Consider the following 144,179-nt stretch of genomic DNA (forward strand, 5'->3'; position numbering starts at 1 on the left):
AGATTTTGTAAATATGTCTATAATCTGTTGTGAGAGTAAATTTTAGAATCTGCACACAGTTTATCAATTTGTGTGTCTTTACTCCTTCTACATCTTATGTATCTATAAAAAGGTTTTCTATTATGCTCAATGTCTTCATATAAATGTATATATAAATAAAGTATTTTAGCATCTTTTGACCTGCATGGTAACAGAAGGGATTCATTTTACAGAGTGAGGTACAGGCATTCATTCAGGGCTTTTCTGGCACTATGTAATGACAGAACATGAAAACCCATCATGGACATTTCCTCTGTGGGTAAAATGATTCAGTATGCTAACCCTTCAGGCTCTTCTTCCACTTTTAATGTCTCAGGCTGTCATGGTTACCGTGGACATCAAATCCAACTGCTTCCACATACCCTTCTTTAAAGGGCACAGGAGGTCTTTTAGATTCCTAGTAGGCCATCATCCCTTCCTCTTCACACCATACTCCTTTGGACTGTCCACAGCTCCCAGATTATTCGCAAACTGCTTTTACTCCTCTTTTTCATCCATCTGTGGTACAAGTTTACCTCTTTTGATTGCTTCCTGATAAAGGCCCACTCCTTCCAGCAGTTTCAGGAGGATGTAATCTGATGTAAACCAATCCACTCTACAGTCCATTGAAAATAAAATCTGACTAATTATTTCCAGTCTCATCCAGAACACCATTGCACTAATCTCCTCAAAGTCAGATGGCTCAAAGTTTTCTACAGAATGGAGCTACTCCTAGGGTTTCTTCAAAGTATTTCAACCAGGTGCCTTCCTGCATCTTACTACCAAACTCCATTAAAAAAGGACCCCCTCCAATCTCTCCCATTTAGTTCCTTCTTTCCAGGTCCCCATATCAGTCTGCACTCTACTGACCACTCTTACTCCATTCATCCACCCAAAGTCTGGCAGTCCCCTCTCCTTACTTAAAAGAAATCTCATCTTTCCCTGCTTTCTGAAACTACTGAAGAGTCTTCTGTCAGAAATCTGACTGCCAAGTGCTTTTCCACCAGACACATCACCTTACTCTCTCCCACTCTGCCTCCACCTACATCATGTCTATTTTAACCCTCTTTTCTCACCTCTCCTATTTACTGCTAATGTTTTTCTGCTCTATTAATAATGGTTGCTCATTGTTTCAAATACCTGTAGGAGTCTCTGCCTCCTGTGATTTCTCCTTGTTTGTGAATTACTTTTGTTTTATTTTTTTCTGAAATTTTCACCTAAGCTCTGCCTGCAAATAGTCTTTTGTGATCAATATATTGCCCCGATAAACAAACAAAATAAATAAATTCCTTTCATAACTCACCAATTTAGGAATCACCATAAACATTCAGAAGTGAAACCTGCTCCCTTCTACAGCAAAGACCTTTATAGGTGTCCTTTTGGATATGTGAAAGCATAGTGTTTTCCTTCTCCCAGATATACTTTATTTCTGATCCTTCCTAGACTTAACAAATCATAGCATAACTGCTTTGTTAATCCTCAAAGCTTTGGATTACATGTCAGCCACACTCCTGATGACTCAGTTGGTGAAGTTCCATATGGAGAAGATAAATGGATAATGAGAAACATACAGATACAGCATCAACCTCCTCTGGACATGACCATCTTTCTGGCTCTTTATGTACATAGCAAGTTTATCTGGTAGATAAACCAAGTTTCAAAGACCTCTGAGATACTGTTGTCTCCCATCAATGGACACCAATCCCTGACTATAGATGCTTCAAATGTAGCCTTGGGAACACACACTGCTCATCTGAAGGTTCAGGGTCAGTGGGATTACAATATCCAAGAGCAACACCATCAGTGACAAAAAAGATAATAGTACTAATATGAGCACTGCAAGTGTTCAGAGAAGTTTGGCAGCTGAACACCTTCACACTTGTAACAGACAACACGATTGCAATGACACACCAGCAAGGAAGGGGGCAGTTGCTCATCCCAAGTCTACAACCCGGCTACACTGGTGTGGAAAGCAGGCCTGCAGTTCAGTATTCTCTTTAGGTCTGCCTCCATTCCTTTGGAGCAGAATTCCATTTTAGACCAGCTAAGCAGGACTGAAGTAAGATGTTCATCGTGTTACACTGCTGCAGTCATTACACTTGGGTTATCCTGCCATCAGGCGGTTCCCCAGTCGGCCTGAGTTCCAAAGTCTTGTTGCGGCGTCGGTTGCTGCCGCCTCCTCCCTGATGTCAGTGCGACAGGGGTATATAAGATGCAGCCGACGCCATTTTCTTCAGTCTTTCTTGCCGCGCAATGCCCGAAGCAAAAGCAGTTCACAAGTGCCGGTCGGCCGACTCCTGAGATTTTCATTCCGAATCAAGAACCGAAGTCTTCTACAAAGCTAAGTACCCCGTTGGGGAAACATTTTCTTGCCTCAGACCGATGTCAGTAAAAGTTAATAACTGTATTTCTTGTGCGAAGCAAATACCTAATAAGGATTTCCACTCCTATTGTATTCCATGCCTAGGCCCAGACCACGACGTCACTGGTTGTCAGTTTTGTGCTAGGTTTAACAAGCACACTATTAAATGTCGGTTTGATTTTGCCCGACATTATTTTGGCAGAAAATTCAATTACACCATGCCGTCAGAACTTCTGACGACCGGAATACATAAAAAGCGCAAAGACAAGGACAGGCATCCGAGGCCCAAAACTGACGACAAGGCCTCTTCTAGGCCAGTCGCCGGTTCTCCGGTTTTCAGCAAGGCGCCTACACAGCCCCTGACAACCGCTTCCACAGAACCATAGACTGCCTCTGACTCCCACGTGGAGCTGGCTGGGCCTTCGGATGCTCTAGGTTTTCAACCCACCGAAACTAACCCTTCAGAGGGAACCGAAGTAGCTGAGCAATCCACAGCTTCAGATGGTGTTTTCAGACCTACCCAGTTAACCATTAAACCCTCTGCTAAGTCTAAAGCCCCCTTAAAAACAAAGAAACAGATACAGCATTCTCCAGGACAGGCTTCCATGCCTAAGAAACAAATGCTCAAAATGGCCGAAGACCTAATCACCCCGATCAGGGGGTCCCATCCCCGTCCTGATAAAAGGCCCAGACAGGATGCAGACTATGAATCTTCCGACCAGGTGTCCATTTCTTCTGATTCATCCTCAAACCTAGGATATTCTTTACCCCCTTATGAGGACTCTGATGCTGAGGAATCAATTCCGTCAGCCTCTCCGCCTGAGGACTACTCCTTTGGGGAGACCTTACATACCATGAGGGAGCATTTCCATTGGGAAGGCCAGGATTACTCAGAATCCAAGAAAAGGCTCAGGACTTCCTTTTATTGCCTCAACACAGACCCCTTGCTATTCCACCAGTGTTAGATATTGTGGATGATGTGTACACTGAATCCAGCTTAAACCCTGACTCCTTACCTCCAGCCCCAGTTAAACCTGATATTACAGAGTTCCTGACTCTCACAAATTTCTGTATAAAAGCCCTGTTGCTGACCCTGAAACTATTTCTCAGGGACCCAAAGGGATTAAGGCCTCATCAGCAAAAAACCCAGTTCCCTCTGACAGAGATTCCAGAGCATTAGACAGATGGGGAAAGAAAGTATATACGTCTGCAACTTTAGCAATGAGAGCCTTAAATTGCCAGTTTCACATGCTAAAATATCAGCAATTTTTGATGTCTCAGTTGAAACAAAAGATGCTTCCAGATTCAGATCCTTCTAGTTTTAAAGAAATGCAGGATTTATTGCATGCAGCTGAACAAGTGGGAGAACATACTTTGCAATGTGGATTTGATTCCTTAGAGGCCTCCTGTAGAGCAGCAATTACAGGCTCTGTCATTAGAAGGCATGCTTGGTTAAAAGAACATACATTACCAGATCATGTTAAGGCAAAATTACTGGATGCACCTTTGCAGTGGGATGTATTGTTTGGAGTTAAGGCAGAGGAGGTATTAAAGAAGGTGGAGGATAATGCAAAATCTATGCAAACGATGAAGGATTTCTTACAGGTTCAGCCTCCTCGTTTTAGCAGAAATTGGCCAACAAAGAATTGGTCCTTTCCAGTCACAGACAAACCTCAAAGGGGCAGATACAGACGTCCAAGAGGTAGAGGTCAAGGACAAGGTCCTTACAGGCCTCGGCAATGGGGTAAGGCCTCGACAATGGGGTACACCAGGCCAGAAAGGAGGGGAAGACAGGCCACAACCATATAAAAAGCAGCCTCAATGACTTGCCAGTACAGCTGCCAAACAGCTCTCTCTTGGCAGCCCCCTTAGGAGGAAAACTGGCACTTTCCTATCACAATTGGCATTGCATCACCAAAGACAAATGAGTTTTCTACATTGTATCTCAAGGTTACAGGTTCCACTTTCACACTCTGCCAAGGTTAAAAGGAATGCCAAATCTGCCACCAAATCAATGGGCAGAGGCTCAAACACAAATTACAGCACACATGGACATGATAGCTATTCAAAAGGTACCACTACAGGAGCAAGGACAAGGATTTTACTCAAGACTCTTTCTGGTTCTGAGAAAGGACAAAGCCTGGAGACCCATTCTGGATCTTTCTTCTCTAAACACTTACCTGGATGTTCCGAAATTCAAAATGTTGACACTACAGCAGCTTCTTCCCATGCTGGGCAAGAAAGCTTGGCTCATGACTTTGGACCTCAAGGAGGCATACCTACATGTCCCTATCAGACAAAACTGCAGAAGATACCACAGATTTCTAGCTGGTTCAATGCACTATCAATTCTCTGCACTGCCCTTTGGCTTATGTACTGCGCCCAGGGTCTTCACAAAGTGCCTGGCACCAGTAATTGCATTTTGCAGGCAAAAAGGAATTCAAATTTATCCATACCTGGACGACTGCCTGATTCAAGCAGAGAGCAAGGACATTCTTCTAAAGCATCTGGCGTTCGTAAAAAAGTTATTAAGTTGCCTGGGGGTACACAGTAAACAAAAAGAAATCAAAACTAGTGCCCTCACAACAGATAATATTCCTGGGTGCCAGCTTGAACACAATGGCCCAGATGACTTATCTCACGCCAGACAAGCAAGGACAACTGACTCAATACTTTCAATTGATGGCAACAAAGACCCAACTCCCTGCAAGAAAAATTCTGCAGGCCTTGGGCTACATGGCATCTTGCATACTACTAATTCCATATGCCAGACTGCATATGAGGAAACTACAATGGTACCTAAAGAGTGTATGGTCTCAACACTGTCAAAGTTTGGAAACAGTTATACCACTAATTCCTTGCCTTCAACAGGAGTTTCGATGGTGGGCTCAAGCTTGTCACTTCAAAAAGGGACAGCCTTTTACTCAACCCACAGCCAGGCAAACACTGACAACAGATGCATCGGATTACGCCTGGGGAGCACACATGGCAGGAAATGTATTCAGGGCGAGTGGCCCACAGAGCAAAGGCATCTTCACATCAATCAAAAAGAGATGTTAGCTGTATAAAATGCACTTATAGCTCTCAAGGACCTGCTACATCCAGGACTACTACTAAAGACAGACAACACCACAGTTATGTGGTACATAAACAAGCAAGGGGGCACACACTCCTACCCCTTCTGCAGACAAGCCATGACCTTGTGGAACACCGCTGTAGACTACCAAGTTCATCTGCAAGCACAATTCCTGCCAGGAGAGAAAAACACACTGGCAGACGACCTAAGCAGAAACATCATGGATCCCCATGAATGGGAATTGAATCCACAAATATTCAGAATGATAACACAAAAATGGTGGAGCCTGGACATAGATCTGTTTGCTTCCCCAATGAACTGCCAGCTACAGAAATTCTGCACAAGGAGTTACCATCCACAAGCATGGAAAGTGGATGCCCTCTCATTCAGCTGGAAAAACCTGCAAGTATACGCTTTCCCTCCTTTACCTCTCCTTCCAAAGGTACTCATAAAAGCCAGGCAAGAAGAGCCAAAGATGATCCTGATTGCACCAGACTGGCCACGCCAGCACTGGTACCCAGTCTTAAAGAACTTAGCACAAGAACCACCCTAAATTTTGCCTCAAATCCCACATTTGCTGACACAGCACAACAATCAGATACTTCACAGCCAGCTAAAGACCTTAAACCTAGCTGCATGGAAAATTCCTTAGTCAAGCAAGCAATGCCTCTCTCCAAAGCTGTTATGGATGTCATTCTGGAGGCCAGAAGGCCTAGCACCAGGAAAGCCTACTCGGATAAATGGAAGAGATTCTGTGCCTGGAACCAGGCGCACAGCCTTGACCCTCTTGTCCCAAACATTCCTCAGATACTTCAATATTTAACTGAGATGCTAGACAAGGTCCTCTCCTTCTCATCCATCAAGATCCACGCCTCAGCCATTTTTGTTCATTACAACACGGATCCACCAATTTTTTCTAATCCTTTGCTCAAACAGTACCTCAAAGGGGCTAAAAACATAAGACCGCCCCGTAGAGCACCTACCCCAACTTGGGACCTCAACTTTGTTTTGGAAAAATTAACTTTACTTCCCTTTGAGCCAGCTAACACAGCAGAATTAAAATACATCTCTTGGAAAACTGCACTGCTACTGGCAAAAACATCAGCATGAAGAGTTTCAGAATTACAGGCACTAATGGCAGTGGAACCTTTCCTCATTTTCCACCAGGACAGGCTGTCTTTAAGAACTAACCCTACATTTATGCCAAAGGTGGTATCAAGTGTGGCTCTAAACCAAACTATTCACTTGCCAACTTTTTATCCAAAACCACAGAACAAAGGGGAGAGACTACTACATTCTTTGGACATTCACAGGCAGTTATGCTTCTACTCGGACAAAACCAAAGCTTTCAGAAAAACTGAGCAATTATTGGTAGCATATGCTGTAGGAGCACAGGGAAAAGCCATTTCAAAACAGACTATCTCAAAATGGATAGGACATTGTATACGTTTCTGCTATACTCACCATGGGAAACCTGTACCTAGCAGCATTAGATCTCACTCCACCAGGGCAACAGCCACTTCCTACCTCAGAGGAGTACCTACCAAGGAGATTTTGGAAGCAGCAACATGGAGTTCTGTGCATACCTTCACCAAGCATTACCATTTGCCTTTATACTCCAAATCCAGAGCTGGCTTCACCACTGCTGTGCTGCAGGGCCTCATAGCCACCCCTAATGCCTTATAGAACCAGCCTCCCTACCTCAGCTTTGGGATTCCACCCAAGTGTAATGATTGCAGCAGTGTAACACGATGAACATAGTACAGTTTTGTACCTACCATAAATGTAGATGTTCGAGTGTAAATATTGCTGCAGTCCAGGTTACCCTCCCTCCTTCCCCTCTTACTTGCTGGTACGTATCTATGCCTTCTACCCTTTACTACCTATGAGGAGTATTTGCTGGTAACTGAAAGTTGTTTTCTTTTCTTATGTATGTTTTATTAGCAATTTGAATTGCCTACCTATTTGGGGGCACCTGACATCTGGGGCAAGAAAAACTGAAGAAAATGACGTCGGCTGATTCTTATATACCCCTGTTGCACTGACGTCAGGGAGGAGGCGACAGCAACCGATGCCGGACCAAGACTTTGGAACTCAGTCCGCCTGACGGCAGGATAACCCAAGTGTAATGACTGCAGCAGTGTTTACACTCGAACATCTACATTTATGGTAGGTACAAAACTGTACTTTCTCATGAATGAACCTTTGTCCCGGTGAACTTTAAAACCATCACGCAACTATAAGCGGACCCTATTTAAACCTGTTTGCCCCTCAGAAGGTTACTGCAATCAAGAATTTTTTTCCCTCCAGATTCCTGTCCAAGCAGATGTGGGCAATAAGGGCCTTCTCTATATAGAGGCAGAGGGGTTGTCAATATGCCTTCCCTCATACACCTGATACCCTATGTCCTGGTGAAAGCCAGGCATTCTGATAATGTACCCACTATTCTGACAGGCAAAGATTCCCCCCTTCTGATTTCTGTATGAAATTGGTTAGCTGATGTGGACTCACCCATCCTGGGAAGGGGAGGCAACCGAAGGTTGTTGCAATATATACTGTTAAGACCCTGGTGAGCTCCATGCTGCAAAAGTGATGAACTGCTTAGTCAGAATGTTATGAATGCATGGAGGCACACCTGCACCTTACAAAGGCAGTGATTGGAGACCTTGCAAGGGTGCCATGGGGTGGTGGGAAATGAGGCACACTCCCCAGCAACATTTTGTTTCTTTACCACTGCCCTCAGTCTCCCTACTGGCCCCAGATGTGGGTCAAGTTGAGCCTAAGGTAGACTAAGGAGGGTCCTGCATTTCTGGTGAGCAAGGAGGAGAGCTGGAGGCAGCTGATGGTCAAAAGTGGAGAGAAGAAAAAAAAAAGAAAAAGTGAAGAATCCTCACTCCTTCAATGAAATGGTTACTCCTTGTACATTTGCAAGACACTCTAGTACATCCCAGTCTCTGCAGCCTTAAGCTGATAATTTAGAGGATAAGCTTCTAATTTAGATTTGGAAGACCTTTAGCCTAAAAGTCATTTCTATTTTAAGGTAGGCCCAGAAACACAAATCTAAAAATTCTTACATTGCACAGTGGGCAAGATTACTAATATAGTACATGGTTTGGGGCACTATACTTCAAAAAGTTTGTGTACAACAAATCCTGAGCTACCCAAATCTCCTCTTCAAATAGATCATGTATATACTTCTGTGAAGATTTACCTGTCTGCTCTCAGCTTGCATTCCTTTGAAGCTTGCACTCATCCTTTTCCTGAAAGAGATTCTGCACTTCACTGTCATTGACTCCATCATGGTGTTTGAACTTTCCCTTGCTTCTTACATTTTAACAATCTAAGGATTGTGCTTGTTAAATTTCTGGTATGAAAAATTCATTATTCTGGTGGCCACTGTCTCTCTTCATATGATGTTTGAACTGCAAGCCTTGTTGTTGGCCATTGGATTTTACACTGTCTTCCACTGAGACAGTGTAATTAAGATCTAACTTGTCCTTCATGTCTATTGTGGTGTCAGATGGCGTGCAACAGCCAGTATTTTTCCTGAACCATGAAACGCAAGCAAGAGACTACTGTGCTCCCAGTATGTTCTCAGATGTTTGGGAATTCACTTGGACAGAACCCAAGATAGAGAAAAACAGTCTAGCTGTTGTCAATTTAAAGCAAGAAAACCTAGGATGGCCAATACCTAACAGAGATTGTCTAAATAGTAACTGCATTGCCTTTTGCCAAGATCACTCTGGTGAAATATGAATGTCAAGTAAGAACTCCTTTTACAGGAGCAACAACCACTGCTGCCTTTTCAGAAGCATTCCTATGCTAAGCTGCTACTTGGACTTCCATCCATATCTTTTGAAAGCACTGCAATGCGAGCTGATTTTCAGGAACAGAGCATGCTTTGCCACTGTGGTCCTGAATGGCATTATGGTTTCTCCACCATGAGCCTGAAGTTGTGGCTATTGCTTTTTCAGTATTCATCCCATTCTTCATGAATGCTGTAGTTGAGACTTGCTATTATATTCATGCAACTTAAGTATCATTGGTCTATGATGCAACTAGGCCATAGTAATCTGGGAGGAATGCTGCCTACTTGACTTAATGTTAACACCCATACATTCTGTAGCAAGCATAGTCTCCATGCTTTCGGGGGGAATGCATACAATATTCTTATTTCCTTTTTCCCCATACGTTTCAGACCATAACTGGTAATATTTACATCAAATTATAACAAAATAGTATATGATTATAGATGACATGAGGTGTGCAAGATGAAGGTTGGACTACCAAAATGCTTAGAAGTTTTTCCTTGGAGTTATACTTCCTTTTTTATTTTCATTGTTGGCTGTCACTAATCAACACTACACATCCTTTTGGACACTGTTCTGGTGGATACTATTCAATGGGAGGGGTCCTGTCTGATAACATTCCCTAAATATTTTATACTTTTGCTGTTTGTGAAACATATGTGAGGAAGCTCCAAATCTGGGCAGTGGTTTGTTATTTCAGTTGTGTTATCTTCCTTTCTCCTTTCCATGCTTAACAGTGTTTTTTGTACTTCCATTTCTGTTCTCTTCACTGTAATATTTTTTTTGTGATTCTTTGCTTTTCCTTAGAGTTACTGGTTGTCTTTCTATCCCATGTAGATTATATAATTGGTGCAATTGTTATTCTTATTTATTTTTGTTGCATGGTCTTTATTACTGAAACTCTTAATGAAGTATATTGAGTGAAAATAATTGTGTTGTACATGATATCTCATCCTTTGATTTTAAACATCTTTTACATCATCCTTGAATGCCTTTTACCATTGTGGGCCTCTTACTTGAGTAGTTTAAGCCTCCTGTCTGAAAAGTCTGTTTAAGCAGTTTCATTCTACAGATGTAATGGCTATTAACCCAGAGGTGGTCACTTTCTTGGCAATGGCCTGTGTACAGGGTGAGTAATTTCAGTAATATTTATTTATTTATTTAATTTAAATAAATAAAAAAGGGATAATTCTTAGGGCATATAAAATATTGCACAATAGCTATAGGAATCATTCAAAGCAGGTTAGAAAAGATTGGGAAGAGAGATTGGATAAACAATTTGCATGAAAACAATGGGAGAACATATGTATGGTTCCCTAGCATGCAACAAAGTCTAGAAGATTTAGGATTTTTTCTTGGAAGTGTTTGCATAGGTATTTTTATACCCCAAGCAGTCTCCAAAGAACTTTTCCCCAGGTAGATGGAAATGTTGGAGGTGTGATGGGAAAGAGATAACTAGGAACATATATTTTGAGAGTGTAACAAGTTGTTAGACTAAAAATTCCCTACAGAGTACTCTGTCAGAAGTAGTAAAACAACATGAACTGTAGAAAGGTCAGGTAAATAAACCACAAAAAGCCAGCCAAGACTTTTATTAAAACCAGTCTCTAGCACCTCGGCTTGCACCAAGCCTTCAAGGAGTAAAAAATAATTTAAAAGTCATTCCCATATATACCAGCAACTCCCCTATTAACAATATAATTAAATACAATAAAATTTAAATTTAAATCAGACACTTCCAGCAGCATTCCGTGTTAAGCACTCTAGGGGTCAAAGTAGAATATTTCAAAATAAATACTGCTTCCTTATATAACAATTTCCTAGTAAGTTTACAGCCTGTATCACAATATATTTTCTCTAAAATAGTGGCCTTGAGGCCACCTGGATTACAATTATGAAAACTTTTAAAGTTCAGGACAAGACTAAACAAAAATCTGGACATACCTCTTCTGCTTCTTCCTCCTCCTCTAGATCCTTAGAGGAGAAGAAATGCTCTGCCTCAGTTCTGAGCACTTCCTTGGTGCCAAGTCCAAAAAAGAGGAAGACATCTGAGCCAAATTCTAAATCTTTGACCCCGAAGCATGCTTCTGTACTGATGTCTGCTTCTCAGTTCTGACACCTTCGTCAGCACAAGAACAATTGGCATCTTCCTTTGCTCCCCTACCTAGAACTCAGTATTCCACTTCAGTGGACCTGTTTGCTGACAGGCCACCATCTCCCTTCTTGTTCTTGAAGAAACCAAAATCCCCCTCGGTGGTCTCCATCCATTCTTCCAAGAGTCTAACTGAAGATGATGTGGAGAGGTTGGTGAAGAAAATAATTTGGGCCCAAGTCATATCAGGCACTCCCTTGGTTCCTACCCCTTCAGGACAGGCATGGATACCCTCTGCTTCCCCTTCCATACCTCTTCCTCTAACCTCTATGGGTACTTTAGAGTCCCCATTTCCAAGTTTTCTGGAACTGACCACATTGGTTCCAAACATATGCTTTTCTTCGGAGTGGATGACTGCCCCGAGCACTTCAGTTGTGTCAGAACCAGAGTCCTCTCAGAGCCGTAGCTTGACTGTCAATTCCAAGGCACTGGGGTCTGCTCCCTTTTTATCAGAGCTGTCTCAGCATTTCAGAGTATCAGCATGGACAAGTTCGGATCTGACTTTGGTCTCGAGGAAGACTTCATCAGTGCAGGGAGGGGCTTCAACCCAGAGGTCCACTTTTTTGGTTCTGGAGTCTCACTTGTCATTTGATGGGTCAGCCTTTGAGGCCATGAAGAGGGCATTGACTACTTCTAGCACCAAGTCAGTTCCTTTCTCCTTGGAGCCTCCGTCCCTGACTCTTTCAGGCCTGGAGCATCAACCAGCCCCTCCACAGGGTCAGCAGGTACTGCAGCCTCAGGTTACCCAACAAGGTACCTCCTCTTCTTTTGAAACCTCCCTAGATGTTCCCCCTGAGGAGATCCCTCAGAAAAATTGTGTAGGAAGAAACACTTAGACTCTCCAGAAGAGTCCATCACAGAAGACATGGATTTCAATGAGGGTGAAAGGTCCCCCAGATCACCTCTTGATGATGTCTTCTTTGGAGACATCCTGGAAATTCTCAAGCAGAGAGGTGATTGGAAGTCCCTCAACCCTTCAACCGAGGAATCTGTGTACTTGCCCATCTACTTCCTGGGTGTCTCCACCCACCAACGAGCTGATTGAGTTGATCTCTCATCGGGTGTGGAAGGCCACTGACTAATCCCCAAGAGATCAGACAAAATTGTCACAGCCCCGAAGGATAAGTCTTTCTGGAGGAAGGGAGTTCCTGTAGATGCCATAGTGGTAGAAGCAGCCACTAAAAATGAAGTAGCAGAGGAAAGTTCCTCTGTCCATCCCCCCAGCAAGGAGTCATGGAAGATGGATAGATTTAGGAAGTGAATTTACACTTCATCAACCTTTGCCCTACAGTCTTTTAATTACCTGGCACATTTCACTAGATTACAGAGGGATCTGATTAAGGAGCTGTCAGATGCTTTCACTGGAACTGTTTCTCAGGAGGTATGAGAATCAGTCACCTGTCAGTTGGTTACCCTGACTTTCATTTCTAATTCTTCCATTTGACTAATTTCACATGTGGCTGAAGGAACTACAAGAGCAGCTGGTTCAGGTATTTTCATAAGGAGGGATGTCTGGATGCATTTTTGCAATTTTGCAGAGCCCTTCAAGTCTTCATTTGTCAGTGCACCTTTTGATGGCACATCCCTTCTTCGCCCAACTATTAGAGACCCTTTAACCGGGTATGAGAAGGATGGGAAAACCCTTTCTGCTGTAGGAGTACATTTTTTGACTCCTCAGAGGTTCTTCTCTAGGAACCAGTGAAAATCAGGCAAAATCTGGTTCAGAAAATCCCAAGGGTCTTCCCAGAATACACCTGGTGATGGTGCCCCTAGGGGCAGAGGGGGAAACAATAATGGAAGGCGTCTCCCTCGCAGCAGAGGTGGCCCGCAGCACCAGGGTTTCTGGGATTCCTTCTTCAGGAAGCCCTTCCAGCGCACCTGAATGGAGGCCCGATTATCCACTTCTGGAGGCAATCAGGGGTCACTTATCCCTGCACCTAAAGGCCTGACAAGAAATCACCTCCATTACTTGGGTGCAGAGAATCATTTCCAGAGGTTATATAATTCCTTTTTCCCTTCCACCTCCCTAGTCAAGGAAATTCCCAGATGTTCCACCCAGTCAGAGGGAACAAGCAGCCATTCAAATGCAAAAGCTGCTAGAAAAAAGAGTCATCCAAGAAGTCCCACCAGATCAAATAGAATCTGCTTTTTACTCAAGATTCTTTTTAGTGCCAAAAAAGACAGTGGACTGGAAACCAATTTTGGATCTCAGTGAACTGAACAATCTGTTTTTAAAAAAGAAATTCTGGATGGTACAGTTCAGTCCAGTCTTCCATTTTTAGGAAAGGATGACAGGATGGGTTCTATAGATCTTCAGGATGCATAGTACCACATAATGATGGACAGATGTTCCAGTAGATTCTTTCGCTTCCAGCTGGGAGCCAGTCATTACCAATTCAGAATCTGCCCTTTGGTCTCACCACAGCCCCCAGGGTGTTCACCAAATGCATGGTAGTAGTAGCAGCTTACTTAAGATGCCCAGGATTCTGGGTGTTTCTGTACTTAGACGACTGGCTCATTTCCACTACTGCCAGGCAGCTACTGCTAACAGCAAAACAAAAAGTCTTACAATTATGTGACCATCTAGGCTTCACAATCAACTTCTAAAAATCCTCGCTGGAACCAACACAACATCTACCTTTATAAGAGCTTTGTTAGACACAAGAACCTCCATTGCCTCACTTCCTCCATCTTGATTGGAGACTATACTATCCAGACTCATGTCCATATATTATAACAAAGAAACAGAGTTCCAGCATGACTAGTACTTCAAGCATTAGGATGAATGGTGGCTGCCATAACTCTTGTTCCCCTAGCCAGGTTCCACATGAGAATGTTACAATGGCTTCTTGCAGCACAATGGTCCATCCTTCAGCACCCCTTGTCAATGGCAGTCTTAATCACCAACACATGCAAGAGAGACCTCCAATGGTGGATTCATTCAAAACAAGTCTTACAAGGATGCCCGTTCATTCCACCCTCATCCCAAGGCCACAGTGACCACGGATGCTGCCCAGCTTGTGGGGGGGGGGGCATTGCCAGGGAAAGATAGCCCAAGGCACTTGGTCCCCAACAAAGGCCAATCTGCACATAAATGTTCTAGAGACGAGAGCAGGGCTATTAGCATTGCAAGCATTCCAGGACTGTCTACCTATAGGCCAACTGCGATTCAGACAGGCAACATGTCAGTGGTCAACAAACAAGGGGAAACCAGATCTTACCCTTTATGCTGAGAAGCCCTTAGAATATGGCAGTGGGCAATCTCATCCAACCACTTTCTGATTGCAACATATATCCCAGGAAAGTCAAATGTGATAGCAGACAAATTGAGCAGGTGCATTCTTCTACCTCACTAGTGGTCCCTCAGTCCAAAAGTATTGGAAAGGATATTCTGCACATGGGGCCAGCCTTGCTGCAATGTTTTGCCTGCCCTCTGAACAACAAATGCAGCAACTAATTTGCCCTCATCCCCCAAGAGAGGGAATTACTGAGGGATGCTCCTCTTCATAACTGGCCACCCGGTATCCCTTCCACTTTTCCACTAACCCCACTAATTCCCAAATTCCTACAGAAAGCAGCCAAGTTGAACAAAGTCATCCTCATTGCCCCCTTTTGGCCTCTGCAAATTTGGTTCCCCTTCCTTTTGCCTCATCTAATACAACAACCTTGAATTCTGGATCCAGCTCTGGACCTCCTGTCACACTTGACAGGGATCAGTCACCCAGACATTACATCTCTCAAGCTGATGCCTCATCTAATACAACAACCTTGAATTCTGGATCCAACTCTGGACCTCCCGTCACACCCAACAGGGATCAGTCACCCCGACATTACATCTCTCAAGCTGACAGCTTGGTTTCTCCAGTTCCATTAGTGGCCAGGCATGATATGCTCTCTTCCCCAGTCTGACTCATATTTTTGTCATCTCACAAACCATCTACAGGTAAACTTTACACAAGTAAATGGAAAATATTTGTTCATTGAGTCTCTCTACATCACTTTGATCCTTTTTCAATTGCCAGTTTATGAAATTCTTCATTTTCAATCTTCCATTTTCAATGAAGGCACTCCCACCTCTACAGTTAAAGTCCAACTGGCAGCCATTTCTAATTTCCACAGTGGTTTCCATGGATCATCAGTGGCTTCACACAGGCTTTGTAAAGACTTTTTGAAATGTGCACTCCTCCAAAAACTTCTTACAATGATCCTACTCCTCCTTGGGACCTTACTCTGATGCTGCAAGCTTTGACGCAATCCCCTTTTGAACCAACTTCTAGGTGTGATCTAAAGTTTCTATCCTGGAAAACTATCTTTTTGGCAGCCTTCACCTCAGCTAGACAAATTACGGAAATCCAAGCACTTTTGTCTAGACCACCATATTTGATTTTTGATAAGGATAGAGTTTCTCTCAGAACCAGCCCATCCTTTCTACCTAAGGTAGTTTCAAAAAACAGCCTTAACCAATGCATTTCCCAAATTTGTCTAACAAGGGTGAGTACTCATTACATATGTTAGATGTTCACAGACAACTAAGATTCTACCTTAACAGGACCAAGGGTATTAGGAAATCTGACCAGCTGTTTGTTTCCTTTTCACATAATAAATTATCACAACCTGTGAACAAAGTAACCCTAGCTAAGTGGATTTCATACTGCATCTAATTTGTTTATAGGATGATGGGTATTTCCTTGTCTATACCCCAAAAGCACATTCAACAAGAGTGGTAGCTGCTTCTGCTGTCTTCCAGTCGAGAACATCCATGGATGACATCTGTGCAGCTGCAACTTGGTTGTCTCCCCATACCTTTGTTACTCAGTACAAGTTAGATCTGGTCTCTAGGTGAAGAGCATCATTTGGTTCAATACTGCTCAAGAATATCCTTCCTTGAGTCCTCCTAGAATGATGACAGAAGGAAGACTGACAACTTCAGATAAAGAAGTTATATCTTACCATAACGTTCCATATGAGTTGTCCATCTTCATTTGTCATCATCTCCACTCCCTTCCTCCCCCTGCCAGATTTCCTGGAAGAACAGGCATTCAACTGAGATTTTACCTTTTGGAATATATGGCTACTGCAGATACAGTCTCCTTTCATATATTTTCACATCTTTCTTTCACTTATCAGCAAACTCTATCTGAGGTAATCTACCATAAACATTAATGGTAAGGGACATGCTCAAGACCTTTTTGAATCCACAAGCTATAGAAGCAGCCAAGAAGCTTCATAAGGATTGGAACTGAACCCATACGTTGATGATGAATGAAGGTGGACAACTCAGATGGAACATTATGGTAAGACATAAGTTCTTTTTTTCTGGTGGCTGCTAAAAAAGTAATTACTAGAAAATGGTTAAGAAAGTGTAAACTGACTATATTTGAAGTAGTGAATATTATAAAGGAGATGAGAGAAGAGGATTTGAGATATTCAGAAAAAGGTAGCAGCAAATTACACAGAAGAAATGGAAATTGTGGGAATAATACATGCAGAATAATTCTTTGGTGGAAGAGGAGTGAAATTTAAGGGAAGGCAGAAATTTAGTAATTTTGTAAGGTTGTATGGATGATAACATTATACATCACTTTTTTGTATAACTGTTTAGGGACATGTTAATATGATTTGTTTTCTTTTGTTTAAATGTATGTTTGCCTGTGACTTAAGTGATAATTCAATAAAGGTGTGAAAAAATACATGTGGCTGTATCACTGCATGCCATCAGTCCTGAAATATTAGTATCTGGAGCATTATAACAGTTGTACAGGCATTCAGCACTGCAGACTTTAACTTGACAAAGATAATTGCATACCCACCTTCACTGCACTCAAAATGTGAATCAGAATAGCAATAAACTTCATGAACTGTTTGGTGGCTGAGAGAGGAGGAGGTAATACTGATGTCAACTAGCAAGGGAGTACTGTATATAGTAAAGTGACAGCTGATTTATCTGTGATGCCTCTTGAGGTAAAAAGATATATGGCTTTTCTGTTTAAACAATTTACAAAAACACTTAATTCATATTATAATCTTGGATTACAGGGGATTCAGTGTTTCTCATCTAAGAGTGAGACATGAAACCAGCCGAGTGGTTTGCACCTAATGGACTTCACCTCTCTTATGAACACATAAATCTGATGTTGTCAATCTTCATTCATTCTTGACTGATGGGTTCGGTTCCAAACCCTCGGAACCGACTTGGCCATTATACAAAGCTCGTGCCAGCCAAAAAAGCTAGAGTTAAGGCTCTACCCATACTGCTTCTCTTCCCATTCCTTCAGATCTCGTTTGCCACGTACAAAATTGGATGCACCAGCCATTGCTCTCAGCTAAGTGCTCAAATTTTTTGCTATTTGTCTATTCTATCCTTTGCTTCTTTTCTGTGATATTTACTATTCTCTAGTTTCCTTGTTTTTGTCCGAGTGACTGTATTTGAAACTTTCTAACCCCATATTTACCTCAAGGTAGCTCTCTTTTACCACCATTGGTATAGGCCTCTCCTTCCTGCTTACCATTGGTAATTCTTGAATTCCATCATTGGTATCCCCCCCCCTTTTCTTCTTCTTACCCTTTTGGTTAGTCTTTATGTACCATGGTTGGTATATTCAAAAAAAAAAAAAAAGCTTTTCTTTTGTCTTTCCCCTTTTTCTTTGAGTGAGTGTGTGTGCATGTGGGCATACCTTGTACTTTACTCAATAACATGGCAGAAAAGCATAAAGGAACCTCCGGGTTTAAACAATGTAAGGACTGTGGCAGAAAGATGCCCGATTCAGATGGACATCTTTCCTGCGTCTATTGCTTGGCTGTCCCTAATCTGGAAATACAACCTCCGTGTGAACTCTGTAAGGGCTTTGGTGCTTGAACTCCTGCAGAGAGATGTAATAAACTGATACTTAAGGGCTTGTTGAAATGTCCTTTTGGTTAAGCTCTTTCTGAGATGGAGACTTCAAAATCTCCTAAATCTGACTCTAAAAAATGGAGCCATTTGGTACCGTCTTCTCCCAAGGTACATGACTCTAAGACTCAAAAATCTCAGGTTCTGACACCTTCTTTGGAACCCAAAGTGAAAATGTCAAGGATATCAATGCCTTCTGGTCCAGCACCGTAACCAACAAAGTCTACCACGGTGACATCTATTATTAAACGTATCCAGACATCTTTGGTACCGACCATGACTTCAGCGCTGACGACCTTCCCAGCACCGATAGTTGCCACTTCCACTATTTCGAGCCCATCTTCACCTTCTATCCAAAAGTCTATGGTGCTGAGGGTCGGCATTATAAGTACCCCCAGGACTAGATATTCCCCTTCAATAGACCTCTTCTTAGGTCAGCAGCTGAGTCCATTATTGGAAAGACCTGAATCCCCTTCAGGAATGGCAGTCCATTCCTCTGGGAGCCTATCAGAAATGGATGTAGTTAGATTAGTGGATCAGCTCTTGGCAGCCAGAGGCCTTCCTGCTCCCTTTCAGAACTCCCTCCCTCCCAGAGCCAAGGCTTATTCTCCCAGGACTCCTACATATATTCCTCCTTCAACTTCTCCTCAGGTCTTGGAGCCCATTGCTTTGTCAGTCCTGGTGCCAGCTACCTCAGTACTGACGGTGGATCTCACCTCAGTACCAGAACCTACTCTGTGATCTTCAGCTCCATCGGAACCGATGCACCCATGGGACTGAGATTTGGCTACCGGTTCTGGGATCCCTGGATCGGCTCTAATTTTTTTCTGTGGCTCTGTCTACAGCTCTCGGTACCTTAATAGTTTGTGCCTGACCATTTACTTCTTGGGTGATCCCGCCTGCTGATGAACTAATCAAACATCGTACAGCATGCATGGAAGGCTCCTGACACCATAGATCCTATTCCCTGGAGACCAGACAAAATTCTTTCAGCCTCGGAGGATCAGCCACATTGGTCTAAGGGTCTAGCAGTGGATGCCATGGTGGTGGTGGTGGTGGCCACTAAGAAGGAACTCGCCAAAGAGAGTTCAACTGTCCATCCTCCCAACCGAGAGTCCCGGATGATAGATTTGGGAAATGGGTCTTTGCTTCATCGACCTTTGCTATTCGGTCCTTGAATTTTTTGGCGCACTTCACTAGACTCCAAAGGGATCTGATAACTGAGCTCTCAGATACCCTGGCATGAGCAGTGTCTGATGAGGTCCAAGATAAGGTTGCCTCCCAGCTTGCCACCCTAGGATCGATCTCTAATTCATCTATGTGGCTTATTGCACATACAGCCGAAGGGACATTTAGAGCAGTGGGTACAGGTGCTGCCATTGTGAATGCACTTGTGTGACTTTACGGACCCCTTTAAGTCTTCCTTTGTCAGTGCTCCAGTTGATGCTACTTCATTGTTTGGCCCAAAGGTTAGAGGCAAGTTAGCCAGGTGTGAAAAAGACAGGAAGACCCTTTCTGCTGTGGGCGTCCATTTTTTCACTCCGCAATGACCTTACTCTAGGAATCAGAGGAGTGTAAAGATGTAGTTCAAGAAGACCCAAGGGCATTTTCAGGACATACATGGTGAGTATTCCCCCTGGGGCAGAGAGGGGGTACCCATCTGGAAGATGGCCCTCCTGTGGAAGAGGGGGTCCATGCAATGAGCATTCCAGAGATTCCTTTTCTGGATAACCCTTCCAGCGCCCCTGAATGGTGGCCCGATTGCTTACCTCTGGAAGCAGTCGGGGAAGATTTTCTCTGCACCACTCAGCCTGGCTCACAATAGCATTGGATTCTTGGTTGCAGTCAATAATCAGCAGCGGTTATCGCATTCCCTTCATTCTTTTCCCCAAACCACAAAGGTGAATCCCTGATGTTCCACCCAGTCAGAGGGATATAGCAGCACTAGAAATTCAAAAGCTACTTCAAAAAGAGTCACATAAGCAGTCCCACCAGACTGGATAGGAACTGGATTTTACTCAAGATTCTTTTAAGTGCCAAAAAAGACAAGGGGACTGGAGGCCAGTCTTGGATCTCAATGTATTGAATAAATTTGTACAACAGACAAAATTCCAGATGGTCATGGTTTAGTCTATCCTTCCATTTCTAGAGAAGGATGCTTAGATGTGTTTTATAGATCTTCATACTACCACATAAAGAAGGACAAATACTCCAGAAGATATCTCCACTTTTGGCTAGGAGCCAGTCATTACCAATTTCAGGCACTGCCCTTTGGTCTCACCACAGTCCCCAGGGTGTTCACCAAATGCATGGCAGTTGTAGCAGCTCATTTAAGGCTACAGGGATTCCGTGTGTTTCTATATCTAGGCAACTGCCTCCTCATTGCCCCCAACAGGCATCTGCTGCTTTGCGTCACAGACTCTAGTCTACACCTTGCCACGTTCTTAGGCATTTCAATCAACAAAGAAAAATCACTAATATCTCCCACACAGGACCTGGACTTCATCGGAGCAAACTGAATACGAAATCCTGTGTGGCCTCCCTTTCTCATCACAGATTGTTAAAGTTGAGATTGCAATTTTGAGTGATTCTCTCCCAAGACAAAGTTCCTGCCCAACTGGTTCTACCACTTCTCGGATCTATGGCAGCAACAATAACTTTAGTCCCCTGGTGAGGTACTACATGAGGCTACTTCAATGGCTCCTAGCAGCACAATGGTCACTTCTAACTCACCCCATGTCTCATCCAATCCTTATAACAAATCACTGCAAGAAAGATTTATCTTGGTGGATGAAGCCAGGAGAGGATTTATGGAGTCATCCTTTTTCCCAACTCAGCCCAAGGCCATAGTGTCCATGGACACTTCCCTGATAGGGTGGGGGGGCATTTTCAGAGAAAGACCATAGGTTCATAGGTGTGTACTAGGCTAACGGACCTGGAGCCTTTACAAGCCTAGCCCATAGGATTACCCTGGCATCATGCCACCCAACCTTATTTCCTAGTGCATCTGTTGAATAGAGCCATTGGAGTGATCCCCGGGGTAAATTTTAAATTTCCCATCCACTCATCAAGATGCCTTTTGAAGAGGGCCAGTGAGATGCTCCGCTTGACATGTATGGGAAGTCTATTCCATAGCATGGGAAGTCTCTGGGTTATGAACCTGTTCCTCCAGTATGTTCTGTTGATTGTGATAATCCTAGGCACTTGGTCCCCTCAGGAGGCCAATCTGCACATCAGTGTCCTAGAACCGAGGCCAGTGCTTTTAGTGTTGCAAGCATTCCAGTCTGCCCTTCCATCCGGGACAATTGCTATCCAGTCAGACAACATGTCAGTAATCAGGTACATCAACAAACGGGGGATCCAGATCCTACCCACTATGTTGGGAAGCTCTAAGAGTTTGGCAATGGGCAGTCGCCTCCAACCACTTTCTAATAGCAACGCATATTCTGGGGAACTCCAAAGTGATTGCAGACAAACTAAGCAGGTGTATCCTTCTACCTCATGACTGGTCTCTCAATCCCAACGTGACAACATTTTTTTGTCAATGGGGTCAGCCTTGCTGCAGCCTGTTCACCTCTCCCACAAACCACAACTGCAGCAGGTATTTTCCCTAGTCCCCCCTCGCGGCAAGTCCCCGAGAGATGCAGTTCTTCACGATTGGCCCCCAGGATGTCTGTATGCCTTTCCACCAATTCCTTTAATTCACCAGTTTCTGAGGAAAGCCCAGCAGTTGAGAAGCAAAGTGATTCTCATTGCACCTTACTGGCCCCGTCAAGTCTGGTTTCACTTTATCTGGCCTCACCTGGTTCGCCGTCCGTGGACTCTGGATCCAACTCTGGATCTGTTATCCCACCCTCAGGGCTTGTTGCATCTCAACCTTCCACATTTCAAGCTGATAGCTTGGTTTCTCCACTTTCAGTAACTGCCAGGTGAAACAATTTGTCCTCCCCAGTGCAAAAGATACTTCTGGCTTCTCATAACATAAACCGTCCATCAGAAAACGTTACCTTAACAAATGGAAAAGATTCTCTATTTGGTCAGATACAAATGGCTTAAATCCTTTCTCGGTTCCAGTCGATAAGGTCCTGGAATACTTAGCCACCTTTTTTCAATTTGGAGCCTCAACTTCTACCATTAGAGTTAATTTAGCTGCCATTTTGAATTTCCATAATGGTTTTGATGATCATTCATTGATTTCTCACCATCCTTGCAAAATTTTTCTTAAGGGCACTCAACATTTGAAACCACCTTTCAAAGATCCAATAGTACCTTGGGATTTGACCTTAGTCTTGCAATGCTTAGTTTGTCAACCTTTTGAGACAGCAGCCACTGTGACCTCAGGTTTTTATCTTGGAAGACCCTTTTCCTAGTTGCGGCCACGTCTGCTAGGAAAATTTCAGAATTACAGGCCTTGTGTGTGAAGCATTCATATGTCATCTTCCACAAAGAAAGAGTATTATTCAGAACCAATCTCTCCTTCCTTCCTAAAGTGGTGTTCGAGTCCAATATCAACCAGACTATAGATTTACTGGTTTTCTTTCCAAATTTTTTCAAAGGAGAGTACTGCTTGCACATGTTAGACATCCACAGGCAGTTACATTTTTACTTAGACAGAACAAAGGCCTCTAGAAAATCAGACCAACTATTTCTATCCTTTTTGGGTACCAGATTGGGAAAACCTGTTTCAAAGGTCACCTTATCAAAATGGTGACTGCATTACCTTTATATACAATCAGAACAAACTCAAAGTACCAACAAAAATTAGAGCTCATTCAACAAGATCTGTTTCCACTTCAGTGATCTTCCATTCCAGAACTTCTATGGAAGACATATGCACAGGTGCAACTTGAGCTACCCCTCATACCTTTATCACTCATTACAAATTGGACATGGTCTCCAGGGAAGAGCATCCTATGATGCTCAGGAATATCCTTCCTTAGGGCCGCCCAGGAACTAAAGTAGCTGGGGACTCTGTCCCATCAGTCAAGAATGAATGAAGATTGACAACATCAGATAAAGAAGTTATTTTCTTACCATAACGTTCCATCTGTGTTGTTGATCTTCATTCATTCTTGACATCCTATTCTCCTGCCCCCTCCTAGAGACTCCTGGAGGTTCGGAACTAGTCCTGGGGTTGTTATAGGGTTGTTGCTCAGACAGCACTTCCATATTTTCTTCTTGGTAGGCAAACTCGATCTCAGGTAATGGGAAGGGAGGCAGTATGGGTAGAGCCTTAGCTTGAGATTTTTTGGCTGGCGTCGAATTTGTATAACGGCTGAGTCCATCAGTCAAGAATAAATGAAGATTGGCAACAGAAGGAATGCTATGGTAAGCACATAACTTCTTTTTTGTGTCCCCATTGTGCCTTTTTAGCTTTCTTCAAATTTTAAGGAGGAAAAAAATACTAAACAAGACTGAAAAAAATATCAAAGATGAAGGTAGCTTTGCTACGTACCACACATCTCAACAGTAGTATAGGCAAGTTAGATGCTTTCTTCTGTTACAGGATATTGATTTGCTAAAACATGGTGTTACGATCCAAAAAATATATAATAGATTGCACTGTGTATTTCCTACTGCCTCTCATTGCTGCATATTAGGCAGCATTTTCTCAGTATTTATAAAAATACTGAAGAGCCAGAAGCCAGGAAAACAGCTCAGGACTTGAAACTACTCATACAGTAATTAATATTAACCAGTATTAAATATATTAAAAATCCAGCTAGGAGTGACTAGATGTTGCTCCCAACTGTTTTATATATATATATATATATATATATATATATATATATATATATATATATATATATATATATATAGAGAGAGAGAGAGAGAGAGAGAAACAGATTGTGATGCCAACATCTTTAACTTGAGTAAAATCAATCTCATTAATAAATAAACAAGCCTCCATAGATGTTAATAATTGAAATGTTGATGCAATAAGGAACATACTTATATCCTCACTGATCCAAACAAATTTGCTCAGGTTACTATCTTCGATAGAATAACACAACTGATAAGACAACCAACTGATAAAAGGCAGTGATGTTCATCGTGTTTCACTGTTGCAGTCATTACAATTGGGTTATCCTGCTGGCAGGCTACCCACAGTCGGCCTGAATTCCAAAGTCTAGGTCCGGCGTCGGTTGCTGTCGCCTCCTCCCTGACGTCAGTGCACCAGGGGTATAAAACATGCAGCCCGACGCCATTTTCTTCAGCCTTTCTTGCCACGCGGTGCCCGAAGCAGAAGCAGTTCGCAAGTGCCGGTCGGCCAACTCCTGAGATTTTCATGTTCGAATTTCAGATCCAAAGTTTTTATTAAAAGCTAAGTACCCCGTTGGGGAAACTTTTTTCTTTCTCCTGACCAATGTCAGAAAAAGTTAATAATTGTATTTCTTGTGGGAAGCAAATACCTCATAAGGACTTCCATTTTTACTGTATTCCTTGCCTAGGCCCTGATCACAACGTTGCTAATTGTCGGTTTTGTGCTAGATTTAACCAACGCACTATTAAGCGTTGGTATGATTTTGCATTTCACTATTTTGGCAGAAGATTTAATTACAAGATGTCGTCAGATAGCCATCCGACTACTGCAATTCAAAAGAAACGCAAAGAAAAAGAAAAGGACAGGCATCCGAGGTCCAAAACCGACGACGATGCTTCTTCTAAGCCAGTCGCCGGTTCGCTGGTTTTCAGTGAGGTGCTTTCGCAGCCCCTGACGCCCGCTACTTTAGGGCCGCAGGCTGCTTCTGACTCCCACGTGGAGCCAACTAGGCCGCTGGAAACTCAAGGTATTGTAACCTCGGAAACTATTCCCTCAGATAGGTCCAGAGCCACTGAGCAGGCATCGGCTTCTGAGGGTGTTTTCAGGCCTACACAGTTATATGTTAAAACGACTTCAGCTTCAAAGGCAAAGACTAAAGCATCTCTAAAGACAAAGAAACAAGTACAACAGCCCCTTGGACAGGCCTCCATGCCTAAAAAACAGATGCTGAAAATGGCCGAAGACCTAATTACTTTGATCAGGGGTTCCCATCCCCCTCCTGATAAGAGGCCTAGGCAAGAGACAGACTATGACTCTTCAGATCAGGTTTCCATTTCTTCCGATTCCTCTTCTGATCAGGAATACTGTCTTCCTCCCTATGAGGATTCTGATGCTGAAGAATCTATCCCTTCAGTCTCTCCTCCTGAGGATTACTCTTTTGGGGAAACTCTGTATACCATGAGGGAGCATTTCCACTGGGAGAGCCAAGATTATTCAGAATCTAAGAAAAGGCTCAGAGACTTCCTTTTACTACCTCAGCACAGCCCCCTTGCTATTCCACCTGTGCTAGACATTGTAGATTATGTTTTTTCAGAGTCCAGTCTGACTCCTGACTCTTTACCTCCAGCTCCTGTTAAGCCAGACAGATACTACAGGGTTCTTGAATCACATAAATTTATTTTTAAGAACTCTGCTGCTGACCCAGAAACTATCTCTCAAGGTTCCAAAGGGGTCAAGGCTTCCACTGCAAAAAACCTACCCCCCTCTGACAGGGATTCTAGGGCACTGGACAGATTGGAAAAAAAGATTTACACTTCTGCTACCTTGGCTATAAGGGCTTTAAATTGTCAGTTTCATATGCTTAAATATCAGCAATATATTATGTCACTGCTTAAACAGAAAATGTTGATAAATTCTGAATGTGCAGAAAACAAAGAAATGCAGGATTTATTGCATGCAGCTGAACAAGTGGGAAAGCATACTTTGCAATGTGGTTTTGATTCTCTGGAGGCCTCCTGCAGGGCCGCTGTTATGGGTTCTGTCATTCGGAAGCATGCTTGGTTAAAGGAACAGAATCTTCCTGATCATGTTAAAGCAAAATTATTAGATGCTCCATTACAGCATGATACCTTGTTTGGTGTTAAAGCAGAAGAGGTGTTGAAGAAAATGGAGGACAAAGCTAAATCTATGCAGACAGTCAAGGATTTCTTACAGGTACAACCTCCAAGATTTAGCAGGCACTGGCCTACAAAGAATTGGTCCTTTCCAGTGTCAGACAGGCCACAAAGAGGCAGATACAGATGCCCTAGAGGCAGATCCCAGCCCCAAGGCTCATATAGGTCTAAACAATGGGGTGCTTTTACCTACAAAACGGAGAAGACAAATCACAGCCATACAGGAAACAGTCCCAATGACTTCCCCCTGCCTGCACCATGCACGTACCTTCTGGCAGCACCTTTAGGGGGGAAACTAGCACTTTTTACTCAAAATTGGCACGTAATAACCCAGGACAAATGGGTCTTGGATATAGTGTCACAAGGCTACAGGTTTCACTTTCACACCCTGCCAAGGGCAAATGGTTTGCCAGACCTGCCAAAAAATCAATGGGCAGAGGCACAAAAGCAAGTGTCATCCCTCATGGACATGAGGGCCATTCAGCAAGTACCACAGCAAGAGCAGGGACAAGGATTTTATTCAAGACTTTTCTTGGTGCCCAGAAAGGACAAAGCCTGGAGACCAATACTGGACGTATCTATTCTAAACACATACCTGGATATTCCAAGATTCAAAATGTTGACTCTGCAGCAGCTTCTGCCCATGCTGGGCAAGAAGGCTTGGCTTGTGACTTAGACCTAAAAGAGGCATACCTGCATGTCCCAATCAGACAATCATGCAGAAGATACCTCAGATTCATAGCTGGCTCAATGAACTACCAATTCTCTGCACTGCCCTTTGACTTATCTACTGTGCCCAGGGTCTTAACAAAATGCCTGGCTCCAGTAATTGCATTTTGCAGACAAAGAGGAATACAAATATATCCTTACTTGGACGACTGCCTTATTCAAGCAGAGAACAAGGACATTCTACTACATCTGGCATTTGTAAAAAGATTACTAACATGCCTAGGGTACACAGTAAATGAAAAGAAATCAAAACTAGTACCTTCTCAAGAGATAATATTCCTGGGTGCAAGCTTAAATACAACTATCCAGATGGCTTATCTCACGCCAGACAAACAAAGGCAACTGACTACTTATTTCAAAATGTTGGCAACAAAGACCCAGTTATCTGCAAGAAAAATTCTGCAGGCTTTGGGCTTCATGGCATCCTGCATTCTGCTAATTCCATATGCAAAACTGCATATGAGGAAACTTCAGTGGTATCTAAAAAGTGTTTGGACTCAACATTGCCACAGCCTGGAAACAATAATTACCCTCATTCCCTGCCTGCAACAGGAGTTTTGATGGTGGGCAAAGGCCTATCACCACAACAAGGGACAGCCATTTGCTTTACCCACAGCCAGGCAGATATTAACAACAGATGCATCAGATTATGCCTGAGGGGCCCACATGGCAGGAAGATGTATTCAGGGCACATGGTCCACAAGCCAAATGCATCTACATATCAACCAAAACGAGATGCTAGCTGTTCAGAATGCCCTGACAGCCTTCAAGGATCTACTTCATCCGGGACAACTACTGATAAAGACGGACAATACTACAGTCTTGTGGTACATAAACAAGCAGGGAGGCACTCATTCCTACCCCCTATGCAGACTAGCCATGAATTTGTGGGACACAGCATTGACTTACCAAGTTCATCTGTAGGCACAATTCCTGCCAGGAAAGATGAATACTCTGGCAGATGAACTAAGCAGAAACCTCATGGATCCCCATGAGTGGAAATTGGATCCGCAAGTCTTCAGCATGATAACAAGGAATTGGGGATGCCCAGACATAGATCTATTTGCCTCCCCTCACAACTGCCAACTAAAGAGATTCTGCACAAGGACTTATCACAAGCAAGCATGGAAAGTGGATGCTCTATCTTTCAGCTGGAAAAACTTAACAGTCTATGCCTTTCCTCCACTGCCTCTCCTCCCCAAGGTACTCCTAAAAGTCACACAAGAGAAGCCAAAAATTATACTGATTGCCCCAGACTGGCCCCGCCAGCACTAGTACCCAATCCTAAGGAACTTGTCTCAATACCCAGCCTGGACATTACCTCAACTTCCTTACTTACTGTCCCAACACAACAATCAGATCCTGCACAGCCAACTCAAGACCTTAAATCTGGCATCATGGCAGATACTGTAGTCATTCAAAACACACCTCTCTCTAAAGCGGTGATGGATGTTATTTTGGAGGCCAGGAGGCCTAGTACCAGAAAATCTTATGCTGAAAAATGGAAGAGATTCTGTGCTTGGAACCAGGCACGAGGTATTAACATGACTGTACCAAATATTCCTCAGATTTTGCAATATTTAACTGAGATGCTGGACAAAGGCTTATCCTTTTCATCAGTTAAGATTCATGCCTCTGCCATTTCAGCTCATTACAATACAGAGCCACCTATTTGTTCTCATCCTTTATTAAGGCAGTACTTCAGAGGAGCCAAATCTTAAGGCCTCCAAGGAGATCACCAATTCCTGCATGGGACCTCAATTATGTCTTGAAAAAACTCACTCTGCCTCCTTTTGAGCCAGCCTCTTCAGCTGATATAAAATTTTTATCATGGAAAACAGCTCTGCTCCTAGCAATAACCTCTGGAAGACGAGTCTCAGAGCTACAGGCACTCATGGCTGTGGAACCTTTTATCATTTTCCATCCAGATAGGGTTTCTCTGAGGACAAACCCGACATTTATGCCTAAGGTAGTGTCCAGTGTGGCTCTTAACCAAACTATTAATTTGCCTACTTTTTACCCAAATCCACAGAATAAGGGTGAGAGGCTTCTGCGTTATTTGGACATACACAGACAGCTGCGCTTCTACTTGGACAGAACCAAAGCTTTCAGAAAGACTGAGCAATTACTAGTGGCATATGCTGCAGGATCTCAAGGAAAGGCTATCTCAAAGCAGACTATTTCAAAGTGGATAGGCCACTGCATTCGTTTCTGCTATTCACAACATGGCAAATCAGTGCCTAAGGGCATTAGGCCACATTCAACCAGAGCAGCAGCCACTTCAGCAGCCTTCCTCACAGGAGTACCAACCAAAGACATTTTAGAGGCTGCAACCTGGAGTTCAGTGCACACTTTTACAAAGCACTATCACTTACCACTCTACTCTAAATCCAGGGCAGGCTTTGCCACTGCACTTCTGCAGGGCCTCATAGCCACTCCTAATCCTATTTAGCTCCAGCCTCCCAACCTTAGCTTTGGGATTCAACCCAATTGTAATGACTGCAACAGTGAAACACGATGAACATAGTGCAGTTGTGTACTTACCATAAATGTAGATGTTCGAGTGTATTCACTGTTGCAGTCCAGGTTACCCTCCCACCATCCCCCGTATCTTTGCTGGAACTTATCTGTACTTCTCTATTCTATACAACCTATGTGGTGTATTTGCTTGTAGATGAAGGAAAAGTTTACCTTGGTGCATGCATGCTTTATTGACATATTTTTATCCTTCCCTTTTGGGGGCACTTGACATCTGGGGCAAGAAAAACTGAAGAAAATGGCGTCGGCTGCATCTTTTTATACCCCTGGTGCACTGACGTCAGGGAGGAGGCGACAGCAACCGACGCCAGACCTAGACTTTGGAATTCAGGCCGACTGGAGGTAGCCTGCCAGCAGGATAACCCAATTGTAATGACTGCAACAGTGAATACACTCAGACATCTACATTTATGGTAAGTACACAACTGTACTTTACCCACCTTTCAAGAAAATACCTTAGTCTTAAAACCAAGTCTACTTTCCTTATAAAATCTCCCTGACCTAATTATGAAATCAGTTTTAGTTCAGCCTAACCAAAGGGCCAGTTATTAGCTGATCAGCCTCACCAGCTTTCTTTGCAAAGCAATGGAATGTGCCATAGCAGAACTCATTTATGCAGACATAGGAAACCACTGATCTAGACCCCACTCAGGTATGATTTTGTGAAGGACAGGTCCTGTCTCCTGAACCTAGTAAATATCCTTGAAAAGGTTAGAGGCTATGGATCATGGTCACACAAAGCATGCTACTTATCTTGATCTCATCAAGGCTTTTAACACTAATCCCTATTCTGGCATTATTGAAAAATTAGGCAAACAGTGTTATCCCCTACATTGTGTACTAGATTTGCAAATAGGCTAGCCAACACATCCTAAGTAGTAAATGTTGCTCGTACCCTCTTTGAAAGTAAAATTGTTACTAGTGGGGTACAACATGGATCAATCTTCAATCTTGTTCTCTTTGCTATTTATTTTTCAGACATCCAAACCAATATCCACAAAGTGCGGTTGACCAAGTTTGCGGATGACTGCAAACTAGGGCACTGTTATCCACACCTCTACTGATACTAAACTCCAACAAGGAGTGGAATATGCACGTATCTGATGTGCTGGAAATGATCTCAAGCTAAATGCAAAACAATGCAGTATAGTCTCATTCAGCAAAAAAAGCTGCTCCCAACTTATATGTTGTTTAACCTTTTCTAACAAATGCAGATCTGGTTACTTATGTGGACAACTCTCTCTTATTTAATCATCATGTTTCCACCATAGACAGGAAATCCTTTTATCTGGTCCATTTAATTTCCACAGAAATCATCTACCACTGTACCCTTATCAGAACCATCATTGAATACAATACTCCCCTTTGGTATGTGCAAATCCAGGCATATCGCTCAACTGAAAAAAAAAAAATTTGAACCAAAACATTAAAGGCCTTAAATCCTTAACTATCGCAATGGATTAGCACAACTCTTGTTATACTGAGTAGCTTACTGACTGCTACAAGCTGACCTTTGTCTTGCTTTTCAAACTAGAAAAGACCCGATCATATTTGACATCCTGTTTCTTCTCAAAAAACAGTGTATCTACCATAGTAAGCAAAGTGGCATAGATGGATGAAGCCCTAATTGTATTCTTGGCGACCTGGGTTCAATTAGCAGCTCTGGTGTTTGAGGTGCTGACAGGATAAGATGAGCATGCCCATTGGGGGGGGGGGCTTTATTTTGGTGTTCCCTGTGGGAAGGCATAGTCCACAGATGAGAGTAGCCCTCGAATGTAAGAAGGCAAATGCAGGGAAGGGGTGTACCAAGGAATATGTCATAAGTGAAAAAAAAATCCCCTTATGGAAGGAGTCAACAGCATGACACCCAAGGATGACCTTAGGTTTCACACCATCCCCAACTTTAGAATGAAGATAGTTCAGGGGCTGTAGAAGAGGCTGGTAAAGTTGCCAATGGATGGGAGGCACTGGGATAAGCTGTAGAAAATGAAACAGAAGAGGACCATCTTCCCAAAAAACAAGATTCACTGGAGTGGGCTAGGTTCGTAATTAGACATATTCCCAGCCTATGAAATAAATTTACACTACAGGTCAAGCAAAGTACTGCTTTTTCTGAATTTAGTGGTATTTTTTAAGAACATCTTTACTAAATTCTCATATTTAAAAAATGGGTCATAACATTGAAATTTCATAACGTTGAATTTCATAACATTGAGACCATAACATCGAAAACCCAAAACATTGAAAAATCAGAACATTGAAACTGTGCTTCATAACATTGAAAACTACATTGCACAAGTAAATAATATCACCGCCACCTACAACACCACCAAACTAACAAACACACTTTCTACTATGTTTCTGCATGGGGGCAAGCCCTCCTGCACCCCCCCCCCCGTAAATTAAATATACCAACTCCAAGATCTCACTGCAGTGGAAAAAATGTAGTAGAAAGTGTGTTTGTTAGTTAGGTGTTGTTATAGGTGGAGAGGATGTCATTTACATATGCATTGTAGTTGTCAATGTTATGAAGCACACTTTCAATGTTCTGAGTTTTCAATGTTTTGGGTTTTCAATGTTTTGGGATTTAGATGTTTTGGTCTCAATGTTATGAAATTCAACTTTGTGAAATTTCATTGTTTTGAAGTAGACCCTTAAAAATGCATAGGTAGGCATTCATTAACAGAACAAAAAACATCACAGTGAACATTTTCATTTTTTATACATTATGCATATGTCTTCTTTTTAACATTCTCTCCAGCACTGCATAAATTAATAAATCCCTGTCTTCTTTTAAACCTCACTCCCACTTCTTAACATTATTCTACACATTTTGTTCCCACAAATTCAATTTATCTCTATGTAATTTGCTCCTTCCCTTTTGTAAATATCCCACCTCCAGTTCTTTTACATAGGTTCATAGGTGTGTACTAGGCTAATGGCCCTGGGACCTTTACAAGCCTAGCCCATAGAAGTACCCTGGCATTGTGCCACCCATCATTAGTTCCCAGTGCCTCTATGAAGAAGACCCACTGGAGTGATCTCTGGGGTGAGCTTTCTATTTCCCATCCACTCATCAAGATTTCTCTTGAAGAGGGCTAGTGAGGTGCTCTGCTTGACATGTATGGGAAGTCTATTCCAGACTGCATGGGCAGTGTCTGGGTTATGAACCTGTCCCTCCAGCATGTTCTGTTGATTGTGGTAAAGAGGTTGAGGTCTCTGAAGTGTGTGGTGCAGAGGGATTGGGATTTCTTTAGGTGTAGCATTTCTAACAGAGCTGGGTCAGACATGGATTTGTAAGTCCAGCAGAGATCGCTTCTTAGTAGGCGATATGAGACAGAGAATAGTTGGAGTTTTTTGAGTCTGTCCATGTAGGACATGTGTTTAAGGCCTCTTCGTGAGGTACTTTTGTGGCCTCTCCAGCTGTTGCAGGTGTCTAGTGAGGTACATCCCAACTGGGGCATTATACTCTATGATTGGTCTAATGACGGAAGAGTAGAGAGAAATGATGACCTCTTTCTTCCTGGATGCAAAACCCTTGGTAATGAGATGTGCCACATAGAAGGACTTTCTGACCACAGTGACAATGTGATGGTCAAAGGAGAGGTTGCTGTCAAACCTGTGTCCCCAAATCTCTTATAACACCTTCAGTGTTCAGTGGGCTCCCATTGATGTGGTAATTAGTGGGAACTGAGTTTTTCCCAAAGAGAATGATGATGCATTTTTTGGCATTAAGCTTAAGGCCATGGTTTCGACACCATTCATTGGTCTCAGTGAAGCCTTTCTGTAGGATGTCTGCATCACTTGGGGAGTTAATAATGGCTCCCAACTTGCAGTTGTCTGCGAATTTGGTCAGCCAGAGTCCTTCCGTGTTGGCCTGGACTTCTGAGAAGCAGTTGCCAAACAGGAGAGGACCCAGGACCAATCCCTGTGGGGCTCCACTCGTGACTGGTCAGCAGTCTGACTTGGACTCCGCTACTTTCACACTGTGTGTTCTACCTGTGAGCCAATTTGCAACCTACCTAACAATATAGAGGTTGATGCCTAGTTTGGTGAGTTTATCAATAATTCCTGAGTGAGGAATGGTATCAAAGGCCTTGGCCAGACTGAGGTAGGCTGCATGAACTGCCTTACCTTCATCCACCTCTCTGATGACTGACTCAAAGAAGTCAAACAGGTTGATCAGGCATGATCTACCTTTCACAAAACCAAATTGTGTGGGATCTAGAGTTTGGAGATTCCCTGTATCCTTGTTAATTAGTTCCATGATGATGCGCTCCATAGCCTTACATATCAGACTTGTCAGGCTAATGGGGCAATAATTTCCAGGGTCTGTAGTCACTCCTACTTTATGGAGAGAGATGACTGTAGCAGTGCACCATTCAGTAGGGACAAACCCTGAGCTGAGGCTGTAAGTGAACAGAGCACACAGATGTGGTGCCAGTTCACTTTGTAATTCATGTAGAACACAGCCAGGGATATTGCTGAGTCCCATGGAAGCTGTATTCTTGGCCTTAGGCAATGCAACGTTAACCTGTGCTGCAGTAATGTAGGGTACCTGGCATTCTTCCGGTATTCAGATTGGTCATTTGGGGGGGGTGAATTTGGCACTGAATCTGTCGGCCAGTATGTTGGCAATATCTGTTGGCTCGGTATAGGGGGTACCATTGTGCAGTAACTCAGAGCAAATCTGGGTATTGCCATGGAGATTCTTGATATAACTAAAGAAGGCTTTGTGGTTGTTTTTAGTGTCTGTATCAATTCTGCCTTCATAGCTGGCTTTGGAGGTTTTGATGAGGGATCACAACTTTTTGTTGAGGCTAATAAGGGAATTTTTCCAGTCTTGGGACTTCACCTTTTTCTACAACAGTTTCTTCCATCTGTTGTAGAGTTTATTAATGGCAGGGAACCACCATACTGGCTTCCTTTTTTTAGAGGAGAGCATCTTGGTTCTGTTGGATATGGCTAGTTCCATGCATTTATGTATGTGTTCGTACAGGGCATTTGTGTATGATTCAGCAGTTATGCATCTATTTTCCATTGGCATGGGTGCTGTGAAGTTAGCCACCTTTGTTCTTAGGAGTCCAAAGTCAGCTTTGGAGAAGCTTTTCATGGTGGATACCTTTGCGGAGGGTGTGGGTGAGATGTGGATTTCCCTGGTGATTAGTTTGTGGTTGGATCTCACCAGGGAGGACGTGACTATTGGTGTAGAGCAATTGTTGCCCATGTTAGTAATAACCAGGTCAAGAATGTTGCTTCATCTAGTGGGGGTATGAATGAGTTGGTCCAGCGCCTTGGAATTGATAAATTCCAGGAAACATTGGGCCAGTGCATTGGTGCTTGAGTCATTTTCCCAGTTGATGGAGGGGTAGTTGACGTCTCCTAGTATGAGAGTGTTGGGTTGGACCTTGACAGATTCCAGGGTGCTTAGAAATGTGGAGTGAGAGTCAAGGGACATGGTTGGGCACCTATAGCAGGCTATGACCTGGATCGCAGTCTCACCCAATGTTAGTTGGACCCGAAGTATCTCAGATGCATTATGCTGGGCTACTAGTCTGGAGGTGTGCATATCCTTTATGGATATGGAGACACCACCACCTTTGGAGCTTTGGTCCATGTTTCAGGGCCGAAAGGTGTGGAATGCGTTATAGCCTGGTAGTGTAGGGGTGCTTTCTGCCACTTTAAACCAGGTCTCCATTACAGCACAAATAGCAATGTTCTCCATTTTGAGGAGTGCTTCGAGTGAGTGCATCTTGAGATTTAGACTTCTAGCATTGAGCAGCATGACACTCAGATTGCATTTATTAATAGCTGTTACGGTGGTAATTTAGTCTTTGGAACACCGCCTAAACATAGCACTATAGCAGTGGAAAGAGCCTTAGCCAGTACCCAGAAACCCAGGGGTAACAGATGCAGTCCATCTCTGGCAAAGCATCGAGGTCTGCCAATCAGGTCATCCCAAGCAGACAGATACTGGATCCCCTTAGAATGACACCAGAAACTTAGCCAATTGTTGAAGTCAATAATTTTTTGTTTGTACTGCGATATCATTCTGGGTGATTGTAGGATACTGCTCAGGGCTAGTGTCATACCTGCCTGGGCCACATAATCTGAGAGCTCCACCATGTCTCTTTTCATGTAGTCCAGGCAGGTGCATCTCAGGTCATTCACACCCACATGGCCAATGACAGAGTCATACTTGTACTTGTTATGGAGTGACCTGAGTGCATGTGTTATGTGCCGGATTCTGGCACCTGATAGACAGCTGACTGTTACCTTCTCCTTATTCAACCTAGTGAGTGGGACATCTGTGTGCCTCACTATTGAGTCACCTATGATTAGTGTATTGGACAAGGTGTTTAGCCTTAGGGGCTTAGGTTGAGGGACACACTGTGGAGGTGAGCTATGTGTCCTGTAGTTTGTGTTGTGTTGTGGTGGTCGAGTGCGTTTCTGTCTTGGAGGTCTCTGCTGTTTGGGTAAATTTATATTGAGTGCCTCCACAAAGGTGGGTGTGTGGTTTGTGTTTTTATGTGAGAGTTGTGATAGTGGGTGTTCTGGAGGGCTATGTGTTCCATGTGGTGTGGTGCATGTGTTGACCTCCTCTTGACCAGTTAGTCCAGTCTTGGCTGGAGAGTGCATAGCTTCTAGTTTGTTAATATAAGTGCATCTGTCACAAGTCCAAGTGTTGGGAGGTAAGAGGAGAGGGTTGTCTGTGTACATGAGGCAGTTGCTACACTGCCTCAGAGTGCCCAAGTGCACCAGGTTAATAGAAGAAAGCACAGGGAACTACCCTTTAATCATGCCAGGAGGACTGGTCATAACTACTAAGTACTGGAGCTATTTCCATGAAGAATGACTAGTGCTGATGGCTGTTAGGTGTGCTATAATAATTGCTACAAAAATCTTGTTTCACAATGCTGTAGCTGGTTTAGATTTTGATTTCACTTTTCTAATTGCTTTATTGGCAGCCAGTAGCACTTTTTAGTAAGGCCTTACTATGTTTGGGTAGTTCCAATCTACTATCCCAGCTCAAAAAAAACAATTTCCTTAGTTACACCTATTTGCTACACCAACATTTCTGACAGCGTACTCTGCAGGGAATTTTTAAAATCTGCCAACTTCCTACATTCTCACAAAACATTTTTCCAATTACCACTCTCTTTCCCATCACACTTTGAGAAGACAGAAATTTATGCCAAGGTTGGCATGTACGGCCCTGCCTAATTTGGAAGATGTACACTGTTAACTGCTCATAAAGGATGGTAAGAACGTTTAAGTGTGTGTACTTAAGGTGTACACAGTTAGGCATTTTATGGTTCCTATATTCCTATGCTAATCTTAGAGATTAAAAGCAATAACAAGACATTCTTCAATTATGTCAGAAAATTAAATGTAAAAAATAGTGATTATAACATTATAACAATATGTAATTAAGTGATCTCCTATCCACAGGACATGGCATATACAGCTGTAGCTACAACTTGAGATACCTTAACTTCATAGTAAGTAAAAACATATATCAAAGTGCTATAGAGGCACAGAAGATGCCTTCTATTACTACAGACAGGATAAATGAGGTTATAAGTTAACAAAAAAAGAAATTCGATGTTAACAGACAATATTCCATTATTCCTGTACAGAATAAAAACCTTTCTGTCATCTGAAACACATCCCGGACTGATGCAACAGGCTTCAATAGTACTGCCTGAAAACATGTAAGGGGTGCCTTCAGAGCCAAACAATTTTAGAACCCTCTTCTGTTAAATCTGGAACAGTATGGGTCTGTTGAGGGGATATCTTGAGAATCTTGTTTTGAAGAAGAAACAACAACCCTGATAAAAGACTGACTGTGTGGGCTACTTATCTTGACCATGCTAAGGCATTTGACGTTACTCCACGAGTACAACTGATTCATTACAATTATTAATGAAATGTAAGCTCCTATGAAATTCAAAATGTAATGCTATGGTTAAACAACAGGGCAAACAAATTGTTGCGAGGTGTTGATGTCTATCAAGACAGATGTTATCATTGATATCCTACAGGGCCATGTACTGGGGCCACATCTTTTTTGCAGTACTCTTTTCAGATATAAAATGTGAAATATGTGAATGATTGCAAAGTGGATAACATAATTACTTCAGTAAAAACAAACTGAAGTTTTCCAAAACGGTCTACAAAAACAGCACTTGGTATGTTAGTAATGACCTGAAAATGTTAATATTAGTAAATTTGAAACTATAGTAGGAGATGTTTACTTATCTTCTGTCCCTAGTGCTCTGAGACTTATCTGCTCCTACAGAAAACTATCTATGGTTTTAAAAACCCATAATGAATTTCTCAGTTTTCTCAAGTCTTACTTTTGATATACATTATCTTGATAAGTGATTTAAATTATCCTAAAATCTACTGGGAACACTATTCTTCATCTAACAAACTGTAATTGGAGTTCATAGATTGTACATTAAATTCTGATTTGACACAACGTATATGCTCGACTATTAGAGGGGACAATATTTTAGGTATTCTTCTCATTAATAGTCCTTCTAAGATTCATGATATTTATTTAGGTCCCACCTTTCTGTGATTCCAATCACAGTTCCATTACAATGAGTATTTCTATTGCTTGCCAGTGTTAGCTGAGATTGATTAAACAATATAATTTCAATAAATTAGATTACAAAAAATAAGGGAAAATATTAAGCCAGTCAGAATGCAGTAGATGAGTTTAAGAACCTCTTTTGCAGCTTGAACTTGGATACAGATGTCATTACTGAATTTAAACTTGAATCAACCTCTCAAGCCAATTGCCCACTAAGTTTTTCCATAACAAAAAAAAAAAAAAAAGGAAAAAAAGAGGGAAGAAGACATCAGAGGGACATTAGAGGGTTCTGACTATATTCATGCAGTCTTGATACGTGGTATACAAGAGACCTTTACGTCTGTGGTAATCTTAACATTCAATTATTCAATGTGCAGTTGCTTTGTTCCTCCCACCAGGAAACAAGTCTATACACTCATTTAAACAAAAGGGGACAAACTGAACTTAACAAACTATAGACCCATTAGCGTTAGATCCAGTCTATGTAAATGCTTTGAGAGAGCCTTATTGGTGCTGTTGCAAGATGAGTATAACCACACCGGACTCTGTGACCTTCATCAACCTTCATCAACATGGGTTCTGCCAGGGTAGATCTACTTTAACTAGTTAACCAATCTAGTAGAATTGTATGATCAAGTAATTATGGCACTGGATATATCATTAACTGTCAGAGTCATTTACTTTGACCTTGCACAGGCTTTTGACACTATTTCCCATAAGCCTATATTAGATGGACTACGGAACTGTGGTTTTAATCTAATTTTAATTAATTGGATTGCCAAATAGTTGTCAGGAGGTACACAGTATGTCCAAATAAAAGGTCATCAATCTGAACATCTACCAGTAACATCTGGTATTCCTCAAGGTTCAGTCTTGGGCTTATTTTTGTTTAATCTATTACTATGAACTAGTCCCTTAAATACTTTTTGTTGGCACACTAAGTATGCCAATGATTGTAAAACTTGGATTTGTTACAAACAGTAATGGGGATATCTCTCAAATATCTCATCTTCTTCAATTTTCAACCTGATTTACATTTGCATAATTTACATTTTGAGATTTCCACATGCAGGACAACCTTAAGAAGTAAATTTCTAACCCAATTATTCCCAGTATATGGAATCATATGCAATCTGAGATGAGATTATCCCCTAACTTCACTTCCATTAAATATAATCTGGATTCTTGGATGGGAGATGAGGTTTACACTGATGATTTTAGTGAAGGAGTGGTTTTAGACATCTGTCTGGCCTGGACACTGATATCAAACCTATGATAAACCTATAAAAAATACTGCTTCATGCAACTTTGACAAGAAGGACAGCAGTCATTATCACAGAATAAATAGTCAGAATAGTTTATTATTTTATCCTTTGTTGACAGGTTAGTCTGTCTAGGCTAGTAGCTTCTTTTATGCTGCTAGCATCAGGGAAATTTCTCTACTCATTGTGCATGGGGATTCTGTTCTTTGTTGCGCTTCCTGACTTCCAGTCTAGATGCAAAGGTGGCTTGGAGAAGCAGGAAGCAGAAAATCAAAAACGGAAGAGAAATATCATGTTTTAAAGCAATGAGGATGAATGAGGCTTTTAATCAAACAGCAAAACGTTCAGACATGCTGAATAATGAGTCAGGTGGAGTGGTGTGGAGAAAACAGAGAAAGGAGGAGAGAAGGAGAGCTAGCAAAGAGGCAAAAATAAGGAGTTGAGGTTTTTGTTACGGATATGTAAGATCAGTTTCAAGAAAACCTGTTTTTAGCAGATTCGACAACACCTGAGTATGTTGTTAGAACCCTCCAGTCTGCTGGGGGGGGGGGGTGTTGCAGGATGTTTATTGAAAATGATTGAACAGAGTGAACTGGAGAGTGAGAAGGCAGTGTTGTGGGGGGAATAATGGACAGAACTCAAAAAGAAGAAGAAGTTTGGGCAATAAGGAAGGAAGAAAAATCATACATGTAAATGGTGAGAGAAAGCAAAAGAAGAGAAGAGAAGAAAGTAGAAGTAAGAAAAAAGTATCGGGTGAAAATAAGTAGCAAAATAGAAAAGGAACTGGACAGGTATGAACTATAGGAGTACATCATTTCACCACTGGGTATTAAACCTAGAAAGGTAAGAGCTTTTATTTCTATTAACAAAGATTCTTTCTGTGATTTTTTTTTTGGAGGAGGTGCAGTATATGGAAAAATTTTTGGAACAGTATGAAAACAGAAAGAATAAAAACACTTAGAACTTGTATATGGTGCAGGTACTTAACAGAAAAACTAAAAAAGTATTTATACAATTTTATACAATTTCAAACTGAGGTTGAAAGTGACGATTTAAAAGACTTTTTAAAAACTGTGTGTAGTGATGTAATGGACATTACAAAGATTTATGACAATAGAAGTTTTTGGACTGGGGATGGGAATGTAGTGTTATACTGAAATTGCAAAATGACAAAATAATGCATTTGCCAAGTATAATTAATATGGAGGGGAATAAGGGACTGGTTAAATACTGGGGACAACCAAATACATGTTTTTTGTTGTTAAAGATGATCATTTAATTAATGTGTGACAAAAGGAAATGTTTTGTTTGTGGTGAAGTTGGTCATGAAGCAAAACAACGTGAGCAAAAATGTATAAAGTGTGAACAAATAGGACATTCATGGATGGACTATAAAGCTACAGAGGATTATACACAGGAAACAAAGTCAGACCAAAATACGGAGAGTGTTTTAGTAGATAATACAGAAGGAACACAAATAGAAAAAATGAGTGAGAGAGATATAGGAGTGGCAGTAAATGAATGTATGAGGGAAGCAAAAGGAAAATAAGGAGAGATAGAGGAAGAAGTCAGTAATTCAAGTGATGAAGGGGGTATTAAATGGGTAAGAGTTAAAAGTAAAAGAAGTTCTATTGGGAAAAGAGTAAAGGAAAATGCAAATTTAAGAATATAAAATATATAAAAATACAAGTTAATGGGTTATGGGAAGGTATATGGAAGTTATATGGAATTTAGGAGATGAAAAATGCTCAGGTATAGCAATTTTATGTAAAGAATGTATACAAATTCGGATTATACATTAGTAGTATTAGGAAGAATATTAAGATACAAGATGGAAGAACCAAATATATAGGGTAATTACATTCTATGCAAACATTTTAGAAAAAAAAATAGATTATGTTTAGGAAAATACTTGATTATGTGAGTGTAAATATGCAAGTGATAGTAGTGAGAGTCTTCAATTGCAATTTAAGACATAGCCAAAAAGAAAGGGCAGATGTAAAAGCTATTCCAGATATGATCAAAAGCGGTAAGGGAAAACAAACACTGGACATACAAAAGGAATAACCTGAGAAATTAAACTGATTATTTTATAGTATCAGACAGAGAGCTTATTTATATTACATCAAGGAGTTAAAATTATGGGTTTTTCAGACCACTTAGTAATCTGGATAGAGATTCAAGAAAGAATAGATTATATAAAAATAGGTAGCGGGATAAAAAGAATTAATTAATTAGAGCTAAATGAGTATGTAAAGGAAATAATACATCAACTGTGGCTGGATTGTATAAACATGAGGTATTTTATAAAGATCAGACAAGGTGGTGGATTAGTTTAAAAGAAAAATATAGAAAAGAAGTGAGCCCACAGTCTTTTGCATCAAACAAGAATGTGCCACCTGTTAAAGTTATTAACACTGACACTGCCGTATGGCTGGAAGGTCCCACATCAATCTTGTTTCTTATGAAGGACCACTTTATATGGGAATCTAGGCAGGTCTCAGTTGCCCAGAAGAAACATACAGACCTTCTGGGACAGAATATTTCTAAACCTTTGGCCACTGCTCCAGTATTAGAGGCTTTTCAGGATGCCTTTTTGGCTGCATCCTTGAAACCTTACTCACAACTCCTGTGGTAGTTGGTGGCTGGTAGACTCAGCAATGGATGTGAGGCACTGGATACAGAACTGAAAGAATGATATAGTATGGAGAAAACAGTGGCAAAAAAGAAAAAGCACACGGAAAAGAATTTCCAAGCAGACTTTGCCCCTTCAGCAGTCTAGTAAATTGCCTCATCCACAGATGGGTGACTCTCTTGTGGCCATTTCTGATTCCTCAAACCATTCATCTTTTTCCCTGGCTCCCTCTGGTGTAGTATGTACCTATCCAGACTGGGATGCTTGTCCCTACAGAAGTTTTACTCATCAAAAATATGTTTTTCCTTAGAAAATCCTGTCAAAATGAAGCAAAACATCATGCATTTATTTTCTTCTGCCTCTGTTACTTTAGACAGGAGTGATTTATTGGGCATACATCATGACTTAGTTCAGGCTCTTGATATTACCAGTTTTAGTGTTTCTTGTAAGAGAAACAGGGATTTTTCACTGTCTGAGAATCTTCACAATATACAATATTGAACAATATTTTTTTTTGTGAGAGTACAAGTACTGTTTTGTATCCTCAGAGTTCTGATTCTGAAAGAGTGTTTCTTATGACAGTCCCTTGGAATGCTTTTCTTTTCCCAAAACTATATCCAAAAATGAATCAGTTGTTTCAGTGAGAACATAAGATTTTCCACTGTCATTAAAGAAACATTATGATTTATTACAACTGGCATTTCCTGAACCTGCTCCAGTTCCTCCTGCATTGGAGGATGTATTTATTACAGCTTGTAACTTGCCTGACTGCCAGCCTGCTACCCCTAAGAACGTAGACAGACTGTATAATATTTTTCAGTCTTATAAGTTTTTATTTTCTATCCCCAGATCAGATCCAGCAGTGATTTTCCGGTAAACCCAGCTGCTGCTAAACATCTGGTTAATGCCAATCCCTCCCCTTCTGAAGAGGATAGGAAAGCCTTTGAAAGATTTGGGGAAACATTTTTCTGAAACACTTACTTTTTTAAAATTCTCAGTTGTTAAACTCACATGTTAAAAGTATATGCTTGCCTGTTTTTGAAAATGTGAGGAACATTATGTCATCTTTTCCCTCGTCTCAGTAAAAATCATTTGTGTAATTTTATTGCATTTGTATCTCAGGTGAATACGCATTCTTTGAAATGTGCTCAAGATTCAGCTGATGCCACTTGTAGAGCTGCAGCTGTTGTAACTGGTATGAAGAGGTTTGATTGGTTGCATACTCAACATATTCATGGGGATGTTAAATGTGAAAATTTGAATTCTGCCTTAGAGAGAGAGGAAGTCTTTAGGTCATCTGCTATAGAGGCTTTTATAAAGCATGAGGAAAGAGGAAAGCTTATTCAGAGAGTTTTTCAGATTTTTCAGCTTTCTGTCTCCAAATTTGTCAATGGTTTTACTGCTACCTCTGCAAGATTTTACAAAAAAACCCCCACAATAAGTAGACACAACAAGCTGCTGGTAAGCAGACTTGTAAAAAGCAATAGCAAATGAGGCTCCAAAAAGAAGGGAAGAGCCCTCTAGAATAAAGAACAGTGCACGTGTGAATGACTATCTTCACATATCTCCCTTCCCCCTTTGCATTCTGGCAAGTCTTTTAATTTTTCCAAAAAAATCTGAACCTCCATTTCTTTCCCTTTGGCAACAGATAGTCTCTGAAAAATGGTTTATGACAGTGATTCATCATAGATGTAAATGGCAGTGGGAATCTATCCTTCCTTTTCAGTTGCTTCCTCCTCTCCTGCAAGACCAAACTTCTCATTACCCACCTGTCCTTCAACATGTGTTTACCTGATGAAAGAAGCTGCTCCTTTTCCTCAGATTGGTGAAACCTTTTATTTAAGAATGTTTCTAATGCCAAATAAAGTAGCTTCATGAAGACCAGTCCTAGATCTTTCCTTTTTAAACCAGTTTGTGAAAGTTCTAAAGTTCAAAATGTTATCCCTTCACGGCCTGTTACTTCTCATTCCCTATTTAAATTTGTTGGTGACCCTAGATTACAAAGATTCTTATCATCACACCAGATTTCAAATGTTTTGTGAGGTTTTCTGAGTCTGGATCATACTTCCAGTTCTTCTGCATTACCATTTGAGTTATCCACCACTCCAAGGAAATTTACAAAGTGTCAAGCTCCAGTGATAGCCTATTGCAGACTGCAGTGTATTTACATTTTCACTTAAATGACTTGTTTATCTTTGCCTTATCCTTTACGAAGTGTCAGGAGTTTGTCACTTGGGTGAGAGAATGCCTGCACAGACTGGGATTTCAGGAGACACATCCACATGTCTTGTTCTACTCTGTTTCAGTTTGTTTCCTGTGGTGTTTCCTGGATACCTCAGTTTAAAGAGCTTTTCTTCCAGTGGAAAAAAAGTAGCTCTATATCTAGATCTATTCCCAAGTTTTCCACTAAAACAAAGATCTCTGCGAGGGAATTTATCAGGATACTAGGATTCAGGCCACCCATGATTTTCATAATTCCTCTAGCAGGATTCCACACGTAAAAAAAAATTCAATAGTACCTAAAATTAGTGTGGTCTCAGCAGCAGTATCCTCTGACATTCCAGATTCCTGTTTTGGAGATTGCGAGAGGGGAACTTCTTTGGAGGAGAGACCAATTTTATCTGAATCCAGGTCTCTCATTTTCCCTTCTGTTTCCAGCACAGTCTGTAACAAAAGATGTCTAAGACTTTGCTTGGGGAACAGTGTCTATGGGAATAAAAGTACAGGGTCCTTGGAACAAAAAAGCCAGACCAAAACACACAAATGTAAATGAGATGTTGACAAGTCATAAATGCTCTAACTTTCTCTGTTATCTGTGGTCTCCAGGACCATTGCAAGTGATTATAAACAACACCACAATAATGTGATAAATCAGCAAATGGGGATCTACTTCTTTCCTTCTCTGCAGACTAGCCGTGTTAGCCTGAGATTTAGCTTTCCAGCTCAGTCTCACTCTACAGGCATCTTACATCCATCAGCATAATTTTGTGGCAGACAAACTTAGCAGGAACAGGTCCAGGACAGGCCCACATGAGTGGAAACTGAATTGGGGGCTTCCAGCAACTGATCCAGCTGAGGGGAACACCAAAGATCTATTTGTCTCCAGTCACAAGAATCAGTTAGCAAAATTCTGCTCCAGGACTCCATGCAAGATAGCTTGAAAAGCAGGTGATTTTTCTTTTCTTTGAACAGGAATGCTCCGTTATGCTTTTGCACTCTTTTCACTAATATAGAGGGCTATTCTAAAGATTCAGAAGAACCTTCCAAAGATTGTTTTGATGACTCCCTTTTTGCCCAGGCAACAGTTGTTCTTCCTTCTTTTGGAAATGGTCAAGGGCAATTATAACAAGCAGTCTGGACCTACTCACACACAACTGGGGATGTTTGATACATTCCAACTCGAAATAACTCCAACTAACTGCCTGGATGATAGAGTTTGAATACCTTTTAGGCATCTATTTTCTGTGGATGTGCAACAGGTATTAATGGGGGGAGGAAAACTCTACTAGGAAATCATATATTAGCAAATGGAAAAGGTTTTGTAGCTGGTGCCAAAAAGAAAATTAGGACCCAGTTAAGGCTAGTGTTTCTCTGGTTCTACAATGTTTGTATGAGTTATTACCTTCTTTCCTTTCTTTGTCCTCACTCAGTGTACACTTGGCCATTTCAGCATGTCTGCCCATTGATCCCCACTTTTCAATGCACTCTCATGTGAAAATGTTTTTGAAAAGGGGTATTGTATGCTATGCCTCCTAGAAAACAGATGTGTCCTCCTTGGGACCTTAATTTTGTTTTAGAAGACTTAACATGTGTTCCATTTCAAATAGCTCATCAGGTTGACTTGAAATTTTTAACATGGAAATCAGTTTTGCTGATTGCTCTGACTTCTGCAAGAAGAGTATCTGAGTTGCAAGCTCTTATGGTGTGCCAACATTTATCTCATCTTCCTTAAGAACTAATCCTTAATTTACATCTATACTTTCATAGGTTCATAGGTGTATACTAGGCTGATTACCACTAGGTTCCTTATACGCCTAGCTGTGCAACCCAAATGTGACCCACAAATTAGATTTGTATAGGGGGTGATTGACTGACTGCCTCTGTCCATCAGAAACATAAGTTCCAGACCATGGGTGAATTTCTGATTACTTATCCATTGGTCCAAGTTGCATACTCATCCATTGGTCCAAGTTGCATTTAAATAAGAATAAGGAAAAAACTCTACTTTAAATAGATGGGGAGCCTGTTCCAGAGAATGGGAATTCTCTGAGAAACATGTGTCTCTCCAACACGTCCTATTTATGTTGCAAGAAAAAGGTCTTTTAATGTAACAGTTCTGATGCTGTTTAATTTGCAGATGTGCAAAAGATTCATCAAAACAGTGTCCAGGGATATCTTATATGCCAGGCAAAGATCACCTCCCAAAAGTCTGCATATTACTGAGTAAATTGACAGGCTTTGAGGCATTCAGAGTAGGACACTGCTTTTACTCCCTGTTTTCTTTTTGTAAGGAACCTTTGTGGACATTCCAGTTGCTGCATGTGTCTGGCCTGGTACATACTTAAGGGGGCATTATATTCTATGATGGGTCTGATGAAGGCTGAGTACAGTGGTACTGGCTGGACCTAGGTGCCATACTCTTGCTTATAAACTGGGTATCACTGAAGGATTTTCTTATTACCTTGGACATATATTGGTCAAAGCCTAGGTTATTATCTACATGAGTTCCCAGATCCCTGACTGGTGAGTCAACATTTACTGGATGAAGTAGTTACCCAAGGTGACAGACTTCCCAAAGGTACTGTAGTGTATTTCTTGATACTGAGTTTTAAACCATGGCTTTGGCACCAAGCGTTTGTCTGTGTTAGGCATTACTGTAGGGTGTTATCATCTTGGAAGGATTCAGTGACTCCTCCCAGTTTGCAAGCATCTACAAACTTGGTTAGCCAGAGGCCTTAGACATTGGCCTTGGCATCTAAGAAGTAAATGCAAAGAGGAGTGGGCCTAGCACAGAGCCCTGGGTGACTCCACTGCTGACTGGCCTCTTTGTGGAGGTGGCCTCACCAATTCTAATCTCCTGGGTCCTATCAGTGAGTCAGCTAGCTATCCAGAGTGTTATAAAGAGGTTTATACCTAGTTCCCTATGTTTGTTGGCAATGCTTGAGTGGGGTACTGTATCAAATGGCTTAGCCAAATCTAGGAAGACAGTATGCACCATTTTCATCTCATCTGTCTGGAGGTCTCCTATATCCGTGTTGATAACTTACATGATAATTTTTTCCATGGCTTTGCAAATAAGACTAGTCAGACCAATGGGTCTGTAGTTTCCAGAATCTGTTGAAGTTCCTCCCTTATGAAGGGGGATGATTGTCACAGTCCTGCATTCATATGGCACAAAGCCTGTTTTAAGACTATAGTTAAATAATGACTCCAGGGGTCATGGTAAGTCGTATTTTAGTCTGTTCAGGAGGCATCCTGGGATGTTATAAAGGCCCTTTAGGCCATCTTCTTGGCTTTAGTAAGTGCAGCCAGCACATGCTCCCAAGTTATAGTTGGAGGGGTTATGTCTGAGGGCACATTTGGGGGCATGATAAAGTTGGAACTGAATTTGTCCACTAACAGGTTCACTATATTGCCAGGCTCAGTAAATGTGGCACCCTTAATCACCAGTTAACTTGCTCTTGAGTTTTCAGACATAGCTGTAGAAGGCCTTATGGTTATCTGTCACCGGGGAGGCTATCTTAACCTCAAAGCTGGCTTTGCTTGACCTAATTAGTCCCCTTATTTGTCTATTTATTTTGATAAGAGAGTTTGTATCTTTATGGGAATTATCCTTCCTGATTTTTGACATAATTTTATTTCTTTTGTTGTATATACTGCTTAATTGGGATGCTACCTGGGTGGTTTATTTGTTGAGATAGTCCTGGACTTACTTCTGGTAGGTACAGCAGCCTTTGTTTAGCCATTGACAAGGATGTGCAGCTTTCTGAGAGCAATTCAGCTTAGGCTGTTGTGTTCTTGGGGTGTGGATGTGCATTGAATGTTGACAATCACTTAATAAAAGATAATTTGCCTAGGAATAGTTCCTAATTGTTAATGGTTTTAATGGGATTATAGAGTTGATTTTGATTTTGAAAGAGACAGCTAAGAAATTGGGGGGGGGGGGGCAGTGGAGAGTGCAGCATTCTTCCATATCTGTGAGCATGAGGTCCACTATTTTGGAGCATCTAGTTGGCATAGTCAGTGTTTGGTCAAGGGTGTTTGTATTTATGAAGTCCAGGAATCTCTGTGCCTGTAGACATGAGGCCATGTGGGACTCCCAGTTTATAGAGACGGGTAATTCAAGTATCTAATGAGTAGGGTGTTAGGTTGGATGGTAAGTGTCTCCAGTAGGACCAGGTATGAATTATGAGCTTCATGCTACATGGAGGGTGACCTACAGCTGGCTAGGATATGGTAGGGGATTTTGTCTAAGGTGATCCGAACGTGGAAGAACTCCAACAGGTCATCCTGTTTGACCACCCTAGAGGTATGCTTGTTATTGATGTATACTGAGACACCTCCACCTTTAGCCCTTCTCTGTTTAGCTACTGGTCTAAAAGTGTGGAATGCATTGAAACCTTGCACTGACAGGGTACTCTGTGCTGCTTTAAATCATGTTTCAGTAACTGCACAGATGTCTATTTTCTTGAGCATGAGGATGGCTTAGAGGGAGTGTATTTTTTTTTTTTATTTAGATTCCTGGCATTGATGAGAAACACCTTATTTTTCAGTTGAGTTGATTTTGCTATGTTGGTAGGTTTATCAATCTGGAATTGTCTGAAAAAGGCACTATGGGGCTGAATAAAGTTTTAGCAGTATTTGAAACCTAGAGGAGAAACGTGCAGACCATCCTTGGCAAATCAACATGATCTGTTAACCATGTCCTACCAAACCGATAAATAATGGGAACCCCTTAGAATGACACCAGAAAGACAGACAGGTGTTGAAATCAATCATTTTTTGCTCATATTGTGGCATCATCCTCTGTGATTGTTATATGCTGCTAAGTGCTAGGCTCATACTAACCTGAGACACATTGAAAGCTCCATAATGTCTCTCTTCATATAGTTCAGGGAGGTACATCTCAGGTCATTTACATCTACATCGACTGTGATGGAATCATACTGGTACCTGTAGCATAATGACTTCAGTGCATGTGTGATTTGGGGGATCCTGGCTAGAGATAAACTAACACTTCTCTTCTCCTTGTTCAGCTTGGTTAGGGGGGGCATCAGTATGTCTTACAATAGAGTCCCCTATGACAAGAGTCCTAGGAAGTGCGTTTGCTTGCTTTAGAGACTTAGTGTTTGGGGCTCCATTGAGAGTGGCAGTATATGTGGCGTAAGGTGTTTTTTTTTCTGAGTGCCTCTAGACTTGCTGAGGCATAGCTTTGACAATGGACAGTCTAAGCAGTCTTTTAGGAAGATTGCTTTTAAGTGCCTCAGCATATGTTAACTTATATGTGTGAGTGTGTTGTGTGCTATGAGAGGTAGATACTATGTGCATGGTTTCAACAACCTAATGTGCACTTGTACGTGAGAGTCTAGCCTCAATTGTCATTGTGTAAGTTCACCTCTTGTGTACTGTGTCTGCTTCTTTAAGGATTAAGTGGCCATCAGTAAACATGAGACGACTGCTACATTGTCTCAAAAAGTCCATATTCACCAAGCTGGCTGCAGAAAAGTTAGGAAATTGCATAGCCATACTGTCCAGTCCTTTGAGTTGTTGTATGGGCATAAGGTGAGGGGACCTCTAGATTTAATTCATGATGAGTGGGAGGGTGAGTGTGAATCTCCTAAGGAGTCTGTTGTGGCATATGTCCTGAACCTCAGGACAAGGCTCAGGGAACTCATGGGCTTGGCCCAGGAGAATCTGGCAGAAGCCCAACAACAGAAAAAGGTGTGGTATGACAAGAATGCTCATGCTAGAGAGTATGCGGTAGGGCAGCAGTTAATGGTTCACATTCCTGTAAGACACAACAAGCTGCAAGCAGCTTGGGAGGGACCCTACAAGGTGGTAAGGAAGGTAAGTGATGCTAACTACATGGTAGAACTGCTAGGCAGAAGGCAGGAGCACAAATTTTACCATGTTAACATGATTAAACCTTACCATGATAGGGAGGCCCTTGTGCTGAGTATTTGCAGTGGGTTGCAGGAGGAGTCTGAGGGAGATCTGGTGACTGATCTCCTCAGTGAGGCTCGAGCTGACACCTCAGTGGAAGGGGTAGCAGTATCCCAGCAGCTATCTCCTTCCCAGGTTTGAGACATCTGAGCCGTGTTACAGGAGTTTGGGGACATGTTCACTGGGAAACCAGGGTACACCCACCTGGTGCAGCACCAGGTGGATACAAGACCCCAAAGGCCTATTAGGCAGGCCCCTTATAGGATGCCTGAGAGAGTCAAACAGACTCTGAGGGAGGAGATACAGGAGATGTTGGAACTAGGGGTAATTCAAGAGTCCAACAGTCCTTGGGCCTCCCCAGTGGTGCTGCTGCCAAAGAAGGATGGCAGCACTAGCTGCTGTGTGGACTAAGGAAATTAGTCACACAGAGTAAGATGCTTACCCTATGCCTAGGACAAACGAGGCCCTAGAGCAGCTGGGTGGTGCTAAGTATCTTACAACCATTGATCTTACAAAGGGTTACTGGCAGGTGCCCTTGACTCCCAGTGCTAAAGAGAAGTCGGCCTTTGTGACTCCTTTTGACTTGTATGAGTTCAAAAAGATGCCCTTTGGGATAAAAAATACCCCAGTGACTTTCCAGAGGTAGATAATATCCTAGTAGGAGCAGGAGGGTTTGCCCTTGCTTGCCTAGATAACATTGCCATCTACAGCCATTCCTGGCAAGAACACCTTCAGCATGTCAGAGAGGTGCTGGGCAGACTGCAGAGGGTAGGGTTGACCATTAAGCCCAGCAAATGTCAGGTGGGTATGGCAGAGGTCTCCTACCTGGGACCTAGAGTGGGGAGTGGTAAGATCAGGCCAGAACCTGCCAAAGTAGAAGCCATTCAGGCATGGCTTGCATCTGTTACCAAATAGCAGGAGAGCATTCTTAGGGACAGCAGGGTACTACAGAAAGTTTGCCCCCAGTTATAGTACCATAGCTGCTCCCCTCACAGACCTGACAAGGAAAAACAGGCCAGATAAGGTAGTCTGGACCCCAACATGTGAGCAGGCATTCCAGAAGCTTAAAGAAGCTTTTGGATGACCCCCTGTGTTAGCCAGTCCAGATTACAGCAAATACTTTGTTGTGCAGGTGGATGCTTTGAACCATGGGGTGGGGGCTGTACTTAGCCAGATTTCTTCAGAGGGACAAGAGCACACAGTGGTTTATCTCAGTTATAGGCTTCAACCCAGGGAAGAATGTTATGCAGCTGTAGAAAAGGAATGTCTGGCCATTGTGTGGGCAGTGCAGAAACTTAAGCCTTATCTGTATGGAAGAAAATTCACTGTAGTTACAGACCACAATCCCCTAACATGGTTAAACAGAGCCAGCCAGCAAAATGCCAAGTTGCTAAGATGGAGCCTAGGGTTGAAAGCATATATGTCAGTGTAGCACCACTGTGGGATTAACAATGCCAATGCAGATGGGCTCTCAAGATAGGTATTGGGTTAAGATATACTCAGATAGACATAACCCTCTTATGCAACATTTCTCACTTGAAAAATTAGCTTGAGTTCTCCAGGGGGGGGGGGGGATATGTGAAGATATGTGAAGGCTGCCAGCCTAGCCAGATAGAATTTTGTAGATAATTCTGTCATATGTAAATATTAATATAAGCCACATGCTTGTTCTATTAAATGGAAGAAAATGCTGTTAAATGTGAAACTGCAAAAATGTAACAACTATGCACTCTGCTATAGGAAGGCTGATAAGTCAAGCATTGTGTAATTGTTTGATGTCAAAACACGGAGCCGAGATGTCTAAATGAAGGAATTCTTCCTATTGTTTTGAGGCCAGAGTTAATGGCTAGAATTTACATGTATAATTTATTTTGTTGCTCTGGCTTCCTGACCAGCTGCACGATTAAAAGGGCTACTAACCTCTGAGTTTCTGTTAGCCTGGGAAAACAGAAAATTGTTAAGAATGATGTATTGTGAAACAGCACTGTGTTATCAATTTAAAGAGAAATAATCAGAGTCTTTGGCATTTGCATTGAGAACATCCAACTCTCCAGTATCTGCCTGTGTTCTGTATGTAAGTAGGATCTTAGATAGGAAATAGGAAGATTAGACAGTTGTTTTCTGTATTGATGTCAGAACTATTCTACTGTATTATTTTATGCATTTTCTTGTGTCTGAACTCTTGATTAGCACTGTGTAGTAAGAAGTAGTGTCTTCTGTTTTTATTATTTATTATTATATATTTTCAAACCTTTCAACTGTGACTGTTTTGTGTAGAGATAATTTAAGGTCTAGAGTACATTGCATGTATATAGTGTTACTGTCCAAGTCACTCCAAATAAGCCTTGACTGTTCAGTCGCACTTATCATTGGATAATGATATTGCACGGTAATAATTGGACACCCTTTGTTAAGGGCCTTTTTAGTAGCTGATATTAGTGGGTGGTGGCAGCTGGTACTACCTTTTAGACAGGGTAGAAAGGGGGCACAGCTGGAGAATCTGTGCCAGCCTTCCCCAGGAGTGTCTGTGTGTTTGTATATAACTCATATCTCAAAGTGTGTGTGTATCAGCTACTTGGGCAGGGACACAAAGCACTGGTTGTCAGAGAGGGTGCTGGAGGCTTTAGCTTGCCCACTAGGCTGAGATCTGGACCCTATAGCTGTGCCAGTGGGGAGTCTTATTGGGGATCTGGAGAGAAAGGGAGAAACCAGCCCCAGACTGACTGTGATCTCTGTGTGCTCTTAAGGGAAAGTGTACTTTACTTTGTGTGTATATGTTATCCTCCCCTATGTGGACGCCCCTCACTGGTGTTAGTGGTGAGGATTGAGGTTCCTTGATTGCTGGGCCAGTGCATGGGCGTCACAGTTTACACAATACTGAATTCTACTAAATCATGTACTTGATGCCAAACTAGCTGATCTAGTCCTATTGGTGCATAAGGTATTTGCTCTATATTGCTGTTTTACAGGGTACAGTTCCACAGACTGCTCTGCAGAGAAAATTTGCTTTCTATGTGTTTGCTACTGTACCAAGACCTACTAACACATGCAAACATGCACAATTTGTAGCAGCAGAGCCCCCCCCCCCCCAGAAAACTAACCAATGAGCCCTCTGGACAATAAAATTATTACACTATGAGTCATTTGTTTGTATTTCCTAACTTAGATAGACCAGGAAACACAACTTATGCCACAAGAGTGGAGAACTGCCATTGTCACCCCCTTGCACAAATGTGGTGCCACTACTGACCCTGGAAACTATCGCCCCATTAATTTAACAGGTCGGATCCATAAAGCCATGCAGCATATTATTATGGATCTCATAATCAAGGACAAAGGCAATCTCCAAGCACTTGGCCCCACCCTGTTCAGATTCATCAAGGGCAGATCTTGCCTGTTGAACCTGGTTGACTTATTTGAGACTGTCACCAAGGCCCTGAATGAGGGAAAGTCAGTACATACAGCTTACCTTGACTTGGCCAAGGCCTTTGAAACAATCCCCCACTCGGGCATCATCGAGAAGTTAACACAACTTGGTGTAAATCCCTATCTCATCAGGTGGGTGGCCAGCTGGCTCACCAACAGGACCCTCAAGGTCAAAATAGGTGCCTCCACCTCCGATAGCAGACCTGTCACTAGTGGAGTTCCCCAGGGATCTGTCCTGGGATCTCTACTGTTTGGTATCTACTTCTCAGAGGTCCAGGCAAAGACAAAAGGCTTATGGCTGACCAAGTTTGTGGACAACTGTAAGTTGAGTGGTGTTATTGACACCCCAAATGATGTTAACATACTGCAAGAGGGTCTCACAGCAACTAATGACTGGTGACAAAAGTCATGGCCTCAAACTAAATGCAAAAAAATGTCTCATCATGCCTTTTGGCAAAAACATGGCCCCTGCTGATTACCACATCAACAGCAACCCCCTAAGCACACAACCTGTGGCGAGACAGCTGGATACTCAGGTTGATAACAATCTCACATTCGACCATCATATAGTGGCAGTGGTCAGAAAAGCCTTTTGCTTGGTTCACCTCATAAGTAAAGGGATTGTGGCCAGAAAAAAGGAGGTTATTATCTCTCTATACTCCTCCCTCATTAGAGAAATACTTGAGTATAATGTCCTGTTTGTTATGTACCTCTCCAAACATCTCAGTCATAGAAGAGACCCACAAGTGCAATGCTTCCACAAAACAAATTAATCAGCCAGCGTGAAATCCCTTGCTGAAGGCAGTTTCAAAACAGTCTTACAGCAGTAACAGTCAGCAGAAGAGCAAATATGATGTTGTCAGTCATGTCTATATTCTAACTGGTGGGTCAGATCCGATCTATCGGCTCCATCTCGGCCATTACATAGGATCAAGATCCTCAGCTAAGCTCATGGGCATCTTCCCTACCCATAATGCAATTCCCTTACCTCACTCAATCTCGTTTGCCGCGCAGAGAAGTGGTTTCCTGATAGCTAGCTCTGGGCTAAGTATTGCTAATTTCATTATTTCTCAACTCTTATAACTGTTTATTTAGATAATCCCTTCATTAATCTCTAGAGAATCTCCTTTTGTATTATAATATATTAGAGTGAGTGTTCCCTACCTTGTTATTACCTGTTTATATTAGAGGGTGCATAACTGTCATCCATTTTAGAGTACGCCTTCCCCTCTCTTTCCTCCTCCTTTTCTATTCATCCATTTAAATTAGAGGACGATCTTTTAAAAATATATTACTTTTATCTACCTGTTTTCTATCCCTCTGCGTGTTTGCATGTGTGGCTTTTTCTATAATTTCCTCTGACTATTGCTTCCCTTAAGATATCACAAAAAGGCTGAGAGGCATAAAAAATAGAAATGTGGGCATGGTTTGCTGAGAAAAGGGCTGGAAGTGAAAAGGCAATGATCAAGGCAGAGGCTGGTACCAATACGATGATTAATAGGCTGCATCAAAAGCTGCTGTGGTGACTTCAGCTCAGGAGACTTTGATACAGACAGCTGGCACCAATGTTCATCTTCGAATATCAATGTCAATTTAGTTAGTGGCAATAGTCTCAGGTTCCAATACCTCAGTGAACATATTGGCATAGAGGAGAACTGAAGCAGGTTCATTACAAGAGCAGATACAGGCTCCATCAGTTCCATCCTAGGTACCATCAAGACTGAAGCCTTTAGCTTTATGTGTGCCTTGATCCCTCAGAACAGAGAATCTTATAGGATGAGATTGCTAATGTCTGGGGTGCCATCTTACCAGGAGAGTTCAGACGAGTCCCCCTGAGCTCTTCAAGGATGAGGCACTACAAGAAAAAACACCTGGGCCCCCCTTTAAAGTCTCCCTTTTCAGGCACAGATCTTGACAAAGGGCAGCTCTACCCCAAATTCCCCCTTCTAAAGACACCATATTTGGTGCAGTCTTGGAAATAATCCTGGCCAATAGGCCAGGGAATTGTTATGGCTAGGCTTGTATAAGCCCTAGGGCTGATAGCCTATTACCAACCTATGAACCTATGACCCTATTATTCTGGGGGCCTATAGGCCCTCTTCCCTAGCAGTTAGTGCCACCCCTGATAAGCTTGTGAACATGGTATGCTCCAAAGTATGGAAAGAGCTGGATGTGACAGTGTATTTCAGAAAGCCAGATAGAGTGCTTTGGACCACAAAGCTAGACAGAACTGGTGCAAAGGACCATTTGTTAATTTCACAGTGGTGCCTGATCCATCAAGTATGAGGTTTATGTGGCTGCTTGGCCTATCCATTCTCCTAAAAGTAAATCTTGGATGATGGAGAGACTCAGAAAATGTTTATTTATCTAGAACATTTTCAATAACAGCAGTGAACTACATGGTGCACATGGTTCAATTTCAGAGGGATATGGTGGAGAAAACATTAGATACTTTGAAACACTTGCTCATGGAGATAGTTTGAGATCAAAATGGCAACTATTACATGTTTCTCTTTGCTGGCCATGTGCTTGACTCATAAAGCAATGGATGGAGCAATTAGGGCAATGGACCCAGGCATTTCTTTGTGGTGACAGGCTTCACTGATTTTATGGACCACTTCGAGGTGGCTTTCATTAGCGCTTCCTTTGGTGGAATGTCCTTGTTTGGGCAAAAGGTCAAAGACAAATTGTTGCTACGCGAGCAAGAAAGCAAAATGCTTACTGCTGTTGGCACTAAGTTTTCAGCCCTGCAAAGGTCCTTTCAATGTGACTAAAAATGCCAAAAATGTATGCTTTTGGAAATATCAACAGCCCCAGCAAAAGAAAAAGCATATCAGAGAATCCCACAGTGGAGGAGTATTCTCATCTAACTGCTGCTGTTGATATAGAGGTGGTATGCACCAGTAGGGAGTCAGGGAGTCCTTTCTGGATCCCATCAGTCTGAATCCTGAAAGGTCACCTAACAGTCCTTTTCTGAAGGCATTCAGGGGATGCCTTTCAATACATCTGCCCATGTGGCTGGCCATCATGCAGGACAAATGAATTAAAGAAGTCATATCCAGAGGCTACTTGATATACTTTTTAACATTGCCCAAAGTCTACCCTCACATTCATCATCAGTTCTACACACAGAAGATTTTTGACCTTATGCAAGAAAGAGACATTCAAGAGGTCTCACCAACCAGAGAGGGACTGAATTTTATTCTCAGTTCTTCTTAATGCCCAAAAAATGCAAGACCTCAGCCCAATTCTTGACATAAGTCAACTAAATCAATATGTCAAGAAGGAGCCAGTCAAGATCCTGCCTTGTCTGCAAGCAGGAGACCGGATGTGCTCTTTTGGATCTCCAGGATTTGTATGTACACATCAGACTATTGACACCATCCAAGAAATTCCTATGTTTTCATTTGGAAACCTGTTATTACCAATTCCAAGCTCTGCCATTCAAACTTACCACAGTACTCTGGGTGGTCACCAAATGCATGGCTCCATTTGCAGCATACATGTAACCACTAGGAGTAAGGGTCTTTCCCTACCTTGACAAGTGGCTCTTGACAGCATCGACTATGAAAAAATTTACTACAGCAAGGTGGTATTTGCTCCAACTGTGCTTATTTTTAGGGATAACATTCAATATGGCAAAATCCCAGCTGCAACCATCACAATTCCTAACTTTTATTGGCTGCCAGTTGGTCAATCATGAAACAAAGTTACATCCAGATAGGGTTTCTTCCATGATTCAGGAAGTCACAAGTCATTAAAAAATCCAGTAACCCACCACAGCCATGGCACTCAAAGTGTTAGGCTTGATGTCCATCTGGATTCGGATAGTGCCACATATCAGGCATGAGGGTATTGCAGTGGGCACTCATGACTCATTGGAATCAAGCTACCCAATCCATGAAACGCACAATCACATTTTCAGAAGTTTGCATCAAACATCTATTATGGCAGGTTGTTGTTGTTGTTGTGTCTTTCGGCTTTTCCCGGTTAGGGATCGCCACAGCGGAACTCCGGTCCGCTAATGATTGGTAGTTGATTGTTATGTGCCAAGTTACCAGCCCTGACGCACAACCTTCAACAAAGGTACGCCCATTCATGCATGTCTCCACGCAGAAGACGCTCTAGCTGAGAATCGAACCGGACAGCGTCTTACTGTGAGGTGACAATGCTACCGCAGCCCCACCACCGCGGGATCTATTATGGCAGGTAAATCCAAAAAAATATATCATCAGGAACAGCTTTTCTTCAACTGCCATCACTGCTATGATAAAACAGATTCATTTTTATTAGGGTGGTGGGCATAATCTGTGTAGGATAGTCCGAGGTATGTGGACTCCACGAGATGCCAAACTGCACAAATACATTTTGGAGATGAATACCGCCCTTCTGGAACGGTAAGCATTTTGAGACTTGCTTTCCCAGGGTGCAGTGTCCATTCACTCTAAGAGCATGGTAGTGGTGTGGTACTTAAACAAGCAAGGAGAAACATGATCATACCCCCCCCCCCCACTCCACCACATGTGCAGGGAAGCCATGAGTGTTTGGGAATGAGACATAACATCACATCACTTTATTACAGCAATGCATGTAACAGAGATGTCCAGTGGGATTGTGGACAGGTTGAGCAGCTGCTATTGCTCCCTCAGGAATGGTCTCTTAACAAGTCAGTAGTTTGGAGGATATTCCAGAGGTGATGAAGACCCAGTTGCAATCTCTTTGATTCGCCATTCAGTACCAAATACAACAGATGTTCCAGCATCCCCCAGGAGGGACTGCCCCAAAGAGATGCATTCTCCCATGTTTGATACCTAGGTCTCCTGTATGCATTTCCTCATTCTAGCTCATAACCATATTCCTACAGAAAGCAAGGGTGTGTAGCACAAAGGTCATTCTCTCAGACCCATTCTGGCTGTAGTATATATGGTTCCCCTGCTGTGACCTAAGCTCAACAGATGACCGCCTTCTTCTTCCACAGAACCCTCATCTGCTATCCTTCCTCTCCAGACATTTGATACTCATACTTTATTGCATGGTTTCTTCCCTTTCAGTGATGGCCAGGGATCCATACTTCCACTATGGAGTAATCAATCTGATAACTGCTTCACAAACACCTTCTGTGAAGAAGATTTATAAAGGGAAATGGAGAACGGTCTCTCTCTGAGGGCTGCTCACTGGAACATAGACCCTTTTTCAGCTGCTATATTTCATGTCCTTATCTTATTATCTGAATATTCAAGAAAGAGGCTAGTTATTCTTCAGTAAAAGTTCACCTGCCAACTGTCTCATTCTTTCACCAGGGTATTTCTTCCCTTTACTTAGATTCACATAAGGTAAGCAAAGTAATTGTGAAAGAGATTTTCTACTCCAAACCATCCATGGTTTGCCTGCAACTCCGTGGGATCGGAATTTTGTATTGGAAATATTGACTAAGTTCTCCTTTTTCCAGCAATGGATTATGGAATGGGGAGGAACATGAGCTCTTTGCTGAGGAAGAGAGCCAAAGACAGCCAGTCCATCAGTTTCCAGTGTCTGGACAGAGACTAGCTAAATCTAAAATTCTGGTAAGTACATAGCATACATTTCTCCCTCCTAATTGATATGGCAAGGGAGGAACCCTATACTCTGCCTCAGCATTTAAACCTCTTGACCCAGCTCAAGAGATCTCTGGTGCACCCAAACCTCATTATTTGAACCTCTTGACCCAGCTCAAGAGATCTTTGGAGCACCCAAACCTGTGCAAACTCAGGTTGATGGAGCAGATGATACAAGCTTCTCACCCTTTAGTCACCAGCTCTCAAAGGAAATGGTTAAGAACATGAAGAAAACTAGGAGGTCTAGGATGAGATTTTCACTCTAATACCAATGGAGGATTGAAGATCTCAGTTCTGCAGGAGAGTCAATGGTCTTATAATCCCTATCAGAGCTGATTGGAATAGGACTGGCCTATGCCTATGTGAAGGTACCTTTTGTCCACTTTTCAGTCTGCATGTCTATAGACCTCTGTTTAGCATCTTTGTAACCAGTTAAACTGTTTCCTAAATGGTATACCTGAGACCACCTAAGAGAGCATGGATCTCCATGAATGGTTGATTGCTGAGGACATCTTCTCAGATATTACTTATTGGTTGGGTGTATCAGAAGTAAACCTCTTTGCAGTTCAAGTCAATGAGAATCAGAAGAAATTCTGCTACAGGTACCACTCAAAGAGGCTTGGGCAGTGGACACTTTTTTCTTCATTTTGGTAGTTCTGTTTCTTTGTGTATTGCCCTCCCATTCCCTTGCTTCTTAGTGCGATATTGAAGATAAGAGAGGAAAAGCCAGAAATGCTACTGATAGCACCCTTTTGGCTGTGGCAGCACTGGTTCTATTCTTTCTCCCAGTGGAGATGTAAATGGAAGAACCCTTTCCTCTGCCTCATTCTATGAACCTCTTGACTTGGCTTAAGGGGTCCTTGGGTCACCAAAACCTATTAACACTCAGACTGACAATATGGAGTATATCAACTTGCTACCCTTTAGGCGCCACTTCTTAGAGGAAATGCTCAAGATAATGAGGAAAGCTTGCAGGCGGAGTTCTGGAGAATTCTTCCTAGCTAAAAGGAGGTATTTTGTCTCTGGTGCAAAATGAGAGACAGACTCCAATGCAGTGGAAGTGTCCATAGTTCTGCATTATTTGCCTGAGTTGTTTGATACAGGACTATTTATGCCTCACTTAAAGTACATTTGTCAGCTGTATCAGCCTACCTTCTTGTGTAATGCCCCTTATCCATATTACTGCAAATTAAATAGTTCCTTAAAAGGATTTTACATTTCACACCATAAAAAGAGGTGCTCATTCCCCCATGAGACCTACATTTTCTTCTAGAAAGGCTAACTCAACACCTGTCTAAACTAGCTTGTCAATATGCCCCTTGAGTTTCTGACATAAAAAATCATCCTGGTTTCTGTAGCCAGCCTGTTAAAAATGGGCATCCAGAGACAATGTAGCAATTGTCTCAAGTTCACTGACACCGACCTTAATCTTAAGCAGACTGACACAGTGTGAGAGAGAAGTAATTATCTTTGGAGGCAAAGCTCTCACATACAGATACTAATATCTCCAAACAGGTTGCCAGTAGCATACACACTACACCAACTATGGGTCAGACACATAAACTCACATATGCTGAGGCTTTTTAAAGGAATCCCCCCAAACCACAAAGGTCTACTGTATGCTGTCCTCAGCAACCTTCCAAACACTTTACAGAGACAACACTCCAGAAGCATGGGTGGCTGTACCAGCACCCTCTGCCAGTACCACATACCAATGCCTCACCCTCTTAGCTCTTCAAGCAAAGAGCAAAAAAAAAAAAAAAAAAAAAAGCACTTGACTGTATTAAGTCGATCTCTGCATTTTAGGGATCAGCTTACTACAGTCAGATCCATGTTCCCCAAGCTCAAAGAAGAAGGAAAAGGCACTTCACTCTATTAAGGTGATCTGTACATTTTAGAGATTGGCTTATTACAGTCACATCCAAGCCTCCAAAAAGCTCAAAGAACAATAAAAAATAAACAAAAAAGTACTTCACTATACTAAGCTGATCTCTTACATTAGTACAGTTAGATCCACACATCCCCACCAGCTTTACAAAAAAAAAAAAAATGCTGTTCCTTCCACTGGTACACTGACCAGATGTCCAGATGCATGACACCCCCCACCCCAGCCATTCAGGTCCTGTTTTAGTGCCCTGTCCCTGATCCTCCTTCGGCTTTGCACATACATCTATAAAATATACTTTTAAACTGTAGCACACTGCTTGCTACAAATGTAGCAAATAACTGCTACAGTTTATACCCTACCTGCATGGAGTGCTATGGCGCTCATGTCTTGGTTAGAAAAAAACAAGCAACAATTAAAAAAAACACACTTTACCTATTAAACCGTAGCAAACTGCTGTTGCAGTTTACACCACACATGAAGCTCTGCAGTCAGTATTGCAGTAAAGAGAGAGACTGCGATGAAGGATGGTTGATCACAGTCCCCAATCCTTTGCACCTGGGGCAATATTCCCTCTCACCCCACTCTAACTATACTTTGGCAACACTCTGCACGACACATACAACCAACATCCCATAATGTCTCAGCTTTTGAGCCCTTAAGGCAAACTTAGGTAAAGTCCTATACCATATCCTTGTTAGCCATCAGTACACCTCTATGAACCAAAATAACCATAGAATGTACTTGAATGTACTGGAGTCGCTCAACATTCAGCCCAACACCATATTCATGGGTGATTTCAACTATCTCACCATAAACTGGGATACATTTATAACCACTAACATGCAGGCTCAGAGATTCTTGGATTTTGTTAATGCAAACACCCTGGAATAGAAAGTCTTCACACTTACTAGGGGAGCAAATATCCAGGATATACACCAAAAAATTATATGAGCACCTACAGAACTGTATGGACTCAGCAATACATGACAGGACCAAATCATCTTCCTTAAGGAAGAGTAAACCTGTCTGGTGGACAGCAGCAATAAACAAACTCTATAATAAAAGGAAAAAATTGCTGTCCAGGATCAAGAAGGAGCAGGTGCCAAGCTGGGAGCAATCTCTCCTTTGTCTGAACAAGCAAATAAGGTCACTGGTGAAATCCTCTAAGGCTAACTTCGAGTCCAAAATTGGCCACATCCTCTAAGGGCAGTCTGGAGTGCCTTCTGAGTGGAGTCTGCATGTCCTCCCCATGGTCAAGTGGCCTCTGAAAGACATGCGTGAATGGGCGTGCCTTCGCTGAAGGTTGGGCGTCGGGCTGGCAACTCGGCACCATAAAAATCTACTGCCAATCATTAGTGGACCAGAGTTCCGCTGTGGTGACCCCCCTAACCAGGAAGAGCCGAAAAGACAAACTCTAAGGGCCATCACAAGGCCTTCTATACATATGTCTGCAATCTGAAAGGTAACACCCAAATCTACTCTGAACTGGTGGTCAATAACACCACATACACAAACGCCATAGATATAGCCAACCTGCTGGCAGACAGGTTCAGTGAAAACTTCACCCCCTGTCCCCCCATCAGTAAACCAGGGCATCCTCAGCACCTGCCCCCCTCCCCTCATCACCAGGAAGCAGGTCCTTAATGCCCTCTCAAAGGCAAAAAATACAGTCTCCATGGGACCCGATAACATCCCTGGCTGTATCCTACATGAACTCAGGCATGAGATGTCAGCTCCATTAGACACCCTATTCAACCAAAGATTGAGCATCGGTTTTGTCCCAGCTGAATGGATAACAGCCACTGTCATCCCTCTACAAAAGGTGGCGCGTCCACTGACCTAGGCAATTATAGGCCCATCGGTCTAACTAGCCTGATCTGCAAGGCCATGGAAAGCATTATCATGGACCTTATAAGCAAGGACATTGGCAACCTCCAAATGCTTGACCCCACACAGTTTGATTTTGTCAAAGGGAGATCATGCCTGTTAAACTTAAACAGTCACCAAAGCCATAGATGAGGGAAAGACAGTGCACACTGCCTACCTTGACCTAGCCAAAGCCTTTGACACTATTCCCCACTCGGCCATAATAGATAAACTCTCCCAGCTAGGCATCAACCCGTTTGTTACCAGATGGGTAGCTAACTGGCTCACTGATAGAGCCCACTCAGTCAAAGTAGGGGAAGCCACCTCAAATAGTAGACCCGTAACAAGTGGTGTACCCAAGGATTGGCCTTGGGGCCTCTACTATTTGGTATATACTTTTCTGAGGTGCAAGCCAAAACCAGTGTTTTGTGGCTAAGTTTGCAAATAACTGCAAGCTGGATGCTGTCTCAAATTCCCCTAGTGATGTGAACATCCTCCAAGAGGGGCTTACCCAAACTAATGACTGGTACCACCACATGGCCTCCTTTGTACAGAAGGCTTTCTACATGGCCCACCTCATAAATAAAGGTATTTAATCCAGGAACAAGGAGGTCATAACATCCCTGTACTCCTCCCTTATCAGACCCATTATTGAGTACAGTTTCCCCCAAAGGGGATAATAATGCATTTCTTGCCAAGCACATGTAGCAGTTGGAGAGACAGCAGAGGTTCCTGACCAGGAAAATCCAGGGTCTCAAACACTTATCCTATACAGATAGGCTAAGAGCCCTGTCGCTTTATTCAGTCTCATACAGACTACTCAGAGGTGACCTGTGTCTGGCATACAACGCCATCTCAGACCCAGTTTTGATGGAGTTGCTGCATATCCGTAAGACAAACTCCACTCGAGCAACCCTCACACAAGGCCTTAACCTGGTCTGTGACATTAACAGAACTTGTTGGCGGGATAGATTTGTGTCCCAAAGACTCCCCCATTTGTGGAATAGACTCCCTCTCCATGTCAGGTAGAGTACCTCTCTAGCCCTCTTTAAGAGGAACCTGGATGACTGGATGGGAAACAAAAAATACACCCCTGGGATCCCCCCTGTGTCCCTGCTGGACAGGGGAAACAGGTGCTGACCTTCAGGGAACATGGGCAAAATTCTTGGCTAGGCTTATAAGGGACCTCTGGGCCAATAACCTAGTGTCATCCTATGAACCTACGAACCTATGGATCTGGTACTCACAAATATGAAGGAATGTTGCACCCCCAGCATAGTGTCCTCAATAATCAGATTAGAACTTCCTGCTATTAAGTGATGGCATAGCTAAATTCCAAGCTCCCCAAACTCAGAGAACACTGGCCTATGAGGAAGTGTTTATAGAAATCCTGTGTAGGCATATAAATAACTGAATAGAAACAACAATATCAAATAAACTTAGGCAAACTCCAAAAACAAGCCCCCTTGGTGGGCACCCAGTAAAAATAAGTTGTACAACAACAGAAAGAAAATCCTGCACAAAAATAGGAAGGGTTTGGCCCAACAGGCAGAAACTTCCTCATCAGTATCAACAAGCAACTCATGGGAGTAATCAAGCCCATCAAAGCCAATTTTGAGGAAAAAACAGCCTCCTAAGCTAAGAATAACCATAAGGCATTTTTCAGTTATGTATGCAACCATAAGGAGATCACCCAAGAGTGTGCTAAACTAATAGTAAATGAAACTCCTTATACTGAACCAAAGGATATATCAAATTTGCTGGCCGATAAATTTACCTCCAATTTCACCCTTATCATCCCCACTTACCCCCCCAAGGAAATGCCATCTACCATTTCTCCCCCAACTATTACAGAACTGTCATCACTGCAATCTCCAAGGCTAAAAACACTGCATCATTCTGTCTTAGTAATTTCTCAGGAAGCCTCCTAAATAGCTTGAAACATAACCTGTCAGGCATATTAAAATCTCTATTCAACCACAGCATTCAGACAGGCTTCATTCCTAGGGAATGGGGGACCGTCAAAAGACCCAGGGAACTACAGACCCATAAGTTTGATTAGTCTTGTATGCAAGGCCATGCAAATAATTATTGTGGACCTGATAAAAAAAAATCTTCAGACACAGGACCCATGCCATATTGGTTTTGTCACTGGCAGGCCATACCCACTAAACCTGCTGAACTTCTTCAAGAAGGTTACTAGAGCAAAAAAAAAAAAAGAAGGTCACTACAGCCACAGATGAGAGCAAAATGGTGCATACTGCTTACCTTCAAAAACAAACAAACATACAAAAAATAGGTTATGTTACATAGACTCTAGTAATTTACTCTACTCTCTGCTCCAATCTCTGCCAACTAACAAATTTCAATATTACTGAACTATTCCACTGTGGAAAAATAAGCACACTATGCATCTATTAATGTTGTATGATAACTTGCACAACTTTGTAAATATGTTCCCCGGGATTCATTAAGATCTGCACGACGTGCAGGAATAGTGCAGGAGCTGCTGCATGCAATATGTCCACCGAGCGATTCAGTACAGAGCTCCCGGACGTACACAAGCTCTCCCACACTATTCCTGTATGAACACCACTGCCTTATGCTAATTACCCCATTTGCTGGTGAAAAACATTCAAATGAGGTGAATTAGTGATTCAGCAAGCAGGCAGGTGTTCGTGCAGGAATAGTGTAACCTGCAGAAATGTATTCAGTTACTAGCTGAATACATTTCTGCAAATATTTTATTTATTTATTTTACATTTGTTTACCGGGAAAGTCCGACTGGAACGAGGTCCATTTACAGCAGAGGCCTGGGGAGAAAAGCTGCATAACATAATAGCACAAATACAACAAATGACAAAAAAAAATTTGTACAGAGGCATATATACAATCAGAGCTCCATGTCTTTATATGATAACACATAATCCATGAATGACAGAACATTTCTTTACAGTGGCATATATGCAATCAAGGAGATTTTTCGTACCTTAGTTTGATTTGAGCAAGCTTGGTATATAGATAGCAAAACTCTGAATTCCGTATTGGTAGTACAAAGCATAAAAATGAAGGAATGGAATCTGGAAAATAATGCTATTCGGGAGATATGTCTTAGTGTGAGAAATAGTTTGTAGGATAGTAGTTCCAGATAGGGAGTATTTGAGTAGTACAGAATAGCTGAGGTAAGCAGTGAGGAGATGAGGTGTGGCAAGTTAGGAGGAGAGCAGAAAAGATTTTATGTGATACAGGGACAGAGCCATGATTGCAAGAGGTGTGCCTTTAGTGATGTCTTAAAAAGTGAGATGGATGGTGCAGAGGAGATATTTTGGGGGATGTTATTCCATTCCCTAGCAATGGTGTGGGAAAACAGACTTTTCCCTGCAGTGTTATTGGCTTTGGTTATGCAGAGCAGGGTTTTGTTGGATGAGCGTAGAGGGCGATTTGCAGAATATTGGTTTAGAAGTTGGTTCAGGGCTGGGGTTTTCTAAGGGTTCCTTATTATGTTGAAGGTGAGGACTAATTGGTGATAGCTAATTAGCTGAGGGAGTTCTAACCACTGTAGTTACTTTAGGGCAAAGCAGTGATGACTTCTAAAAGTGGAGTTGTTAGTGAATTTTGCAATTTTATTGTAACATGACTCTAGTTTGTTTAGGTCTGTTTTCCTGATATGAATTAGGATTGGTGATGCATACATTAGGGTAGACAAGAGGTGGGTTTGGGCTAAGGAGATTCTAGCTTGGTCCGAAAGGAACTGTTTGTGTTTGTATAGAGTTCCTAGTTTCTTATGTACCTTTGTGATGGTTTGTGAGATATGGACATTAAAGTTTAGATTGTTATATATTTCAACCCCGGGCAGCTTAGTGTGTGTGTGTGTGTGGGGGGGGTTGTGTTCCCATTTTTGGAGGTGATAATTAAGGTAGGAGGTGTGGATTTGGATTTATTGGGGGGGGTAATTTGGTCTTGTTGGGGTTTAGAATGAGTTGGATATCGGTAATCCATTGTTCCACAGAGCAGAAGAATTCTTGGGTAAGCTTTTGAAGAGTGGTTATGGATGGGGCTGGGCAGATTAGGGTGGAGTTGTCTACGTACTGTATAAGTGATGCATGCAGAGTGGAGGTATGTAGTTTGTTAGTAAAAATGGTGAATAGTAGAGGACCCAGTACTGATCCTTGTGGAATGCCTATAGTAGTTGGTAACAGAGGAGATAGTGTACTTTCCCATTTAACTGTTTTCTGTCAGAGAGATAGCTTCTAAACCATGAAGTAGTAGAGGGGGTGAAGGATAAGGTTGACAGAGTGTCTAAGAGTAGGTTATGGGAGACCATATCAAATGCTTTTGCTAGATCTAGGAATATGGCTGAGACGAACTTGTTGTCGTTTCTTAGATGGTTAATCTGATTGGTAAAGGAGAGTAGAGCAGTGGTTGTGCTATGGTTTGGGCGGAAACCATGCTGTGTGGGGGAGAGGAGGTTATGTGAGGATAAGACGTGCATTACCTGGGTGTGAATACATTTCTCTAGAAGCTTGGAAAGGGGGGACAAGATAGCAATTGGCCGGTAGTTTGATAGTTCATAGGAGTTTCCGCCTTTGTGAGGGGGAATTATATGAGACACTTTCCATAGATGGGGTACGTAGGTTTATGTAGGGTAATAAGAAAATGGAGGCATGACAGTCTCAAATAAAGCATATATTCCATTCAGGAGTAAGGCAGTGGTGTATGCAAATGAAGGGATTTATACTGATTCACAAATTTCTTCTAAGTGTCAGACTGCACCTAACCGTGTAGGTGCTCTAACACCATGGTGTAGACAGGAGGAGCAGCTAACATGAAAAGGGTGTGTGTCATGCTTGCTGTAAGCACACTGGAGCTCAGTGGCCTGTGTTTGCCCTTAGCTAAACACAGCTAAGGAAGGGAGTGTGTCTGAGGCTGTATTTTCCTATTTCATGAAATGCAGAGCATGTTCGCATCCAGGGAGGGCCAGTTATGCTTAAAAGTGTTTACTTTAGCTAAACAGGTGTGCGCGGTGTGCACTGGGCCTAAAAAACAAAAAGAAAAAGCCCATAGGGGATAGCAGAAATGTTTACATTTGAGCACCGGGAACACGCAGCATGCATCAGGACTTAAACGGGGAGGAAATAGTTGGGAAGAAATAGCCAGGGAATTGTTATGGCTAGGCTTGTATAGGCCCTAGGGCTGATAGCCTAGAACCAACCTATGAACCTATGAACCTAAATAGGAAGGGGAAACTGCAGATGGAAGGCAATCAAGGAGAACAACCACAGCTGGCAATCAAGGAGAACAGCCACAGCTGGCAGGTGGAATGTATCAGAATCATCCAATTACACAGGCAGCAGCCTAGCACACTACTATAAACTATGCAAACACCTTTCAGTCTGTTTTTCCCACAAATTCTACACCACTGGTGTACACATTTGGGGGAATTTTAAACTGACAAAACTAACAAAACATGTTAGGGGCTGCTGTTGCTTTGATCTATCAGTATGTGCTAGAGACTGAGGGTGGTGAGGAGGATAATGCTGACAACCAACTCAGACCAAGGAGGAGGAGAAGAGTGTTCAGACCCAGGGTAACCTACCAGGGGCTACATGAGCTGGAGATAGTAGAGCACTACAGGGTGTACAGGGGCATACTTCAGCAACTTGTTCAGCTGTGCCAGCCTTGCCTCAGACCCAGAACCAGCAGAGGGAAACCCATCCCAGTGGATACCAAGGTATTTGTAGCCTTAAGAATACTAGCTACAGGTACTTTCCAAAGACCAACTGGGGATACCATGGGGGGGTCTCACAGGCATGTGCATCAAGGATACTCTACCAGTTCCTGGATGCCATGTGACTGCATGCCGCTGAGTAAATTTACTCCCCCAGCACCCATGAGGAGAGGAACAGCAATATGCATCTCTTCCGCCATGTAGCAGAATATCCAGAGGTACTGGGTGCCATAGACTGCACGCACATCCACATCAAAGCACCACCCAGTGACCAGGGTAGGGTCTACGTAAACTGTAAAGGGTTCCACTCCATCAACTGCCAGGTCATGTGTGATGCCCAGGGCATTATCATGAATGTGTGTGCTGGCAGCCCTGGAAGCTATTACAACTCCCACATCTGGCATTCATCACAGCTGTACCGGCGTTTGCCAGTGGGGACATCCCATATGGCTACCTGGTGGAAGATCCTGGCTACTCACTGGAGCCGTGGATGATGACACCTATCAGAAATGCACACACACCCACACAAGAATGCCATAATGAGGCACATACAGAAACCAGGATCATTATAGAGCATGTGTTTGGGATGCTCAAGTCACAATTCCACTGCCTTGACATATCCAGTGGAGCCTTGCAGTATTCTCCAGCCACATGTAGATGCATGTTCATAGTATGTGCCATGCTACACAATATGAACCTGCGGAAACAGCTGCAGCAGGGACAAAATGGGGAAGAGCCATACAGCCCCCCACTATTGCCAAGGTCTCCACAGGCACAGAAGGACTCAGAGGAGGAACATCCTGAGCCTACCCCTGTAGGCAGATGGAGGCATACCCAGTATACCCTGTCCTTGGCAAAGAGGCAACGCATAGCACATACACTGATGCTGTAGGACCCAAGGGACTGATCTCTCTCTCTCTCTCTGAATTGCACGCACAGTAAAATGGATGCCAAACAACACATCACCTATACCCCTACCATGTATAGGCAGTGTACTGTATGCATCCAACATAGTCAGCCCTCAAGCACCATCCTCAAAACAGCCTCAGGCACAAAGTAAGTCAGTCTCCTTAACAAAATTAATGAATGGAGTGGAATGTTGTGATAGCATATCTATGGTTTTGATTTAAGCATGCAAGGGAATGGGTGGCTTATTGGGATAGCAGCAGACAACTGACAGCTCTGTGGGACAGCAGGAAATGTATTCCCAGTACTGGCCTTCCCACACCATGCAGTACCACCCTAGTTGACAAATACCACTGCAGTATATGTTTGAGCCAAATAACTGGAGGGTCATAGGTCACATGCATGGATGTCAAAGTGGGGTCCCATACCCAACCCCAGCCTTACCCAGCAGATCAGCTGTAGAAAACCATACATAAATGGCTGGCAAATCCCCCCACATGACGACATCCATGAAATCCCCACCCACAGACTTTTACACAGTGATATCACAGCAGGTCTGGCAGTGGCAGTATGGCTTTGAAAGGTAAGAAGTCTGGAACTACAAATGTCTGTGCCAGAACAGTCTGACCTGTGATTGATACTGTTATGCCTGTAGTCTGAAAGATAGGGCACACCACTATGCTAAGTTGGACCAAAATGTTAAGCAAATATCAGCACAGTTTCTTCAAATGTGTATTGTGTACAGATGTGTTACCCCCCCATAGTCCCATAGAAATGCAGTAACATGTCCCTAGCCTTAAGCAGCATCCAGCCATCGACTAGACAGTGATGGCTCAACACAAACAGATAGTAATTAACAGTAACACCCACAGTCAACTTACTGGTGCCATCCCAGGGTTCTCCACTGCTGGCAGCCTGGGAGCATATCACAATGCACTGCCTTGCTACAGATGGCCTGCATCTGTGACACCTGACCTACAGACCTGTGGAAAATGCCCATGCCTCACCCACTGTGCCCTATTAGGGAGTGTCATGGGGTCCATAACAGCAACATTACACAGCCTAAAAAAGGCAAAGAAAGGCCATGCTGCTAACTGCTAGGAGAAAACCTGCCAATGTCAGAGAGCCAGAAATCTGGCCAAAGCCATGAATAATGGGGTGAAAAAAGGTCCAAAGAGAAGGACACATTTGAAATACTGCACTAATAATGTAATAAAGTTGAAGGAATGATTGTAGTAGCATGGAATGTCTGATGGGTATGAAGTCAGAAACTGCAATGTCAAATGTCAGTAATATCTGACTTCAACCCTGAGTGACTTGCAAACACTTTTCCTTGAAAACCACACAAGTTTGCGTAACCAACAACTTATATGAATCATGAATGTGGACATTCTGTGATACTCTGTACAGTCGACAGGCAGGGCTAGGAGTCTAGACATGGAAATGCACTCATTGCAGGCAGTCCTAATCCAGGAAGATGGTGACATGTCTGCATCCACAGAACCCAGGCCTACAGCTATGGGGAGGAACTGGAACACACCCTTCCTTGATCACTCATCCTATGCAACATCCTGACCCCAAAATGTGGCCAGCCAAAAAAATGAGGTGGGCCATACATATATGTCAAACACACACCTCCAGGCTGGTCAAACAGTCTGACACACACAAGACCCTCCAAGTGCAGTCAACCTTTAAGCAGACCCCTATGCAAAGCACTGGTAGCTGTAAGCAAACATATCCGACCTAGGACACCCCCTCCCAATATCTTATCCCCCTACAAATCTATCTGGAGTCTGCCTGTCACCCTGCTCATGTCTGACTTATATTACCCAACTGTGGACTGGAAATCAGACCAGGCCAGAACAGAAATGCACAGAGATTCCACCACTGTAATATATGACCAAGGTGATGGACTGTTTCCACAGCTCCAGCAGTCAATTGCTTGTAGGCACACCTCTCAACAGGCTGGGTTGTGCAAGAATGCATAGCATTTGGCCCATAACTTTGGCATGTGCATCATCCACCCTGTATTCCTCTGGTAAATCACTGTGATGATCTGAGGAGGTATGTCACGAGGTACTGAAGCAATACATGACAGTGTCAAATAGCATATATGTCAGATGTCTGCTAAAACAAGCCCTGTAATCCTAGCAACCCATACATTACTGAGAGAAATAGGAAATAGTCACAATCACCATATGGCCCATTCCCCCATTTTGATAGGCTTTAGATATCCTGCACCAATAGGTTGAACGGTATGGCTGTAGCACAAAATAAACCGGACTGGAGTACAACAATTCCTGGAATGGCATCCCACATGTACTATAGAAGATCACACTGGGCATGCTCATACATGTAGAGAAATGTCAGTAGGATCTAAGAATGAACAGGCCTTCCCCACCCAGTGCACTTCCAATTGCCCCACCTTAGCAGTCCTGAAGATGTCTGTCACCATAGAAGTACCTTTCATCAAACCTCAGCCCTATAAGCTCTGTGGCACGTGAGATAACTGTGTAACACTATAGCACAAATAAATAGTTAGGTAGGAGCTCTAATCTCAATCATGGCAAATGCCAAAGTAAGTGTGTGTGTGTGTGTGTGTGTGTGTGTGTGTGTGTGTGTGTGTTCACAAGTTAAAGCTTTTGAGTCCAGTCAAACTCAGAACATTTCCCCTTTCCCTACTTTAGCAATCCTGCAGATATCAGTCACCTTAAAAGTTCCTTTCATCAGGCCTCAGCCCCATAAGCTCTGTGGTGCATATGATAACTGCATAACTTTATAGTACAAATAATTAGTTAGGAGCTCCAATCTCGAATCCTGGCAAATGTCAAACTGCATGTGTATGTCTGTGTGTTTGCAAGTTAAAACTTTTGGGTCCATTCCAACCCAATATGCTTCCCCTTTCCCACTTTAGCAGTCCTGCAGATATCACTCACCTTAGAAGTCCCTTTGTCAGGTCTCAGCCCCATAAGCTCTGTAGTGCATGTGATAATTGCATAACACTATAATACAAATAACTAGCTAGGTAGGAGTTCTAATCTTAGTTTTGGCAAATGTCAAATGGTGTGTGTGTGTGTGTGTGTGTGTGTGTGTGTGTGTGTGTGTGTGTGTGTGTGTGTGTGTGTGTGTGTGTGTGTGTGTGTGTGTGTGTGTTTAGAAGTTAAAGCTTTTGGATCCATTCCAACCCAGTATACTTCCCTTTTCCCATTTTAGCAGTCCTGCAGATATAACTCACCTTAGAAGTCCCTTTCATCATGCCTCAGCCCCATAAGCTCTGTGGCATGTGCAATAACTGTGTAGCACTATAGTGCAAATAACTAGTTAGGTAGGAGTTCTAATCTCAGTCTTGGCAAATGTCAAACTGTGTGCTTACAGGTTAAAGCTTTTGGGTCCATGCCAACCCAATATACTTCCCCTTTCTCACTTTAGCAGTCCTGCAGATATTACTCACCTTAGAAGTCCCTTTCATCAGGCCTCAGCCCCATAAGCTCTGTGGTGAGTGTGATAACTGTGTGATAACTGTCACACTATAGTACAAATCACTAGTTAAGTAGGAGTTTAAACTTCAGTCCTGACAAATGTCAAACTGTGAGCATGCTTGTAAGTTAAAGCGTTTAGGCCCATTCAAACCAGTATACTTCACCTTTCCCACTTTAGCAGTCCTGCACATATCACTCACCTTAGAAGTCCCTTTCATCAGGCCTCAGCCCCATAAGCTCTGTGGCGTGTGCGATAACTGTGTAATACTACAGTACAAATAACTAGTTAGGTAGGAGTTCTAATTCCACTCCTGGCAAATGTCAAACTGTGTGTGTATTTACAAGTTAATGCTTTTGGTTCCATTTAAACCAAATATACTTCCCCTCTCCCACTTTAGCAGCCCTGCAGATATCACTCACCTTTGAAGTCCCTTTTGTCAAACCTCAGCCCCATAAGCTTTGTAGGGTGTGCAATAACTGTGTAACACTATGGTGTAAATAACTAGTTAGGTAGGGGTTCTACTCTCACATCTGGCAAGTATGAGTATGCATGTGTGTGTCAAAGTGTGTCTGTTTATAGGAAAAAGTATTTTGATAACTTTAACACCCACTGCCCTACTTTATCAGTCCTTCTGATGTAATTCCCCTTATAAGTTCATAAGTGTGTAGTAGGCTAATGACCCAGGAGCCTTTACAAGCCTTGCCCATAGAAGGGCCCTGCCATTGTGGCACCCAGTATTATTTCCCAGTGCCTGTATCAAGTAGTGCCACTGCAGTGATCCTGGGGGTGAACTGCCTGTTACCCATCCACTCATCAAGATTTCTCTGAAACAGGGTCAGCTAGGTACTTTACATGACATGTATGGGAAGTGTATTCCAGGGCATGTGCAGTCTCTTGGTGAGGGACCTGTCCCAACAGCATGTTGTGGTGATTGTGGTAATGAGATAGAAGTCCCTGCATTGTGTGGTATGGAGGGATTGGGATATCTTTATATGTAGCATGTCTAAAACAGTTGGGTCAGACATGGCTTTGTAAGTCAAGCACAGGTAGCATCTAACTAGGTGATATGACACAGAGAATAGCTGGAGTCTTCTGAGTCTGTCTGTGTAGGACATGTGTTTAATGCCTAGGAACCTCTTTGTGAGGTGCTTCTGTGGGCACTCCAGCTGTTGCAGGTGTCTACTGAGGTACAGGGCAAATGGGCCAGAATACCTGATCAGTGGTCTAATAAGGGAACAGTAGACAGAGTTCATTACCTCTGTCTTCCTGGATGCAAAACCCTTGGTAATGCAATGTGCCACATAGAAGGACTTCCTGACCACAGTGACAATGTGGTGGTTGAAGGGTAAGTGCTGTCAACCTGAGTCCCCAGATCCCTTATAATGCCTACAGTGTTCATTGGGCTCCCATCAATGTGGTACTTACTGTGAAGTGAGTGTTTTACCAAAGGGGATGATGATGCATTTTGTGATGTTAAGCTTCTGGCCAATTGTTTCCACACCACACTTTGGTCTCAGTGAGGCCTTTGTGTAGGATGTCTGCATCACATGTGGAGTTAATGATACCTCCCAGCTTGCAGTCTTCTGTGAACCTAGTCAGCCAGAGTTCCTCTGTGTTGGGCTGGACTCTTGAGAAGTAGATGCTGGACAGGACACTACCCAATACTGATCTCTTGTGGGACTCCCTTATGACTGCTTGTCAGTCTGACTTGGATTTTGCCACTGTCACACTGTGTGTTCTGTGAACCAATTTACAACCCACCCACTGATATAGGGGTTGATTCCTAGTTTGGTGGGTTTAGCAATAATTCCTGACTGAGGAATGGTATCAAAAGCCTTGACGAGATCAGGGTAGGCTGTATGCAGTGCCTTACTGTCATATGGTTTTTCAGTGTATGTCAGGGCTGTCATAGTGGTTGTGTCGAGCTATGTGTTCCACATGGTGTGGTGCAGGTCTTGATTTATCCTCTTGACCAGCTAATGCAGTCTTCACTGGAAAGTGCATATTTCCACATTTGGTTATATAGGGGTAACTCTCATAGGTCTGAGTGTTTGGAGGTTAGAGGAGAGGGTTATCTGTGTGCATGAGACAGTTGCAACAGTGCCTCAGAATGGACAAGTGCACCAGATTAATGGGTGAAAGCACATAAACCTGCACTTCAATCATGGCAGGAGGGTGGTCATAACGACTAAGTACTTCGGCTAATTCTCTGAGGAACGAGTACTGCTGATGGCTCTCAGGTGTGCTACACTTATTGATACAATAACCTGTGGAAGTGCAAAGCTATTATGCTATTTGAAGTGCAAGACAGAAAGAACTAGCCAGATGTAAGGGAAAAACTGAAGGTAGACATTCTGCCACCTGTAATATTTTACCTCAGCTGTACAGTTATTAGCACCTTTGCCCAGGTGTTAGTCCAGTAAGCTCTGTAGCACATGCGGTAATTGCGCAGCACTGTAATACAAATAACTAGACAGGCAGGGGTTCTAATCTCAATGCTGGCATATGTGTGTGTGTGTGTGTGTGTGTGTGTGTGTGTGTGTGTGTGTGTGTGTGTGTGTGTGTGTGTGTGTGTGTGTGTGTGTGTGTGTGTGTGTGTGTGTGTGTGTGTGTGTTTGTGTGTGTGTGAATCATATACTGTGTAGGTTATACCATTTTGAGTTGTGTACCACCCTTTAGACTTCCCCTCACCTCAATTTAATAGTCCTGTTGATGTCATTCACCTTAGAAGTACCTTTGGAGGAGGTGGAATTGTATAACTCCATGGCATGTCTGATAACTTTGCAACACTATAGTGGAAATAACTAGATAGGCAGGGGTTCTACTCCCAGAACTGGCAGCTGTGTGTGTGTGTGTGTGTGTGTGTGTGTGTGTGTGTGTGTGTGTGTGTGTGTGTGTGTGTGTGTGTGTGTATTTGTATGAGAATGGTATACTGTGTGGGTTATACCATTTTGAGTTATGTACCACCCTTTAAACTTCCCCTCACCCTAATTTAATAGTCCTGTTGATGTCATTCGCCTTATAAGTACCTTTGGGTGAGGTGGAATTGTATAAGCTCTGTGGTGTGTCTGATAACTGTGTAACCCTATAGTAGAAATAGCTATTTAAGCAGGAGTTCTAATCCCAGTACTGGCAACTGTTTGTGTGTGTTACTGTGAGGATCATATACTGTGTGGGTATACCATTTTGAGTTGTGTACCACCCTTTACACTTCCCCTCACCCTAATTTAGTAGTCCTGTTGATGTCATTCACCTTAGAAGTACCTTTGGAGTAGATAACTTTGTGTAAGCTCTGTGGCATGTCTGATAACTGCGTAACACTATAGTAGAAATAACTAGATAGCAGGAGTTCTAATACCACTACTGGTAATTGTGTGTGTGTTTGTGTGAGAATGATATACTGTGTGGGTTATACCATTTTGAGTTGTGTACCACCCTTTACACCTCCCCTCACATTAATTTAGTTGTCCTGTTGATGTCAGTCAACTTAGAAGTACCTTTGGAGTAGGTGGCACATCTGATAACTGTGTAACACTATAGTAGACATAGACATATAGGTAGGAGTTCAAATCTCAATACTGGTTTGCATGTGTGTATGTGTCATATCCATTGGGGGTGTTTTACAAAATTTCCACACCCAGTACACATCAAAATGTTCACTGTACCCGGGCCCACTGTTGTCAACCATTGTAGTGGTAGCTCTGGACACTCGGCAACCCTATAAGCTGTGTGCCATGTGAAATAACTGTGTAACAGTACGGACACAAAAACAAGCTAGGTGGGTCTTCTAATCCTGTGATACCATTTCCCACTCAGGAATCATAGACAAACACAGCCATCTAGACATCAACCCCTATGTCACTTGGTGGGTTGCAAACTGGCTCATGCATGGGACCCGCAGTGTGAAGGTAGTAGACTTAATGTCAGACTGCCAACCAGTCACAAGTGGAGAACCACAGGGCCTGGTCATGGGTCCCCTCATGTTTGTCATGCATGCCTCTCTGACTTCCAGAACAACACAAAGGGACCCTGGCTGACAATGTTCTCAGACAATTGCAAGGTGGGTGCTATGTGTACATCCCCATATCATGTTGACATTCTGCATAAAGGCCCCAGTGAGACATCTGAATGTTGTCAGAACACTAGCCATAGACTGAATGGAAAGAAATGTGTCACAATCCCATGTGGAATAAATATGTTGACCAGGAATTAACACATTGCTGGTAAGCCAATGGACACAGAAGTCCTTATCAGAGGCCTGGGAACACAGGCTGATAGTGACATCTCTTATGGTCACCACATTGCTACTGTGGACAGAAATAACTTCTATGTGGCACATGTCATATGTAAGAGTGTGTCATCCAGTAAGGAAGAGGTCAATGTCTCCCTCTACCTTCTCCTCATTAGGCCAACCAGCAGGTACAATGATCCATTTGCCATGTAGCTCACTAGACACCTGCAACAACTGTGGAGGCTGCAAGTGTACCTGACAAATAGGACCCTAGCCTGCAAACAACTGTCCTATATGGACACAGTGCAATACCTCCAAGTATTCTTGGCCACATCTTGGCTACTTACAGGCAATCCATGCTTGACTGACAATGCCATGTATGGCTAGCTGTGTAACGAATGCCATATCTTGAAACTCTGATCTATATGCACCAAATGCCATGGATACATCAACCACATTACCACAATCAACAGAACAACCTGGGGGATAGGCACATAACCCAGTGAGTGAACATGTAATGCAATATATGTCACATACATGTCAGAGCACCTCACTGGCCCTCTTCAAGAGAAATCTGGATGAGTGGATGGGGAATATAATTGTAACCCTGATCATCACTCAAAGTGGCAATGGTAGATAGATGCACTGGGAAAAAATGTCAGGTCGCTTGATGCCAGGGTACTCCCATGGGCTAAGCTTCTCATGGCTCCATGCCCATTAGCCTGGTACACACCTATGAACTCATGACCCTATGAATCTCAATCCTGTCAAGTGTGTGTGTGTGTGTGTGTGTGTGTGTGTGTGTGTGTGTGTGTGCGTGTGTGTGTGTGTGTGCAAGACCAGTATCCTGAGTGTGTGTGTTTGAGTGAGGAATATATCCATTGGGTGGCAAAGTATTACAGTTGTAGACAATTGTACTCACAGCACACGTCCTATGTTTTACTGTATGAGGGCCGCTTTTTACATCAACCATAGAGGTATCTGTTTGCACTCTGCAGAAATATAAGCCCTGTGGTGGGTGCAACAGCTATGTAACAGTATGGAATGAGCAACTAGAGATGCAGGGCTCTTACTAACAGCACTGGGACACGTGTGTGTGCATTGGTGTATATAGCCGTGTTTGGGAGTATGCACACTCATGCATGAGATTAGTATGAGACCTGTCACACCCACTACACCACCCATTGCCATACCTTACAAGGGTACATGATGTTACTCACTATACATGTACTTTGGAAACTCAACACACTATGAGTTCTGTGCCACCTGTAATAACTGCATAATACTGTGCTACCACTAACTAGATGAGTAGGAATTTCAAACCCAACACTGGAAATTGTCATTGTGTGTGTGTGTGTGTGTGTGTGTGTGTGTGTGTGTGTGTGTGTGTGTGTGTATGTGTGTGTGTGTGAGCAGTATTCTCTGTGTGTTGGGTTAACATAATATCCTCTGGGTGTGTGGGGTTTACAAATTTGAGGTGTGTTCCACCCACTACACATACCATTGTCCACTGTACAAAAGCTGCTGATGTCAGCCACCATACACTTACCTGTATACACCCCTCAGCCCTATAAGCTACATGGCACATGCAAACACTGTTATACAGACCTGTTAATTGTGTACAGCTGTACCCTGGAAATGACATACTCAATGTGTTACCACACTGCCATACTCCTTGTAGATAATGTCTGCAGGGTGACATCCTGATGACACACAGACACCTAGAAGACAGAATACATTGTGGAGACCACATTCTATCAGCGTTAATAACAACAATAATGCATCATGGCTGGACAGCTACACACTCTGATGTGTAACCACTGTCTGACAACACTTTACACAGCATTACATTGCTAAACTGTACTAAATTCACCCTGTGCATCAGACCCATATTAGCATGTCCCTCAATTGATGGTATGGATGACAGGGATGTGGCACAGGTATCATCATATGCACAGGGTGAGGTGTGAGTTTGCCAGAGGCCTAGGCTGGGCCATATGGTTGACATCATGTGTGTGTTTGGGGATTGCTCATTAAATGGGCTGTGATGGTGATGTGTGTGTATGGATGCACACAATCATGCCATGTGGCTGCCCTACACAGAGGTATGTTGGACAGCTGTGGACCATACATGGCAGGATGTACAGTTCACCATCTCTGGCCATGGACATGAGAACTGGGCCTGCCAGGGGACCCACTGGCATGACCAGGCACAAGACCAGATGCAGTACTACTCCCCGATGGTGACTGCTGTCTGCTGGATCCACGTCCCTGTTGGGACCGGCCAGGACCATGTGCCCATGACCTGCTGCATTGTGGCATGGACAGTGACCCCCCCCTGCAGTCATGCTGTTGGTACTGCCACTACAGGAGTGAGAAGCTGCACGGCCATGTAGACCCTCAGCTGTTTGTGCTGCTGTCCTACGTCCACTTGGCCGAAGGACAACTCTCACCACATGCTCTATCACAGATATTCCATGTTCAAGGATTGACATTCCATGGTCGAGGATTTCCACCATCTCACCCAACTGTCTATCCATAACCTCAGCATAATAACGGTGGGCATCAGCATGATCATGGAGGTTGTCACGTATAGCAGGAAGAGTGGCATTCATGACCCTGAGAAGCTGTCTTGTTTTACGTTCACTATGTGCCTGTGTCTCCATGATGGTCCTAAACATGGGTCTGGTTACACTTGTTGTGGCACTTGTGACAGGGGCATGATGGGCAGCAGTTCCCCTTCGAGCACCCCTGCCCATCTGCCTGTGTGGGACCTTGCCTGTTATCTGGCTATGGCTGGTGTCTACAGACACACTTGCCATAGTCACCACACTTGCCAGTCCCATGCCACCACCCGCCAACTGTCCATCATCTATGGCTACTGGTGATGGGGTATGTGTGGGCATTGTGACTGTGTGTGGGGATGGGGTGGACAACAGTGCGATGCCAACCAATGGCACAGATTCAGCCCCTGACAACCCTGGCTGTGCCTCACGATAGCTATAATCATTGTCAGAGTCTGCGAAGCCACTGACATCAGTTCCCAAGCAGGAGGGACCCCGACCCCCATTGCCACCTGTGAGGGGAAGACAATAAATCTAAATTAATACCTGTACATTATGGCTGGCTGCCACACACACACAGACACTTATAGGTGAGGTGGCACAAAGGTATTACACAGACCTCACATTACCCAAAAAGTGACATACATGATACACAGCCCTCATCATTATGCATTGCAGCCATTATCAATCCTTGTTACTAACAATATACATCTCTGGGATGCATGAGCACTGTTAGTAAGTGACGTCCATTCCCCTAGCACACACTGCATCCACGTACACATTATTGCTGTTCACCTGTATAGCACAGTGGCAACTACTGTAGACCATACCTCACAACTGTACAAATCATGGAAGAATGTGTAGATGTCTGGAACATATGTTTGCTCTGTTACTCACAACCCCTATGTGTTTGTCTTATACATAACTGGGATCATATGAGGATTGATGTCACTAGCTAATGACATTCATTTGATTTGCAGACCTCATCACCAGCAGTGAATATATATTCAAACAAATCCTGTAACACCAACAACCTTCTAAGCTTAACATGGATATGATAAGTGTATACACCCCTGTTAACATGGCAGGCTCTTGTATCATATAAAATGAGACCACAATACTGCATTCAAAACCATTACCCACCTTAAATGTGACATATGACCTGTGCAATACAATCGAGAACAAACAAATGTGTTAGTTGTGAAATATACTGGTTGAGATGTGTACAATACAGTGGCTGCATAGGTGTGGACATCTTTAAACCAATGCTTTTTTGAAACACCTGTTAAGTGAACTACAGCAGTCACTCTTCCTGGGAAGGGGAGTATCAGCATGGCACATTTTGACTTGGCATTATTTCAACAGTCTTCCCTGCAAAGTTCCCCCAACTCTGTCAGCTGGCAAGAGCAGCTCATGTGGACAGACGTTGAAGGTCACACTGAGGGTTTACTATTGGTGTTAAGTCTGGTCTTTGGCCCAGTGCATACCCTTGATTGTATTCAGGTGGAGACATTCTTAGGTAACTTTGGATGTATGCTTCAGGTCATTGCCATGTTGGAAGCTGAAACCCCTGTCCATCCTCAGCCATCTTGCAGACGCTTGATGGCTTTGGACCACACGTGAGTGTTATTTGAATTGTTCATAATTCCCTCCACTGTGCCTACAGGCCTAGTTCCAGCTAATGAACAGCAACCCCAAAGTAGGTCATTGCCACCAGTGAGCTTCAACATGTGGATGGTAGTCTTCAGGTGAAGTGAGGTGTTGCTTGTGCACCACATGTAGCTTTAGGGATAGTAGCTGTAAATTTAAACCTTGGTCTCATTACACCATTACACATTTCAACACATGCCTTTGGGATACCTGGTGTTATGTTTTGCTACTTGTACACAGCCCTGCATGGTGTTTTGTGTGGGTAAATACTTCTATCTACTGACCCTACCCCATAGGCCAGACTTATGCAGAATCCAGCAGAGTGTTGCCACATATATTGCACAACCAATTGCCAGAGAGTCCTGCAAGTCCCTCAGTGTTGCTGCATGTTTCCCGGCAACCTCCCTGACCACTTCTCAACATGTCTTTCCATCTGTTTTGGAAGGACATCTGGTTCTTTTCAACAGCAATGTTGTCCCATATTTAATCTACCTTTTGATGACTGTCTCCACTGTGTTCCATAGTATATGCAATGCTGTGTTAATGTTGTTGTACCCTACTACTCCTGACTGATACCTTTCAAATGTGAGATCCCTATAATGCTTTTTAAGATGTGTGCAAGCCATGGCTGCTTCTGGTACAGGCAACTGAGCAAATGTCATGAATACACTGCTCCGACAGTGGACGGTTATTTGTTGTTACACTGAGTCCCTGTACTTGATGGCAGGTGTGTACCCAAGCTGAGTGAATGCTGTCAGTACATCACAAGCTGCTCCGACAATGTGTTATTTGGAGGGTGTGCACACATATGCATCCAGCTTATTGTAAGGTTTGTATATCCCATATTTGGTGACCTAACATATTGTTGGATTTTACAAGTTAATTGTTCATGTTATGGTCACATTACAGGTTTGAAAAGGTGTGGAATGTAATATTGTGGTCTCTCATTGCATATATCAGAAAGATTTTGCAGCTTGACAGGGGTGTGTACCCTGTGGTATCCACTGTATAGGATTAATGTATCATACATGTCCCTACCATAGCCCATTTGTCCGCCCAGTTTGTTTGTCTCTGTCCAGATGTCTTGCACTGACAGGTTGTGAGGTATGCTGCAGGAATATTACATTACCCTTCAGATAGGTCCCTGAGGTGACCACTGTGATGCACTACAGTTAACACCACCACAAGTGAACATGGACATCCACTAATATGGCTAGGTGTGTATTGGCAAAGCACAACAAAATAATTACATACTCACCAGCTACAGGCTGCTGTCCCACTTGTAGACCAGAGGGAGCTAAATAGGTGTGGAAGGGAGGTACTGTCAGCAGACTCACATGTGGCCTTGGTACAGGGGGGAAGCAGCATTTCTGCACATTAACAGTACAACCCTCAATACTATGAAATATGCTGCCCAGGACCATAGATGTGCACTTATGTGCATTACCAAACCCCATCCACAACTGCTATCTTATCTGCTACAGATACAAACCCCAATACTATGAGATATGCTGCCCATCACCATAGAAGTGCACTTATGTGCATTACCAAACCTCATCCACAACTACTATCTTATCTGACATATGCATGTAGATACTCTACAGATACAAGTATGTATGCTAATGTACTCTGCTAATGTGCACTAGGGCCTTACCTGCATGCTTCTTGTCCACTGTGTGGGGGGCACCTACATCCACAATGCTTGATTCAGCAAGATGTTGTGTTCTTGGGGTGGGTGCACCAAGTTTGGTGAGGAGCTGTTCGGTGGGTGTCAGTGAGGCCTGCATGACTGGGCCCCCGCCTGTGGATGTTGCTTCTCTGGCTATGGCAGTAGCCCTTCACCAGGCATTACGTATGAGGTTGGTGGCACAATGCTGGACCTGCTCATAGGTTCTTGTGTGCAGGCCGACATCATTTGCCCTGTGGACTAGGTCCGCTCCCACAGATGTTCCTGAGTACAGCCAAGCATGACTTCATAATGGTTGACAATGGTGTCAACTATTTCAGATGTTTCTGCTGCACTGTAGGGTGGATTTTGGGGGTGCTGTATCCTGCCTGGAATACATAAACAGTGAAACACATCATAGCACCTCATACAGTTGTCAACAGTATGGACAGAAATTGCACATCAGCAGAGGATATCTGTTGCCAGAATTCACAACTACAACATACCCCTGTAATCTATCAGCACAATATTAGCTTACATTGCACTCCTGGACCAGATGTGTCATATTCCCCCCAATGATGGATAGTTAATTAAATAAACCTCTATTCCCCATTCATTTCTTTGTAGAGGTATGACAGTGGCCATCTTCCATGTGGATGGGATGTGGATGTTGCCGAGACTGTGTTTGACTACAGTGTGTGATGGAACTGTGAGCACATGCCCAAGTTCATGTAGGATGCAGACTGGGATGTTATCAGGCCCCATGGAGACTTGCTGTTGTTACTTTTCAGTAGGCAATATCTACCTGCTCACCACTGATGAGGGGAGGGGTGCAGTTGATGTGCATATCTCCCTATAGGGATGGACGGACAGGGGGTGATGTTCACACCTAACCTGTCTGATGCAGGTTGCCTATAGCCATGGCATGTGTGCATGATGTGTGATTTAACAGCAGTACAGGGTGAACTGTGTTGTTGCCTCTGATACTGCCAACATATGTGAAGACACCCTTATGACTGGCCTTGGCAGTGTGGATATGTGTGATTTGTACTAACAGTTAGCCTTACAGGGAGTCACCTGTGACCTCACATGCTTGTTCAGATAGAAGTGGACATGCTTCCAAGTTGTTGTCTGCACCTATGTGGCCCTGTACAGCAGTATAGCAACCTATTATGTGGTTTGTGTATTGCTGCTATCCACCAAAGGGGATTACTCTACCTTGGTGGAGGTGGGTTTTACAGGTCAGGTATTGCTGAGTCCATACAGTTACAGTTACATTGGATATATAAGTGTACACACCCCTGTTACTATGCCTGGTCTTTGTGCTATTGTAACTTGACACAACTCATTTCAAAACAATTCCCACCTTTAATGTGACCTATAGCCTGTACAATTCCATTGGAAACATAACAATCTTTTGTGGGAAAACATATGCAAATTGAAATTAGTACAATAAGCTGGTTGCATAACTGTCCACACCCTTACACAAATACTTTGTGGAAGCACCTCTTGAGATAATGACAGCATTCAGTCATCTTAGGTCGGAGTCTATCATCATGGCACATCTTTACTTGGTAATAGTTGCCCAGTCTTCCTTGCAACAGTGCTACAAATATGTCAATTTGTGAGGGCATCTCTTGTGCACAGCCCTATTTAGGGCAACCCACATATTTTCTATTGGATGTAGGTCTGGCCACTGGTTGGCACATTCCCAAACTGTAATTTTCATCTGGTGAAGCCATTCCTTTGTCGATCTGGATGTATGCTTTGGGTCATTGTAATGTTGACAGATAGAATCTCTCTTCATCTTCAGCTTTTTAGCAGATGACTGAAGGTTTGGGGACAAAAATGGTTGGTATTTGGAACTGTTCATAATTCCCTCCATCTTGAGTAGAGGCCTAGTTCCAGCTTATGAAAATCAACCCCACAGCATGATACTGCCACCACCATGCTTCACCGGGGGGATGGTGTTCTTTTGGTGATGCAAAGTGTTGTTTTGGGCCAAACATACTTCTTAAAATTGTGGGCCAAAGGTTCAACCTTGGTGTCATCAGACCATGACACATTGTCCAACGTGCTTTTTGGAAACTTGATTAACTGTTTGGCAATGTTTTTCCAGCCCCAGATGTTTTCTGTGTAAGAAAAGGCTTCCATCTAGCATCCCTACCCCATAGAGCAGACATATGGGGAATACAGAAGATTGTTGTCACATGTGGTACACACCCAGTACTTGGCAGGCATTCCTGCAGCTCATTCAGTGTTGCTGTAGGTCCCCTGGCAGCCTCCATGGCCAGTTGTCGTCTTGTCATTTCATCCATTTTGGATGGATGTCCAGGTGCTTGCAGTGTCACTGTTGTCCCATATCTTCTCCACTGTCTGATGACTGTCTGCACTGTATTCCATGGTATATCCAATGTAGTGGACACTTTCTACCCTTCTCCTCACTGATACTTTCCACAATGAGATCCCTTTGATGCTTTGTAAGCTCTCTGCAAAACATGTCGTTGGCTGTAACAGGCAACTAGGTAAATGTCAAATAAATCCTACTAGGACAGTTGAACATTATTTGGGGTTAATCAGAGTCTCGTTAATTGATGGCATGTGTGTACCCAAAAAGAGAACGCTGTGATTACTGCAAGAGGTGCATCAACCAAGTAGTGGTTTATGTGTGTGCACATGTATGCAACCAGCTTATAGTATGTTTTTTATGTTTTATATTTTCTCCCCTAACAGATTTGTTTGTCAGTAGAATTGTGCAAGTTATGGGTCACATTCAAGGTGGAAAACGTTTTGAAAGGATTTTCTGTGGTCTCATTTTTGTATGGTAGGCATGGACAGAGGGTCATAACACAGTTGCACACTTCGATTACAACCTGATAATCATGCCTATTGTACTACCCATATCATTGTCATAGCAATGCAACAACCAGTACCTGTAAACATTTATGCCTGTTGTATGCACTGAAACTGATATTACACACAAGTAAAACATGCACAACTTATTTACATACATAGAGAGATAAGTAAGGTGATTGCATAGCAGGCTTTGCTATCACAGTGCTAACCTGGAGGATGTCTTACATTCATATCTAGGCTATTATGTCATGGTATCATTGCTAACAGACATGGCAGTGGTTTGCCCAACATAACACAACTCTATGTGTAAGTGACTACAGATATCAGGCACACATGCTTATAAGACTGTACAGTTGAATGGTATGAACTCACTATATTACATTAATTTCAACACACATTTCTGCAATAGTACTTTACTATGCACATGGTCTGTATAGGTTTCATATTTACAAGACAAAATGTGTATCGTAATTATATTCACAGGTAACATATGGATATGTACAACATCCCAGTAGCTGGCCTAGCAATGGCACAGTCAGTGGTGTTTGACAGACACTGCAGTAGTTGGCAAATGTCAGCTGTCCTTTCCTGGGCTGAGACAGAGACTTGAGCTGTGATCTATGTCACTGCAGACAGGGCTACATGATATGGCCGTTGGTGCTGTTCAGCAGTACATCAGTACAGCAAGTCTTGTTGAGACATATTCTTTCAAACTCCTATTTTCCATTATTACAGACCACCTACTTCATTCAATTACATGCTTACTTATTTCACATACTTTTTTAAGTGGATTTGGTCAAATACTTCTATATTCTGTCCGTTTGTTTTTAATTGTATCACTTTCTGTGACAGAGGTGGTTTGAATAGATGGCAGCTTGACTTTTGTAGGTAATGCTCATGACCATGTGATGGCCTGTGCACCAATTAATGTTTCCCAGTTGCTAATTGCATGCAGAGCAGCTGTGTAGTTATTCCAATAGCCAATGTCATGGCAACACACTCATATAATTGAGTACTCCATGTGGGCATTGGCCCTTTCCCTTACCTGTGAGGAAGACATCCTGGAGGTGTGTGAGCTAATACCTCTTACAAGACTTGTGGAGACAAGCCAATTAAATGGTGGAGAAGGTTCAAGACTTAGGGGCAGGATGTGAGTATTGCTGTTATATGGTTTGAATACTAATTTAACAGGGTTTGTCTGAACATGCTACTTCTGCATGGATTTCAGTCTGACAGTTATGTGTCTGCATAGCTCTCAACTGTAGGGCTAGCCACATAATGGCCAAAGGTTTGCCTGTTATGTTTGGTCTGTTCCCCAGACAGGTGTTGTCCTTGGCAAATCAGTAGCATACTCTGGTGACTGCAATCAGTAAATGCTAACATCCATTTGTGTTTCTGCCTTCATATCCCTCAGAATAGATATGTTACAACAAACCCTGTAACACCAGCAACTTACTCAGTGTATAACAGCAATATTCCATGTATGGCCATGTTTTTGGGCCTATGTTTCCCAATTATGTCAGGCTTTGTCCAGATGCCATGCAGTAAGAGGTTGATAGGTATGGTCTATCATTATTTAGCACTGTCATCCCTGCTGAGGCCAAAGGCTGGACAACATGTGGAACTCTGTACATTCAAGAGGTCAGTGTATAGAGAATGCGCTTAGATGCCCTTGTAACATATTTTATGTGGGGGAGAGTAAGATGTGTTTTAAAATTAGGTTGTTAGAACATGTGAGAGATATTGCTGATAAGAAAGAAGACAGTTCTATAGCTGTACATTTTTATAAATCTATCCATGGGGACAGTAGTGGGTTACAAGGTACTGTTTCTGAAAATGACTGTTTCTCAGTTTGATCAAACAGTCATAAAAGAACAATTGTTTTGTACAAAATCAATTTATAACTATAAATGTGATACTTTATCCCCCTAGGAGGTTAAATGAGGAGTGTAATTGGAGGCTGTGTATTTAATTATGTAACTATAAGTGTTAATTGCTTCTTGTATGTAAGGCAAATATTTGTTGTAATGTTTTACTCCTTGAAGGCTTTGGCCAAGACATCAGAGTATAATAAACTTGTGTGAATTACTGGCTGGTTGTTTTTTCTCTTTACTATCTTCAGTCATGTTAGTTTATTTGCTAAGAGGTCATTGTATGTCTGGCCATTGTGTATGGCCTATCATGTTTTTGTAGCAGCATACTGTTTACATATTATTTGGACTGGGGGGGGGCAGATGTCAGTGGCATGGGTCCCTTTTGTATCAAACTGTAAAATGCTGCCCCAGTTATGGGTGGTCTATCAGCAGCATATGTTTGTATGGGCATTTTCAGATTTTGAGACGTATGCATATATATTTATATATCTATATATATATATATATATATATATATATATATATATATATATATATATAACACACTTATATATAAGTATATATATATATACACACTTATATATAAGTATATATATATACACTTTTATATATATATATATATATATATATATATATATATATATATATATATATATATATACACACCTCAGTATTTATTGGTAATATAGCTCATATTGTTATACATATATATGTATCACCATACATATCTGTCTATATATGTATGATTCTTTTCATACATATATTTGTAGATACCAATCACTCCTGATTGCACAGTGTCTCTTCCCTATAAAGTGGCTGTAATGCATGGTATGTTTGAAAAAGCATCAACTGTTTCTGTAGCTCAGATGACTTAGTATTAAATTACTGTTGCTGTGGTGTATAGGGTCCTGGGTTCAAGACTTGCAAGGGCTGTTTATTTTGCTGCTGGGCTGAAAAGTGCAATGCTTAAACCTGCTAACCATGGCTCAGCCCTAGTAACCATTGCTCGCATTCCAGTCTTATAAAATAGCAGAGTAATGACATCATTTAGTAAGTGCATTTGATTTCCTTTACAGAACATGCTTCTATGTGTTGTCATTACAGTAGCAAGGGGTATAACTATACTGTATGGGACACTTGTCTATACATGGGTAGTATCACATGTTATATGCACTCACACTTGCATGTTACACCAGCTACAATACACTGGTTGCCAAAAAATGTAACACATACTGTAGTATTGAATTAGTACTTTTAACACTACTTTTCCATGTAAAATATGGTACTCGAACCCTGCGCCCCTGCATGCAAAGCCCATATTGTATTATTGAATTAGTACTTTTAACACTGCTTTTCCATGTAAAATATGGTACTCAAACCATGTGCCCCTGCATGCAAAGCTGGGACTCTGAGTACTACACTATCTTGTTCTTGGTGTTTCAGCTGTATGTTTTTAAGTATCTCTTATTGGATATTAATATGATATTATTATATTAACTGTAGAGTACTGTCTTTTTTGGCCATGTCATTGAGGACTGCTGTCATGTAGTAATGTCCCACATTTCAGTTAAAGACTTCTATCCTTCAGAACATTCATCCTAATGCATAACCTGTTTGCTATCTACTTTCTCTGTCTATCCTCTGTGCAGATGGGATGACACTGTTGCTCAGGCTGTGGTAGACTACACTGCTGAATGGGTCTGAAAAGCCATGCCTGTGTTCATGTAGGATACAGCCAGAAAGGGTATCATGTTGCCTTAGAGAGGGCATTATAGACCTGTGTGAGGGACATTATAGAGGTGATGGTCTACAGATTCACAGTCTGTAAGAGAGAATACTTCACAAGACAGGACATTTAGAGACAGCCCAACAACATGGGAGACACATCTCCAGAAATGTGAAGAGACTCTATGTCATCAGTGCTGTTATACACATGGCGGGTTGATAAATTGATAGGGTTTATGTAGATATGCATTTACTGAGTGACTTCACCTCTCACAGTGATGTGTCTCTGACATACCTCTCCACTGGCATGCTGTCCACAGACTGGCCACATTTTTGCCTGTTATGTTTTGTGTGTTCCCCAGACAGTTGTTATCCTTGGAAAATCAGTCAGGGACTCTGGGGAATGCAGTCAATTAATACTTACATCCATTGGTATTACTGACTTCATATTTCTCATAAAGGATATGTTACAAAAAACCCTGTTACATCAGCAACTGCCTCAATTTAAGACAACAACATGTCCAATCTACACCTGTGTTTGTGCCTCTGTCCCCAAATGATGTTAGGCTTTGTATAGATGTCATGCACTATGAGGCTCAGAAGTATATAGTATCATTATTTCTTGCCTTCATTCCTGCTGTCATACCAGTGATGTCGTAGACCCACAGACATGTTACAGGGAAGAGGCCATATATGAGACTTGAGCCTGTACATTCTAAGGTGAACTGTGTATGTCTGGCCATTGTTGGCAGACTGTCAGGATTATGTAGACATGTCATGTGTACATATTATTTGGGCTGTGTATGGAGGGGGGGGGGTAGATGTAAGTGTTATGGCTCCCTTTTATCTGACTGTGCATGCTGCTCCAGTTTCTGCTGGCCCATTGGCTGCATGTGTTTGTAGGGTCAGACTGAGACATGTCCTGTACCATGGTCAGGATTCAGACTATACTGTGGACTGGGCCAGTATATGTAGGGCTAGTGTGTGAGTGGCATACAATGATGTATTTGTTCACATAGTCTGTATACTCTACTGTTAATTTGACTTACTGGTATGTGACTGTGACTGTGGTGAAAATGGTTGTGGGTATGCACTTTTACACTGGTGTCTGTTTTTCAGTGCTGTTACATCCCTGTAGTGCCTGATATATTTGCAAATACATGTGTAATTCCCCATAGCGGAGTTGCTATTTCAATTACTTGTGCTATTTCAGTGAATATATGTTACAGCAGACAGGAGGGTGTTGCTGCAGTAACTGTGCAAGGTTATCTACACCACTATTTCAGATATGTCCCCATTTTCATGGCTTCCACCCACCACTTTGTCAGCCTTCATCCAGATTCATTGCAGTAAGGGGTTCTGAGCATACCTCTCAACTGTCTGGATTGTTTCAGGATGTCCAGGTTTATTGCTCAGATTTCTGGTCTGGTTTACAGATTAGTCTAATTTATCTGGTAAATCACTGTGATGATATGGGGATTTTTGTAAGTAAATGACAACATGCATTTCATTTTCAGACCTCACAGCCATCAGAATATGTATGCTGAAACAAATTGTGTTATTCTGGCAACTTTCTACATTTATAAGGGCAATATTTACAAGAGGTCCCTAGTTTGGGCCCATTGTCCCCACCATTCTGATAGCCTTTGGACAGATTTGTTGCACTAAGAGGTTAAGAGGTATGATTCTGAGATACAACTGCACTATATGTTCTGAGCACACACATACACATACACACACACACACACACACATATATATATATATATATATATATATATATATATATATGTGTGTGTGTGTGTGTGTATATAGGCATCGTGCCGCCCGACCTTAGCTCACTGTGCCTCTGTTGAGTAGAGTCACTGGAGTGATCCCTGGTGTGAATTTTCTTTTTCCCATCCACTCATCAAGATTTTTCTTGAAGAGGGCCAGTGAGATGCTCTGCTTGACATGTTTGGCAAGTGTATTCCATAGCATGGGCACTCTCTGGGTTATGAACCTGTTCCTCCAGCATGTTGTGTTGATTGTGGTAATGAGGTTGAGGTCTGTGGAGTGTGTGGTGCGGAGGGATTGGGATTTCTATAGCTGTAACATTTCTAACAGAGCTGGGTCAGACATAGCTTTGTAAGTCAAGCAGAGATCACCTCTAAGTAGGCAATATGAGACAGAGAATAGTTGAAGTTTTTGGAGTCTGTCTGTATAGGACAAGTGTTTAAGGCCTAGGATCCTGTTTGTGAGGTACTTTTGCAGCCTCTCCAGTTGTTGCAGGTGTCTAGTGAGGTACATGCGAAATGGGGCATTGTACTTGACGACTGCCCTAATAAGGGAAGAGTAGAGGGAGACAATGACCTCTATCTTCCAGGATACAAAAGCCTTAGTAACGAGATGTGCCACATAGGACTCTCTGATCACAGTGGCAATGAGGTTGTTGTCAACCTGTGTTCCCAGATCTCTTATAATGCCTTCCATGTTCAGGGGACTACCATCGATGTGGTATGTCATGGGAACCGGGTTTCTCCCAAAGGGATGATGACACATTTTTTGTCAGTGAGCTTAAGGCCATGGTTCTGCACCAGTAGTTGGACTCAGTGAGGCCTTTCTGTAGGATGTCAGCATCATTTGTGGAGTTAATAATAGCTCCCAACTTGCATTCATCTGCAAACTTTGTCAGCCAGAGTCCCTTCATGTTGCCCTGGACTTCAGAGTCGTAGATACCAAACAGGAGAGGTCCCAGGACCGAACCCCGTGGGACTCCACTCGTGACTTGTCAGCAGTCTGACTTGGAGTCAGCTCCTTTCACAGTGTGGGTTCTATCTGTGAGCCAGTTTTCAACCCACCTAGTGATGCAGGAAGTTTTCCATGATTCCTGAGTGGGGAATGGTATCAAAGGCCCTGGCCAGATCCAGGTAGGCTGTATGAAACATCTTTCCTTCATCCACAGCTCTGGTGACTGACTCAAAGAAGTCAACCAGGTTGAGGAGTCAGCTCCTTTCACAGTGTGGGTTCTATCTGTGAGCCAGTTTTCAACCCACCTAGTGATATAGGGGTTGATGCCTAGCTTAGTGAGTTTTCCCATGATTCCTGAGTGGGGAATGGTATCAAAGGCCCTGGCCAGATCCAGGTAGGCTGTATGAAACACCTTATATTCATCCACAGCTCTGGTGACTGACTCAAATAAGTCAACCAGGTTGAGCATGCATGACCTACCCTTCACAAAACCAAACTGTGTTGGATCCAGAGTCTGGAGATTTCATATATCCCTCAAATTAAGTTCTCAAATTAAGAACAGCAAAGTTATAATTTCCATTTCTATAATTTTCTATTATGTAATTCTGATTATATGTGTGGTTTTATGTATTTTGCATAGAATTATGACAGTTAGCTTTTTAAACCAGAATTAATGACATTTTAATGGTCTATTTCTATTCTTGTTTCTATTCTTGTATATATTATAAATGTTCATTTAATAGATAGTCTAGCATTTTACCTGCAATGTTCACTATGACCACTAGATGGTGGGATTAGCTTAGATTTGCTACATTTGAGAATGATTTTATGAATTACACTTTTTATGAATGGAAAAGTCTTTTTAATTGATTTTTATACTATATTTATGTAAAGTATAAAAATGAAAGTTAGCTAAGGTTTTTTATGTTAATGAATGTGTAATTTTAATAGAGTTAGGGAAGTTTTAGGTAATATACAGTTATTTTGGGGTTTTAATTTTGTTCCTACCAATAGGATTGTGGCATTAGTTAAGGAAGAGTATATATTGTGTAGTTTGTTTTAGGTATGCATTTCATCTGAAGAAGTCCGTTTGTAGACGAAAACGCTTATTTTTGTATTGGGAGCGTTAATGATTTCTGTACCTGAATAGGTCTTGTTGGAGTGTGTGGAGTGTTTAATAAACTGTGTTTTCTCCGATCTCGCAGTGTTATGGGCTTATTCCAAGTGCTCATTTTGGACTTTTGAGATTTCCTGTATCCCTGTTTATTAGGTCCATGATGATGCGTACCATAGCTTTACATAACAGACTCATCAGGCTAATGGGGAGATAGTTCCCAGGGTCTGTAGTCACTCCTTCTTTGTGGGGAGGGATGACTGTAGCAGTGTGCCATTCAGTAGGGACATGAGGCTGTGGTTGAACAGTAGACACAGATGAGGTGCCAGTTCACTCTGTAGTTCATGTAGAACACATCCTGGGATATTGTCAGGTCCCATAACTGCTGTATTCTTGGCCTTGGATAGTGTTGTTTTAACCTGTGCAGCAGTAATACTGGGTGCCTGGCAATCTAATGGTATTGTGATTGGTCCTTTGGGAGGGGGGAGAGGGGTAAAGTTGGCAGTGAATCTGTCAGCCAGTATATTGGCAGCATCTGTTGGCTCAGTATAGGAGGTACCATTGTGCAGTAGCTCAGAGCAAATCTGGGTATTGCCAGGGAGATTCTTTACATAACTATAGGAGGGATTCTTTGCATAACTATAGAAGGCCTTCTGGTTGCCTTTACTATCTGCTGCAATTCTGTTTTCATGGTTAGCTTTGGGGGATTTGCTGAGGGATCTCATCTTTTTGTTGAGGCTGGTAAGGGAGTTTTTCCAGTCCTGGGACTTCACCTTATTCTGCATCACTTTCCTCCTTCTGTTGTAGAGTTTGTTTATGGCAGGGGACCACCAGAATGGCTTTCGTTTTTTGGAGAGGAGTATCTTGGTTCTATTGGGTATGGCGGAATCCATGCATTTGTGGACATGTTCATACATTACAATGGTATATGGTTTGGCAATCATGCAACTATTCTTCATTTGCATGGGTGCAGTGAAGTTAGCCAGCTCTGTTTTAGGAGCCCAAAGTTACCTTTAGAAAGGTTTTTCATGGTGGTTAATTTTGCAGTGGGGTGGGGTGGGAGGGATGTGGATTTCCAAGGTGATTAGTTTGTGGTCAGATATAACTAGGGAGGAGCTGATTATTGGTGTACAACAACAGTCACCCATGTTAGTAATGACCACGTCAAGGATGTTGCAACCTGTAGTGGGGTAAGAAAAAGCTGGTCCAAGCCATTGGAATTACTGAATTCCCGGAAACGTTGGGCAAGTGCACTGGTACATGAGTAGATATGCCAGTGAATGAAGGGGTAGTTGAAGTCAACCAGTATGACAGTGTTAGGTTGCATCCTAATATTCTCCAGGGTGATTAGGAATGTGGGGTGTGAGTCTCGGGACATGGTTGGGGACCTATAGCAGGCTATGACCTGAATCACTGCCTTACCCAATGTTAGCTGCACCTGCAGTATCTCTGATGGGTTATGTTGGACTACCAGTCTAGAAGTGTGTGCTTCCTTTAAGAATATGGAAACACCACCACCTTTGGAGCTTCAGTCCAAGTTCTGGGGCCAGAAGGTGTGGAATGAGTTATAGCCTGGTAGTGCAGGAGTGCTCTCTGTTGCCTTGAACCAGGTTCAAGTGAGTGCATTTTGAGATTTAGACTTACAGCATTGAGCAGCATGACCCTCAGATTGCATTTGTTTGTAGCTGTTATATATTTATTTATATTTATATATATGTATGTAATCATTTACTTTTCTATATATGTGTGTATGTATATATGTATATATTTTAGATGTATCTCTCTCTCTCTCTCTCTATATATATATATATATATATATATTTTTTTTTTTTTATGTTGTTTAGATTTTTCCACATATATGCATCTCCATAGATATATACATATATATAAAGGAAACCTGACTGATTCTACAGAATATTTTCCCTACTGTTGACTGACTCTACTGACTGATATGTTTGAAGAAGCATCATTACTTTCTAGGGCTCACATGGTGTAGTGGTACATTACTTTGATTTTGGTGTATAGGGCCCTGGGTCCAAGACTTGGCAGGACTATTTTTTTTTGCAAAGCAGGACAGTGGCTGCTGGAGACAGTGGGATATGGGCAATATTTAAGATAGGTCCGTAGTTTGGGCCCATTGACCCCCCATTTTGACAGCCTTTGGACAGATTTGTTGCAGTAAGAGGTTGGGGGTATGGTTCTGAGGTACGACTCCACTAAATGTCCTGAGTACATATATATGTGTGTGTGTATATATATATATATATATATATATATATATATATATATATATATATATATATATATACACACACACACACACACACACACACACACACACACACACACACACACACACACACACACACACACACACACACACACACACACACACAGAGACACATACACACACACACACACACACATATATATATATATATATATATATATATATATAGATGTATGTATATGTGTGTATATGTGTGTATATGTATATATGGATACACTAGAGAATCTTGAAGTACTGAAATGTCGAATTTCAGTACTTCGAGACAGAATACACTAAAGTCCAATTACGCAAAACTGCACTATGCCGAATGGGGAAATGTCAAATCTGCTATTGTGGTGTCACGTTCGTGACATGCGGTGGGGTTCGTGGATTTATCTGAGATTTCAGGTTAGTGGTATTTGTGTAAGGGTATTGGCTAGGGGTTTTAGTGTGTGTGAGTGTGTGTAGTGGTGTTTTTTGCATGTTTGTGTGTTTAGTGTGACCTCGGAGTTAGTATATATAAGTAGCCAGGAAAGAGCACTACAGATGCGATGTTTGCTCTGAGAGTTTTGATAGCGCAGTACAGAGAACATCAGAAGGAGTTGCATTGTGTCTTTGTTTACTTAGAGAAAGTATATGACAGGGTGCCTAGAGAGGAGTTATGGTATTGTATGAGAAAGTCGGGAGTGGCAGAGAAGTATGTAAGAGTGGTACAGGATATGTACAAGGGTAGTGTGACAGCGGTGAGATCTGCAGTGGGAGTGACAGACGCGTTTAAGGTGGAGGTGGGATTACATCAAGGATCAGCTCTCAGCCCTTTCTTATTTGCAGTGGTGATGGACAGGTTGACAGACGAGATCAGACAGGAGTCCCCGTGGACTATGATGTTTGCGGATGACATTGTGATCTGTAGTGAGAGTAGGGGACAGGTTGAGGAGACCCTGGAGAGGTGGAGATATGCACTAGAGAGGACAGGAATGAAGGTCAGCAGGACTAAAACAGAATATATGTGTGTGATTGAGAGGGAGGATAGAGGAAAGGTAAGGATGCAGGGAGTAGAGGTGACAAAGGTAGATGAGTTTAAATACTTGGATCAACAGTTCAGAGTAATGCTGAGTGTGGAAGAGAAGTGAAGAAGAGAGTACAGGCAGGGTGGAGTGGGTGGAGAAGAGTGTCAGGAGTGATTTGTGACAGATGAGCACCAGTAAGAGTGAAAGGGAAGGTCTACAAGAGTGTAGTGAGACCAGCTATGTTATATGGGTTGGAGACGGTGGCATTGACAAAAAGGCAGGAGTCAGAGCTGGACGTGGCAGCGTTAGAGATGTTAAGATTTGCACTGGGTGTGACGAGGGTAGACAGGATAAAGAATAAGAATATTAGAGTGTCAGCCCAGGTTGGATGGAGACAAAGCCAGACAGGCGGGATTGCATTGGTTTGGACATGTGCTGAGGAGGGATGCTGGGTATATTGGGAAAAGGATGCTAAGGGTGAAGCTGCCAGGTAAGAGGAAAAGAGGAAGGCCTAAGATAAGGTTTATGGATGTGGTGAGAGAGGGCATGCAGGTGGTTGGTGTGACAGAGCAAGATGCAGAGGACAGGAAGAAATGGAAACAGATGATCTGGTGTGGCGACTCCTAATGGGAACAGCTGAAAGAAAAAGAAGACTCTTTGTTTTTAATTTGGTAACTGGGATATTTTGTAGACACCCTAATGTTTATGGATATCAGCTGGGTATGACAGCCCTGTGTTTTCAAACGTCAAACATTCCTCTTATGCTATGCTGATGATGTTATAAGAAGGCAGAAACATGCATGTCCACAGCTAGAGGGGCTTGGCTTTAATGGCCTGAAATTGTCCCTAAATAGACTTAAAAATTAAAGTAAAAGAAAAAAGTCATGGACATTCAGAATTGCTGTTTAGCTGAAACACCTAATATCCTTAAAGGTTGGTTTGCATATATCCTATGAGGCCTCTGATGCAAGAGGTTTAAGGTATCACACAGAAGTCTAGCTTTGTTAGATTTTTCTTTTTCTGCTTTTTAACCAGTTGGTTATCTGTGTGACCTTCTTGCTCTTTATTTTTAGTTCGATCTCGATTTTCAGATTCTCTTGATTCCATGTGTTTGCTGACATGACAGCTGTCTTGTCTGTACTCCATTTCATTTACTGAAATTTCTGTTGAAATTTGGATTGTAATGCCATGTTATCTGCCCACAGCAGCTTTGTTGATTATTTTCTTTTAAGCCCCCTTTTCCATTTTCTATATGGGGTTGGGGTGTTGTGTCAACTGTTGCCAACTCCCTCAATTCAATGTCACTCTCCTACTGTCTTTGACATGCTTGCCTGTCACAGGACTTCTCTCAAGCAATCCATCCAACTCTTTGCCTGGTAACCTTGTTTCCTCTGTCTGTCCCAAATCTTCTTCACCAAATTATATTCTACTGTTCTGCACATGTGCCTTAACCACCGTAATCTGTTCCCTTTGACCTTGTCTGCAAATAGAGCTACTTTGACTTCTGCTCTTGTGTCCTTATTTCTTCATCTGTACTACAGTGTGTGCCTACCACCCATTTCGGGCACTTCATCTCTATCACCTCTAGCTTCCTCAACTGCTCTCTCTTCACTGCTTAGGTTTCTGTACCATACAGTAGTACTGATCACATCACTGTTTTGTACATCTTACTTGTCAACTTCTTTGGCATTCTTCTGTCATACACTACCCCTGACATTCTGTGCCAGTTGGCTGCAGCTCCTCTGATTCTAGCTTTGATCTCCTCATTCAGGCTTCCCTTCTCCTCAACCTCCCCTCCCAGATACTTGAAACTGTTAACTCATTCCACTATCTTGTCTTCTGCCTCAGTTCTCAACTTCTTCTGATTTCCCCCATTTGCTGCCATTTACAACTGTCTTATCTGCACTCTGTTTCATCCCATTCAGTTGTGCATTCCATTCCCCTATCCTTTACTGAAGTTCTGGCTTAGAGTTAGCATGTAATACAATATTGTCTACATACAGCAAATTTGTTATTCGGTCCTCTCCAACCTGTTTGCTAATGTAGTCCATCACCAGTATGAACAGCATTGGTCTCAGAGATAAACCCCAGATGCACACCCACTCCCACTGGGATCCCCGTGTGAGACCAAAAACTTTTCATACGTGAGTCCCTTGGTCTTTCTACATAGCCTTCACTAATTCTACCAACAGTTCTGGGACTTTAAACCACTGAAGGACTTCCCAATCATCTGGGATATGCCTTTGCCTTCATACTGCTATGAGAACCCTCAGGAGTCATGTCTCCCCTGTATCACCCAACATCTTTATCATATCTGCTATGACCTCATCTGAGCCTGCTGCTTTCCCTGATTTCATTTTCTTTGGCGGTGTTCTTACTTCTGCTGTGGGCTCCTCCTCTTCTTTCATCCAAGGCTGTATCTGGGGCAGTACAGCTTCTGTGGGCTTTTCTTCATTCAGAAGCTGCTGGAAGTTCTCATTCCATCTGCCTTTGATGCCCTGTAGACTGGTGAGCAAGTTGTTGTTGGCATTCCTTATAAAGGGTATCTGACTATCTTCTCAGTTCATAGGTTCATAAGTGGTTACTGGGCTATTGACCCGAAGGTCTTTATAAGTCTAGCCATGTGTACCCAATATGATACTAGAGAAACCCAATATAAAGGATCTTGCCTAAACTCGAGATCTTAGCAATAGCTGCCTATATCTAGGAGGGTTATAGGTGAAATCCCTGGCAGGAATTTATGGTTTCCCATCCAGTCAACCAGGCTATGCTTAAACAGGGTCACAGAGGGTCTTTGTTTGATGTGAACTGGTAGCCTATTCCAGAGGAGTGGCAACCTCTAAGAGACATATCTGTATCTGTAGCAGGTCCTATTTATGTCACAGGCCAGATTAAGGTGCCTGGAGTGGTGACCCTTGTCCCATTTGACTTGCAGATGTGCGGCATTTCCACTAGGTTTAGATCTGAGATTGCTCTGTAGGCCAGGCATATCTCCTCTAAGCAGTTGCATGCTACTGAGTACAGGGACCATGACTTCAGTCTGTCAACATATGACATTTGCTGAAGACCCTGAATTTTCTTGGTTAGATATCTTTGATGTCTCTCAAGCTGCTGCAGGTGCCTGATAAGGTACATACCAAAGGGAGCATTGTACTAAATTATTGGCCTGTTGAGGGTTGAGTACAGGGGTGTTATAACCTCTTTCGCTCTCTAGGCAATGTCTTTGCTAATGAGGTGTGCACCATAGAATGCCTTCCTTACCACAGTAGATACATGGTGGTCAAAGTTTAGGCTACAGTCAACTTACGTTACCCAGTCTTTCAATACTGAATTGTTATTTAGGGTATTATTATTTATATGATAGTCTGCAGGGATATTGTTTTTACTGAAGAGGATGATAATGAATTTTTTTGCACCGTTTTTGAGTCCATGGCGTTGACAGCATAAATTGATTTGTGTAAGTCCCTCTTGAAGTATATTGACATCATTTGGGGATTCAATGATTACACCTAACTTGCAATCGTCAGCAAACTTAGTCAGCCACAGCCCCTCTGTTTGTCCTGAAATTCTGAGAAGTATATTCCAAACAATAGTGGGCCCAGTACTGACCCCTATGGAATTCCAGTGGTGACAGGTCTGCTGGTTGAGATAAAGTCCCCAACTTTGACTGTCGGTGAGCCAGTTAGCAACCCACCTGATAACACAATTGTTGCTATTCAACTGGGAGAGTTTATTGATGATGCCTGAATGTGGATTGTGTCGAAGGCCTTGGCTAAGTCAAGGTAGGCTGTATGCACAGATTTGCCTTCGTCTATGGCTCTGGTGATATTTTTGAAGAATTCTATCAGGTTTAACACACATGACCTGCCTTTGACAAAACAAAACTATGTCGGATCAAGGGTTTGGAGATCACCTATATCCTTATTTATAAGGCTCATGATGATTTGTTCCACAGCCGTAAAGATAAGGGTTAAGCTTATGGGTCTGTAGTTCCTAGGGTCTGTTACTGTACCACCTTTATGAATGGGACATGACAGTTGCTGTTTTCTATTCAGCAGGGACAAAACCGGTACTCAGGCTGTGGTTGAAGAGAGTACCCAATGGATTTTCCAACTCATGTTTTAGACCATTTAAAATATAAACTGGGATGCCATACAGTCCCATTGAGACTGTGTTTGGGGCTTTGGAAAGAGCATTAATGACTTGCTCTTTGGATATGCAAGGTGGGAGAGATGTAGAGGAAATGCTTTGTGAAATGTTTGGAGGTGACGGGGGGGGGGTAAGCTTTTTGCCAAACCTGTCACCTAATAGGTTAACTATTTTCGCAAGATCAGTGTGTGTGATGCCATCCACAGCTAGTTCAGCACACAACCGAGTCCTGCCTTTTAGGTTACAGATATAGCTGAAGAACGTCTTATGGTTATCCTTAGCTATTGTTGCTAATTTTTTTTCAAAGTTGCCCTCAGAGGATTTTACAAGTTCTCTTATTTGTTTGTTCAAGCAGAGGAAGGTGTTCTTCCAGTGCTGGGATGTCTCTTTTTATTCTTAGACAGCAACTTCTTCCTTTTGTTGTATAATTTATTAATGCTGGATGTCCACCAGGGAGGCTTGTTTTTTCTTGAGGATCTTGTTTTGATCCTATTGGGTACAGCTGCGTCAATACATTTGTGTAAGTGTTTGTGCAGGGTATTTGTGTATACCTTAATATAGCTGTCAATGCCATCTGTGGGCACAGGAACTTGTAAATTATTTATAACATCCCTTAGGAGAGTATAACTAGCTTTGGTGAAAATATTTAGCCTGATTTCACCTAAGAGGTGTTTGGGTGTTATAGCTACTTCAAATGTGACTGATTTGTGATCAGATTAACCAGTGAGGGTCCTATACCTGTGGTGGTACAATGGCCACCCATGTTGGTGAGGTCCAGGTTGAGAATACTTCAGCCCCTTGTAGGGTTGCATGATATTTGTTCCAGGGCATTAGTGTTAAGAGAGTCCAGGAACCTTTGTGCAAGCATGTTGATACTCGTATAAGTTTCCCAGTCAATAGAGGGATAGTTAAAATCACACATGACTGGAATGTTTGGTTGTAATTTGATTGACTCAAGTAGGTCCAAATAAACAGTGTGGGTATCTTGGTTCTTTGAAGGGGACCTATAGCTAACAGTGACTTGAAGGGGGATCTTACCCACAGTTAGTCGAACTTGGAGTAACCCCATGGAGTTTTCCTGTCTTACCAGTCTAGAGATGTATTTATGTTTGATGAAGATAGATACTCCTCCTCCTTTGGTTCTCACACATTCATTTTGGGATCTCTAAGTGTGGATGGCATTGTAGCCTTACAAGACTGGGGTACTGTCTGTGGCCTTGAACCAAGTTTCTGTGACTACACAGACATCAACATCCTCCAGGGAGAGGAGTGTTTCCACAGAGTGCAGTTTCTGATTTAAACTCCTAACGTTTAGCAGCATAACCTTTAATTTATTTGTGAGTGATAGTTTCTCATTAGAAATTTTGTTCATGAGACCTTGCCTAAAAAGGCACTATGGGGGAGGCAAGTACCTTAGCTAGTAACCACAATCTTACAGGTGACAGGTGAAGACCATCTCTGGCAAAGCAGTGTGGTCAAGCAACCATGTCATCCCAGGCTGACAGGAATTTGATCCTCTTAGAATGACACCAGCAACTAAGCCAATTGTTGAAGTCAATCATTTATTGTTTACATTGCGGTATCATCCTAGCTGAGGGTGGAATGCTGGTCAAGGCTAGGAACATGCGTGCCTGGGGAAGATATTCATAGATCTCAATCATGTCTCTCTTCATATACTCCATTGAGGGATATCTCAATTCATTCACACCAACATGAACTATGATGGAGTCATAACAGTACTTGTTGAGACTTGAGTGTATGTGTGTTCTGATGGATCCTGGCACCTGATAAACACCTGATCATAACCTTCTCCTTGTCCAGCCTGGTGAGTGGGACATCTGTGTGTCTCACAATGGAGTCACCTATGACTAAAATGTTTAGTTTAGACATGCTTTTCCATAGGGGCTTATTTGGTGAGACACTGGGGGTTGTGTTTTTATGTGTATTGAGTGCTGTAGGTGCTGTGTCAGGTGTATTGTGTTTGGAGGGTCTCTGGTGTTTAGGTAGGTTTCTGGTGAGTAACTTCACATATGATGGGTTATGTGTTGAGTGCATAGCTTTCTTAGGAGGTGTATTATGTGAGCTTGCAGCCTGTTCAGTGCTACTGTTCTGTGAGTGGGAGAGCAAGGATTCCGGATTCTTAGTGTTGATGCATCTCTCACAAACTGTACTTGGGTGAGTTAGGAGTAGAGGGTTGTCAGTGCACAGGAGGCAGTTGCTACACTGCTTCTGGATATTCATGTCAATCAGGCTGGTAGGAGAAATGGAGGGAAACTGACCATCCATAATGCTAGGTTAAGTCCTGTTTTCACAGTGGGGAGAGGAAATGGAGGCGTATGATATAACTGAGCGGTCTAAATACTAATGGGATGCTCTAAAAGGGGTCTGTACTAGCTGGAGTTCTCTAAATGGTATGAAACTATTGTAGATTTGGTGTTTAGGGACTGTTTAAGGGGCAAAAGCACAGCTGAGGTTCTCTCTGAGCAGCAAAGCTCAATTTAAGGACTTCTTGTCTGGATCACAGGCAGCTACTAAGGGAAAATTTAACCACTGAAGTTTTTGTGTCTATAACATCCAGTGGTTACCCCCACTGTGTGGTAGTGCATGATGGTGCACAGAGGTGCGCTATGCATAAACAGATGAATACAGCAGAGCAGTGGCTGGTCGCCTAACTCTGTGGAGCTGTGTTAGAACAGTGAGCAAACTGAATTAAACAATTTAACCAATAAAAAAGCTCAAAACTGAGCCCTGTGCCAGCAACCTTCAATCAGATGAGTCCTAACTGCTCTTTCCTGCCACAAGGGTGCAGGGGGAGCCCTCTCCAATAAAGGATAGCCTGGCTTGGTGCTCAGTTTAACAAACAGAACCAGATTCAGCAGGTCTGAATCTAGTCTATGCTACAGCAGACAAAAAATGCAACAAATCACCATGAAAAGCAGCAATATAGCAAAGCTACAGCTTAAAAGTGCAAGATACAGATAAAATTGTACTTATGGTTAGCAGAATGAAGCAGATTCCTTGGATTGCACAGATGAATATAGCAGAGCAGTGGCTGGTCGTCTAACTCTGTGGAGCTGTGTTGACAGTGAGCAAACTGAATTAAACAATTTAACCAATAAAAAGCTCAAAACTGAGCCCTGTGTCAGCAAGCTTCAATCAGATGAGCCCTAATTGCACTCACCTGCCACAAGGGTTCAGGGGCCATCTCCAATAAAAGATGGCCTGGTTTAGTGCTCAATTTAACAAAGAGAACCAGATTCAGCAGGTCTGAATCTAGTCTATGCTACAGCAGACAAAAAGTGCAACAAATCAGCAAGAGCAGTTTTAAAAATATCAACAATATAGCAAAAATGCAGTTTAAAAGTGCAAAATACAGTATAAAACTGTACTTATGGTTAGCAGAATACAACATATTATTTGGATTGCTCTAAAATTTACTTAATATTGCTGGAACAACAGGTTTTTCATCACATTCATTTTCTGGACAAGATGTATGAAACTCTAATGTATGTCATTATTGACTTACTGAGGTGCTCACTGATTTACCTGGGAATCAAAAGATGTCCTTCCATTTCACTGTTACAGTATTCTTTACAATAGGGATCCCCTGCCAAGGGCGACCCAATGTCCATCCAGTATACCAAAGCCTTTAGCTTGCTTAAGGTACACTATACATCACACTTATGTGACACCCGGATGTACCATCCTCAGAAATTCTTTGCCACCAGCCTGAACGCCATCTTTTGATCATCAGTCTGAAAGCCTGCTTTGCTTGCTGGCTCCCCAAGCCATTTTCATATAAGTGCCCTATTGGGGGTTTTGCTCTTATCTTTCTTCTTTTTGTTTTGTTGCTTGTGGGGTTCATGTCACCCAGAAGGGGTGAATGCCTTTGCAGGAGACAGATTCCTCATAAAGATTATCATGAGCAGTCTTTCTTTTGCCTTGCTGCTTCCCACGACCATACATCGTGTACCATTTGTCATTATTTTGTCACAAAGACTCTGCATAGTTGGCTTTCCTTTGGGCACATTGAGTTTTATGGTTTTTACGGTATAATCAAAAATGTTTAAGTATTGAGCTTTATCATGTAATAACATTTGTTTATATTTTTATGTATGTTATGATTATTTTTTTAGTTTAGTTAAAAGTTTGAAGATCTTTTTAAAAAAGTTTGTATATTGCATAAACAATATTTATGTTACAAAGTAGGTCTCAAACACTTGTTAATATAATTGTTGGTATTTTATACAAAGTTATTTTATAAGAACGAGATTTTTTTAAGAATAGAATTATATTTATAGAACAGTATTTTAAATGTGGTACTGAACTTTGGCCACTAGAGGGTAGTAAGAAGAAAGAAGTCATCTTGTGGTAATGGAACTATCTATATTCAAATTTGTATTTATATCCATATTTAATATAGTGTGAAGTATTTTAAAGACACTTTTCAAACAGGTTTTGTTAGATTAGTATGATGTAACAGAGGGGATAAAATTATTTTTATTGAACGGAATATTTTAGGCTAGTCTGTTTAGACAGAATGTAGAAAAATGGTAATTAGGAACAGTTGTAATTAATTTTATTGTTAAGACAGTGAGTGACAGGATGTATGATATATACATGTGAAAATAGTTTGTAGTACATGTTATCTGATGAAGTCCCAAAGGTTGGGATGAAAATGCAGTGATAAAGTTAAGCGTTTATTTGATTTTGCCGTTTTTTTTTTTGTTTTTCTGTGCAAGATTGAGTTATTAAAGGCTTGCTGAACCTAAGTTGTTGGTGCTTGTAGTGGTCTGCTACATCTAAACAGTGTCTTCTTTAGATTTGCACCCAAGTAGAGGTTACTGGATACCCCCCATAAAGGTTCATTCTACGAAGTCGATGCCTCGTGTGACCTGGTCAAGGAATTGTTCTTACCCATTGTCATAGCCAGGCCAGAAGGCAATGCAGGCATTGTTACAATGATCTGTGTCTGGGAAATCGAGATTAGGGAAGTACAGACCCCAAAGTAATTTAAGTGCATACTGTATTGGTTAACTTTGTGTGTGTGTGTGTGGATGCTGTGGAGACGAGTTTATTACTGTATTTCTTCTTTGGAAGAAATGTTTTGGGCACACACTGTGGCACCGTCAGGTCTGTCTGCTTACAGTGCATGTTCATGGCAGCTGATATTATGTTGCCAATCTGTGATGAGGGTGGTGGTGTCAAATGCTGTAATATGCCTACGGATGCAATTTTTGCCTGGACAGTACCTGTGATAGTGCTATGTCATGCTCCACCTATGGTTATCCTTTGCTTGGGAGGGTATTTTAGTCTCATATTTAGCTTTTGGAGACTTCACTAGTTCCCTGATTTGCCTGTTGAGACTAATTAGGCATTTTGTTTCTCTGTTATGCACTCTCTCAGTTACTTCTATATAGGAATTTCTTCCTTCTGTTGTTCCAAATGTGTCATATAGGAAACTGGCCTAATTACTACATGCATATAATGCAAGAGTAACTTTTTCTTTCTATTTTTTTTTTTTGTCTTGTTCTGGCTATTCCTAGTCCTTTAGCAGTAATATTTTTGTACTTCCCATGTAAGGGTATTTCCCATCATTGTCTTATGTTTTTCTCTTACCAAACAGTAGTAGGACCCACCATACAAAGAGGCCAAAAGTGCCTGAATGAGAAGTTAGAGAAGTGAACACTTTGCTGCAAACAACATTTTATAATGTATCCACTGTAGCTATTTCCATCAGCAATAAGCCCAAACAGCTGTTCCAGAAACTATATTTAAAAGTGCATTGTTGTTTGCTTGCATAATGAAAGAATGAACTACTTAGCTACAAAGAGGGAAAAAATAGACTATGTAGGGCTGCTGTTCGATTAAAAATTTAATCATAATTAATGACTCGAAAAATTTTAATCAAAGTTAACTGCATATTAGTCAACATCTAACCTTCAAGCATATTAGTCTAGCACTTAGTTATAAACTGAAGGTGAATAAAAATAAGACAAGACAAAAAAGCAAGGCATTGATGTTGTCATTTTATTTATTCAGCCACTTGCTTAAGCAGACCAGTTTATTTACATTAGTTAATTCAAGGGATGCTCTCTTATTGACAACATATCCAGACACCGAAAACAAGCATTCACAGGGGTTATTAGTGGCTAGGAGTGCTAAATATTTTCTGGATAACTTAGCCAGGACTGGGTAATTGTCCTTGTGTAGCTTCCAAAACTGCAATGGATTGGAATCAATGTCAATTTGTGTTTCAAGTCTGTATTGCTCAGCAACTGCTTTCTCAGAGGAGGAGAGAGGCATCGGTGGCTCGTCTTCAGAGTCTGATGAAAGTTCATGCATTCGCAGTTTCTTTGTGGGTGGTTCTTCTGGTTGATGATAACCTTGTTGATCAGAGTGTTCCACAAAAACTTCCAGCTCTTGCCAAATCTTGTGTCTTTTGTTTTTTGCAAGCATTTAAGATTTTTGAAATGTGGGACCAGTGCAGTCACGATTTCTAACCACAAAAGGTTGAGGTTCAATTTGCGTTGTTCTAGAGCCATTAGAAATGCTTCTTTGAAATGTGTGATGCTAGCAGGTTCATCATCAGATACTATCATTTCAACTTTAAGGTGGCAGACGGTTGTAAGTATCATTGAGCAGGAAACATACTGCTCTCCACCCACTAATTCTGTAGCATAGCAAAAGGGATTGAGAACCTTTTGTACCAAATGCATTTCTCCCACTCTGTCTTCATTGGCAGAGTGAGCCTGTGTTTGTGGCCTAGCTGCTCTAGGGTTTTCAGCACAGTTTCTTTGCTGTTTAGAAGTCATTCGATCATCTGAACAGATGAATTTCAATGTGTGGGAACATCCTGAATTAACTTCTCCTGTTGCCAATACAGTTGCGCCCCCTGTGTTGTCAATTCAGCACTGTTTGCAGGGCTATCTTTAATGTGTCCCATAACTTTGCGGCATTTAGCTAAGAGGCCTTCAGCTCCATACTCTGCAACTGCTTTATTTATAGACAACTGAAGGCAGTGTGCTGCACAGGGCATGTTCCGAAATAGCAGTCTTTCTAGAGCAGCTGTCACATTATGTGCATTGTCTGTGCCAAAAGTAGTCACTTTCTCATAAATTCCCTATGATCTTGCCACTTGCCAGTTTTCTGAATAGTGCTGTTCTTCAATTTGCTTAACATACAGTGCAGAGAAGTGAGAAATCCAATCTTTGTCAATGAAATGACAAGTAACACCAAGGTGGCTATCATTAGCCATGGATGCCAATAATCGCCTGTTAAAGCTACAAATTCAATTCCTGCCATGACCTCACTTATTTTCTCTCTCTCTTGCTCACACAAAGCATCAATTTGATTGCTAATAATGGACCTGGAGGGCAAAGTATATGACAGATTTCCAATAACGTCCTGGAGGCCTTCATCAGTGACAATGTTAATCAGTTGACTATTTGCAGCAATGGACCTTGCAATGGCGTTAGTAATGATATTGTATTTCCCTTGGTTCATTGGTTTTGCCATCTCCTGAAGTTCAACTAATATAGTCTGGCGATGTGCTGATTCAGCTTTAGTTGACAATGACGCCAATGTTGATGGCTCATCATCATACCCCTCAACCTGGAAACATCAGAAATCTGGACAAAGGCCCATGAAAAATAGGTACAAATCTGTACGCTGATTAACATACAATTTCCATACATAATTATGTAACCCCACCAACTCCAATGGAATTCTGGGATATCAACTTTTAAATACAAACTGAAGAATAGACACCTAAAATATGGCCCCAGAGTCCAGACCCAGACCCTGTAGTAAATGGTAACCATTTTTTAATGTGTTAATATATAGCAATGATGTTCACTGGGAAGGGAGAAGATGATGACCCTTAGGATTTTGTTTTTGGTGACTTGCAGTATGTGGGTTTTATGGTAAAAGTAGGGCATTCAATGGTAGGCAATATTCTAATCTTAGCAAAAGAATATTATAGTTTGCTAGGACCTCCAAAAGTCATTCTCCATGGCCGACTGATCAGTGGTGAAGGTCTCACACACACGCACACACACACACACACACACACACACACACACACACACACACACACACACACACACACACACACACACACACACACACACACACACACACACACACACACACACACACAACAGATCTAGTGTAGAGTTATCACCTGTCTCCATTTCACAGTTCTATCCTGGGCAGAAAAAAATAAAATAGTATAGGTGCTTCCGATATGTCTATTATAAACAAAACAAGCAAAAATCTAAGTTTCCCATAAATACTGCAGAAAACTTTATGGCTGTAACCAAAATAGCTGAAACACTTGCAAGGTAATGGAAAAAAACAGCAGCATTTTTTTTCAATATGGTGAAAATATTTTATTACCTAAATGTTTAGGTTGTCTTTCAAAGTATTCTTTTAAGAAACATACCACTCTTAGGATTGCCAACTTTCCAAATGCCTGAAGAGGGACACTTTTTATAGAAATATGAGACTACAGGACTGTACTTAAAATTTTCCACCTGAAATAAAAACTCATTCTTGTAGAATGCAAGTTATTTATTCTGTTTTATTCAACATTTAGAAGTTTCAGATACAAAATAAATGCAAATTATTTATGGTGTTTTATATAACATTTGGAGGTTTCAGATACAAAATAAATTCAAATAATTTATGCTGTTTTATACAACATTTAGAGGTTTCAGATACAAAATAAATGCTTTACGCAACTATTAAAGGAAAAAAATGAGCCAATATTTTATTGTCTGCTCTAAAATCTCAGGATATTTGCTAGTCACGTTTTTCTTGCAGGACACAGCTGCCCAAATTGGGACTTGTCCAGAATTACACCTTAAGAAAATATACATAATCAGCCGACAGACTCAAGTGGCTTCATGGGAAACATGGAATACAATGTGCCTACAACTAATGCAAAACAGATTAAGTCATATCTCAACTTTACAGGGGCCACGACATATATAATAGAGTCGGGTACAAATTGGTTTGGTAGCCACCGACGTGCAGTTACTTAGGGAAGGGATGCTGTGTTCACGTGACACTTACCTAGCACAGATTCTTCTGAAGGTGTAGTTTGTGCAACTTGGGATCCAAATGTGTTATCTAAGTAAGACCCTGGTCACAATACTCCTCCAGCACTTCACAATCACAAAAACTAATCGGTCGATATTACATGCAGTAACCGTCAGTAAAAGAAATTCTTCTATAGCCATTTAAAAAATACACATTTATTTAAATAGCAGCAATGATCCTTGTCGGCCAATGAAGTTGAGTATCACTCCCTGCTTTAGGTCTATTTGCTGTTCTGTCCAAATTCTGCCCTAAATGTGTGTGTGTGTGTGTGTGTGTGTGTGTGTGTGTGTGAGTGTGTGTGTGTGTGAGTGTGTGTGGGTATATGTATGTGTGGGTATATGTTTGTGTGTGTGTGTGTGTGTGTGTGTGTGTGTGTGTGTGTGTGTGTGTGTGTGTGTGTGTGTGTGTGTGTGTGTGTGTGTGTGTTAAGATCAGCAGAAGCCAATGCAGAACCTTTTCTGTTGAATAGCTTTAACATCGTACCTTGAGACAAGGTAAGCACTGTCCTTCTCTGCCTGCCTTCCCCGACACCCTTAAGAACATACCCTGCTGGGACAGAGTCAGGCACCAAATCCAAATGTCCGGCCTCTTCTTCCATTCACTGCAGCCTGCAGCTACTGCCCATGTGACCTGAGGCGTCTCCCAACAAGTTGTCGTAGCAAACTAACACACTAGGCACTAAAGCGCACAACCAAGACTGTCACAAACAGTCCCAGAGGTTCTGTCCTTTTGAAGCCTGCAGCACACAGTATTAATTCAAGTGAAGTTTTATGTTTCGATTACTCAGAGAGCACATTCTGTTTCCACACCCACATATCAGCTGATGTGACATCCCCGACTTTTGGTTTCCTCTGATAGCAGCTTGACTATGGAATTTCAGTACGTTCCCCTGCCAGGACCAGTTTTGTGGTGCTACAGTTCAACTGGGGTTTCACCTTTTAACTGATGTCAGGGTTTAATCCTTTTGTCAGAAGTAATTAAACAACATATTATGGGCCACAACTGTCAGACGGTTGGATGCGTAGCTCTCAAAGAATCAGAGAGAAATCCAGAACTACTCAGGGACACTTTCATAATCTTGGCGCTATTAACTACAGACACTGACAGAATAGGAGAGTGTGATTTGTGAAGTAAAATAAGTCTACAACCCTAATTACTGCCTGTCATTATTTATTAAGTGTAATTCAGCACTTTTTCTCCAAAAGTCATCCATTTTCTGAGGGATTAAGAGAGACAGAACTAAAATGTGAGTGAAAATCAGAGATAATTGGGAGATGTGGTAGTGTGTTGGACACAAACGATAACACATACTGTGTCTGTGGGGATCCATGTTACTCGATGGAAAGACTGAATTGTTTAAAGACAAAGTACTCTTACTGACCAGCATGAGGAGCCAGAATAATACCCTAACATAAAATAAATGTATTCTATCACTTAAAAAAGGGTCTACTTTATTCTCTCGAAAGCTGAGAAGAGCGAATACAAATAGCACGACACATAAAGACCGGACCGTGAATACGTCGAACGTACTAAACCACAAAATTTAAAACCTCGAACTGTCATAGTTGGCCAACCCACCACCCGCAACACACTACCTACCCAAACACAATAAAAAAACACATACATACACTAACCAAAACCCTACTTCTAACCCTAAATTAAAGCACCAAAACCCTACTACTAACTCTACACTAAACCCCACATACAGAACTATTTATGCACTATCCTTAACCCCTCCCTAACCCTAAGGTCTGTAACTACCGCACACTTCCCCTATGGAGCTATACCCAAACAAACTAAATATTCCACACACATACACTTAACAAAACCCTACACTAAATCTTACATACATTACCTACCTATTCACTTACCTTAACCCACACCCTAACCCTAAGGTTCGTAACTGTCGCACACTTACCTTACGGAACCATACCACAGACGGGCCAACTATGACAATTCGACACTTCCCTTTTAGCGGTTTCGTTCATTCGACATATTTGCGGTTCGCCCTTTATGTGTTGCGCTATTTGTATTCACCCTTTTCAGCTTTCGAGACAATAAAGTAGACCCCTTAAAAAATAGGCCCATGTCATTCACACACACACACACACACACACACACACACACACACACACACACACACACACACACACACACACACACACCTCCTCCTCCCTTACCTACAGTTGAAATATGACTCACAGAGGAAAAGCCCAATACAGAACTGCTTGTAATAAATCTGGTCGAGTGCATCCATTACAGTCACGGAAGAACCCCGCTAATTCTTGCAAATTTGGAATTGCATACACAGCTAGATACAGTGGAACCTCTCAGTCAGTTCTGACAGGCTGTTCATGGAGCTGATGTCATTGCACACTCCTCTGCATGTGATGAATTCAGCCAGAAGAAAATAAAAAAAAAAAAACAAGCCGAGAAATTCGGGAATTAAGTGGAGCCAATCGGGAATCGTGGCACCCCATTTTTTGAACCTCAAAACTGGTAAAAAACGAGATTCTCTGTATGGTTGAGAGGTATGCTCATCATGGGCAATAAATGCATGCTTGGTTCGCAGGTGATAATTCAGCAATAAATTGCTATAATGATATTTAAACTCTTCTTGCAATATTTGCAAACCACGGTATCACTAGTTTTAAAAACAAACTTTTTCATTCAAAATTGTTCTTTCCAGCTTTGAATCCATTTGGAACCAACTCAAAAGTAGTCAGTTCTCATAAATTCCCCATGATCTTGACACTGATGAATGGTGTCGTTCCATTTGAACCAACTTCCATTTATTGCTCACAAAAGGAAGACTAGAAACAACACGAAAGGTGATCAAGTGAAGCTGACCCAGTGCTTCTTACTTAATATGTGAATTAAATAATGCACATACTGTAGGTGTTGCATTAAAAATGTTAATTGCCGATAATTTTTCCACATTAATCGGACATGTTAATGGTGATTAATCAGCAGACTGCAGACCGACTGATAAGCATTACTTCACTACATTTCACAGTGAAGGGATAACACTTTCCTGTCAGCATGGGGCTGTAAATAAAAAAAAGCATGCAGTTGAAACTGTTAGGATTTCTTAAAGTGTAAGACACTCTCCCCCACAAGTTACTGAAACCTGAGCTCTCATATTAAAAGCTGCCTTAATGTAAATAATATGATCACATGTCCTACCTGCTTAACCAAAACAAACAAAGAAGCAGAGAACTGTGGCATTCTCTCTTTAAGGCTCCTAACTTTCATTTGCAATATGTTTATGTTACAAGGATTCTTTTAAGTTGGAAGCTTTATAAGACTGATGTTACCTAAAAAAGGAACTATGGGGGTGGGGAAGGATTTATTCAATCTATAACTACCGTCTCCTTCCAAGTTTATATTTATTGTACCCCCTTAGAATGACAGCAGAAGCTTAGCCAATTTTTGAAGTCACTAATATTTTGTTTTTATTGCAACATCATTTTTAGCGATAGCAGAATGCTGCTCAACAGCTAGATTTATACGCCTCAGACATATTCAAGAGCTCCATCATATCTACTTTCATATACTCCAGGGAGTACATCTCAAGTCATTTACACCCACATGGACTATGCTATGTCATATGTGTACTTGTGATGTAAGGACATGAATGCATGCATGATGTGGCTAAACCAAGCACCTGATAGGCAACCGACCTTAACCTTCTTCTTACAAAGCCTGATGAATAGTGCATTGATGTGTCTCAGTCTGGAGTCACCTAAGACTAGGATTTTGGAATTTGTGGAGGTTTGCCTTCTGGACTTTTGACTTGAGTGGGTATGTCTCTTGGATGTATTTCATAGTGGGTGCTGCTTTGCTGTTTGTTTGTGAGGTTGTTAAGGGCACTTGTTTCTTATGTTACATTTAAGAGTCCTTTGAGGTTTATGTAGTTTGCTTTTAAGAGCCACAATATATATATACATATATGTCTATAAATTTGATATGATCTGTGTGTGATGGGTTCAGTGTGGAGTGTGATACTGACATACTGCACACCATTTGCCATGGCTTTGTGTAGAGCTTTGCCTCCAAAAACTTTATATAGCTATAGCTCTCACATACTGTCAGTTTGTTTAAGTGGTAGGAGGTTGTCAGTAAACATGAGACAATTGCTACATTGTATGAGGATGCCCATTTCAACCAATTTGTCTGCTGAGACAGTTCTAAAGTACAAATCACTGGAACCTGCTTTGCAATCTGGGCTGAAGGGTGTAGCACCTATGAGGTTTGCAGTTGATTACTGGAGGTGCTGTCTGTCTGGTAGCCGAGACAATGCTGATCTCAATATAGCTGCATGCAGCTAGGACTCAGTGATCCTTTGCTTCTTCTCTTACCAGAAGCAAAAGGGTAGCCATAATCCTGAGCTGCTTCCTTAGAAATAATATTAACACAGATGTTGCTGAGGTCAGTGCACTTGCTATAGTCTTCTCTTGGTAGACACCCTGAATAGAACCTATAGCAGCTGGATGCAATAGAAGGCCAAGCTGCACAAATGCACTAAAATATTCTTACTAAAACTGCAACCAAACCATTCAGTGATGTCTCATACACACTGTTCAGAAACTATTTTATTTATACATTTCTATTATCTCAATAGCTTTAGAATTAAAATGATTCTGTAATTGCATATCACACTGCAATTCAGTTATCTAGAGAGTTTTCAGTTACAATATAGACATCATTAAGCTTAGACTGCATTTCATGCTTCTGTTATTTATGATGTCAGAGTTGTAAAATATCTTCCAGAACTGAAGAAATATATCTACAGAAGTGCAAAAATGTATGTGCGTTCAATAGTTTATGTGCTTTGAGCTTCAGATATATAATTCTCATGGGAAATGTAGCTCAACTGCATCTCTTTGGAATTCTTTCACTAGCAAGATACTTGGTAGAAAACTGGAAGTTGTCATTCCAAATATTTAATATGCTTCTTACTTGAGATGTCTGAAATGTTTAATATACAATGTACAACACTCCTACATATTGTTGGAGAGGAAGCCATGAATATGTTGAGTCTTTTATTGATGAGAAAAAAATACATCACCTAAGAAAAATTCTGACACCCCCAAAACAAACTATTTATTGGGCATCTGTACTGTACAAGAGCTCAGGTTCTTGAGAAAACTACAGATACATATGTTACTGAGCTGACAAATAAAGACAAATAGTGTGAATATGGTCAGTGGTATGATTCTCTAATAAGGGAGAAGAATCTGTGACAACAGAAATGATGAAATGCAGGGTAGACTAGTAATAGAAATAGACCTGACCTTATCTAAAACTGTTGGTGTGTGTACAAGTGAAATAACTACTGTGCACATAAAATAATTAACTAATGGAAAGAATGTGGGCAAAAAGCAATGTGAGTCACACAATAAGGCAAAATGATAAAATAAAGGCAGGCTGCTTGTAAAAATAATCAATATGAAAAAGGAAGCCATTGTGTCTAAATGTTTCTTCACAGTTTTTCCCAGTACCCAGTATCCAGTAGGTGTTTGCAAAAGTGTGCATCTTTTTATCTAGTTTTAGTATGGCTAAAGCAAGCATACCATCATTGCTTGAGTATGAGTCAACTATTTCTGGAATTCTCATTGATTTTCTGTGTAAAATTAGGACACCTCTTCTTTTGTGGTTGTAATTTGAACTTACCAAAATCTTATAATCCTTAAAGGTTATTTTTTTTAGATCTTCTGTTACTAAGTGAGATTCCTGAATGAATGCAAAATCTGCTTTATGTAGCATTAAATATTTATTAACACTACTCCTTTTTATGGGGTTGTTCAACCCACTGGCATCAATAGATATAATGCTAAATATTATCATTTGATGGAGACTGCTACTGTAAGTAAAACTGAAAAGTGCGTTCCTTGATTTATTATGACAAATAAATTTTTTTAAAACTGTTATGGACAATTTAAAAACTCTAAATTTGAAAATAAAACTGTATATTTTAATAACCTTCTGCATAGATAAAGTATATCCAGGCTTACTATATCTTTCATAGAAGCCACAAACTAATCCTCTCATGACATCTAGTGGGATTTCCTAGCTACTGCAGGTAAATAGCAAGAAGAAGGGAAACTGCATGTACATCAAAAGCATACAAAAAGAAAATTTCAATTTAATATAATATGTATGCATGAACTAAGAACATAAAGCGGTATACAATTTATTAAAATCTTTTTTTTTATCTAAAAAGACTAACTAAGATAAATTGATTAATCCTAATAATTATTTGTTGCTTTGAATACATACAGGACTGTAATGTCATTAAAGCAAACAGGAAAAAGATGCATTTAAAACTGTCACTGTCAGAAACATATTTGTATTTTTTATTTAAATATAAATGTAATTCAGATTAAATAAATCACAATTTACAGCAAAACATATGCTTATAAGAATACTTTTTAGATAAAAAGTAATTGCTAAATGAATGAAAACACAGTTCAAATGATCATTCTTGAATCTGAGTGGCTGTTAAAACAGGTTCAGAGGTCATGCCTACTTCCTGGAAGACAGCACAGATTGGTTCTCATGAGTCTATGAGCTAACTGATGCCTTTAGAAGCCTGAGCTTCTCACAAAAGTTGTCAATATTCCATCAAAAAACTAAGTAGGTGGGAATTGGGTAGAAGTAGGTAGGAAACTAACTAGGTGGGAAGTGAAGCTTTTAAGCATAACTTATAAAATGATTATTATTTAAAATAAAGGCTCCAAATTACCAACCATACACAGCTGTAAGATTTATTAGCTAAATGGAGCACATTGCAGAAGTTCAGTTAAGTAGTAAATGTATATATAATAATAAAATGTCACCACTTTCTTTTTAATTGCCCAGTAACCATTCCTCTCCTGCAGTGATTAAATAATATGACAGTAGGACTAAAACAGAAAGGGAAGGTGCATACATGAAGAAATAAGTATAGGATTTAAAAGAAATATATATACATATATGAAATGAGTAAGTGATTTTATACAATTTCACTAGTGCTATGCCATGTATATAAAGAGAGAAAAGTATAAAATAGTAGCTTGCAGCTGGATAAGATTTTGATTTACTTGAATTTTGAGTAATGTATGTTATCTATAAAGTTAGCATCATTGTGGGAAAGGTAATAGGAGAGAAAAAGTTATATTACCTTCTGTGTATGATCCCACATTATTTAGAAGGGAGAAAACAAAAACGTGCATGAAATGTGAAATTATGTATAATCATTTGTCTCTGGGTTTGTTTTTTTCTTTAATAGTCCACTCATTTTTTGAAACTTGTCTTTTTAAGTTAATTGAAGAATCCATGGGTTCATGTTGAATTAAAAGGTTCTTTTTTGGACAAATGTGGATGCTTCTTCGAGATAGTCAGATGTTTTCTTTCCTTCTGGCAGGGATAGTCTTATCCTTGCTGGGAATATGAGTTGTGCTTTGATTCCTTCCTTTTTAATATTTTTATTAGAGGGACACATTCTCTTCTTATGGACATTACAAGGGGTGAAAAGTCATTGTAAAACCTGATAGTTTGGGCACCAATTTTTAATGGAGCAAGGGACCAGGCAGTTTTTAAAACAAGGTTTTGTCTTGAGTGGAGATAAATCTTACAATAATAGATCTTGGATGGCTGTTTTTATTGGATACAGACGTTGTATAAAATAAGCAAAAATAGAAGAAGGCTCCAGACCACAGCACTTAAAAACATAAACTCTTTAATAACAAAGTAATGGGTGAGCACTTTCGCAGCAACAAGCTGCTTCATCAGACAACAAATGCACAAAATCATCCTCTATTTAAATCAAGTTCAACCACTAAGCAGCTCAATTCATTTAAACTGAAGTTGTAGTTAAAGACCTGTGTGCCCTTTCTATCCCGAAGGATAGTACTTCAGGTAGGTTTAGGATTTTAGGAATCCAAGAAGTCAGGAAATTAATCATATTACCTCATCCATCTGCTCCAGGTTGCCATAGATTCTTATGTTGTTTCTCCTGGTTCTATTCTCAATGTCATCTATCTTTTCAATGAGTCTGGTGTTTTCTTGAAGAAGAAAGTCTGTCTTTCTCTCTTTTTGTTAATCTGTAGTCTATATCTGTTACAGAATCTTCAAAAGAAGCAATCTGGGCAGTTTGTTGTTTAAGGACTTTATTTCTTTATTTATTTAACATTTATTAATCGGGAAAGTCCGACCTGGAATGAAGCCAATTTTCAGTGGAGGCCCGCGGAGAAATGCTCTAGATGCATGTCTTTGTAAAGTGGGAGGAAACTGGAGCACCCAGAGGAAACCCACACGAACGCAGGGAGGACTTAATTTAATAAAGTTATTTGTTTGGTGGTATCTTCTTTTATATTGTCCACTTTTAAGTTTAATTGATCTATTTTACCCACCAAGTCTTGAATTATAATAAGGATTCTCTGTATTGCTTTCTTCATTGGAGTTTCTTGCTGAGAAAATTTGGAGCTGCTCATCTTCCTTTGTGAATGTGGTTTCAATGTCCCTTCTATTTGAAAGTTTGACAGGAAAATATGAACATTTTACCTTAAAAATTTATACCAACTTGTAGCTTACAACTTTCAGAATCTGATTTCAGTAGTTTCAGGTCTTTGTTGGTGAAATTAAATAAAAAATCCTATCAGGAAAAAATGAAGACTGCAGAGCTCAAGAACTCAACTGTCTTCAGCTTTTCATCCAAGCCATGCTCTTAGCAGGTGATTTTAATAGTATCTTGTCCTCCACTGATACCACAAGTCCTTCAAGATTTCCCCTGTTGATAAGCACTTGAACAACTACATAAAAGAAAGAAGCCTAATCGACATTGATGGTATAAAATATTATCCTCCCTGAAGTATTCTCACTACTCTTACAGATTTGGCACACAGACCAACATAGACAAAGTCTTTGTAACCAGTTCTTTACTGTCCAAAACTGATAATGTAATGCTAACATCATGCCCTATGTCTGACCACAATGCTATCACCTTCAATGTAACACTTAATACTGACCCCTTAAACTTCTGCCAAAGACTATCTGCTTATCTAGTAACAGTACAAGGATTTAATGAATGGTTTCTAGATGAAATAAAGCTTTAACTAAATGCCAATAATAATGGAGAGGTTTCAGACATCTATGGGATATGTTAAAGGTAGTCTTACATGGTAAAGTCAAAAGTTGGTATATAAATAAAAGTAAACAGTGGGATAAAAGAAATTGATGAACTAAAACTAAAACTTACACCAAATGACAAATCTGCATTAGCTGACATATGTAAACTGAACAAGGAATATCAGAATATCATGCAGCATAAAATATCAATAAATCTGGAAAAAAATCAGATTACAATCCTACTCAATTAATCCTAAGAGTATGCGCAGGAGTGTGTTTAGATCTAAATATTTAAATGAAAAAAGCCATATAAAGGAAATAATATACACTAGAAATAATCAGACTATCAAAAGTTACAGATCTAAAAATATCTTATTATGTTTTAAAATCCATTACAAGAATATTAATAATAATAACTCATCCACAAGTGATAACAAAACTATAGACAACTTTCTTGCTAATAATATTCAAAAGAAGCTATCCAAACAGAATATTAATAACATAGATAAATCCTTTTCCTTTAAAGAATTAAAGGAACAAATAAAAAATCTTAAGACAAAAAAGGCACCAGGGTTGGATGGTCTAATTCCAGATTTTACAAACTCTTACCTGATAACATCTTGAAAATCTTACTCAATGCATTCCAAGAAGTTAAAACTACAGCAATCATCCCTCCCTCATGGAAATATTCTATCATCTCTCCCATCTTGAAACCAAATAAAGAGCCCAACCTTTGCACATCATATAGGTCAATTTTTTTGCTTAACACTGATTACAAGATATTAATGTCTATCTTAGCAAACAGATTAAATAATATTCTTTCAATATTAATTCATGAAGACCAAACTGGGTTCTTCAAAAACTGAAAGCTGCAAGACAATCCCCAGGATTTACTAATCTTCCGTGTAAGACTAGATTAGTCTTACACGGAAGCATCAGTCTAAGAGTATGACAGCAGCATGCCATGCATATTAATGAGGGCGCGCTGCCTCAACTCTAAAGCTTACATGGAGCATGGATGAGTGTAGAGGGCGTGTTGGACTGCTGAGCAGTCCAAAAATCCACACCCCTGCAATGAAGAAACGCCGCAATTTCAAGTTACAAGAGCAAGTCCGCTCACATGTGCACAATGTAACACTACATTTCCCCATATGTTAAACAACTGACAAAATTAAAAATAGAAAGATTTTTTTATTTATTTTATTTCATCCGATATAGCTGCCAGTATTTGCGTGGGTTTGCCCGGGTTTGCCCATTGCTTAGCTACAGTTAGCAGCTTAGACACCAGAAGAGGATAATAAGAAAAATATATACAAATTAAGCAAGATAGCGTAGTGGTTAGAGCCTTCGCACAAAGAGGAGGCATTCCCGGGTCGAGTCCTATTACTGCATGTTTTATTTTCGGTTGAAAATCTGTATACAAAAATATTTCCTGACAAATTATATATATATGAAGGTGAAATGGTTATGCATTCTGAGGCATGAATACCCTATTTTAAGCAATATAAAGTACTGCTAAGCACATTTTACCAGTATTGAGCATATTTAAATCTAATTGCTCGTAGCTGCGCACTGCGTTAAACAGCGCAATGTCTTTGCGTGTAGCTGCGCACCGCGCTAACCAGCGCAACAACAATGTATTTGCGTGAAGCTGCACACTGTGCTAACCAGCGCAACAACAATGTATTTGCACGTAGCTGTGCACCGCGCTAACCAGCGCAATGTCGGGCAATGTCAAGCAACGTCGAGCAACGTTGAGCAACGTTGGGCAAAGTCGGGCAAAGTTGAGCAAAGTCGGTTAAACATGGCCACACCTCCTTTACTGTACCTTAACCAGTCAGGTCTGCCCAGTAGGAAAATAAAAAGCAGTGACAGGGCTCGAACTCAGGATACTGTGCACTATAGTCACCGTACTTAACCACTAAGCCATGACAGCATTTCATAAACATGTACTTTCAACAGACATGTATCTATCAAAGGAATTTTAAACATTGCCAACATCAGCTAAGCAGGCGTGCCTACAGCTGAGTTTTTCCAAAAGTGGCCAATCACAAATAAGTGCGGGAAATGAGGCATATTTAAGCTCCACAGGCGGGAATACGTGCTATAAATGGTTGTAGCTTCCTTCTGCAGTCAGCATGGCCGGTGTTGGAGAAGGCACTCAATTTAGAGTGCAACGCTGGGGCATTGAGGAGTCCAAAGTAATGGTTTGGCTCCTTGTCCACAATCATAAAGAAAGACTCCTGTGGGGCCAGTACCAGGGTACCCAATATAAAACGGAGACCTGGAACAGTCTTGCCCGTGATCTCACCAGTGCCACTGGTGTTCCTCAGACTGGTGAGCAGGTCAGGCACCATTATTCTGACCTGAAGCGATGTAGGGAGGATCAACTGGACCAGTGGATCCAGGAATCCTGTGCGATGCCTAATGCTCCAGTACTGAGTAAGTAGCCATTGTATTAAGTAGTTAAGAATTGCTATGCTTGTCTATACTATGGATAGATATGTCTCAATATCACTGAATTTACTTCACAGCTGCAGGTGTCCAGGCTATGAACCAACAAGCCCATGAAGATAGGCTGCAAAGGCTGCATCATCAGGCAGGTTAGTAATTATTCTACATGTACTGTTATATAAAATAAATGAGAGAGTCTTTAATCAATGTATAATTCCTGGAGTGAGTCTATGTCATTTTCTTTGATATGTTGTTGTACTGTTGCATTCTACAACTACTAGTGTTGTATTAAGCAGTGTCAACCCACACTTGGGTAGGCCCATATAACGTGGATGAAGGGAGTGCCAGTAGCTTTTATGCATATTTACAGCCCTCAACTTTTGGTTCATGTCCAGCATGTACAGGTTAATCTGGCACATGCATAGCTTGGTATTGTGTTCCCCAGAAATGTCAGTGTGCTGCCAGAAATAAATAGGGAGCTGTTGACATATAACTGATACTTTCACCTAACATATCTAGATAATTATATGAAAGTAGAGCTGTCAGTGTACCATCTTAGCAGTAGTGTGTGTGAGCAACTCTCAAAATATGTTGCAGTAACATCTGCATCTTGGACAGTTTGTATGTAAGATACAGCTCATGTATATAATGATCTAGCAAAATCCAATTGCACAATATAAGGACATTGGGTAGTGTAATAATACATGTAAGGGACATATAACTGCAGTTAATAGGAATGTAGTGGAAACTAGAAGGATATATAAGTTGTTAATTGAGCTATCTTTTTCTACCCTACTGTATGTGCATAAAAAATGCAATTCCACACCTCAATTGGTATGTCTAATCTCAAAACATGTGTTGGGACATATGTCCTATTGCTTTATAAATATTTGCATTTATTTCTATGCATGTGCCCTGTTAAAATACCACAATATTGGTGGCCTGTTGCCATCAATTCAACCTGCATGCTGTTGTAATTTTTACTATTGTTCTATATATGCATGTGTTACGCTTTCTTTTCAACTGTTGAAAATCTGGTGTGTTGGGTTAATGGGAATACTTCTGCATGCTGTTATAACTAATTGGGAATGCTGTTGACTGTTACTAACCCATATCTTTATTAAACTCTCCAAAACATAGTTTGTATGGGAAGGCTGGTCCCAGCGGACCCACCTGTCTCACCTCAGCTGGCCATGGCACCTGGCACCAGCAGATCTGGTGCCTAGCCTGGAACCTCCTCCTCCATTGGCCCTGTGCCACCTTTGGGTGGAAGCGCTGCAGGGGATGGGGCTTGGCCCCCCCGTGCAAGCATGGGCAGAGGACGGGCACCTATCACCCTTCGAACGGTCCGAGCTCTACGCCAGCTTGAGGCTTGAGTGGCACAACTCTCGGGTCAGCCTGCCCCTCCTACACAGCCCCCAACACAGCCACCCTCTGTGCCGTGAAGGTGCAGTGGTGACTGCCCATGGGTGGGGACCTCAGTCCCACTGTTTCCATCTGGGGGCTCATGGGCTTGCGATTTCCAAACATCCCTCCCCGTCAAAGGTGTTCACCCACCACATGTGTCATATGCCACCCCTGTATGCATCTTGTTTGTCTTGTCTGTTTACCTCCCCAACCTACCTCCCCAAATATACCTACTTCCCCTACCCCACATTCCACTCTCACAAAAAAAGGGCAATCTGCACCCAAAAAAATTACGCCCCATACATAGCTGCCCATTTTGCACACATATCCACTGGACACATGAAATGTTATTTAATTGGCATTACAGCATACTTTGTCATCCTCACCCCTCTCTCAGGGGTTGAAAGTTTCATATCTACCTCCAAATTTATTGCATATGCACAGCTGTTGCTGTTGAAGAAATGGGCAGCTATGGACCTTCCCTACACCTGTCCTGCACATTCAAAGCTATTTTCCATACTGTCTTTCCCTCTTTGTGCCCCTTTTTCACCACTTTCCTATCTCCCCATTTTTCTTTTCTTTCAAAGAAATGAGCGCGGGGGTTAGCAGGATTAAGCACTATTAAGCAGTAGTTAGCGGGTTTGCTCAAGTTTGCGCTTGTTTGCGCTTGGCTAAGCAATGCGCAGCAATGCGCAAACCCATGCAAACCTGCTTACAACTGCTTAAAAGTGTCTTAGTCACTCTGTATGTGAGGGCCCTTGTTCTGCTCAGGAGCAAAATAAAACACCTCTATAAGTCGTGAACCCCGGACCTTGCACACACTACACAACATGAAGTACCACTAAGCCATGGTAGATATACATCAAGTTGGTGCTTAAATAAATATATCATGCATCAGAATGAGTGAATGTAAAGGAAAAATAGGAATACCATACCACACAACTTGTTCCATGGATGTTGACCAACAGTTGTTATGGGATTACATTACATGACTGTGATAAGAGAAGCAGCCATTGTAGCAGGAAATAATGTTACACCATCACTTTACAACCCCACACAGTATCACAGCAGGACAAACACTGGCATATCTGTATGGGGTAGAGACCATACCTCCCAACTGTCCCTAATTTTCAGGGATGTCCCTGAATTTGAAACAAATTTTAGCTCTATCCCTCTGAATCCCTCCAAAAACTACCGAATTTGGCCAGAAAGGTGGTGGATTACACTTACTGAATAATGACAATAATTAAGAGTTAGACACTTCTTTTACTTCAGAAAAGGTGTATTAATTCATATGCTCTGATTCTCTCAATATCTTAACTTAATGGCACTAATATTTTAAAGGTGTCCCTGACTGTCCCTGATGTTTTTTTTACTTTTCCCTGAGTCTGTTCAAATATGTACCTGAGTGGTTAAGAGGTCTGGCAGAGGCAGAAATACAGAGGCATATCAGCCTTTCTGCTGTTACACACTGTGCAAATAGCTTTGGAAGAAGTTTTGGAAGCATACCCTTTTGTAGGAATACAGCACTGAAATACAAATGGATGTAGCCATGTACCGGTAGCAACCAACTGTAAGAATGCCATTGCTCTATTGCTGAAAAGACCTGTGTGGTGCACAGACAAAAAATAACAGGCTATTCTCTGGCTATCATGTGGATAGGTCCACAGTTGGGAGTTACGAAGACAGACTACTTGCCTTGATAAACTAACATGTACACAGCAACCCTGTAAGTCCAGCAAGATAAAATCCACACAATAGTACTTACACTCTCTGTACTTCTGCAACCCTACCCAAATGTAGAATATACCTGTGTGTGCAGGGTCTACCGAGGATGTAGGTAAGCATACTCACAGTACTGAAATGTGTCCAGTTTTTCTGAGCAGCTTGTGCTAATGTCAACACTAAAAAAGCACAAACTGTTTAGAACTGAGTAAATGAATATTCACAGTATAGCAGTTCACAAACAATTCTTGTGCCAAAGGAATACATATCAGTAACTAGCTTTGTATGGCAGTTAATTGTAACAGTTGAAAAGAAAGTACATCTTTCCATGTATCTTGGGGTAGCATTTTGAGGGCTGAGTACATTTATACACTGCAAAGTGGGTACTGGAAGCAGCAACATTAGGTCTGAGTACAAAATGTAAATCTCTGGCTACACCCCTGGCTTCTGATATAAGAACTATGCCAACCTTCTGTCTTAAACAATGATGTCCACAGCAAACAAGAATGATCTCCATCTTGGAAAGCTGAAAGGGCCACACCTACATGAGTAGGCAATTTATAGTACTGGGTTGCTATGATAGTGATTACTGCAATTACTACACAGCAGGCTTCATGCAATTAGCAAATGATGGCCACTAATTGGTGCAGAGGCCATCACATGCTCATGTACAAATTCCTACAAAAGCAGGCTGCAATCTCTGCCAACAAACTCAATCACTCTATTGCAGAGACTGACAGAGAGAGAGAGAGAGAGAGAGAGAGAGAGAGAGAGAGACAGAGAAAAGGAAAAAGAAATATTACCAAATCATACAAAGACTGCGGTGGTGGTGCTGTGGTAACATTGTCGCCTCACAGTTCGACGTTGCTCGTTCGATTCTCAGTTAGAACATCTTCTGTGTGGCGACATGTGTGAACGGGTATTCCTTCGTTGAAGGTTATGCGTTAGGCCTGGCAAGTCAGCACGTAAAACTCTACTGCCAATCATTAGCGGACCGGAGTTCCGCTGTGGCGACCCCTAACTGGGAAAAGCCGAAAGACACACACACACCAAATCATACAAAGGAAAGGTATGTGACACATATGTATTTACTGGCATGTAGTAGATGTTTTTGAAGAATAGTCTACATAATGTGAACCATTCATATGTGGCAGCAATACTTCTTTATGCACAGATGTTCTGCTTAACTACTGCTATGGACAATACTGTGTGTACCTGTGGGCAGTGGAACATACCTGTGAAATGTGTAGCTCAGCATTAAATGTCAAAGATCCGATCCATGTTATCTGTGTTCTGTACAATAGGCATTATATAAACATGGGTGTGACAGAACAACACATGCATGATAGTCATATTAAAGTGTAGCTTAGCATTGGCAACTGCTGTAGCAGTCTAGTATACTTATCTAGCATCTGTAGCCATATATACCCCCCTAATGTTAGTGTGTGTTCATATGTGACACCTGTTTGTGTTGCAGCAAGGCCCAACAGTTCAGCTGTGAGGTCCAGAGCCTTACAACAGTGTGGACCTTGTTGGTGTATGCCACACACATACGGAGAAATATATATGTGTCATATATATTCATATCTGTATATGTGCATAGAGCAGGGGACATATTGCAACTGTTTGTGAAGGGTGGAGATATATATGTTGGTGAAGGTTAATATGCGCATATTTGTATGTAGGTTTTAGTGTGTGTGACAAACAAGACAGCATACAGTGCTGATATATGACATGTGGTGGTTAAACACTGTGGGTGATTTGTTCAGTTTGCAATGTTGAAGCCAGTAAGGCCTGCTACAGCTACCTGGGCTATGAACACCTTCAATGCATTTATCCCAAGACTGTGTGATTTTATTACATAACTGTACACCTTACATCATTTGTATAATTGATATTTTCACTATGAAAGGTGAAATGTATATGTGGCTACATATATATGTATGTGTAGACCAATGGATGTGTATATGTATATATACATATACATATATATATATATATATATATATATAGAGAGAGAGAGAGAGAGAGTTATATATACTCATACACACCTACATCTACTTGTTGCAATAGATTCTCTGTACTGTTGACTGACTGTGATGGTCAATATATTTGTGAATACATCAAAGATATGTATCTGTGGGATAGCGTAGTGGGAAAGTGTTTATGTCAAGGTATTATGGGTCCTTGCTTTGATCCTAGCAAAAGCTGTGTATTCTGTTGCTAGGCAGAACAAGTGCTATTGCATACAGTGTGATTAAGTCCCTTGGTTTTAACTAGGGTGTGTCATTGGAGGCTAAAGCACTACATCTATGATTATTGATTGGTACCAATGTTGAATGCAAATCCTGTCTGTACTGTAGTACTACTTGAAGCTCTGGGCCTGTACAGCAGAGTATGGTGTATGTCCACATTGCTTGCATCCACTGTTTTGTGTGGTCCCTGTATTCATCACAGATTATATTTCTCAAGCTTAATGTTGTGTAAGTACTGACACACAGTACTGTATAGTACACACTGAAAGCTTATCTGGGTTGTCATATCTTTGTGTCCTGTAATTACGTCTGATGTGTGTGTGGGTATGTCTGTAACATGTCCTTTGACATATGTGTGGTAAAACATATAACTGCGTATCTAGCAACATTCATAGTGTACTACAGCAGTATGCAACCTATATTCCCAATTGTGCACATATTTTGGCCACGGGTTTGCCATTAACAAGTTGTGTGGTATAATAGTAATACATTTACTGGACCTTACACTGATTGTGATGGATGATATATTTCTTTACACATCAGCTTGATGTATATCTGCTGTGGCTAGGTGGTGCATCGTGTTGCATACTGTGTGCCAGGTACTCGTGTATAGTCTTATATAGATATATTATTTTGTTGCTGTGCAGAACATGGTTCATTAGATAGAGAGTGAGCAAGGCACTTTCAAGTAGTTGTGGGGTGAGCAGTGATAAGTGGCAGTTACAGTGTTTCACTCTCGGTTAGCTTATAGGTTGCTATATATGGCAGTTCAGTGATATCTGTACTGTATAATGTTAAATGTGCCATATGACTTGCTCAGACATATTTTTGTATTTATGTCTTCCAGGGATCATAGCCTATCACAGGAACCCCAGTTACAGTAGTGCTGAAGATGATATCATTACTAGCAGTATGATTCAGCACTACCATCTCATGTTCTCACGAACCAGCCAGGACCAGCAGGAGCATGCTGCAATGTGACAAGATGTTGTCCGCAGGGTAAATGAGGTAGGCGTGCATAACTGGACATATGAGCAGGTACGCCACCACTGCAGTGATTTTCTCAGACATGTCCGTCAGCGTGCTGCTAATGTGCATAGACAACAGCTTGCAACAGGAGGTGGTGTTAATATTCATGCCCCCCTCACCAGAGTGGAGGAGCTGCTCCTGAGCCTGGTGGCACCTGCCCAACAATAACAGCAGCCGACATACACCATGATGGAGGTTGGAGCCACCCAGCAAGCACACATGGAGCATGCAGGTAACATAACATATCTGTAGACTACTGTTATCTGTATTGGTAGATCATGCATATGTGAGATGTGGAGTGTGTCGTTCAAAGATGTGGATCCTGTTGGTGTGCAATACTGATCATTTGGAACATAATCTGTAGTCCTGTGAATGTAAACTGTTGTTGTACTGTAAGATTACAAACACACAGTAGCAATGCCACAGTTGTGGCCACTAACAAACTGTCTCATCTCTATGTAGGTCCCTCTGGGGTAACATCAAGGCAGTGGACAGATGCTGGTGAGTGTGTTCTACATTTATTATTGTAAATAAAAAGTGCATGTCATAGTTAAGGTGTAGGCCATGTACACATGTAACACACCTACCCATAATGCATGCTGTGCATGTTTGTTATAAGAGCATGCACATTTCACTAATGTGATTAGCTGCCTCAAACACATGCAATACCCAGACCATCTCAAACAAATGTGGCTAGACTGTAGTGACCATTGGATAGGCACAGTTGATACTCAACATGCACATAACATACACATATATGTCATACACAGAGCATTTTAACATGCTACACATAAAGGATTCCCAAACCCTCTGTAAAGACACACTCCAGTATCCAAAATCTCATCCACACATTACACATAATGTACCTGAAGGGTACAGGCCTATCATGGGGCATTTAAACACCCTGCAACACACTACACATTCATGTCAGGGAATGCTCCTTATTGGCCTCCTTACAAACTCACATAACAACTGGTTGTGAAATGGTGAATTTAGCCAAGGTAGTACAGTTCCAGCACAGCATGATTAGTGCAGGTTTGGGAAACATTTGTAGCCTTGAGTGACCACATGATGCTTCATGATGATGGGCTATGGTACTATACCCCATCCAGTTATTGTAACTACAGTACTACACATAGCTTTCATTGCTATAAACCTTAATGTTGGGTGTGTGCACACATATGCACCTCTAAACAGTATGCATACCAATCACCATTTGCACAATGGACACATATATGTCTTGTGATGCTACTGAGTGGCTAGGTCATATGACACACATTGGGTATGTGTAGTGTTTAAATATGCAGTTGTGTTTTAACATGCCATGTCATGGATGAGACTGGCATGTCCACAATATGATCTACACTCACCATAAGTACCGTACATTGGGTATGTGGCCAAATGGTATTCCATCAATTATCCATGCACCACTGATGATGTTGTGTGAATGCTCATCATGCATGTGCTAAAAATGTGCCCACAATTATTTGCTAAAGACACAGAGGCTGTAATCAGCATTAGATACCTATCTGACACACAGATACACATCCAGCAATGGTATGTATACCTGTTAGTTATGATGCACAGTACATTACAGGGTTATGAATACCTGCACAGCAATGTTGTGTCCATGTATGCATTGTGTTCCAGGGGGAGGGCCATCACCTAATAACAAAACACATGCATCAAAGCCATGTATACTGTTAGTAACAAGGACTGACTACACTTGCACTGCATGCTGTTGAGCAACACATGTCCTGCATGCTGACATGTGTGATATGACTGTTTTGCTTGCGATACTGTACCCCACCATCACCTGCTTTTGTGTATGTTCTGTGATTGCTGGTGTTGTGTGTGTCTGCTTTAGGGAGGAGTGTATTTTTGTGTGTGTGCATGTGCGCATGTGCACATGTGTGCATGTGTGCATGTGCGCATGTGTGCATGTGTGCATGTGTGCATGTGTGCATGTGTGCATGTGTGCATGTGTGCATGTGCGCGTGTGTGCATGTGTGCATGTGTGCATGTGCGCATGTGGTCTGAAGTCATGTTCAGGTCTTAAAGTGTGTTTCCTGTTTTCCTCTCACAGGTGCCGAGGTGGGGCCTGTTCAGTACAGCAGGGATCCTGATGTCATTGAGACAGACAGTGATGATGAGGATAGGTGTGTTGAGGCACAGGCATGTTTGTCAGGGTCTGTTGTTGGGCCACCAATTGACAGTACACAAGTCTCCACCCCATCCATGCACACAGTCATACTGCCTGTACATCCATCATCACCATTGCCCTTATCTGAGGGACAGTGTACGGTTGGCACTGGCCAGGACAGTGTGGTATCTATGGCACATGTATCAGGACACAGCAGCCATAGCCACATAGGCAGATGCTCAGGGGTTCTCATCAGAGCACTGCTGGTCATCATGCCCCTGGCAGATGTGCCACACCTCTTTCTACCACACGCATGTTCCAGGCTGTCATGGAGGCACAGACATGAATGGAGTGGTACACCAGACAGGGACTAAGGGCACAGAGGGCTCATAACACCTCTGTAAATGACAGTATCCGTGACCTAGCAGGTGCCATACGTAACTACACTGAGGTCATTGATAGACGTTGGGGTGAGACATTGGATGTCCTCCACAATGTCATGTCCATGTGTCAGGACAGTGCAGGACAGTTGAGACATTGACGTGGACATATGCCAGCAACATCAGTAGCTGGAGGTCACCGTGGACGTCCAGCAAGTCACAGCCGTTCCCGTAGTGCCAGTACCAGCCCCAGCAATGTTGGGGGGGCTGTCCATAGACCATCCTAGCAGACCACATGCACGTGGCTCTGGCCAATCCCAGCAGGGACCTGGATCCATTGGACGTATGTCAACCTCTTCAGATAGTACCCAATCTGAATTAGTACCTGATACTGTCTGTAGCATCCCTGCCAGGCACAGGTTCCGTATCCGTAGCCAGAGACGGTGATCTGTAAAGCCTGCCAGGTACAGTCTGTAGCTGTCTCACAAATCCCTGTATATGGCAGCCACCTGGTGGAACTGTGTGCATGCAGACACACACACATAAACCCGAAACCTAGGGCAAACACATACCAGCACACATTACATCAACATTGGCCCATAACAGTACTCATGGCCCTCACACACACACTCACACACACATGTCAATTGTATGGCTCAGTGTAGGCCTCTGGCAAACCAACAACACACCCTGTGCATATGATGAAACCTGTGTCACCTCCTGTCATCTGTAACATTGATGCAGGAACAGGCTAACATGGTGCTGATGCATAGGGTGACTTTAATAAAGTATAGCAATGGTTGGATGTGTAGCATGTTGTCAGCAGTAAAGTGTAATGATATCCTTGAAGGTGTAGCTGAGCAGGCATGATGCATTAAAGCTGTAATTAGCAATGTTGTATTGTTTTCACCAGTGTTTATTCCAATTGTCTTTTGTTTGCCCATGTGCCACTTGGCTGATGTGTGTAGCTGTGTCAGCATGCGTTATACAGTGGACAGTAAGTGTGGGGTGTGTGCAACACAGGTTTGCAGGTGTCCATTTGTAAACATGGTGGAGGTGCACTGTCTGCATGTACATGCATATTGGACACATGGGCAGGGTGATATGCCCTGTATTGGCCAGTGTTAACACTCCATAGTTTCTATTGGTGGCCAGTATGCATTATACTACACACATTTTGGAACTTGAATATGCATGTGTGTGTATGACATGGGTTGACACTGTGCTGTGGGTGATGCTGTTGTTGCTATCTGTCATTGGTTTGCATTACTAAGGTTAACACTGTCTCAGCTGCATAATCCTTTAGTAATGCACACTGTTCACCTACAGGGTTGTATGGACCGTGCTATCACAAATACAAGAAATTCTCACTTATACAGTAAAAGTGCATTAGTCTCATGGACCCCTACCATAAACTAAATATATAACAGAAGGTGTGAAGTTGTACCAAAAAAGAGTTACATACCAAGAAGGGATAACCTGTCTGGTCAGTATCATTGGGAAAATACAATCCCTCAATAAACATACAAGGCAAGTTTCAAAATACAAAATGGCAAAGATTCCAAAGACAACACTAAAGCTTTCTTTAGTGTTGTTTATAATCTACAGGGGAAATCCCAGATGGAGTCACAGTTAATGTAAATGGTCACAAAGTACACTTATCTGACTGACATTACCAATTTCTTGTCAGTCAGTTTGAATGCGGATTTCACCACCTTGTTGTTAGACAACGGCAACATTTCCAGACCCGAAGAATGTAAAACCTGATGATTCACAGACACTCTAGTTAAAACATCTCTTTACCAAAGTCCAAACCACAGTGGCAATGGTACTGGACAGTGTCCCTGGCTGTGTCATACACAAGCTGACATATGATGTCACCACTCACCTAAACACTCTGTCCAGATGCAGCCTCTATACAGGTTACATACTTGTGGAATGACGCATGGTAATGGTGTTCACAGTCCACAAGGGTTGAGCTACAACGTCTTCTTCTTCTTCTCCTTTCAGATGCTCCCATTAGGGGTCACCACAGTAGATCATCTGTTTCCATTTCTTCCTGCCCTCTGCATCTTGCACTGTCACACCATCCACCTGCATGTCCTTTCTCACCACAGCCATAAACCTCATCTTAGGCATTCCTCTTTTCCTGTTACCTTGCAGCATCATCCTTAGCATCTATTTCACAATATACTCTGCATCCCTCCTCAGCACATGTACAGACCAACTTAATCCTGCCTATCTGGCTTGATCTACTAACCTTCAAACCTGGGCTGACCCTCTAATATACTTATTCCTAAACCTGTCCACCCTCGCCACACCCAGTGCAAATGTTAACATAAATTGATTAAGGGTAGAACTACAACAGATCCTGGAAACTCTCACCCTATAAGCCAGACAAATGTTATCTGGAAGGCTATGGAGCACAGCATTATGGAACTCATTAACAGAGACATTATGAACCTGCAAACACTGCACCATATCCACTTAGGTTTTCTAAAGGCCAGATCATGGCTCCTATGCCTAGTAGACGTCAAGCCAGTTAACAAGGCTATAGATGAGGGAGGGGATGTCCACACAGCCAAGCTATAGCTCACCAGCAATTAATACCCATCCCACATTCTGGTATTATACATAACCTGAACAGAGTGACCATAAACGATTGTTAGATGATGGATTGACAACTGATGCACAGATGTAGGACACACAGTAACATTTGCAGCCTCCATGTACAATTCTATGCCAGTAACAAGTGGTATTCACCTGCACTCAGTCCTGGGACCACTCCTGTTTGGCATATAGATTTCTTAAGTACAAGCAAACACAGTAGGGATATGTCTGCCCATGTTTGATGAAAATGCATACTGTGGGCTATATTTTATTCTCCAGATGACACACACATCCTCCAAAAGGGTATCATAGAGACAGATACCTGGTGTCAAACTCATGATGTAAAGCTATAAGCCAAAGAAAGCATAGTTATCTACTTTTAGAAAACAAATTATCCCCAGAGTACCACATAGGTAGTAGCCCCCAAAATGTGGAACAGGTACTAATGTATACATAGAGCCATGTGTTTAGTCATCTCTCCTTAATTACATTACCAAAGGGTTTTGGAAATCCCTCTGTGGAGCACATAAGCAATAAAGGGTTTGTATGCAGATCCACAAAGGTTGTTGCACACCTATAATGATTAGTCATCTTTGCCAGACTTTGCTTGCTTTGGAACAGGATTTAAATATACCTCAAGCATAAACCCTCACTCACACTCTTCAATAGAAACCGGGATGAGTGGATGTGAAACAGAAAACGTAGCCCAGGGATCACTGCAGTGGCTAAGCTTGTCACAAACATACAGAAGTGACCAAAGTTCTGGAAAGTGCCAGCATGCTCTGGCAAAGATAACAGATGTGTTCATGAAGAAAGCAGAGTACCCACCTATGAAATAATTGAGGTTACATGTATGTATATGGCTTTGCCCCACAGCTACCTTACATGTGTAACACATATACTGTTGTCATTGTGATATGTCATACACTAGAAAAATCAAAACCCACTCCACATTGACCAACAGTGTCACACACCTGGAACACGCACACACACACACACACACACACACACACACACACACACACACACACACACACACACACACACACAGTCAGCAAGTGTGAAATTCAAACTCCTTCCTAAGTACATTATGATACTACAGCAGTATGCATTTACACGACACGCTATATACATTACTGGGATTTCACCTTTCCACAGGTATATTTGTAGGATGGTGACATCATCAGACTTGTCAAAGATGAGTATACCACTTTTAAGTGGGGTGAGTATTCTCCAAATAGATTGCTCCTCCGCAGAGAGACACACACAGTTGGCAAGTGCAGGAATCAGACCCCTACCTAACTACATTATGATAGTATAGCAATACGCATTTACATGACATGCTATACACATGACTGGAGTTTTTCTTTTCCACAGGTATATTTGTAGGATGGTGACATCATCAGACTTGACAAATATGAGTATACCACGTTTAAGGGTTGTGAGTAGTCTCCAAAAACATTGCTTTTCCCCAGGGAAATGCACACACTCACAGTTGGCAAGAGCAGGACTTATACCCCTACCTTATTACATTATGATACTATAGCAGTACAATTACATGACGTGCTATACACATTACTGGGATTTCATCTTTCCACAGGTATATTTGTAGGATGGTGACATTATCAGACTTGACAAAGATGAGTATACCACTTTTAAGGGGTGTGAGTAGTCTCCAAAAAGGTTACTCCTCCCAGGGAGACACACACACTCACACCGTTGATGAATGCAGGATTCGAATCCCTACCTTACAACATTATGATACTACAGCAGTACGCATTTACACGATGCACTATACACATTACTGGGATTGTTCTTTTCTACATGTATATTTGTATGATGGTGACATCATCAGACTTGACAAAGATGAATATACCACTTTTAAGGGGTGTGAGTAATCTCCAAAAAGGTTGTTTCTCCCCATGGGGGGCCCACACACAGTTGGCAAGTGGAGGATTTAAACCCATATCTAACTACATTATGATATGACGACAGTACACATTTACACAACGTGCTATACACATTACTGGGATTGCTTTTTTCCACAGGTATATTTGTAGGATGGTGACATCATCAGACTTGACAAAGATGAGTATACCACTTTTAAGGGGTGTGAGTAGTCTCCAAAAAGGTTACTCCTCCCCAGGGAGACACACACACACACTCACACCGTTGATGAATGCAGGATTCAAATCCCTACCTTACAACATTATGATACTACAGCAGTACGCATTTACACGATGCACTATACACATTACTGGGATTGTTCTTTTCCACAGGTATATTTGTAAGATGGTGACATCATCAGACTTGACAAAGATGAGTATACCACTTTTAAGGGGTGTGAGTAGTCTCCAAAAAGGTTGTTTCTCCCCATGGGGGCACACACACAGTTGGCAAGCGGAGGATTTAAACCCCTACCTAACTACATTATGATATGACAACAGTACACATTTACACAACGTGCTATACACATTACTGGGATTGCTCTTTTCCACAGGTATATTTGTAGGATGGTGACATCATCAGACTTGACAAAGATGAGTATACCACTTTTAAGGGGTGTGAGTAGTCTCCAAAAAGGTTGCTCTTCCCGAGGGAGAAACACACGCAGTTGGCAGGTGCAGGATTTGAATTCCTACCTAATGATCCTACAGCAGTATGCATTTACACAACACGCTATACACATTACTGGGATTTTTCCTTTCCACAGGTATATTTGTAGGATGGTGACATCATCAGACTTGACAAAGATGAGTATACCACTTTTAAGGGGTGTGAGTACTCTCCAAAAAGGTTGCTCCTCCCCAGGGAGACACACACTCAGTTGGCAAGTGCAGGATTTGAACCCCTTCCTAAATTATGATATTACAGCAGTACGCATTTCCACAATGTGTTATACACATTATTAGAGTTTCATCTTTCCACAGGTATATTTGTAGGATGGTGACATCATCAGACTTGACAAAGATGAATATACCACTTTTAAGGGGTGTGAGTAGTCTCCGAAAAGGTTGCTGCTCCCCAGGAAGACACACACACTCACTGTTAGCAAATGCAGGATTTGAACCCCTACTTAACTACATTGTGATATTACAACAGTATGCATTTACACAACGCACTACACACAATACTAGGATTTCCTTCACCTTACCACAGGTATATTTGTAGGATGGTGACATCATCAGACTTGACAAAGATGAGTATACCACTTTTAAGGGGTATGAGTAGTCTCCAAAAGGTTGCTCTCTCCCCAGGGAGAGACAGACAGACAGACAGACACACACACACACAAACACACACACACACACACACGCACACACACACACACACACACACACACACACACACACACACACACACACACACACACACACACACACACACACACACACACAGTTGGTAAGTGAGGGGTTCTTAATCCAAACTAAGTTTGTCTTTACACTTCAGCAAGCAATATGGAGTTACACGGTGCAATGCAGACATCATTTGCTGACAGTTTGCCTAAAGGTTTTTTTTCACATTTGCTAACCTCAGCAGGCTTATCATACTAGGTGTATTGTGAGCGTATTGTATGCATAGGCCATGACCATATCATATATGGGTTGATGCACCACATGCTGGCACACACAGGGTCAAACCGGTGGCTAAGCTCTGTCAACCCAATACTGGACAATACAGTCAGGAGGAGTAGGGTCATAAAACCACAACACCAACTGTCTCACATAAACCTACAATATAAGCACCAGCAAAACACACACATAAATACACATTACCATACTCGGAGAATACAAATATTAATCTGAAAAAGCGAGAGTGTCCTCCTAAGCAGACAAGCACGCAAAATGCACCTCCAAGCACATGCCAGAAAATACATAATACACCAAAGCAGTGTGCCTCACAACAGGCCCTAAGGCAAAACAACATACCCAACACACTAGTAATAGGTGACTTCATAGTCAGGCACATAGATGTTCCACTCACTCGGCTGGACAAGGGGAAGGTTACTGTCAGTTGTCTGTCAGGTGCTATGATCCGCCACATAACACAAGCACTTACATCACTCCAGAACAGGTACATATATGACGTGTTCTTTGTACATGTCAGTGTGAATGATCTGAGGCATACCTCCCAGGACAACATGACAAGAGATATATATTAGCTCTATGATCATGTAGCCCAGGCTGGTATGACCCTGACCTTGAGTAGCATCTTACCTTCACCTACATGATACTGCAATATAACAGAAAGACGATAAACTTCAACAACTGGCTGAGCTTCTGGTGTCATTCAAAGGGGATCCAGTCTCTGCCTGTGATGACATGATAGACAAGCCTCGTTGCTTCACTACAGATGGTTTGCACCTGTCACCCCTATGCTTCTGAATACTGGCCAAGGCTTTTGCTGTCCCCATAGTACCTTTTTTAGGCAAGGCTCAAAGGTTCATAGGTTCATAGGTTCATAGGTAGGTACTAGGCTATCGGCCCTGGGGCCTATACAAGCCCAGCCAAAAAGGTACCCTGGCTTTTGCCACCCAAATAATTTATTTTCCTGTGTCATTGTCGAGCAGAGACACAGAAGTGATCCCCGGGGTGAATTTCCTATTTCCCATCCAACCATCAATATTTTTCTTGAAGAGTGCTAATGAGGAGCTTTGTTTGATATAGATAGGTAGTTTATTCTGGAGTATGGGAAGCCTCTGGGACAGGAATCTATCCCTCCGGCATGTTCTGTTTATTGTGGTGACAAGGTTTAGGTCCCTAGAGCGTGTAGGTTCATAGGTTCATAGGTAGGTACTAGGCTATCTGCCCAAGGGCATTTATAAGCCTAGCCAGAATGTGTTGTCTTTCGCCACCCTTTTAAATTAGTTTCCTGAGCCTCTGTCTAGCAGGGCCTCTGAAGTTATCCTAGGGGTAAATTTAAGATTTCCCATCCACTCATCAAGATTCCTCTTGAAGAGAGCCAGCGAGGGGCTCTGTCTAACATAAATTGGGATTCTATTCCAGAGCGAGGTAAGTCTCTGGGACAGGAATCTATCCCTCCAGCACATCTTGTGTATTGCTGTGCTGAGGTTTAATTCACTGGAGCGTGTGGCTCTAAGAGATTTGGTTTTCTTGACGTGGAGCATGTCCATTAATTCCGGGTTGGACATGGCCTTATACGTCAGGCATAGATCACCTCTGAGCAGGCAGTAAGCAACTGAGTAGAGCTGGAGTTTCTTTAGTCGAGCTGCATAGGGCATCTCTTTGAGGCCCATGATCCACTTGGTGAGGTACTTCTGTGGTCTTTCCAACTGTTGCATGTGCCGATTAAGGTACATACCAAATGGGGCATTGTACTCTATTATGGGCCTAATGAGTGATGAGTAGAGGGGCACAATGATCTCTCTTGATCTAGAGGTGAACCCTTTCGTGATTAGGTGGGCTACATAGAAGGAATTTCTAACCACTTTGGCAATGTGATTATCAAAGGAGAGGTTACTATCTACCTGAGTCCCCAGGTCCCTAATTACATTTTCCGTACCTAGTGGAGTACCACCTATGTGGTAATTCGTGGGCACTTTGTTTTTTCCAAAGGGGGTGACTATGCATTTTTTGGCATTCAGCTTGAGGCCATGATTTTGACACCAGGTATCTGTCTTTGTAAGACCCTTCTGGAGGATGTCTGTGTCAGCCAGAGAGTCGATTATGGCCCCCAGTTTGCAGTCATCTGCGAACTTGGTCAGCCATAGTCCTCCCATGCTTGCCTGTACCTCAGAGTAGTATATACCAAACAGGAGGGGTCCCAGGACCAAGCCCTGTGGGACACCACTTGTGACTGGTTTAGAGCTGGACATGGCACCCTCAACTCTGACCATGTGTGTTCAATCCGTGAGCCAGTTGGCCACCCATCTCGTGACATAGGGGTTAATGTTCAAGCTGGTAAGCTTGTCTATGATGCCAGAGTGGGGAATGGTGTTGAAGGCCTTAGCGAGGTCCAGGTAGGCTGTGTGGACTACCTTCCCTTCATCTATGGCCTTGGTAACTGTTTCAAAGAAGTCAACTAGGTTTAGGAGGCAGGATCTGCCTTTAACAAAGCCGAATTGGGTAGGGTCTAGTGTCTGGAGGTTCCCAATGTCTCTGTTTATGAGTTTCATGATAATTCGCTCCATAGCTTTGCAGACCAGGCTGGTCAGGCTTATAGGCTGATACTTCCCAGGTTCTGTTGTGGCACCACCTTTGTGGAGTGGGATGACTGTTGCTGTATGCCATTCTTTGGGTAAATAGCCTGTGGTAAGGCTGAGTCTGAACAGTGAATTTAGGTGAGGGTTTAGTTCCTTTTGGGGCTTGTGTAAGACGCAGCCTGGGACACCATCCAGTCCCATTGATGCTGTGTTCTTAGCTTTGGAGAGGGCTGTTTTTACCTGCATGTCCATGATGTCTGGGGCTCTGCATTCTTCTGGGATGGACACGGGCCCTTTTGGGGGTGAGGGGGGGTGAAGTTTGCACTGAACTTGTCCACCAGGATGTTGGCTATGTCAGTTGGTTCAGTGTACCTTTTCCATTTTGCAGTAGCTCAGAGCATATCTGAGAGTTGCCACCTACATTTTTGATATAGCTAAAGAAGGCTTTGTGGTTATCTTTAGATTCCTTGGCAATTTTTCTTTAGAAACTGGCCTTGGATGATTTTATCAGCGATCATAGATGTTAAGTTGTCTATCTCACCTTCATTCTTGCTGGATGGGTTCGGAGCCGACCTCGGCTCCGACTCGGCCACTCTAAAAGCTCGAGAGTTGGTTCCACCGGCTCGAGGCTCCCCTTATATCCCACAATGCTAGGCGAGAGTTATCCCAGATCTCGTTTGCCGCTACAGCTTCGAGGTTGGTTGTTTCTACCGGTTCCTGGTGAGTACTATTTTCTTGTGAAAATTAGTCTTTAAAAACCCCTTTAATTTAATATTTTTACTTAGTTAGTGTAGGTTAGAAAACTTTTATACCCTACCCAAAAAAATTTCCGTTTTTTTTCCCCAAGAACCTTTGGTTCTTCCCTTGGGCCTATAGGCCTTTCCTTCCCTAGTGGAGTGTGTGTGTTTATTGTAGTTTATTGTAGTTTAAATTACTAGTATTACTACTATTTTTTATTGTATTAACCTGACAGGGTATATCTAGTGTGTTTGTGTGCGTGTTTGTGTACACCTGTCAGACAAAAATGTCTAAAGAAGCAAAGGTCTCCGGATTCAAGAAGTGTGATGCGTGCTGTCAGAAAATGTCTCTGACAGACGCTCACACTTCTTGTGTCTATTGTCTGGGGCCTTTGCACCTGCAGGACTCCTGTGCTGTGTGCCATGGCTTCAGCCCCAGGGTCCTGCAGGAAAGAAAGAATAAATTAATTCTTAGAGGCTTACTCAAGCCAGAGGATTCCCTGTCTGTTTCAACAGGGAAGCCCTCTAAGGCATCTAGGTCTTCGGCACCGGCTACTGAGCCGAAACCTAAGGTTTCTCAACCTTTGCCTTCATCGGCTCCGGCTGGAGCCAATAAGTCTCAATCCACAGTTTCTGTGGCTCCTCGGCTCGCCGGAGCCGAGGTTATAGAGTTCCGTGTCGGCTCCGACCAGACCTTCGGAGCCGACAACTAGGAAGAGGTCCAGGTCACCATCTCTTGGCTTCGTTCATTCGGCTCCAGGATCTCCCTGCTGTCTGAACGGGCCAAAGGTCTCACTCCTCTAGGTCATCGAGGCTGTCGGATCATGACCTTCAGAGGGTAGTGAGTCGACTACTTAAGTCGAGGCACTGGCCCAGATGCTTCAGAGCCCGACTCATCAGTCGATGCCTGCCCGGTCCATCAACATATTCCTCCTTCGACTCTTTTGAGTTCGGGCCGGGTCGGAACCGAGACTGTGATTACGCCGGAGCCGATACAATTGTCTTCGCTCGTCGTCGGCTCCGTTTTCTTCTTTGGAAGAATCGGCGGACTTCCCTCGTCGGCTCGAGGGTGAGTGGCATCGGACCCTTGTCCGACCCCCTCTCCTCTCGGGGCGCTGGTGAGTTCGGCTCCGACATCGGCCTCGGAGCCATCACTGTCGGTGCCGAGGGGTTCTTAGCTTCTCGGGCGGGGACCTCTGGCTCTGCCTGACAGGGGTGCATTCGAGGTCATGCGGAGTGTGTTAGAGCCTGGCTCTACTCCACAGTCGGCTCCGTCCGCCCCTCCCTCTATGGTGCCTCAGGCTATATCGACTCACTCCCTCATCCCGGACCACAGAGAGCCAGCTCCTCAGGAGCCCCTGTGGGATTTCATCCTCTTCCGAGGCCTCTCCTGATTTGGCAGAAGAGCCCCTCGGAAGAGGAAGTGTAGAAACACATTGACTCACCTGAGTCCATCATGTCAGACACAGATTTGGATGATTCTGAGGGTTCCCCCCGTTCCCCTTCTGAAGATGTCTCATTTGCAGACATTCTGGAGATCCTGAAACAGAGGGGAAATTGGCCAGCCCTCAACCCTTCGGAGGACGAATCTGTGTATCTTGAGGCGTTGGCTCTCGTCCTTCCACCTCCTGGGTGTCCCCCTTGACCCCCTCATGCAGGTGGTTGCTAAGAAGGCATGGACGGCTCCTGATTCAGTGGACCCCACTCCCAGGAGACCTTCTAAGTTCATAACAGCTCCAGCAGACAAGCAATTTTTAACAAAAGGAGTTTCTGTGGATGCTACGGTGGTAGCTGCTGCCACAAAGAAGGAACTAGCTGATCCTTCAGTACCTGTCCATCCACCTAACAAGGAATCTAGGTCCATGGATAGGTACGGGAAGCGGATGTTCTCCTCAGCGACATTTACCATGCATTCGCTGAACTACCTGTGCCATTTTACTCGTCTTCAAAGGGACTTGATCAAGGAAGCGAGTGAAATGTTAAAGGATCCTACAGCTGCGGGTTTCCAAGACAAGATGAACACGCAGCTGGCTACCTAATTCCATATCCAACTCCTCCATGCGCCTCCTTTCTTACGAGGCTGATGGAGCGAGCAGAGCCGCAGGGACAGGTGTGGCCTTACGTGCACGCCTGGATGCTATGCAATTTTATGGACCCTTTCAAGGCGTCTTTCACGAATTCCTTTTGATGGATCATCTCTCTTTGGTCCTCAAGTGAAAGAAACCCTGACTAGGTGCAAGACTGATGGCAAGACCCTTTCTGCCGGAGTTCGTTTTCGACTCCTTCCAGGCCTTACCCCAAAGGCCAGAAGGGTGGAAAGATGTGGTTCCGTAAACAATCTCAAGGGACTTCGCCTGACGACAGAGTCGTTTTCCTACCAAAGGCAGAGGTGGGAATAACAATGGTAGACGCCCTAGGGGCAGGGGGTCCGCAGAACCAGGGCAATCGGGAAGCCTTCCTGACAAGCCCTTTCAGCATCCCTGAGGTGTTGCCCGACTGCCCATCTTCGGAGGCAGTCGGGGAAGATTGTCACTGTACCCAGAAGCCTGGCTATCCCTGACTCAAGACAAATGGGTACAGTCCATCATTTCAAGGCTATTCTATCCCTTTCTTCGCTTTCCAAATCAGTCAAAAATCCCTTCCAGATGTTCCACCGCTCAAAGGGATCTAGCAGCTTTGGAAATTTCAAAACTGCTTGCAAAAGAGCAATTCAACCAGTGCCAGCAGACCAACAAGGATCCGGAATCTACTCAAGGTTCTTTTTAGTTCCAAAGAAAACAGGGGACTGGAGACCGATATTGGATCTCAGTGTCTTGAACAAATCAGTCAAGAAAACAAGATTTCGGATGGTCACGCTGCAATCCATCCTTCCCTTTGGGCAAAGGAAACTGGATGTGCTCTATAGACCTTCGGGATGTACTATCACATAAAATGAACAGGCGCTCCAGAAGATTCCTCCGCTTCAGGCTGGGAACCAGTCATTTTCAGTTCAGGGCCCTGCCCTTTGGTCTCACCACTGCCCCGGTGTTTACCAAATGCATGGCAGTGGTAGCTTCTCACCTGAGACGACAAGGATTCCAGGTGTTTCCATATTTGGACGACTGGCTCCTCACAGCTCCCACCAAGCATCTCCTTCTGATGGCCAGAGATTATACTTTTCGCGTTTGTCAAAAACTGGGTATTTCAATAAATTGAAAAGTCTGTTTTGTCGCCTTGTCATACTATTACCTACATAGGCAAATCTAGATACGATAAACATGTCTGCAAGGCTAACACATCAAAGGATATCAGACATTCACAAATTGGTATCACTCCTTCTCAACAACAACAGAATCAAAGCCAGGTTAGTTCTAAAGGTGTTGGGAATTATGGCAGCGCCATACCTCTCCTTCCATTAGCCAGATACCACATGCGGATCCTTCAGTGGATGCTTTTACTCAATGGTCATACCAGGAACTTCCGATGTCTCACACCATTGTGATCACGCGTGCAAAAGCATCTCATGTGGTGGATGTCTTCCCCATCTCCTGTCGGAAGACCCTTTGTTTCACCTCCTCCGGTTGCTACACTGACAACGGATGCCTCCCTGATCGGGTGGGGGGGGCATTATCAGGGCAGGACAGTCCAGGGCACATGGCAACCAAACGAATGCCACTTGCACATAAATGTTCTGGAGATGAGAGCAGTGCTTTTAGCGTTGCAAGCCCTTCAAGACTCTCTTCCCTTGGGAACAATTGCAATCCAGACAGACAATATGTCTGTAGTGTGGTACATCAACAAACAAGGCGGAACCAGATCATACCCCTGTGTCGAGAAGCACTCAGACTGTGGCAATGGGTGATTTCTTCTCAGCGTTTTCTGATAGCAACGCACATCCGGAAGTCCAATCATATTGCGGACAAGTTGAGCAGAGCTATTCTCATGCCTCACGAGTGGTCTCTGAAAGACTCTGTAGTGAGAGAAATTTTTCTCAAGTGGGGTCAGCCTTGCTGCGATCTTTTTGCTACTCCCCAAAACAGCAAGTGCAAAGAATATTTCACTCTATTCCCTTTACCAGGCCAACCCAGCAGAGACGCTCTAGTCCAAGTTTGGCCCGGGGACTTCTGTATGCATTTCCTCCTTTCCCACTGATCTCTCAAGTAATTCAGAAAGCTATCGCTCA

This window comes from Protopterus annectens, chromosome 9.part0 (assembly GCF_019279795.1).
Source record: "Protopterus annectens isolate FY-2018-M chromosome 9.part0, PAN1.0, whole genome shotgun sequence".
Classification (NCBI taxonomy): Eukaryota; Metazoa; Chordata; order Ceratodontiformes; family Protopteridae; genus Protopterus; species Protopterus annectens.